At 53.6% G+C, this 139,957-nt stretch overlaps 1 protein-coding gene across 2 annotated transcripts; it reads left to right on the top strand.

Annotated features, from left to right (window-relative positions):
- Positions 1-29,478: 29,478 nt before the first annotated feature.
- Positions 29,479-127,277, top strand: MBOAT2 (membrane bound O-acyltransferase domain containing 2). Of its 2 annotated transcripts, XM_040992787.1 has the most exons (13): positions 29,479-29,585; positions 56,997-57,142; positions 64,044-64,121; positions 96,986-97,081; positions 106,446-106,501; positions 109,549-109,603; positions 111,118-111,301; positions 114,101-114,293; positions 116,760-116,863; positions 120,530-120,594; positions 121,598-121,730; positions 124,059-124,210; positions 125,296-127,277. In XM_040992787.1, exons 1-13 carry the CDS (start codon positions 29,511-29,513, stop codon positions 125,519-125,521), a joined length of 1,563 nt encoding a protein of 520 aa, XP_040848721.1. In that variant the 5' UTR covers positions 29,479-29,510; the 3' UTR covers positions 125,522-127,277. The 2 variants fall into 2 exon arrangements, with proteins under 2 accessions (XP_040848721.1, XP_040848722.1); XM_040992788.1 differs by lacking the exon at positions 96,986-97,081 and having other exon boundaries at positions 29,480-29,585.
- The last annotated feature ends 12,680 nt before the right edge of the window (positions 127,278-139,957 follow it).

Raw genomic sequence — 139,957 nt, 5'->3', positions numbered from 1 at the left:
TGATGCCGTAAACTTTTGCCCCACAATGCTGGACATAAACCAAAAGATTTGAGTTGCATACTTCAAAAGAGTGAGCTATTATGTGGGAATTATCTCTAAAGAAAGCCATTATATATGTACATGTATATAATAAACATAATAGGAAGATGAAAGGAATGGAGGATGAGAACGGAGTGAAAGCCTTATCCACCACTCTTGAATGTCATGCGTTACAGGTACGCTTGGAGGGACAAAAGGATGCCGATTTGCAAAGTGTCTTAGAGCACAGAGTTGCATTCCAGAGGAAAAAGCTGGAGAACAGAACCCTGGAGGGAAGATGGGCAAGAGATTGCCCCCTTTCATTTCGGAACTTTTAGCACTTCTGCAACTGTTTGACACAAGGTGTCTGAATCAGTTTGAGGAGAGTAAACGTTTTTAACCCTGCTCATGATTCAGTGCTGCTGGCGCCTGGCTCCAGAAGGGGCAGAAGCAAGCTGTGCGTGTGGCGGGACGGTGCCAGCAGCAGACAGCTGCCTGGGCAGTGTCACTTGTGTCTGGCTTCTGCTCTCAAAAGTAATCTTGCAGACCCTTGGGAGTTAAAAGTTGTGCAGAGGGTCCAGCACGATGGCTAAATTGGCATTAGCCAATTAACCGCCCCTCCTTGCAAATGCTGGAATCTCATAAGGGAGCTGGTTCCTGTCCCAGTTGTTCCACTTCCCATCCAGTTCTCTGTTTGTGGCATGGGAAGGCAGAGGAAGATGGCCCAAAGTCTTGAGACCCTGCACACATGTGGGAGATCCAGAAGACACTCCTGGCTCCTGGGTTCAGATCACTCAGCTCTGGCCACTGTGACAGATGTGGTTGTTTCAGGTGAACACTTCACGTGTTGTGCCACAATGCCTATCTTGTACATGGTACTTTTTCAATTTAAAATAATATTTAAAAATCACAGGGCAGGTGTTGTAGTGCTGGCTATGACACTGGCATCTGATTTGGGTGCCGGTTCAAGTCCCAGCTACTCCACTTCTGATCTAACTCCCTACTAACAAGCACGGGTGAGCAGCAGCTGATGGTCCATGTGGCAGAATTCTACCACTGGGGAGCGAATCAGTGGCCGGCCAGTCTCTGCATTTCCCTCTGTCTGTAGCTTTGTCTTCCAAATAAATAAATAAATATGCACCGCCCCTCCAATTCAACTTAGATAGTTAACATAGGCTCCCTCCCTGGACGCTTACACGCGCACTCTCCCAGTTGCCTTTTCCTGTTTGGTGCTCTGGGAGCCCTCGGGACCACCCTGCCCAGGCTCTGCTTCTTTATTCAGTCCTGACAATGCCCCCCGGCTGTCTTCTGCTGTCTCCTCCAGCACACACTTCCTGAATTCGACTTCTCGTCTTTCCGCCCTCATGTCAGTGGAACATGCACTCCAGTAGCCTCCCAAGAAGATGCACGGAAAGTGAATTTCCAAATGCACTTGCCATCTAACCTCATGCCCACACTCCCTCCATGCCCACACTCCCTCCATGCCCACACTCCCTCCATGCTCACACTCGCTCCATGCCCACAATGACCAGCACCAGGCCAGGTCGAAGCTGGGACCCGAGCACTCAATCCAGGTCTCCCATGTGGGATAGCAGGGACTCCAACACTTGAGCCATGCCCTGCTGCCTCCCAGCACGCATGTCAACAGGAAGCTGGACGCAGGGCCAGAGCCCCAGATGGGGGTGTGGCTTGGGGATGTAGCTCCCCCACCGTGTCTGATATCGGTCCCGGAAGTGCTCCTATTCTGGACTTTCATGTTGGACGTGAGTCCTCCCCTCTGGGCCGGGCAGGGCATTTCCTGGTTATCCACATCTTCCTCGCTGTCCCCTGCTCATGGACCTAACACCAGACTCATGTTCCTCGTGCTTTCTTTCTCTTCATTTAACCTCACAAAGATTTCTTTAGTTTTATCTTGTTATCTATTTAAAAATTGCATGCTAATTTTAGTTTTTAATATATCAGGTCTTTCCAGTTCTCTCATTATCCTTAAAGAAATTAAATTCTTGAGGCCCCAGGCACCCCCGGCCTGAGTTCTTTTGCTCTGGCAAGGGTGCAGGCAGCTGAGCAGTGTAACTTCCCAGGGGAGGGGAGGCCCTGGGCCGCCTGGCAGCACATTCTGGGGCCTTGGGGTGTGGGCTTACATGGGGTCTGGTGGATGGCGCAGGTGGGGGTAAGTGTGAGCCTGAGGGTTCATGTCCAGGTGAGGAATGACTACTGAGGACTTTCTGGAATTTCCGTAGAGAAGGCCACTGTACTTGCAGGTAAGCGAAGGGTCTGAGACTGAGCATTTTGAAGGGGGTTGGGAACCTTTAAGGGTCAGACTGAAGCATGAGCACATGTGGGAGCCTGAGCTGGGCCAGTTGGCACGGGCCATCACCAAACACCACTCACTGGTACACACTCAAGCTGGTGCCTCCCTGGTGGGGTTAGGTCACAGTACACACCAGTGGGATTCAGAACAGGTGTGGGGAATGTTAGGCTGGCCATGGCATTCACCAGCACATGAGAGATCAGGTCTGGGGTTGTATGGCACCCCTGTGGAACTGTAATCTCCACTGGGGCTGGTTGGGGAACTGAGGGGCACGACTGGGTTGTAGTTCCTGCTGGTGAGCATGAGAGCCAAAATGGGGGCAGTGGTCTGGGCTGGCTGTGGCTGCAGTCTCGTTTGGCATGGGTGTGGATTAGGTCTGGGGCATACCAGACTGGGTCAAATTCCAGCACCCACTGGTACTCGTGAGAGCCAGGGTGGGTGTAAAATGGGCTGTACCACGTGAGAGCTGTATCTGGGCGTGGACCAGGTATGGCTGGGCTGTGACTCCCAAGAGTAACAACCGGAATGGGTGTGGGCCAATGGGGCAAGGACACTGTTTCTGCCAGGACAAACGATAGACCAAGTCAACTCAGTCCAAGGACCGACCAGGGTGCACGGGATCTGCCTGTTGGAGCAGGCCTGGCAGAGGAGCTCGGGGAACTCCTTTGTCAAGACGCAGTCCCTGCAGGTGAGCACAAGAACCAAGGCAAGGAGCAGCCCAGACCAGGCCATGTTGCTGTACCCACCAGCATGCATGTGAGTCAGGTCTGGGGCTGGGCCAGGCTGGGCCAGTTCATAACCTCCATTAGCAGATCTAAGAAGACAGGCTCCGAGGAGCTTTGCAGATATCCTTGTGTTTATTTCAATACAGTTGTTGGGATTCAGAAAACCATATCCCATTGAAATGTTGTCCCGAACCCTTTGGGCACAGGACACACTGGAGGACCTCAGGAGCTGGCTTATCTGCCCTCTGACCCTCCTGTCTCTGCCTTGAAGTGAGGTGCAGGTGTCAGGTTATGGCAACCAACCCCTCTGCCCCCAAAGCCAGCTGTAAAACCTAAACACAGGGCTCCTACGTGTCCTGGGTGGGGAGGGACTCCACCCAGAGAAGCCAGGCAGACTTTGGACAGGCAGGTCCTGGGAGCCCCCACCACAGGGCCATGACATTGGATGGGGCTCTTCCCTGCACTTGAGTCCTGCACAGCTCCCTGCTGCTGCTGCTGCCCCAGCCCAGGGTCCCTGGGGCTTTCCCTCCAAAGGCTCCTGGGGCCAAGTTCAACTCGGATCAAATGAATTTGTTTCGCTTTGGCGCTGCGAGGATCTTTGTCAGTTTTATTTAAGATGGAGCCAGGAACCAAGGGAGGAGAAAGAAGCTCTTTCTTCCCATTAGGAGCCTAAGTGACTGCCACACAACTGCGAGGTCCCCGGGGCTGCGTCCTCTCTTGAAGGCAGTGGATGGCGAGCTGCCTCTCAGACCTTTCCTGGATTGGAAACCCTTGTTCTGCCGTGGGTGGAGATGACCCTGGGCTTCCAGCCATGCGACAGAGTCCCACGAGGCTTCTCTGTGTAGGTGTAACACCAACCCCCACATGCCAAGGACTTCTGGAAAATGGAGCACAGGTAGATAGCATGTTTGACAGTAAGACCACAGAAACTCAGATCCCAGCAGCCTGCAACCTGTAAGACCTGCGAGAGGAACCCCGAGGTAAGGAGACAGAAGCCGAGCTGCACCCACGGGGCATCGGGCGTGCAGGTGGCGCAGGCTGGGTGCCTGTTTGAATTGCTCTGCATCGCTCTAGTTTGAGCTCTCCAAACATCTGAGAGATTGTAGTCACCTGACTCCAAATGTTACCATCTAAAAACACAGACTACGACCATTCATTTTATCTGGGTGCCAGCACTGTGGCTTGGTGGGTAAAGCCACGACCTGTGAGGCCAGCATCCCAAATGAGCACTGGTTTCAGTCCTGGCTGCTTCACTCCCGGTCCAGCTCCCCGCAGATGTACCTGGGAAAGGCAGCAGTGGATGGCCCCAGGGCTCTGTGCTCCCGTCACCCTCCTGGGAAACTTAGCTGAAGCCAGGAGCTTCCCCACTGGCCTCGGCATCCAGGGAGTGAACCAGCACATGCAAGATCTCTCCCTCTCTAACCCTGGCTTTGAAAATAAATCAATAACTTTCAAAAAAAAAAAAAGCTTACTTAAATTTCTGGATGGCCCCTTTATTCATTCCCTATCTGTTATTTATATACTTTAAGAGATCACCCCAGGTTCTTGGTGACTCTCGGGGGAGTTCAAGCTAGAAGCTGTTACCAAAAATGGGACAGGTACAGTTTGGTCCCCATCAAGGCTCTCTGGAGAGTGGGCTCATGGGCTTTATGGAGAAGTTGTCTAGAGGTAATATCACACTCCTTAAAAAAAAATTACACTGCAGGCCTGGCGTGGTAGCCTAGTGGCTAAAGTCTTTGCCTTGTACACCCAGGATTTCATACGGACGCCAATTTGTATCCTGTCTGCTCCACTTGCCTTCCGGTTCCCTGCTTGTAGCCTAGGAAGGCAGCAGAGGATGACTCAAGACCTTGGAACTCAGTGTGGGAGACCCAGAGGAAGCTCCTGGCTCCTGGCTTCGGATTGGCTTAGCTCTGGCCATTGCAGCCACTTAAGGAGCAAACCCAAGGATGGAAGATTTTTCTCTCTGTCCTTCTCTCCATAAATCTGACTTTCCAATAAAAAAAAATAAATTTTTAAGTAAATAAAAATAAAAATTACATGGTGTGGGGGACAACTTGAGCCATGAGCTGACTATTGAGCACTGCATGCCAGACCCAGCCACACTTGCACGGTGCCCCAAAACTGGATGGCGGGTGCTGCACAGTCAGCGCTGGAGGAAAGTTGCAATCACTTCCATCACATGGCCAACCCAGAGAAAATTAGTATCTCTAAAAAGCGTATCATTCAAAGGAAAGACTTCTGTTATGAACGCATCTGATGCCTTTGGGGGAGGACTTGCTGATACATGCGTGCTTCCACGGTTACATAACATTTATCTATTTCTCTAACAGTTGCATTAGGAATAATGAATTCCCCTTGAATCCTTTGTAATCCGCAAGATAGAAATGAGTCTGTGGGAATTTATAGCAGTTACTGCTCCCAATGCGGTCATAGGAAAGCAAAGTATTATCTTCTAGTTAGGTAAGAACAAAAGGTTCCGACATTTAACCCAGATGATTTCACTCTTGATGACCTGGTAAATTCTGAAACTGAGTTTTACAATTCTGATCTCTGCAGACATGTGCAAGAGACAGAACCAGGGCACGGAGCAGGAGCTCCGGGCACGCTGCAGTGGGGTGTCCGCCCAATGCCTCGCGTTGCCCAGGACGCACATCCTGGGGGCATCCCGAGAACTGCACCTTTGGATCTCCTCGGTTCTTTCCTCGGTGTGATTCCCAACTGGTGTTAAAGATGTGGCTGGTGACCGCCAAGCACCGATTTCATCCAAGGGCTCCCGGTAGAAAGAGCATGTACGACCCTGGCTTCCAGAGAGATCTGAACTCCTCACACAGGACACTTGGGAAAACCCACCAACAGATATGATCCGAATTTGGCAGGAGCACCGACGCCGTTGCGATATTTGATTTTCCAGTCACATCGGCTCACAGCAGGAGATGGCAGAGGGAGGCGAGGCGGTGCGCTTTGGGGAGAGTGGCGGTGTGCTCTCAAGGTTGACAGAGCTGCAGGGAACTCTGCGTGTGAGCTGGAAGAGTGTCCAGGAGGGCATTTAGGTCTCAGATGGGCTGGTGAGGGCTCCTCTGCAGCAGTGCCCCTCCAATGTGTGGTTTTACTCCATGTTTTCCATTATCCATGATTACTCCCTGAAAATATACTAAAGGGAAAATTCCAGAAAGAAGCAATTTATAGGTGTTAACTTACAATGTGTGGTTATAGTTAATACTGTTTTTTCTTCGTTAATCTCTTACTGTGCCCAGTGTAGAAATTAAGTTCACTGTGGGGGTTGCGGTCTTGTACCATCTGGCATGTCAGGCATCCACTGGGGTTTTGAGGTGTGCCCCTCTGCATCTGGGGCAGTCCTATGTTGCCCTGGATAAAACTCCACAGTGGAGCTCCGTGGCTGTTTTCCTTGGCATGAACTTTATCAGTGTGTGCCCTCTTGCTAGATACCCTGGGGAGAGCGTGGTAGATTGGGCTCTGGTCCTATCTTTGCACCTCAATGAGAGCCAAGGTGTTTGCACTTCAGTTTAATCAACTGCAAAATAGAGATAATCACCTCAGGGTCCTTGGTAAGACGATGCATGAGAAAGTTCCCCGTGGTTGAAAAATGAAGCAAGCCTGTGAGGAATCACCATCAGTAATCTGAGTATTTGGTAAGGAAATTTCAGTCGTATTAAAATCTTCTACATTCCTATGGGCCCTTTGCTAGCTATGTATCTGAATGTGAGCATTCGGAGAGCTTCTGACTGCTCTGTGTGAGGTGTGCTCCTTGGGGTCACATCCTGGGGGCAGGTGCAGAGCAGCTGACTGGGCTCAGGAGGCCTGCGGCTGCACCTGACTGTGCAGTGCCAGCTCCTGCAGGCTCTTGGGGACTTGCTGAGCACGGGCGGCTGAGCTGGGTAACCTCTAAGATGCTGTTCAGTTGCAGAATTCTGCTATTCTGCAAGTTTACGGAGTGACTCAGAGTTCATGGGGGAGCAACAAGCACACAGCCGTGGGGGAGCACTGTGCATCTCCACACAGGCTTAGGGCGGGTGTTGATTTGCAGGCCAGAGCTGGTCCTGCTGTGGCCCCACTACAGTGCTCACCATCCAGGAGGTACCATGCAGTGGGTAAGCACCTGTGTCTTGCCCACAGGGCCAAGGAAGCTGGCTCTGTGGTCCTGGTGTCCCAGGAAGGCTGGCTCTGTGGCCCTGGTGTCCTGGGGAGGCCAGCTCTGTGGTCCTGGTGTCCCGGGGAGGCCGGCTCTGTGGCCCTGGTGTCCCAGGAAGGCTGGTTCTGTGGCCCTGGTGTCCCAGGAAGGCTGGCTCTGTGGTCCTGGTGTCCCAGGAAGGCTGGCTCTGTGGTCCTGGTGTCCCAGGGAGGCCGGCTCTGTGGCCCTGGTGTCCCGAGGTGCCTCTGAGAATGGACCTCAACCATAAGGTGAATCCCTTGAAGCTCTAAGTCCCCAGGGAACCACCAAAGGAACTTGAGTTTTTCTGTAAACCAGCTTTTCTTTTGAACTTGCTCACAAAGCCGGGGCGTTTGACATGAGGAAGACAATGCATTCAAGCTAGATAAGAACCAGGACTATCTGCAGCTTCTAGCTGCTGCCCCTGAGACAGAATAATCCCTGCCAAGAACGGATCAAGCATGATGTCCAACCAAAGGCCCTAGACCTCTGCTTCGGTCTGGGCTGAGCTGGCAAAGCACAAACCGTGAGAAGGAAACATTTCTAAAGAGAAGGCATGGCTAAAGAATTTAAAAAAAAAGAAGATTGGTTGTATTCATTGGAAAGTGTTGACAAAAGGTTGTTAGCATCAAACATCTCTTGCAGAATGCAGCAGCAGTCTTGGTGGTTTCCTGTCCCTGCTGGGAGCAGGCGGAGGATGAGCCTGCCTTTCAGTCCCAGATGTGTCAGGGAGACATACGGGAACCCGGGGAACGTGGCCTGCGTTCGTGTCCACACGGGTGTGCCCCGGCACTTCTGAGTCATTCTGCAACTGTCAACCATCCCATAGGTTCAGAGGGAAGACAGTTCACATCAAAGCCCTGGCGTTCTGGCGTTTCCCAACGGCCTCGTCTCGGGACCCCGTCCTCTCCACGCCTACCCTCTGTGACCCTGTTCAGGTCATGCCTGAAGCAGCACTTCCAGAGTAGGAAGTTGGAAGCTCACACCACACATGGCACTACGCACGTCACAGGGAAGTCTTTGAGACCTAGCTCTGCAGCTCTCCAGCGGTATGGCCACGGGCAAGTGGCCTTTTTTCTTGCTCATCCTCACTTTTCTTCTCTGTGAAACAGGTGCAATAACAGCTCCCTAGAACACTTTTGTGCAGACTGAATGAGACGTGCTAAGTGCTTGACCTAGTTCCCAGCACATGGCAAGCATTCGGTCAGTGGGGAGCAAGTCTGCTTGACCCACCTGTGGCCCTAGAAGATGCATTCCTGGAAGTTGGGTGGGCTGGCAGATCACTCCTTACATGCCTTTGCTGGTCAGGGCCATGCCAGAGCCAAGAGCCAGGAGCGCAATCCACGTCTCCCACATGGGTGGCAGTGACCCAGCGACCGTTCCATTGCCACCGGCTCCCTGGGGCCACACTGGCGGAAGCCCAAGGTGGAAGCCAGAGGAGCACTTGAACCCAGGCACTCACACGTGGCCCCCACAGGCCACATGTCTGCTCCCAGACCTTCTCCCAACTCCTGGTGAGTACACCGCCAGTTGCAGCACTGATATCCCAAATGGGTGGTAGCCGGAGTTTTGGATCCCACATTTCTTGTCCAGTTCCCTGCTAATGTGCTTGGGAAAGCAGTGGAGAATGGCGAGAATGGCCCAGGTAAATGGAGATCCATTTATCTGTTTGAAAGGCAGAGTAACAGAGAGAAAGGAAGAATGAGAAAGAGAGATACCGATCTACCATCCCCTGATTCATTCCTCAGTGACCACAAAGGGCAGCGATGGGCCAGGATGACGTCAGAAGCCCTGAATGCCATCTGCGCCTTCCCAGGGGGGTGGCAGGGGTCCAAGCCCTTGGGCCATCTTTTGTTGCTCTCCCAGGTGTACTAGCAAGCAGCTGGATCAGAGGTGGGGCAGCGAGGACGTGAAGCAGAACCCATATGGAATGTTGCATTCCAGCCAGCAGTTTAGCTAGCCACACCACACCAACAGGCCCCACGCAGCTCTCATTTCTGAGGGCAGTGCCGCCCAACAGAGTTTCTGTCATGATGGCAGTACCTCTTCCCTGCTCTGGCCAGTAGTCCAGCTTCAGCCACAGGGGCTATTAGGCACATTAAATGTGATCAGTGGTGCTAAACTGTTAGTGGAATGGCGGCTGTAGCCTTAATTCATGGAAGTGTTTTAAAAAGTCACCTGTGGGTAAATGATGGGTGTTGGGATGACAGCCTGACAGAACTGAGACCCCAACACTCAGTAAGCTGAGGGCAGGCTCAGAGCTGGACCTGGGTGGGCAAAGTGCCCTGATTGGAACAGGCACATGAGAGGGAAGCTCTGTGCGCCCACCCACCTATGCAGCCTTCTGTGCTGTGGAGGGGAGAGGGTTCAAAGGCAGGCAGCTGCTGACTGCCCTGTGCTCAGCCATCTGGCTCCTTTAGCTGTGCGCTTCCTGCCTAGCTGGGGGAAGTTCCCTACATTGGTTATCTGACCTTCAGCAGAAATCATGACACTCGGATCACAGCCGAACAGGCACCAGTGTTGTGGCACGAGGGTTAAGTCCCTCCCTTTGGCACCAGCATCCCACGTCAGATTGCCAACTCAAGCTGGTGCTCCACTTCTGATTCAGCTCCCCATTGATGTGCCTGGGAGAGCAGCAGGGGATGGCCCAAGTGCCTGAGTCTTGTAGTGCCCGATGGAGTCCCAGGCTTCTGGTTTGGGTCTACATCGAGTCTCAAGCATTGAGGGAATTTGAGGAGGCCAGTAGATACAGAATCTCTCTCTTTCTCTGTAATTTTCATTTTCTAAGTAAATAAATATTTAAAAGGAAGGAGAAAGAGGAAGGAGAAAGAGGGAGGCAAGGAAGGAATGAGAGAACAGCAAAGCAAGAGTCTGAACGAAGTGCAACAGGGCAAGCTCCCTGGCCAAGGGACGCCTGCCTCGCAGTGGGACGCCTGACTCGCCGAGGGACGCCTGCCTCGCAGTGGGACGCCTGCCTCGCTGAGGGACGCCTGCCTCGCAGTGGGACACCTGCCTCGCAGTGGGACGCCTGACTCGCCGAGGGACCACTCGCAGTGGGACCACTCGCAGTGGGACGCCTGCCTCGCAGTGGGACGCCTGACTCGCAGTGGGACGCCTGCCTCGCAGTGGGACGCCTGCCTCGCAGTGGGACGCCTGACTCGCTGAGGGACGCCTGCCTCGCAGTGGGACGCCTGCCTCGCAGTGGGACGCCTGACTCGCTGAGGGACGCCTGCCTCGCAGTGGGACGCCTGCCTCGCAGTGGGACGCCTGCCTCGCAGTGGGACGCCTGACTCGCTGAGGGACGCCTGACTCGCTGAGGGACGCCTGCCTCGCAGTGGGACGCCTGACTCGCTGAGGGACGCCTGACTCGCTGAGGGACGCCTGCCTCGCAGTGGGACGCCTGCCTCGCAGTGGGACGCCTGACTCGCAGTGGGACGCCTGCCTCGCAGTGGGACGCCTGACTCGCCGAGGGACGCCTGCCTCGCAGTGGGACCACTCGCAGTGGGACGCCTGCCTCGCAGTGGGACGCCTGCCTCGCTGAGGGACGCCTGCCTCGCAGTGGGACACCTGCCTCGCAGTGGGACGCCTGACTCGCAGTGGGACGCCTGCCTCGCAGTGGGACGCCTGACTCGCCGAGGGACGCCTGCCTCGCAGTGGGACACCTGCCTCGCAGTGGGACGCCTGCCTCGCAGTGGGACACCTGCCTCGCAGTGGGACCACTCGCAGTGGTGAGCCACACTTCAGGAAACCTGGCTCATGTCTCCCTTGGCACTTTGCCACAGCAGGAGAGCTCCACGGAGTGCCACAGCTGACTTCTCAAAGGCCACGGATCTGTCAGCCTCAGGCGAGCTCGTGTGCTTGCCCCAAGACGTCATTGGGAGCACACCGGCCGGGATGTTCTGTGCACCTGTCGCTCTGACAGTCCAGAGTTGGATGAACCGAGACGGTTCTTTTTCCCAGACAATGTAAACAGGGCAGCCACTTGGGATTCCCAAGGGGGTTCCCTCCCCAGGAAACTCCAAGTTGGTTGCTTGCTTTTGGCAGTAGATTTTCAGTCTAAAATGTCTCATTCTGTTGTACTTGCTCTCATCAAGACTTGGTCGGTGTAGTTTTGCTTTGAAAGGAATAGTTTGGGCCCGGCGCGGTGGCGCAAGTGGTTAAGGTCCTCGCCTTGCACGCCCGGGATCCCATATGCAGCCCCGCTTCCCTTCCAGCTCCCTGCCTGTGGCCCGGGAAAGCAGACGAGGACAGCCCAAAGCTTTGGGACCCTGCACCCGCGTGGGAGACCCGGAAGAGGCTCCTGGCTTCGGATCGGCATAGTATCGGCCCGTTGAGCTCACTTGGGGAGTGAATCATCGGACGGAAGATCTTCCTCTCTGTCTCTCCTCTCTGTATATCCGCCTTTCCAATGAAAAAATAATAAAAATAAATCTTTAAAAAAAAAAAGGAATAGTTTGTGATGATGGTAACTTTTGTTGCATCAAATTCATTGGAAAGAGGACAGAATTTTAATATAAATTCACAAATGGAGGATTCCTTCTCCGTCTTTTCTCCCCTAAAACGTATGGATACCTTCTTAGTGTTAATAATCTAAAATGTTGGGCTCAATTGTGACAGCCCCTTTCAGTGTTTAAGCCCTGGTCCTCATTTTTAAGGAGAGAGAGAGAGCTCTCCTGTCTGCTGGCTCATGCCTCCTATGTGCCACATTCCAGGCCAGTGCCGAGGCTGGGAACTCAGGCTAGGTGTCCCTCGTGGTAGGGACTCATGTGCTTGGGCCATCACCACTGCCTCCTGGCATCTGTATTTAGCAGGAAATTGGAACTGGAAATAGGACAAGAACTTGACCTGGGCACCCTAGTTTGGTCTGGGGGTGTCCCAACATGTGTCTTCACGGCGAAGCCAGGCACCCACCCCCCGCCTATGTGTAATATCATTGCAAAAGCAAGCTCTCCCCGGCACTGTTTCTGTAACCACGTTCTGTTTCAGTGCCTCTTGGAGCATGGCCCCCCGCTGGGTTTACTAGAACCTTCCCTTCCTCCTGCACGACTCCACAGTACTAGCAAGCACCTTCCCACGTCCATAGCATTAGGCACGAGTATTCTTTCTTCTAAGCAAAGTTCAGAAGAAACCCCTCCTAGGCTTGCTGAAGGCGTGTTTTGCTTGGCAGAGTGGAAGATAGACTTCAAACTGTCACTGTGCTTGTTTTTATAGAGATCAATGACACACTTTCCGCGAGACTGACTTCTGTGGGAGGAACAGGCTGGGTCCCAGGTCCTAGGGCGTGAAGGACTTTCCTGCCTGAGCCTCGAGCTTCCCAGGCCGCTTAGGGTGGTCAGAACTCAGCAAGACTGCAGTCTGCCTTCCAGGTGGAAAGGGATGCATCGCGGCAGGATTGTTCAACTCAGCTCCCTTTGCAGAACCTAGATGTGCAGAATGGCTCCGAAGGCTGGGTTGCCTGCTCTCTCTGGGACCCTTCTCCCTGACACACAGGGACAGTCCAGGTGGCAGGGCTTGAGCAGGACACTGTACAGTTTATTATTTACTCGTGATTTTATTTATTACACATAGAGAACTAGGGGTAGACAGAGAGCTCCAATATGCTTTTATTACTATTACTATTCATTTTTATTTGAAAAAGATTTACAGAGAGGAGAGACAGAGAGAAAGACCTTCCATTTGCTGGTTCACTCTCTAAATGCTGCAACGGCCAAAGCTGAACTGATCCAAATCCAGGAGCCAGGAGCTTCTTCTGGGCCTCCCACGTGGGCGCAGAGGCCCAAGACTTTGATTCCCTAGGTTATAAACAGGGAGCTGGTTGGGAAGTAGAGCAGCTAGGACATGAGCTAGTGCTCATATGGGATCTCAGTGCTTGCAGGGTGAAGATTGGCCAATTGAGCCGTCATTCTGGGCTCTGCTATTATTTTTTAAACAGATTTTTAAAGATTTATTTGAAAATATGTGTGTGCATATGTGTATGACAGAGAGAGAGATTGAAAAAGGAACAGACTCTTCCATCTGCTGGCTCACTCCCCAAATGGCTGCAGCAGCCAGAGCTGGGCCATGCCGAAGCCAAGAGCCAGGAGCCTCCTGCCAGTCTTCCACATGAGTGCAGGCCATCCTCGTCTGCTTTCCCAGGCGCATTAGCAAGGAGCTGGACTACAAGTAGAGCAGCCGGGACTCAAACCAGCTCCTCCGTGAAATGCCAGTGCTGCAGACAGTAGCTTAATGCACTGGGCCACAGCTCTTGTCCCTCCCTTGTCAAATATCTGCAACAGCTGGACAGGCCCTGGCTGGAGCCAGGAAGCTGGCACTCAGTCTGGGTCCCATGGGTGGGTGGCAGGGGCCCAGGTAGTTGCACCATGACCTGCTCTCTCCTAGTGGGGTTTGGTTTTTGTTTTTGCCTCTAACTCTCAGCCTGCCTTAGGTGGGAGAAACTGAGCCATCTTCTCCATGACTTGCAGCATTTGCTTCTTTTTCTTTTAGCTACAAGCCGTGACTCACAGACTAAATGGCTACTTGGAAGGAGTCGTTAATTATCTGTTAGATATAAGTATTGAAGGCATATTTGTACTGCTAAGTCATGTTCATACAAAGTAAATATAAATAAAGTTAATTACCCTGTATAGACGGCAGGAAGCACCCCATAGCAGAGTTGCTGGGGTACGGTCCCAGCTCCTCTCTTTGCAGTGCAGCTTGCTGTTCAGGCACAGCACGCCTCGGCTGGGAGCAGCAAACGATGGGCCCAGCACCCACACGGGAGCCCTGCAGGAAGCCTGGCCCAGCTCTGGCTAGCACAGGCATTCAGAGTATGACTCAACAGAGGGAAGACTCCCCCCACCCCTGTCACTCTTTCAAATAACTGGTTACATAAATAAAGAATAGTCCATATAGAAATAGTCTTTGAAGTACAGTAACTGTTGTAGTGAATCTTTAGGCAGCTGAAAATGGTAACAACACTGTAGTTCCAGGCAGAGAATTCGCTCATAAAATTCTCTCTGATCAAGAGGGCCATGCACTTGACCCAGCAGTCAGGACACAAGCTGCCGCGTCCCAGATCAGAGTCATACATTGGCTAGCCGCTCTGGCCCCCGGCTCCGGCGGGCTAAGGTAGAGCCTGGGACTGTGGTGGTGGCTCAAGGTTCCTGCCACCAATCACATGGGAGAGGGGCATTGCTCTCTGTGCTCCTGGATCTGGCCTGGCCCAGCCCTGGTCAAGGCAGGCCTTTGACGAGTAACCCGGAGGATGGATGTTCGCTCTGAACATCTCCAAAAGGCTTAACTGGCTTGAATGTCACAAATCATCCCGAACCCTAGACAGCAAGCTGCCATGCCTGGCAACCAAGCGGCCCCTTCCGGTCCTACTGGTTCTGTTGCTGAGAACTTGCAGCCTCAGCGGTGACAATGTGGACAATTTTTCACAGGTCAGCAGCAGCAAGAACAGCTTTCATTAGGGAGGTGGGTCACACTGCCTGGTGTGGGACCTAAGGCCCAATGTGGCTTCCGGAGCTGGACGGTGGCTGTGACTGCCCAAGGGACTCACAACTACAACATTTTTAAAAAAATTATCTTATCTTTTATTGCCATTTCAAATATACAGAGAGGAGGAGAAGAGACAGAGAGGAAGATGTCCCATCTGATGATTCACTCCCTAGTGACTGCAATGGCCAGGGCTGCGTCAATCCGAAGCCAGGAGCCAGGAACTTCTTTCTGGGTCTCCCACACAGGTGCAGGGTTCCAAGGCTTTGGGACGTCCTCCACTGCTTTCCCAGGCCACAAGCAGGGAGCTGGATGGGAAGCGGGGCTGCTGGGATTAGAACAGGCACCCATATGGGATCCTGGCGCGTTCAAGGCAAAGACTCTAGCTGCTAGGCCACTGCACCGGGGCCCACAACCGCAGCCTTTTGAGCAAGCCCGCAGTTCAGTTCCCTGGCCTTCCAGGGCAGCAGGCATGGAGGCTGCTCAGCCGCGTGCCAAGTCCTGTTGAGACGGCCTCCCATTCACTCACCACACTTCACCGCATGCACGGGCCGCAGGAAATGCGCGGTCAGGCAGCCCACGTCACAGAGCGCGCTCTCACAGTACACCTGCCCCTTGCAGGCTGCACACCTGTGTGGCCCGGCCCTGGGCTGAGACAGCAAGCAGCGTGGGATTTGTGTGTCCAGATATGAAAGACAGAACAAGCTGCCTCTGGTCAGGCTGCCGCTTCCCACAGGCGGGCTTGCCAGGTTGGGAGCTGCTGTGGTCAGTGAAGGTCAAGGCCAAGGGCCAAATTGACCGCCCACTTGCAAACATCCGGGCACCCTTCAGCTGGGAACAGCAGCTGGTTTTTTTTCAAAGATGTATTAACCTCAGTTTTCTTACTGTAAGTTTTATACTTTGTAAACTTCATAACTTCCTGACCTTGGATTAACACCCTGCTTTAGACACACACACACTGAATGGCTGTACAACAAGGTTCTGTCTTAATATCTTTATCCTGCAAACTTCTTTATATTTCACTTCAAAAAAAAAAACATTTTAAGCTTTTCTGCTAAAAAAAAAAAACAGATCCCGAGCGCACACGCAGTGACAGCCCCGTCTTCCACTCCCACGCCTCGTCCCACTGGGATGTCCTTTGGGGTACTGAGTACATACTCCACTATGGTGCATGGGGCCACCGTGGAAGAAACATCTGCTGTTGACAAAGTGTCATTAGGTGCCATCTGATTCTGAGTATTTCTGAAGACAATTTAGATTTTTAAAAAATATCTGTTTCTGTGAGTTACAGAGAGAGGAAGTCGTATTGAGAGATCTTCCATCTGCCTTTTCGCTCCCCGGCTGGCAGCAGCTGAGCCAGGCTGAGCCAGGAGCTTCATCCGGGGCTCATGAGCAGGGATGAACAGGGAGCTGGGTAGGAAGTGGAGCATCCAGGACATGAGTGAGTGCCTAGATGGTTTCACAAGACGTGGCTTTAATTGCTACACCACAACACCTCCCTAAGTACAATTTAAAAGAGCTACAAATCCGAGGTTCACACATGATCAGAGTGTGTGCATCGCAGATCCGTCACAGCTGCTGGCACCATTGACGCACAGGCTGGTGGGAGCAGTGCCCACGGGGGAGCCATCCACGCACCCCTGAGCACCGCCGCAGTGGCCACACCAAGGAGCAAGCATGCCTGTGCTCTGTGGCTCCAGATGCGGTTCAGCAGTCTACACTACCACATACAGAATCGTCTTTAAAACAAAGGCTGATTCACCTATTTGAAAGGTAAACGACAGGAAGAGATGGACCTTCCAACTGTTGGCTCACTTCCCCAGTGGCTGCACCTGCTAGAGCTGAAGCCAGGAGCCTGGAACTGCATCCACATCTCCCCCACATGGCTGACTCACTCAATCACTTGGCCATCCTCTGCTGCCTTGCAAGTTACATGGAAAGTGGAGCAGCCAGGACTTGAACTAGAACCCACAAGGCATGCCAGCGTCACAGGACACAGCTTCGCCTGCCGCAGCACCGTGATAGCCTCTTGCAAAGGAGTCTTACCGAAAGACAGAAGCTCACCGTTAGTCTGACGAAGGCTCTAGATCTGACTGCTAACCAAGCCAATGGAGAAGACGCAGAAGCCCCACAGCAGGGATGCAGTATTCACACACGGCTTGGGAAGATTCCAAAGAATGAACGACCCAGTCTCCTTAGCGACAATGACACGTACGGAGAAAGGAGATAAGAGACGTGAAAGGGACAGTTCTTCCAGTTAAAGATGCTGTTCGCATACGGCACGTGCCCCTTCACTCCGACAAACAAAATGCACTGAAGAGTGGTCCCCCTTCCCCTCTGAGCCCCTCCTCCCTCTGTGGTCCCCCTCCCCCCTCTGAGCCCCTCCCCTCTCCGAGCCCCCTCCTCCCTCTGAGCCCCTCCCCTCTCTGAGCCCCCTCCTCTCTCTGAGCCCCCTCCTCCCTCTGAGCCCCCTCCTCCCTCTGAGCCCCTCCCCTCTCTGAGACCCCTCCCCGCTCTGAGCCCCCTCCTCCCTCTGTGGTCCCCCTCCCCCTCTGAGCCCCCTCCCCCCTCTGAACCCCTCCCCTCTGTGGTCCCCCTCCTCCCTCTGAGCCCCTCCTCCCTCTGAGCCCCTCCTCCCTCTGTGGTCCCCCTCCCCCTCTGAGCCCCTCCTCCCTCTGTGGTCCCCCTCCCCCTCTGAGCCCCTCCTCCCTCTGAGCCCCCTCCTCCCTCTGAGCCCCCTCCTCCCTCTGAGCCCCTTCCTCGCTCTGAGCCCCCTCCTCCCTCTGAGCCCCTCCCCCCTCTGAGCCCCCTCCTCCCTCTGAGCCCCTCCCCTCTCTGAGCCCCTCCCCTCTGTGGTCCCCCTCCTCCCTCTGAGCCCCCTCCTCTCTGAAGGCCCCCAGAGTCTTACCCTGTGCTTCAGCCTCAGTACCCCGCCCTGCCCCACAGGGCCCTCGGCGGTTCCAGGTTCTTCTTTGGGAGCAGATTTGTCTGCTGTGCCACTGCCTTGCTCTGTGAACTTGGCAGCTTCATACACATCCCTGGGCCTCCTTTTGCTCGTGCTAAATTGGAAGGCGGCAGATGGCTTTTCCGGTTCCAAGACCAACGCTTGGTTCTGTAGAAGCGGCTTTACGCTCTCGCTGGAGTATATAAAGAAAGCGAGGGAGGATGTGAGGTTTGCAGACACTGGAGAAGGTTCCTGGGAAATGTGCCTCGTTTTCCTTCCCATCTCTGTGTGTGAAGTCTTCGGAATCCCCTTGCCTACTGTGTGCCCTAGGTGTGTTCCAGGCTGCAGCTGCAGAAACAATTCAACAGTAAGCACAGACCCGTTCTACGAGTCTCATCCTGACGGCACTTGGTCTTGACCATGAATACCACGATGTCGACTTTGGACTGACACCGCGGGGGTCGATTCCACCTGCCACACAGCCTGCTGGGCGTTTTTCAGCAGCTGAATTGGTTTCCTATCCACACCGCGGCTTCCACTGGCTGCGGGAGATTAGGCTTGTGGTCCCTGCCCTAGGCTGTTGGCTTAACCACTCTTCATGTTTTTGACCTTTTTTGTCTTTGCCACTGATGATTTTGAGCAACACTCCGGAGAATTCCAGTCTGTTCTTTGCTTCCTTCTGAGGGCTGAAGGTGCTGAAACACAGGGAGAGAGAGAGTCAAAAGGACCAGCGCTCAGCAGCAGCAGAAGGAAGCCTGTTTTCAACACACATTTTATTACTGAAAGAATAAAATAGTCAAAATTGATTAAAATGAATTTTTTACTGTTTTTCCCTTTTATTTTTGATCTTATGATACAATTCCATAGGCTCTGGGATTTCCCTTACCCCTCCTCAAATCCCCCCCACCACTATTTTGCCCCATATTATCACACTAGTACAGTCTTCGTAAGCTGTTCAAGTGTGTCCTGACATTGCAGGTTCAGACAATGGCAGACAGTCCAGCATCCTATTGCCAAGATACATCCGACACTTCCATGGGGAGCCCAACTTTGATTTGAAGATACTGCATTGCATCTTCACATCTGGATATAGTAATCTCTATTACCTAGTTACTATACATTCCCTTAAATGAACAGCTATAAAACAAAATCAACAACAGGAATAAAGCTAAAAAAATTATAACATCATGGAGTCAAATAACATGTTGCCTGAATAACCAGTGTGTCAATGAAGAATGAAAAAGAATTCTTTTTAATTGGATCTTTATCGATCATCTACCATCATGTCAACGATTTCCAAGGTATCAGTTCTTTCTGAAATAATTTGATCAACTGAGAGAGTGATTTTGTGTACATGAAATTCCACTCATTATGGTCATCAGAAACAAAATTCAGATTATAAGAACATGAATTTAAGCGAGTCCCATGCCTCCCAATTGCCACAGCTCCTACTCTGTACACACACAACCGCACTTTATTTATTTATTTATTTATTTTTTAAATTTTATTGTTGTTTACATTGTGGTGCAGTTTTATAGGCGCTGGGGATTCCCCCCTCCCCTCCCATACCCCTCCCCCCATGGTGGATTCCTCCACCTTGTTGCATAACCATAGTTCAAGTTCAGTTGAGGTTCATTCCTTGCAAACACATGCCTAGCATAAAGTTCAGCGTCTTATTGTCCAGATAAGTTCAGTGGCCTCTTGGGGAGACCTTCTCTGGTCTGAAGGTAGGGCTAACAGAGTAAAGATCCGGTCAGTTAAAAGCCCCAACAAGGCCTCAGTATCAATATACAACATTATGGAATTAATTGACATAGTATTGGGTAAACAATATGTTAAAAATAATGCAAGTTCCATTCTTCGAAACATCTGGGTTGAGACAGTATGAATGACAGGTTCAAAAAATAACAAACAACCAAACAAAAAATTACAGGTTAAATCAAGGCAAACATGTGGTATCTAACCTTTTGGGATTCGCTCCGAGTGCAGTGGTGCTTACAACCGCACTTTAAATAGTTCATGGAAAACAGAATTAAAAGGCAATGCGTGGGGTGGGTATTGTGGCAGGGTGGTTTAAGCTGACACCTCTGGCTTTGACCCAGTTCTCATCCTGATGCACCTGGAACCCAGTGGAAGTTAGTATGCTTGCTTGGGGTGTGCCCATGTGAGGGAGGGAGTGTGTGTGCTTGGGGTGTGCGTGCTTGGGGTGCGCCCACCTGGGAGTGGGGTGCAGTTCTGGTTTCTAGACTTTGCCTTGCTGAATTCCAGCTACTGAGGCCAATTAGGGAGAGAACCAGTGGATAAAAGACCTCCTTCTCTCTCTTCATGTCACTCTACCTTTCAAAGGAACAAAACATAAGTTAAAAATAAGCAGAATATGGCTCCAAAAGGTGCTGTGCTGCATGGAGGTACCAGGCTCAGTGATGGGTGGTTAAGGTTCCTTGTAAACTGCTATTTTAATATAGTGACAAGTTCTCCTTCTAAGTCCGGTGAAGTTCACTCTTTTAGCAAAACCTACTCAGGAAGCTATAAAACCTCAGTGTTTTTTCTACTTTGGAAATGGTTCATAGAGTTAATTAAGTTCTCTGGTGAGTAGCACTAATGTGAAAGAAGCAGGCAGTGGATCTCACATTTCGTGATGTCTACCCTGCTCGAAGCGGTGTGAGCGATGGTGTGCAGTGAGCCTGCTGGTGGACGCAGGCTGCAGCTGCATGGGGTGTGTGTCTGCGTCCTGTTTTCTGCAGATGTGTAGATTCTCCTAAGGTGAACTTCTAAAAGCCATGTGCCACATCGCCTATGGTTAAACTGTGATTTTCTTTCATTCCAAGTATTTCAGTGAGGAGAATGTATTTTTTCACACAATCCAGTGGCATATGTTTGACAGTCATAAATCAGGTACATTTTGGAAGATGAAGTTGATGGAAAGAGAGAAGAGAGAAAATCAAGTTGAGAAAGCTAACAAAAACAAAGTTTCCCTCGCTTCTAGACTGGAGAGCGCCGTGAACTCCCAGCCCCGAGGAAAGATCCGCTCCAAGTCGTGCCTCTGAGCCTTCAGAGCGGAAACCCAGAAGGGCCATCCAACAGAAGGACAAATCCCCATCTTCTTGACAGCACCAGGAAGTAAGGTGGCCTTCCTCAAAGGGGTCATGGAACTTCAAAGAAACTGGGGCAACGCCTGTAGAATTCTAAGTGGAGAGGGGTTTGAGCTGACCTTTTGAGACGGGCACTGCCAGCATCCCACATTGGAGCCTCTGGGTGGGGGGTGCCTGCTCCCACCTGCAGCTTCCTGCTGAAGTGCACCCCAGGGCAGTGTGGTCTCTCCTGCACCCTCCTGGCTTTGGCGGGCAGCTGGAGGATGAACCAGTGGAGAGAGGTTCTCTGTTTCTCACAAGAGAAAGCAAGAGAACGGTTCTGGACACAGCTCTAGCAGCTGTTGCAGGCCAGTTCATGCCTTTCCACTCTTAACAGATTCCCTCTGCTTTGAACTAGAGGGTGAAAGTCGACTTCCCAGGCTCCCTTGCAGCTCAGTAGACAGGCACACGGGGTGTCAGGTGTCCTCTCAGGCCTTCTTCCTGTTACCACTGACTCTGCTGACTTAAAACCACCCCCAGCCATGAATTGTTTTTAAACCACTGACATACTATTTCTCTGTTTATGTACTTGTATTTGTACCCTATATTTCATTTAAGAAATAGTATTTTGTAGTTTTAAAATTATTTATTACATGAAAGGTAGAGTGAACAATTGACAGACATCTTGAATCTTATGGTTCATTGCCAACTGTCTGCCTCAGCCGGGCTGACTCCAGGAGCACAGCCTCAGGTCTTCACACAGCTGGCAGCGACCCAACACCTGAGCCATCATCTGCCGCCTCCCCCATGCACTGACAGGAAGCTAGACCAAAAGTGGAGTATTCGGAACTCCAACTGGGCTGTGAGTGTCCCCAGATGCTGCAGTCTGACCCACTGCAACACTGCCCCCTGTTCTGTGGCCTTGGAAGAGTTGCATTTCAGCACCCCCTTGAGAATGCATGCGGGCTCCACTCTGGGGGTGGGACGCAGTGGCTGCAGGGTTACCTCGAGGGCAGCCTGGGGCTGGGTAGCACCCAGGCATTCCAGTAAAGTGGGCATGGAAGAGAAGCTCCAGGCTGCAGGTTTGCTTCAGGGCTGGAAAGCAGCCGTTGTTGGCCCCCAGGACATCTAGCAAAACACTGGACTGGCAGAGCAGCCCAAGTCCAGGGCCCTGGGCATCCGAGATGCGGAGTGCTCTTAGGAAGGGCCTGGAGCCTGGAGATGGGTTTGCGTTAGTAACAGTTACACTGAAAGCAAAAGGAAGGGGAAGGAAAGACAGCTGTTAGTTTCAGGAGAAACAAAGTTAGAGGAAGGGATAAGAAGTCCCACGGTACCATGAGGCTCAGCTTCGAGTGATATGCATGAGGTCATAGTGATGGAGACGTGTTTAACTAAATGGGAAACCATTTAATTAATGGAGAAATGTGTCATGAAAGTGGTGGGACAAGGGGAAGGTAAGGCTAGAGAATGAGCGAAGACTTGTATTCTCATCATTCATGCTAAGATAAGGTAGCCAAAGTTTAAAAACACTATGGAAAATCTAGAAATACCAGCATAGGTTGACTTACATATTTGTATTAAATGTGGAGGTCAAACACCCGGTAGAAATAATTATAAAACTTGACAGAGCTCATCACGGTAAACAGAAATCAGGCGTGGGAAGAGGCAGGTTAGGGACTTCACTCTTGCTATTAAAATCTTGCAATATTCTTTGCTCTTCAACATTGCACGTTTTACTTAAATAAAGACAAAAATGGGGCCCAGTGCAGTGGCCTAGTAGCTAAAGTCATCGCCTTGAACGCACCAGGATCCCATATGGACACTAGGTCTATTCCTAGAAGCCCTGCTTCACTTCCCATCCAGCTCCCTGCTTGTGGCTGGGAAAGCAGTCGAGGAGAGCCCAAAGCCTTGGGACCCTGCACCCACATGGGACCCCTGGAGGAAGTTCCTGGCTTTGGATCAGCTCAGCACTGGCCATTGTAGTCACTTGGGGAGTTAATCAACAGAAGATCTTCCTCTCTGTCTCTCCTCTCTGTATATCTGACTTTGCAATAAAGATAAAATAAATCTTTTTTAAAAAAAGATAAAAATGAATGGGCTGGGCTGGGTGAGAGGCCAACTAAGCCAGCCAGCTCCCATCATGGATTCCATGTGGGTTCCACCCCCAGCTCTGTCTCCTGACTCCAGCTTCCTGCTAGGGCAAACCCTGGAGGCAGTGCTGACAGTTCTAGCAACCAGGAGGCCCAGATGGAGTTCCTGGGTTCCTGTGGCAGCCCCAGCTCTTTGCCAGCCTTTGCAGGTACGGCGTAGGGGTGGAGGTAAGGTGGATTGTCTCTCAAATAAATAAACATAAATTAAAAAATAATATCTGTAGAGACATCCCTCATGTTAGAAAGAGAATTGAAAATCAAAAATAAAAAATGAGAAGAAATAAAAGCAGGAGAAAAAAAAATACTTGTTCCGTTTTTGAAGCCCAGCAATGAACTTCACTCTTCGATAACTTTTCCTTCGTGGAAGCCCTGGGATGCCCCTTGGCTTGGCAGAGGCCGAGGCACCTGTATTATTTATGAGTCTTAATTGAGACGAGACTCTGACACGGAGCACCGGGCGCCATGGATGTCTTGTCCGCCCTGAAGCCTCTTCCTGTCCCCAGGGCTCTATCGCTTGAGCAGCCGGGGAACACCAGCTCCAAGCTGCCACGCGCAAGCCCTGCATCACTGACACTTAACCCCAAAGCGAACAGTTCGAAGTGCTCTGAGAGGTATTTACTGACCAGTGGCTGGATGTATTTCACAAGAAGTCCAAGTTCCTGGCTCCTGTCCCAGAATAATATCCAGTCATTCCATTGGTCATCAGCTGGATGCTAACCACAAAAAAAAAAAAAAGAAGAAAAGAAAAGATAAATATATGTGGCTCCGGATATGGGATTTAGAGATAAACTATGCAGGCAGATGAAGCCGAGCGGTGCCTGCACTTCTCAACGCCATTAATCGCACTGATCATCTTAAATGTGTCTCAAGAAGTAATACTCTAAATTATCCATTTGCTTGGCTCTTTATCCACGAATCCCTACATGAATCATCGTCTTCTTTTAGCCTTTCCTGCCATGTAGATTGTAAATATGCAATAAATGCTGACAACTAAAGATGAACTAATTAAGCACCCGAGAGTGTTCCAGCAGGTGGAGAGAAAAAGTTGAAAACCAAATTCTGGCAACGCTTTCCAGTGAGAAGGGACAGAATTGTATTGAATTATCTAATGTCCTCTTTCTTTGTTCCAAATCTTAATCATCCGTGGGGCTCCTTCCTGTTAGTTTGCAGGGGTAGGTTGATCCAAGCAACACACTGTTAACTGATGCTTCTACCCGGCAGGCAGTACCTCTGATGTTATCCAATGGGTTGCCCAACCTGGCGATGAAGGGAGGTGATGACAGCTAATAATTATTAAGTGCTTACCATGCACTGGCGTTAAGCCCTTCCATATATGAGGTGATTTCAATGACACAACAAGTCAGTATTCTTTAAATTTTCTATATGACAAGTTGGAAGCCCCAGGAGGTCAGGCAGTCTGGTTGCAGGGCCACACTGCTTTCCCTGGTGCCCGGCATGCCCCTGCCCTGCGCAGGCCTTGCTGCTCGGTGCCGACTCTCACGAGCAGGCTCAGAATTGGGATCCTCCCTTGCAGGTGCCTCCTGCCTCACCTGCTCAGGACTTGCAGATCCTGGTTCAGCTTCCTGAGGGAACATTTCATACCATGTTAGTAACAGATGCAGATTTTTTTTTAAAGCCTCACTCAGAATTTAAACACAGAACCCCAAACATCTCTTTTCACCTGGAAGGTAAGTTGAAAAATAATCTGATGAAATTGAAACCTGGCTTTTATCTGGTCATCAAGACACTCCCTCTCCGGGAGCTCCTGTTTGGCCTGAAGAGTCAGCTGCACCGGTCAGCAGGGGCTGTGGGTTAGATGTGCTCACCACAGTCTCTGTCGGGGGCGAGGGGGAGCTCCTTCCCAGGGCTCCACTGGCTGGACCGTGGCCTTGGGATTCCAAGCTCAGCAAGTCAGGGCCCACAGCCTCAGAGGAAGGCGTCAGCACAAAACACCTGCCCTGGGAGGCAGCGGCCGACTCGCTGGCCCGCAGAGAGGGACCCTGGTTGTGGACCTTCTTCAAGGCTTCTGGGGATGCAGGTCTAGACAGTCAGAGCTCAGTGAGTACTCCAGGGCTGGCCACTGAGGAGGGCGAGAATTCCTCCCTGGTGGCCAGGCCAGAGCAGGATCTGGGAAAATCCTTCAGGAAGTGGGTGTAGGATGGTGCATCAACAGGCTGACAAGTCCTGCAGGACGGAGAAGGGAGGCCTTCTCCCCCAGTGCCCTGATTAGATAAACTCCGGGTGCTAGTGGTGATGAAAGCTGGGGTGGAGAGAACCAAGATGTTTCATAATTTGGACGCAGCTATCATTTTTACAAGCTTGGGGAAGCATGAGAGAGTTTGCACATTGCTTTTTCCTCTACCTGGTGATCGGGGTGATAAGGTATGTCCTTATTTTATAACAACCAAACACAAAGGTAGTGTTGTCGTAAAATCAGACTCAAAGGTGAAAAGCAGAATAAATCAGAAGGAAATAGAATATCTCTCCGAGACGCGGATAAGAAACAAAATAGAAATCTGAGACACAGAAAAAGGTCACTGGGAAATGGTTGATTTCTGTTTTTCTTTGAAGGAAAGCTGATCAGAACTGTGTGGAAAAGTCCAGAACACAGCTAGCAACCGGGAAGCAGGGCATTCCCCGAACTGCCCAGGAATGGCTTTCTTTGCACCCGTCCCTGGGGAGCAGAGAAGACACAGCGGGTCGTAGGCATTCTTGGGAATTACGTGATTTTAAAGGAAGACTGTGGCGTGGGAGTTGTTTCGTTGGGAGATTGGAGGGAGGGGAAGTGATGTGTCCAGACCTTGGCCGTGGATGGTGGGCCGGGACTCACTGAGCTCACTGATTTCCTACCAGCAGCGTGTTCGGGCTTCAAGGGCCGTTTTTTCCCTGGTGTTTTTTGTCCTGGGTCAGTGTTAGCATGCCAGCCTGACGATTAGGGTAGTAAAGTGTATGGTTCAGTGTCCCCCAACATCTAAGTCGTTCAGGCTGTAAGTGCCTAGAGGAGAATCACCCAACTGCTCTGATCTCGTGGCACACCAGGTCCACGAAACAAAAGCAAGGTCTGAGAGATCATTCATTTCTTCTGAGTGGTTTATTCAAAGTTCCAAACAAGCCAGCGAAGGATTTTATTATAGCGATGTTCCATTGTCCTAGCCCTTTTGGAGGTGAGGGCAGGGGAGCCAGACCAGTTCGTGGCTTCCCAGCCGTCTGGTTGCCCACAACACCGGGTGACCAGTCGGCTCTGTGTTGCGCCTGGAGCTGTAACTCCAGCTGTGTGGTTGCTACAGGGGAAATCCCTGTACGACCAATTATTATTTCTAATAGTCATAATCAGTAGCAGCTTTAAAAATAATTCAGTCTCATTAACTGCACGCTCATAGCTACATCCATCGTGCAAGCGCGAGGTGGGACACGCTGTCATGATCTGTATTTTAACAACGGGAAATGAGACAGAGTCTCACATTTCTAAAACTCAGCTCTTCGGTAGGAAACTCCAGATTAACACTTGTTTGGGTTTTTTTTTTTTTTTTTTTTTTTGTCTTTCTTTCTTGTCTAGATTTTGTGCTTTGGATTTTGTAAAACATGACCTTAGTTGAAACTTTCCTTGTACCATTTTACTCTTTGTTTTCAGGATTCTTTTGACTATAAACATGGTGTATTCTTTACAACATCCCACACAGCTCCTGGAATACAGCAAGCACTCACTAGAAACTTTCAAAATTAACAGCAGGAGAACTGTCTTTCCACCATGGACCTTATCTGAGGAGGAACAATGAAGCATTTTATGTAATTAGCTTCCTTTTATCTCCATTTAAGCGTTTCTGGTCTACATGGTAAATGCTTGCAGGAGATTTCTATCCAATTTATGCTGTCTTTACTGCCTTGTTAACTTGAAATGTGCAGAAACATGGTCATTTTTTAAAGGGTATAATTGGCAAATAGAAAGTGTATATAACAGATGTTCTGACATGTGCATACATACCTGTGGTAGTGAAAAATGATGCAATATTTTTGATCTATTTATTTTTTATTTCAGAGGCAAAGTTACAGACAGAGAAGGAGCCCCAAAGGGTTGCAGTGGCCTGAGCTAAGCCCGGTCTTCCACGTGGGTGCAGCAGCCCAAGGACTGAGCCATCCATCACTGCTTTTCCAGGCATAGGAGCTAGGTTAGACGTATGGCAGTCAGGAGTTGAACGGCGCCCACATGCGATGCTATAGTGGAGGATTAGCCTGATACGTCACCATAGCAGCCACTGATGTAGTATTTTTAACACAAAAAAAGTTAGCTTCCATGTTCAGAATTCCATTGGCTTTCTTGAATGGTTTTTATGTATCACCTTGACCAGGCCCTGTAGCTGGTGAAACAGTGTTTGCGGGAGAGGAACAGAGAGCGGAAACAGCAGGAGGCCTCATCCCAGGACCCGGAGGCCAGGAGGGCAGCAGTGGGTCCTCCTCTGGGGCTGCTTTCTCTCTGCTTCCATTGGGGTTCCCAGGGATGCAAGGTCCATGGCTTTCGGATTCCAGGCTCTCACTCTGGGCCCTGCCCTGAAGGTGGTTCCTGAGTCCTCAGCCTGCTGGATTCTGGACCAGCCCCTCCTGTTAAACCTCTGTCTCTGTCTCTCTCTGTCTCTCTCTTTCTCTCGGGGGGGCGGGAGGGGGTGCTTTAGAATGTTTTCCAATTAGACTGTATCTGTTTATGGAGAATGCGTGTTAAGAAAATGCATATTTGTGCATGGATTTCAAGAATGTGCCAACACAAATGCATCTTTTAATTTTCCCTCCTCCACTCACTTTGTGAAATCTCTGTACACATCCTCCTGGCTCAGTTTCTCTTCGGTTAGCATGCACCAAGGTTCAGAACCTGAGCTCTTCATATAACCTCAAGCACGTGGAGCTGGTGTGGCCACACTGCTCATTTTCACACTTACAAGGCTTAGAAAGGTGGCATGCCTCCCTGGAGAACTGCTGAAAAAATCCAAGCTATTAGTTGCTACACTGTATTTTTTTGCTTTTATGTCATTGACACAACCAAGTTTCCCCAACTGGTTAAAATCCTTCTCATTCCAGATAACAAATGTCTCTTAGTCAGGCCCTTCAGCCAGCCAAAGTCTCTTGCAGACTTCATTTGTTCTAGTTCTGAGAGTCCCTCTTCCTGCGGCTTACTTGAGGGTGCACTTTTTCCAACACTGTTTTCCCACCAGTGTGTGCACAGCAGCCTGCCCTTATCCTCTGTGCGCCCCCAAAGCGAGGGAAGGAAATCCTACGGATCCTAAGGTGGTTAGGTTGAAATGCTCTCCCAGGCAGCATCTGCACAAGTTTGCTCCCTAATTGATTGCAGGTCCCCCTGGGAACCAGTCTCCTGGGAGGAAGGAGGTGCTGGCTTTGGACATTTCCTTCTCCGACCCTCTCTTCAGTGTGGGTCCAGAAACCAGCACTTTGGCTCCAGTGAGCTAACCTAATGATGTTGGGCAGTGAGGGGAAGCGCCCCTAACCGCGCCCCTTCTATTTCAGAAACAACCGAGGTGCCCAGAGTCCTCGTTGGAAGTGTCTAGTCGGGCTGTCTTTCCGTACTCAGGTACACACCTGTGGAAAGGTGGGTCTAAGCCGGAGATGAAGATGCCTCTTTGAAGGGGTCGGTCCTGTGCAGCTCTAGGTCAAATCATGAAACTTTTCCCCGTGGCTTCTCCATCTCTCGGCAAGGCTGATCGCATCAGGACCCTATCTCGCGCGCTAGGGGCGAAAGTGAGGCGAGGTGGCACCCTGGGTACCAGCTCGCGCCCGCCTGCCACATCCCCGCCTCCGTCCCCTGGCCTCCCTGGGCCTGGGGAGCCGAGGTGGACACGCGCACCCTCCGGGCGTCCCGCAGGTGTCCCTGTCCTGGCCGCGGGGACGCGCCGAGCGCCGCTCCTGGCCGGGCCTGGACTCGGAGCCTCCGCCTTTGTTCCGGGCTGGGCGGGGCCGGCGGGGCTGGTCCCTGGGGCGCGGCCCAGGTGACACCTGTTCTCGGGGCGCCGCTCGCCCACGGGGCACCCGGACCCCGCAGCCGCTGTCCAGCGGGGGCTTTCAGGCGGCTGGCCCGAGGACAAAGAGCTTCTCGGCGAGGCCACTTCCTCGCTCGGCCGCCCCTTTCTCCCAGCCCCCAGCTTTGTCCCCAACTTGGTCCCAGGGCTGGTCCCCCACCGCGCTCCTCCGTGGCGCCGCCGTCGCTCCCGGGGACGGGCCGGGGGCGCCGACCTGCCCGCCGCAGCCGCCGGGGCCGGACGCGGTGGGCGCACACTCCCGCAGCCCCGCCGCGCGCGGGGACGCGCCCCGGCCCCCCGCCCGGGTCCTCGGCACGGGGGGCGGGTGCCCGCGCCTTGCGCCCTCTGATTGGCTGCGGGTGTCGGGGTGCCGCGCCGCCATTGGGCCGCGGGGCCGTCTGGCGCGAGAGCGCGCGAGCTGGGGAGGGGGCGCTGGAAGCTGCTGGAAGTCGGGGGGCGGGGCGGCGCGGGCGCGCGGTGGGGGCGGGGCGGCCCGGGCGCCGCCCCCGGCCCCTCCCCGGTCCTCCCGGCACGGCGCTCCGACCGCGGGCGGCCGAGGGGCGGGCGCGCCGCGGCATCCCCATCCCGGTCGTCGCGTCGCCGGGCGCAGCGCGAGGCCCGGCCATGGCCACCACCAGCACCACGGGCTCCACCCTGCTGCAGCCGCTCAGCAACGCCATGCAGCTGCCCATCGACCAGGTACCGCTGGCCGCGCGCGCCCCCCGCCTGCCTGGGCGGCCGGGAGGGTGGGGGCGGGGGCCGGGCGTCGCCGAGCCCGCCGCGCCGCTCCCGGTGCCCGCCTGCAGCCCCGCGCCGGCCCCGGCCTGCCGCCGCTGGGTCGGGGCGCGTGGCCGGCGCGGCCCGCGGCGAGGAGGCGCGCCCCGACGTGCGGGCGGACGCGCCGGTCCCTGCCCCGGCGCCCGGGCGCTCGGGCACCGCAAGGGCCGTGGCGCGCCGCTGCCCGGCACCTGGACGGGGCGCGGAGGCGGTGCGGAGCCCGGCGGGCGAGATGCCCTGGAGACGGCGCGGGGCCGGGGGGAAGGTGGCCGAGGGGCCGGAGCCCGGGGGCGGAGGCAGAGGTTGTGGAAGTCGGAGTGACTTCTTGGTCCCGGGATTCCGGGCTGAGAAAGTTGCTGCGGCGTCGCCGGCGGGGGCAGCCCCCGCAGCCGCTGCCCGCTTGCAGTGGACAGCGGTGGACAGCGCCCGGGGCCGGTAGTGTCCGGCCGAGGCCTGGCCGCCTTCGGTTGCTCGGAGGGCTCGGGGATCAGGGAGAGAGGCCCCACCGCCTCGGGATGGGGCGAGCAGCGCCATTTTCGCTTGGCGGAGAAACTTTGGGAGTATGGTGCGGTGAGAGTGGCCTCGGGGGAAGTTGGTGGTGGGGTCCGGGCGGATCCCGGCTCCAGCCCTGGTTCTGCACGTTCTTCTGCATGTAATTGCGTCCTGGGTGCCCGGTCCGTGGGGGGCCGCCCTCCAAGAGCTGCCTGCTCTTGCTCTCAGTTTAGTTGGGAATGAGGTCTTGGGGTGCTGGGGCTTCTCCCACACCCTTCCTGACCTGGCTGTGCGCCTGCTCTGCGCGCTGTCCTTTCAGTTGGAGGGGTCCCGGTTGTGTCGGAGCCTTAGCCCCGTGTCCAGCACCCTGGTTTGGTCCCTGCCTGCGGGTTGCTCCCGGGGCTGGGGGGTTGGGGGACACAGCATAACACCGAGGACTCCCTCGCTACAATGTGTACCATGCGTGCGTTTGCAGACAGCGTTTCCTCTGTTGGCTGTTGCTCGAGTGTCCAGCCCTGGGGATGCTTCTCGCCAGTCCCACGCGAGTGGCATCCCCGGGCAGCAGGTGGGCCCTGCCTGGCGGTACCTCTCAAGGGCAGGTGCAGGGTCCATTCCCGCCTCCTCTCTCCGGTGCTGTCTTTCCTGCCCCTCCCTCCCCCCTGTGCTGAAATGTTCTCATTCTTGAGCAGAGACCTTGTAATTTTTGTGAGGCTTAACAACTTTGGGAAGAAATTTGATAGAAATGAACGGTTGTGAATGCCTCCACAATGCAGAGGTAGGTTGCTTTCAGAACTGAAATAGAATCAAGGGGAGTTGACAAGAAAGTTCCTTTCCTCTTTTTTTTTTCTTTTTAATTTATTGGACACGGGTCTTGATTTGGTGCCTGGCACAGCCTCTCTTTCTCTTGGGACTGCTCTTGGTGTGCGTGGTGGGCTCTGTAGAGGCCACTGTAGTTCCCACTTGTCTTTTGTCCTAAGAATGTTGGTTCCCATCACAGGAGCCTTAACATTGCCCAGTGAGTATAGGTTTCTCCTTCGAGGTACCAGGCCATGGCTTAAAAAATTTTTTTTTTTTTAAATTTTATAGCTAAAGTGCATTGTTGACTTAAATGAGGAAAAAAATCTTGTTAACCATTATTTCTAAATTGAACAGAATGGTTATTATTATTTTTAACATGTAGATAATCCAGGCCAAGTTGAGAGAGAGTGTTAAGAATTGGTTGTAATCAAATAGTGTGATTCAACAGGAAGCGCACAAATCAGGAGGATAAAAATATAACTTGTTAGTCTGTTAATTTGGCATGTGCTAATTAACCGTGTGCTGAAGGCTGAGGACACTAGGAAAGCAGTCCTTTGCTGGGGACTTTTAGGGTCACGGAGGAGCTTTCTGACTGCAGGCAGGTCCTGCCTCCCGAGAATTCCTGGCTGGCGTGGCGTCCCGGAGTGCTGGGCATTGGGCCCGCCAGCAGGGGAAGAACCAATGGCATCCCGGAGTGCTGGGCATTGGGCCCTCCAGCAGGGGAAGAACCAGGTCTTTGCCGGGAGACAAGGCCACGGGAAGAGGAGCAGCAGAGATCTTGCCGTATTCCTGGCTTGTTGCATCTTGACAGAGAACGCCTCTGTGACCTGGAGGTGGCCTGAGTGTTTATTCAGCAGTGAAGATGTAAACTCTCAGGTTACGGGAGGCTCGGATAGGCTGTCTCCTGCGTCTGGGGTTTCCCGCTGCAGGCCCTGCCTCCTGGGTGCCTTCCAGGGGGATGCTCAGGAGGTGCTGGGGACCACAAGGATGGGCTGGGGGTGAGTGCACGTTGGAGCGGAGACCAGATGTGCTGTGTGGAAGACAGTAGACGGCGGTTGGTGCTGATCTCATGGAGTGTTAAGACTCGTGGAGAGTTGCGAAGTGAAATGAGAGAATGAATGCAGTGTCCCAGATCCACTTATTTTTTGCCGATCTCAGCAGACTGTATTTTCGGGTGCATCGCACTCCCCTAAGCCCGAGTCACAGGTGAGGCTGCTGTGGCGTCTTCCTCCTGCTGCGCTCAGGTGAGGAGCGTGTTCCCCCGGGACTTTGTGTCTGTGGTGGCACGCCTGGCAGAAGGCCAGCCGGACAGGAGTTGCTCAGTGGCCTTGGCCCTGGGCAGAGATCCTTGTGGAGCTGTTGGGACTGGGCTGACCACTGGGGAGGACCATGGAGGCTCCTGGGTTTGGGATGGTGAGAAGCAGGCTGTGTGTGTGTTGGGTAGCATTGCTGATTCACTCTCTGTGACCCCCCTCCCTCACTGGCAGCATCAAACACTGCTTTCCTCCGTCCTCCTACAGGTCTGAGCTGTGAGTCCCACTTTGTAGATGAAGGCATAAGTGACATTCTCGGCGCTTAGCCTTCTAAAGACAGTGACTTGGAGGAGGTGGCAAGACGAAGGGGCGGGGTGTGGCGGGTGGCCCTGTGTGGCCGCAGGCTCAGGACAGGGCTGCGTCACTCCTGGGCTCTCTGGTCTACTTCCACTCTGGACGCGAGTGAGCATCAACTCTGCCGGGAGGGGAGGCTCCTGCAATGCAGGCGCAGTTTGCTGTGTGCCTGTCTCGGCATCACGGTGGCCCCCCAGGGCCTGGACCCCCGAGCCTGTGTCTTATAGCCTGTGTCACCCATGTTCATGTCTTCCCTCCCGCATGAAGGCTTAACAGTCTGGGAGGCTGTGTGAATGTGTGTGATCTAGTCAGGAAGTGGCGAAGTTGGAGGGAACATGGCGTGGACATGTGGGGGAGGGAGGCAGACTGACACCTCCTGCGGGTGTTTGCAGGAGGAGAGTGCCGACGCTGCCTCTCTGCCTGATTTGGCGCAGGTGCCACCTGGTGTAGAGTTGGCAGCCTCCCTGGGCTTTCCCTGTGCCTGGCTTCCTCTCAGCCACTGGGTGTTGTGGGCAGTGAAGCCGGGGGGATGGCACGCCCAGGCTGCTGGACTTGAGCTCTTTGCCAAAGAACGGTGTCTTTAATCCTTGTGCGCTCAGCTGTGGAATCAAAGTGGTGGTAACTGGCATCCATGGCATATTGCTAGGAAGTGTAAGACACATCTTCTGGCAGCATGCCGTGGCACTTGTGCAGCCAGCATCTCACAGAGTGCTGGTTTGAGTCCCAACTGCTCCGCTTCCGATCCGGATCCCTGCTAATGTGCTTGGAAAAACAGCAGCAGATGGCCCGGGTGCGTGGGTCCTGCTTGCCCACATGGGAGACCGGGAAGATGCTCCAGGCTCCTGGTTTTGGCCCGGCCCAGTGCTGGCTGTTGTGCCCATCTGGGGCAGTGGAAGAGTGGATGGGCGATCTCTCTCTGTCTCCCGCCCCCTGTTGCTCCGCCTGTCAAATAAATTAACACATCCTTTTTTTCTTAACATAATCTGGCTCTTCATAGCACTGTCCCTTTCTCTTTGCCAATGACAAACTATTTGGAATTTACTTTTTTATTCTGAGGAGTTAACATCTGTTCCTATAGATATTCCATTTTTAATTTTTAGGACTTCCTTTTTAGGATGGGAAATGCAGGGCCCAGGTTCTGTGCTCTGCCCACACGGTGATTAAACTGAGATGAAAATCTAGCATTGAATTTGGAGCTGGAAGTGGTTTTTCTGCCTCCTGCCTGTCTCCTCCTGCGTCTCAGGCCTCTCTGCCCGTGTGGTCCCTGCACCTGCCGTGAGTGGGTGGGACGATCCAGCAGGGCCATGGAAATCCTGACTTCCTGGCTGTGTGGGTTCTGTGGAAGGGGTCGAGAGGCCTGGTGGGTGGAGAGGTGGTGTCAGGGCTTGGGAGGTCAGAGCAGTGCCAGCGATGGTTCTGTAACCTGCCAGCCTGTGTCCAGTGCACCTGCAGACTGCCTTCTCAGAGCTCCTGCTGGGAGCCACTGGAGCCTGGCTTTGGCACTGTCTGGCATTCACTCTCTGCCCCAGTGCACCTGCAGGCTGCCTTCTCAGGGCTCCTGCTGGGAGCCACTGGAGCCTGGCTTTGGCACTGTCTGGCATTCACGCTCTGCCCCTGTTGCATTTGCCTCAGGGCTCAGGAAGGAGACAGACTGAACTAATTAACTAAGGAGACTGTTGGTGAAGATGTGGGCAGGTCTCAGGAGCCAACACACAGCAGTGGAGTTCCACGTGGACCTGCAGGGCCTGGAGGGGGCAGAGTCCTGACAGTAGCTGAGCAGCAAGGGGGTGCCATAGCCGCCTTGGAGGGGCTGGCCACTGTGCCGTGAGCCAGGCGCTCTGCCGCTCTCTGCTGCCGGGCTCTCCTGCAGAGAGCAAGCTGCTGTATGGGGGCCTGGAGTGGAGTGGGCCGTGGGTCTGGAGGGACACTTGACAGTGTGGTTACCACAGGGCACGATGGACACACACGCAGACTCATCCTACTGCTGAATGGACATTCTTGCCATCTTCTCAGCCTTCAACTTTTTGAAAGAATGATTGCATCTTGCTGTTTCCGTTTTCCTCATTTCTATTCATTCATTAAATAAAAAAAGGTTTATTTATCTAAAAGGCAGAGTGAGACCTGGAGGGAATAGAGAGGGATTGGTTCCATGTGCCTATCCACTAACCAAATCAGCACCACGGCCTTGGCCGGCCCAGGCCGAAACATGCCGTCGGGGTCTCCCACATGAGCGGCAAGGGCCCGAGTCCCTGGGCCATCCCCTGCCCTCCCAGGTGCCACATCAGGAAACTGTGTTTGAAGTGAAACAGATGGGTCTGCACCTGGCACTGCACATGGACTGCCATTGTCACAGGTAGCAGCTTAGCTCCTTGAACCGCTGCCGCTGTGGTCCATCTGGCTCGGGCAGATAGTCAGAGCTGGTGGCTGACCCGGAGATGGGCTGTGTGTTCAGTCCTTCGCTGGGGCTCGTGATGGCTTCCCTGTGGCCTACTGTGGCCCTTGTCAAAGTGTGGTCGGAAGTCACTTGGTATTCCCAGCAAAATGCCCGTTTGCAGTCTCCTCAGGTCTCAGTGGGTGCCAGGGAATCTGCGTTTTTAAGGATCTTGCTTGTCCACTGTCTGCAGCTGTGTGCTGGCAGAGGTCACATGTTTGTACCCAGGAGTACTCAGCCATGAGCATTCCAGGCAGGCAGAGCTGGCTCTCGGGTCCCTCATGGGACATCTAACATGGCTGGCACGTAGTCTAGTGCTGAGGGCTGAAAGACAGCAGCGAGTCCTGCTCCGACTCATCCACGCTGATCCTGGCTCACAAAGCAGAGGTCCACGCTCAGCCAGGTTTGTCCTGGGGTCACTGGGCTTGTCCTGGGCACAGATGGAGCCTCCCCTGACCCTGGGAGGTGGTGGTCCAGGGCAGTCCTTCCCACACTCCCCTGCCTCGACCCCTCCCCTGCAGTGGCTCTGCCCTGCCCCTTGATTTGTGTCCCTAGGCTTCCTGCCAGGCTGTGGGCTTCTTCCCCACCCGCAGGGCCCCCCACCACGTGCTTGGAGCACACAGGACCAGTGTGATGAGGGCTTGGCATTCTGCAGTCTGGCTGGCCTTTGTCCACTGTGCATGCTGGACAGGGGAGTGTCTTTGTGCAGTCCCCGTGTCCTCATGGGTGAGGTGGGAATGCGAGCATTTGTGCCACGCCATGTGCTAGGTGGGTGCTTCTGAAGACCAACCTCCGGGCTTGGCACAGCGTGGCTGCCCTGTTCTGGGGGCTGAGGCTGGATGGGCTGTGCTGACTGCTTCCAGGGTCTCCTCCCGTGGGTGCCCTTCCCCTTGACCCTGCTTTCCTCCTGGGCTAGAAGGCTGAGCAGCCTGAGGGCCCAGAACAGTTAGGGCCCTGCAGGAAGGTGGGGAGGGTCTCAACGGCTGCCCCGGGGGTGTCGGAGGGGGTCTTGGCAGCTGGGCAGCCTGAGCAGGTTGATGCCCCCATGGGTCCTCTGGCCCCTGAGCAGCACTGCAGGGCTGTGTGAGGCAGGACTTGATATGGGCCCCATGCCCACTGTGCACTTCCTTCAGACAGGCAGAGCCGTGAAGCCTATTGGGGGTGGCACGGGGACATGAAGAATGTGAACAGCTGCATGGTTACGGGCCGGGGTAAACGGAGGCATCCTTGGCCTTGTCCTTGACTGTGACTAACAAAGGGCTTGGGGCTTTCCAGAAGGCCTCCGCTGCCACCCAGGGCTGCCAGCCGACCCACCCGGTCCCAGGGGTGCTTGGCTTGTGGCAGTGGCAGGTACATCCTCAGTGGGGGCTCCCAGGGCAGCTTTCTGGGATCAGGTGGGCTGGCCCTTTGGGGGAGTGAGGTGAGCTCGGCTGAGCCAGGGGCCCGGCCAGCTGCCAGCCAGCTGCCAGCCAGCTGCCAGCCGGGAAGTCGTGGGCTGTCCCAGCCTGCCCCACCCCTGTGCAGGCCTTGACAGAGATGCACCATGCTCTCTGGTCTAATCCATAATGCCACACAAACTTTACATACTAAGTGTTTGTGGAGAGTCAGAGTTACAAATAATATGTAATTTTAGATATGTTTAAGTTGTTCACCTGCACGCATGCTGAAATAACTTGTTACTCATACAAACCAGTAGAATTCTGGCTCTAGTTTTCTTTCTGCAGGGAAATTCTAGGTCAAACCACAGTGTGTCCATGATAGCCACCCACCTGGGTGACACCTAAGCTTGGTGAGGGGAGAGGAGGGCTCTGCCCCTTACAGACCCGCCTGATCCAGAACCACTCGAAAGTCCCATGTGTGCCGACAGGTCCTCGTTGGGTGAGTTCTCCCTTAACCTGTCTTGTGTATGTTTCCAACAAGTGCAGTCAGAGCGGGACCCCGTCATGGAGTTGATCTCGGAAGTTAACACCCCGTGACAGTGGGTGTGTGGGGTTTTATTTTACCATTTCATCTTTTTTTTTTTCCTGAATGTAGCGTAGATGTGATTAGTCTACACCCTGAGGCTCTTTGGTGAAGTGTAAGGATTAAAACAAGTGAATCTGGCCCACCAGGAGTGAAGTTAAGCCTCTCTCACAACTCTGTCAGCTGCCACTGCGTTCTCGGTTTTTCTAGAGTAGACGCCGGCTTGGGGCCAGAATGTCGTGTCTCGGGCAGCTGTGCGTGCTGTGGAGTTGGAGGTGAGGCCACGGTGTGCTCTGTTGGTTCATGTGCCTAGGCTAATGCCAGCTCGGGGCAGCTGCTGAGCCTGTGAGTCCTGTTCCAGGAATAGAAGTGACCGAGGTCTTGGTGGGCGGTCAAGCCAAGAGGATGCAGGCAGAGGGCCGAGGGGGAGCTGGTGGGGAATCCTGAGTGTCACAGCAGGTGGAGTCCGTGCGCATTTCCTGCTGTTGTCAGCCACTCACGGAAGGAGAAGCTGGGCCTGAGAACAGCCGGCTTCATCCCCGCTGGCTTGCACGGAGGTTCCAGCGTAGGCCTCAGCAGTGCGGTGTCTGAGTGTTGTCAAACTGTAAGGTACAGTTTTTGATGTGGGTTAGCAGGATTCATTTCTGAAGACTTTTTTTTAAGGTGTTGGAAATGTAAGCTAATGGAGGAAGATGGTGTTCTAAGAAGGTGTAGGCCTCAACTCTGGGCGTGGTGTTGCGGGTCTGTGATGTGGTTGGTGAGGTAGCTCACGAATGTGGCGTGTGGTGGGAGGTGCTTGACTGGACTTGGAAGGCTCCCGCTGGGCGTGGCCAGGACGGAAACACCTTGGGACTGTTTTGAGATCGTTCTTTCTTGGGTGGTGATTGGTTTTCTACGGATTTTATTTTCCCTTAATTTGTCACTAACTCTAGAGTGGCCAGTGTATAATAAGGGGTTACCCCTCCTGGACAATGAGAATGTGATATGAGCACACGGCCGTGGCCTGGTGCAGCACGGGTCAGAAGTGAGTTGGCTGTCTTCATGTTTCACGCCAAACTGTGTTAGCAGGCCTGGGCACGTGGGCCCGCGGGAGCCACGTGTCCTGTGTGCTCGGGGAAGGAGGGCTGGGTCCGAATCAGGCCCTTGTCTGGAGTCTTCGGTCAAGCAGCCTACGTAGTTGCTGTGTAGAGAGCAAACTTTGGCATCCTTCAGAGCATGTGCCCACAGTGGGTGTTGCTGACTGTGGGATACGTTCTACAGAAGGGATGTCGGTGGGCCCTAGTCCCCAGGGAACAGTTGAAAGTGAGTGTTGGTGGCCAGGATAGGAGCGGCTCGACCCACTTGTCTGTAAAGAGCGGTGTATGGTGTAGGCCAGGGGTTTTCTTAGCTCTGGAACAAATAGAAACATAAGCAAGTAAGAGCTGCTTCTGCTCCTCATGCCCAGTGGGCAGGCGTGTTGGTGAGTGTCAGAGACGGCCGTGCCGCAGTTGGCTCAGCAGGGTCCCAGCCATGACTCAGTGACCTAGAGATGCTAGAAGTTTCTATTTCTGAGCAGTTTGGAATTAAATCATCCATGTCTGCGGGGAATTTTGCTCTCCCTGGTCCAGAAAAGACCTGTCCCTTCGTGGGACCCCAGTGCATCCGTGTGGCCCAGGCTGGTCCTGGGGTTCTCTGAGTCCGTGTGGCCTAGACTGGTTTCTAGACCCCTGGCATGTCTGTGTGGTGGCACCTGGTTCGTTTAGGGCCATGCCTGCAGCGCCGGCCTGCAGGGGAATTGCTGGCCGCAGTAGCACTTGTTAAACCAGCCTGTGGGTTTCTAATGGGACAGCCGTGGGGTCCTGTTTGGCTCGCACAGTGCTTGCACCTACATCACTCTGATGAGAGCTTTGTCACCTGCTCAGGACTGTGTGAGAAGGCTTGAGGCAGGCTGGAGGGTCGCTGGGAACTATGACCAGTGGAAAGCGGGCAGCGCACTCAGGCCTCATCTGGGGAAAGCAACTGCGTGTCTGGCTTGGATTGCTTAGGGCAAGGCAGTGTGTGAGCTAAAACCTTGAAGGATGCTTTTCCCAGACTTCCTGGAACAAAGTGCACTTCTGGGTGTGGAAGCGGTGTCCAGGTGCTGAGGGGCAAGCCTGCCCGTCAGTACTTACCGATTTCCAGACTCAGAGGGCACAGACAGGGTGGGCTACTTAGCTAATTGAAAACCAGTCCTGCGCCTTGCGTTGGGTTCTGGCGGCTGGCCTCAGCTGCGGTGCAGCCACTTGGTGGCGCTCTGGCAGCCCCTGGAGCTTCCCTCACCAGCACACACCTAGTCCGTGGTGAGTATGCCCTGGTGCCGGGACACTCTGGTGTAAGCCGGTCTTGGCCTCATAACTTCCCTGCACCCTGCCTCTGTGTGTGAATTAAGTTTCCTGTGGGGTCTTTGGGTTGGTGGCCATCAGCACTAACGGTGCAGACTCTGCCCCTTCCCGGGAGTTACCATTGCTTAGAGTTCGACACCTCTGTAGTTGGAGACCTTCTGGAATAATCCTGGGGTGGTCTGAGTGAGCCAGTTTCTTTGTGGTTTGCTTCCAGGGAATAGCGTCATCTTGTCTCTCACGTGGCTGACCACAGAAGGCCACCTTCTGTAGGCTGGGCGTCAGCACCGAGTCCTCTGTGAGGGTGAGCGTTTCTGGGGTTCACGGGGGTCTGTTTGTTCCCCAGTGTTGTCCTTGCAGGAATTCAGCAGTGTTCTTAGAATTGTTTGAAGATTGTTACCTCTGCCTCTGTGAGTTACAAAGGGTAGGGAGATGCTGAGGCAGGTCATCCCTGGGAGAGAGTGATGGAAGCCATTGGGCATGCCCAGATCCCACTGGGCTTGTCACAGTCGCCTGGCTGCCTGCAACTGGAAGACCTGTGAAATGCTGTGAAGTCTTGTCGGAGGCCGTGCCTTGAGAGGGTTTCGTCAGAATCACGTGTTTGAGCACGTGGCTGATGGCAGACGTTCAAGTCCACGTGGGGCTCAAGTTGAAGGCTGTCCTGGCACAGTGTGGAGACTTCCTCGTTGGCAGCTCCTGAAAGTGCTCAACAGGGTCCTCTCATCACCCCTGCCCATCTTACGTCTGATCGATTTCCAAACGCTGGGAGCTATGCTGTGCACCATCCCTGCAAAGGCTGTTGACTTCGGGTTTTCTGAATGAGAGCAGTGTTCTGGATACTCCAGTGTTAGCGTTTTTGTTGTTGTTGTTGTTGCTCCTTAATATATTTTTGTTATGTAGGTTTCATTATGGTTATTATTTTTGAGTAAATGAGTTTCAGGCTTTTTTCTCCTTGTGAAGCTGAGATGGCAGAGCTAATTGGCTTTGCTTTTATTTGGTTCTCACAAGATGTGCCTAAAATTCACAAATATAACCTTTTTATTTAAAAAGAAGTGAAGTAACTACAATCAAATATAATTCTCGAAAGGTTGCTTTGGTGTTAGCAACCTACCTGATTTTGAAAGCGAGCTTGGACTGGGCCAGGCGATTGGAGTCTACACTGCTGCTCAGCGCACCTGCACTGCAGCTCCCTGCCAGCGCGCCTCCTTGGAGGCAGCAGTGATAGGTCAAGTGGTCTGGTCCCTGCCACTCATGGAGCATCCCTGGCTGGAGTGCCCAGCTCCTGGTGTGGCCTGGCTCGGCTCAGGAGGTTCCCCTTCAGGGAGACCTGGGCAGTGACCCAGGGGCTGGGGTCCTCTGCTTGTCTAGTTCTCTGCCTCTCAGAGAAAAGTCAGCTGCTATTTTCTGAAGCCTTCCATTAGCTTTTCATGATTACATTGAAGCACTGGAGACATGGGGGTTTGGCCATTTAAGCCCAGATCAGATTTGTGGAGGAAGCAGTGCCTGGCAACCCGGGAAGCTGGGTGTCCCTTGGCTTTTGTCACCCTCTCCTGGGAGAGCCGCCCTCCCCAGCACATGCTTCCGGTGAGCTGTGGACCACCCACCATGGCCCACCACCTCCCAGGGGACCTGGCCATAGCCCTGTACCCTTTGAGAAATGGGTACATCTACACCCACACACACACCAAAGCTAAGAGTATTATGGAATAATCCAGTCTTACCTACTGAAAATACAGCTCCCTCAACCAAGTAAACTCCAGACTCAAATAGGCTCTTCTGTATCCCTAGCAACAGCTTTATACTCATCACTTACAGCAGTTACTGCTGTAATAAATGTGTTCGTATTGTAACTGAAAAATATTAACATAAGAGAGGATATGAAGGATGCTTATTCAAAGTTAAATGTGGAATGCTTGCTTATATTTGGAAGCTAGACTAAATACATGTGAACACAAGGTTTGTTTCATTGGTGTTACTCTGCTAAATGATCACAGATGTGGGGGTGCTGCACATGACCATCTGAGCAGGCCACTGACCACTGACCATCTGACCAGACCCAGAGCAAAGTGGAGGAACCGCTGTGGGCTGGGTGGCCAAGGCGAGCCAGGCCGTGGCTGAGGCGGGAGGAGAGGCGAGCGCTGGTGCTCCTGCTTTTAGGGGCTGGTTCCCGATACGGCTCATCCTGCGTTCCCTCTGGGAACTCATCATGGGGGTCGGGTGCGTTATTCCTTACCCAGGTGAGGAAGTCATGCGTCTCTGGTGTGAATACTTAATACGGTGCCTAAAAGTCATCGGTTATCCTTCTGTCCAGAGATGATTTTTGTTTTACCCCCTTTCCAGGAGTATATGTATACATTTAAACAAAATTGGGTTCATATTGAGCAGAAAGTTTTTATCCTCTGTTCTTACCTAGCATTTGCCATCATTTTAATTTTATTAAATTTCTCTTCAGAGCCTGTATGCCGGTCTGTTGTGCAGCTGTGTCGTGGTCCTCTTTTGTTGAAGTTCCGTGCTGTCTTGGTTCTGCAGCACGTGCTCTTAGGGATGTGCTGGGTCCTGGGCCTGTTCTCTCAGGGAGGGGGACGCCTGGAATCTGAAACAAAATGGGGCACGACTGGTTTACAAGTTACTGACGTGGTAGAGTTTCTCTGCCATGGAGGCGGGCCTGTTTGTCCTGGATTCTGCTTGCTGCCCTGCCTTTGAGCGGTTCCTGGGTCTTTGGGCTTGGAGTGCTTCCTGCAGGGTGGGTCCCCTGGGCCCTGGGCAGGGGCTGTGTCCCTGTAGTCATCTTCTCCCGACCCCCCCCCCCCCCAAGCAGCTGCCTGTTGTCTAAGTGGAGAGCGTCCCCACGCAGGCAGCTCCCTTTGTGTGCGAGAGGTAGATTCCTCTTGTCTCTAGCTCTCTCCTGCCTGTTGCCTCTGCAAGCACTTGCTAGATGTTCGCATTAGCTGCAAGTTTATGATGATAATGGTTTTGTCTTTTAAAAATGATCCTTTATGAGACAGAGAGAGCATCCACCTGCTGGTCTGCTGCCCAGGGCAGTGCTGAGGGTAGACAGGGGAGGCAGATGCTGGGAGCCACAGCTGAAGCAGCGACTCCCAGGCAGGGGTCGGGGATCTGGCCACCTGAGCCTTGGCCGCCGCCTCCTAGCCACTGTCGAGGCAGAACACTGGCCTCCCAGCTGAACCTACACCCAGGCGTTCTGGTATGGGGTGCAGGCATGTTACCTGGTCCTTGCCCTCGAGGCCAACTGCCTGCCTCTGATAATGTGTTTAATTTCATAATACCAAATTAAGTTTCGAAGTTCCAGCCCACTTGGTGTTCTATTAGAAGTTTTTGTTTTTATTTTTTTAAAGCAAATCCACTAGGTACTTAGGAGCACTTCTAGAATATCGCCATCGTGTTTAAAATCCCCCTCATGTTTGCTGTCAAGTGCTTACTGCAGGCATGTTTCTCATCCTGGCTTGCTTAGTGTGGAGGAAGATCTAACGCAGAAAGGAGCCACTTAGGAGGGTCTGGGCACTGTAATAAACTTACTGTCCCTCTCCAGCAGCCCTGAACTTTTTGAAGTGGCCGAGCTATAAAGGAAGTGGAGATGGCCCTCTGCGCAGGTCGTGGTGTACTGTGACCTTGCTCAGAGCTCTGTGCCTGCCCGGCCCCCTCTCTTGGGCCCCACGCTGCTGTGTGCCTGACAGTGTGGGGACACACTCCCAGTCCCGGCTGACGCTGGGCGTTCCCGCCAACCAGGTGCTTGTGTGGTGGCTGTGTTCTCACGTGCTTTCCCCGCTCTCCCCTGCTCCCCAGACTGAGCCTCTCAGCCTTGGGCCCCTAACCAGACAGGCAGTAGTTACCTGCTGTGAACTGCATGTCCGTGTGTTGTTAGCGACTGCAGCTCCGTGGACACGGAGCCCCTTCATCTGGACCCGGCAAGAACAGGTGCCCGTCACTGTTTATTCAGCTATGTACTGTGAACCTGAGGCTGCTGTTCATATTAGATTCTATACCTTAAAATATTTTTATCTTATTTGAAAAGTAGATAAAGAAGACACATATAGTCAGAGATCTTCCATCCACTGATTGGTTCATTCCCCAAATGCCTGTATCATCCGGATCTGGGGCAAGGCAAAGCCTGAACTCTGAAGGTCTCCCCTGGGGGTGGCAGGGTCCCGAGCACCTGAGCCATCATGTGCTGCCTCCCAGGGTGCGTGTTAGCAGGAAGCTGGGTTATAAGCAGCGCCAGGCTCTAACCAGGCCCTATTAAACGGGACATGGGCCTTCCAGGGTGGCCTGGGTTGAAGTTAGAAGTGGAGCTGGGTCTGGGTCTCCCAGCTGTTTGTCGCCTGCTGCCTCCTGGCAAGTACCTTAGCAGGAAGCCGTATTGGAAGTGGAGCTGGGGCTCGAGTGCCCGGCCTTGGGGATGTGTGCAGTCATCCCGGGTGGCAGCTGACCATTGTGCCCAGGCCCGCCCACTTGCAGGTCTTAAGCCTGAGCATGTGCCCTGTCCCTGAGCGGGGGCTGATGAGCCGCAGGAGATGAGTGCTCTGAAAGCCACAAGGGACTGAGGCTGTGACCACTCGGGCTGGCCAGGGCCTGCAGGGCCTCTGTTGAATGAATGCTTTGGCCATCACTGGGATTCACCCTCAAACAGGTTAAAGAAAGATTTGTTTATTTTTAGTGAAAAGGCAGATTTGCAGACAGAAAGGAAGATCTGTCAGCTGGTTCACTCCCCAAGTAGCCTCAATGGCTGGAACTGAGCCAACCTGAAGCCAGGAGCCTCTTCCAGGTCCCCCATATGGGAGCAGAGTCCCAAGGCTTTGGGCCATCCTCTACTGCTTTCCCAGGCCACCAGCAGGGAACTGGACGGGAAGTGGAGCAGCCGGGACGTGAACCAGCGTCCATATGGGATCCTGGCATGTGCAAGGTGAGGATTGAATCTGAACCATCGCCCTGAACCACTGACAGATCCTAAGGGTGATGCTTTCTGAATGAATGAGAAACGTTTTTTTTTTTTTTTTAAGATTTATTTTTATTATTTTTTTATTGGAGAAACGTTTTTAAATGAAATGGCTACAGCTTTTTCTAAGCCTTGCGTTGTAGTCTTAGCTACCTCTAAGACAAAATTTTGGTATGCTGTGAATGTATGTGTAAAAAAGCAAGTGTGTACACTAATAGTGGAAGGCTTTTTGGGGGGGGGGTAGATCGTTAGAAAGCTCACCAGTATGTGGGGGTGGTGAGGTAACATATTAAGAGTCTCCTGATGAGCTGGTGCCATGGCATAGCACGTTAAGCCCCCACCTGTTGTGCTGGCATCCCATATGGGTGCTGGTTCAAGTCCTGACTGCTCCACTTCTGATCCAGCTCCTGCTTATGGCCCAGGAAAGCTTGGCAGGATGGTTCAGTCCTTGGTTCCGTTCTCCCGTGTGGCAGACTTGGAAGAAGCTCCTGGCTTCAGACTGGTCAAGCTGCAGCTGGTAGCAGCCTTTATGGGGGAGTGAACCAGCTGATGGAAGATTCTCTGTTTCTCTAACTCCTTCAGGTAAAAATACATCTTTTTAAAAAGTGCTCTGAGAGTGGATTGCTTGCCGCTGTCTTCGCTGCCTGTGGTGCTCCTAGCATACTCTCCTCCAGTCTTTCTCCTCTTGCTAGCTCACCCCCATTCTGCTTGTCCATGACTGGTTCTCCCCATCACAGGTGGAGCCTGCTGCAGTGGGGGCACAGCTGCCAGCAGCTCCGTCGACCCCAGCTGCCCCGTGGCCCTGGGCAGGAAAGCTGGGTGCAGGTGGCCTCGGCTGCCACAGCCTGGGGAGCTGCTGGGGGTTCCCAGCCCGGGGCTGCGCCAGGACCCTCGAGCTGCCTGGGTCCCTGTGCCAGGTGCTGCCCATTCCTTTCCTGATAGGCGCCTTTGGAGGCTGAGAGCAGTAATTGCCCTTCAGGGTCTCACACACACTGTATTGTTTTACATTTTATTTTTGATGATGTTTACATGCACACTGAATGTTAACAGCCTTGTCCAGTTAGAATTTGTGTGTGGTGCAGCCGCCACCACCGCCTTGTCTGGGCCGTGGTGTTGCCGAAGGAAGTCATGTTTCCTGGCTCGTGCAGCCCTGGGCCGCCACTGATGTTTTACAGTCTGCGTGGATTGGCCTGATGGGGTGTTTCGTAGGAGCAGCCACACGGTGGTAGACTTCTCTCCCGTTGCATATGGGTCTTCTACACAATTTCATTGGTGTTAAATTTGCTTGAAGACAGACCAACATTTCCCATTTTATTGTTCTCTTCCCAAATACCCATGAGCAGCCAATGCTGAATCAGCTCACCCAAGGTCCCCCATGCTTGGGCTGTCACCTGCTGTCTGTATGGGGCTCATCAGCAGGACTGGGAGTGGGCCCTTGGCTATGGGATGCTTGCGGCCCAATCAGCAAAGCCCACTCTGTGTGTCTTTTCGATTAGGACATCTTGGTGCGTGTGAAGTGGTATAATGCATGATATTTCACAAAACATCCTCTTGCTGTTTAAATAAATGCCCCTTTGTTTGTGTTTGCACACTGCACCCAAGTTCTTCCAGTGTTTCAGCCCAGCTGGCCAGGAAGCAGGCTGTTAACGTTTCTCCTTCTGTGTAAATTTCTTAATTGGCAACTGGCATGGGGTAAGTCTTACTTTCGTACTAAGAGACTATGGCATCATGGGGCCTGTGTGGTGGCAGAGCAAGCTGATGCTCTACTTGCTGGGATCCCGTATGAGCACCGGTTCATGCCCTGGCTGCTTCACTTCCCATCCAGCTCCGTCCTGGTGGTCTGGGAAAGCAGCAGAGGATGGCCCAAATCCTTGGTCCCTGCATCTGTGTGGGAGACTCACGAGAAGCTCCTGGCTTTGGATCAGCTCAGCTCCAGCAGTTGGCAGCCACTTGGGGAGTGGACCAGCCAATGGAAGATTCTGTCTCTCTTTCTCCTCTCTTGTCAGTTTATGTCTCTGGTTGTTCATTGTTGCCAGCTCTCTGGGAGATGTCAGGTGATGTGGGCATGAAACCTGTCTGCACGTGTGTCCTTGGTGTTGTGTCACAGCGGACGAGTTGTGTCTTTGCAGCTTTGGTTTTAGAAATACAAGGTGAGCGCCTTGTGTGGGGCGGTTGTCATTCATTTGTTCACAGACTTGACTCTGGGATCTCTTGCTGTGTGGCTGACCTGCACCGCCTTCGGGGCTTGGCCGTTTGTGGTTTGGTAGTGCACCCTGTGTCCACCCTTTGGTGGTGATCTTTGCTATTAGCTGTGCGGGGTCGTTGAGCATTCCTGTGCCTTGGAGCTGGTTTGGTATTTATAGATGATGTTCCATCTGCAGCTCTCCACCTCGGAGTGGGCACTGCTGGCGGGAGTTGGTCGGGACTGGCACACATGGCTCTGTGCTCAGCATACTTGATGTATATGATGTGACATGATGATATGTCATGGGAGAGTCTGTGTTGGTCTCGCCATCCGTTTGCCATTGTGGGAGGTGAATATTACGAAAAGACCATGTAGGGATTTCAAAATAATTGCTTCAAAATAAATTCATCTTTATTCTGTTTCCCCTGAACTTCTGGAAGCACCATGCACAGTTTAGAGGCCAGATACCATGCCTGAGAATTGCCATGCGGAGTATGCTTGAATAGCTGCAGGAAGAGCGTGTGGGTCTTTGGCCATGTGCCGTATGCTAGTGTGGCACCGTGAGGTCCGGCAGAATGGCGCTTGCATGCGTTTAACAGGAAGTGCTCATTCAGCTGATGACATGCCAGGCCACTGTGCAGTGAGACTTGGCAGGAACAAGAGGGACAGAGAGACCCATAAGAGCCACTGCCCAGGCCAGGAATGGCAGCATGGTGGGGGTGGGTGGAGCGTGGGTAGGCTTGGGGCTGTGCTGTGGAGACAGGGCGGGAGGAATGGGGGGATGCCATGTAGAAGGCATGACAAAGTGTTGCAGCAAAGTGAGTTAGGCTGCTTGCTCTGACACCTGCATTCCTTATAGGAGTGCAGGTTTGAGTCCCAGCTACCGTGCTGCAAATCCAGGGAGGCAGCAGGTGGTGGCTCAGGCCTTGCCACCTGTGTGGGAGACTTGGCTGGAGTTCCAGACTCCTGGCTTTGGCCTGGCCCAGCCCTGGCTTTTGTGCACTTTTGGGGAGTGAACTAGCAGCATGGAAGATCTGTTTCTTTCTCTGTCACTCTGCCTTTCAAGTAGAAGAAAAAAATAACTAAATATTTTTAAAAGATGGGACAGGAGGGGTTAGCATGTCTACCAGGTCTTGGGTTAACAGCTGAATTTGTGGGGACACTTCCCGGGAAGGGTGAACTTAGGGAGAAGTTGTGGGTGGGAGGTTCAGGAGCTTCCTCTTGGTCTTGAGGTTGTAGATGCGTGTGAGATGTTTCTGGTCTTGGGCACGTGAACAGGTGTCTGAAGCTCCACGCACTAGTCCCAGCTTGGATTACAGAGCTGGGGACTGGCAGCCTAGAGCAGACTCCCGGGGCAATGGTCTGTGTGAGTCCTGGGAGAGGATGGGTTCTTAGCTACTTCCTGCAACTGAGGAGGTTGGGTCGGTGAGGCACCTTGTGTGCCCCGAGTCACATGCTGTTGGTATTCCTGGGCGTCTCTGGGCGAAGCTTGGGGCTGGAGGTTTTCACTAAGATGCTGTGCTTTGTGGACAGAAGCAGTGTAGACACTTTCATTGCATAGTTGCTGGTCCACAGGCTGTGGTGCGTAGCTGACATGAAGTACCATTACCGTGAACGGGGAGTTGCCCTAGGGGCTCCGTGAGGGCCTGCTGGACTCAGGGGGGCTCAGGGGAGCCCTGTGAGCATGTCCTTTCAGTTCCAGAGACCCTGAGCAGCTTGGGTGAGGTGTGAAGTGAACCATCAGGTACTTACCCAGTGTCAGACCTGGCGTTCTGAGTTGGGAACTGCCCTTGACAATGACCTCTCTCCCCCTCCCACCCAGGCTTCATCCTGTCTGTTAACTCCCTCCCACCCTGAGTCTCAGGCAGCCACATCTCTACAGACTGGCTTACACTTTCTAGAAATGTTTTGTAAGTGCAGCCAGACAGTTGGCACCATTGGTTTCCCTCAGTCCTGTCCCCTGGTGTAGTTTGAGGTTTGTTTGTGCTGGTATTGTGTCGCATCTCGTGTTGTGGCTGGTGTCCTTCAATTGTTGAGGGTCACCCCACTTGGCAGCTGCTTCCCATCTGTGCAGCCAGCCCTGGGGTGGCCCTCCTTGCCTCTCCCTTTGGCGGGCTTCCTGATTGGCTGGGACCGGTTGTAATCTCCTAAGCGACGAGCGAGCGCTGAGCCGCACATGGGCTGGCTTGTACATGGGCGCATGCTCCTGGCAGCTCACGGTCGGGGCTCCTGTGTTCTCCCCCCTTCCTGCCCTGGGGCCACCTGCGTGGCTCCCTCTGGGCTGGCCAGGGCAGGCAGGAAGGCAGCCCAGCTCTCACTGTGTTCTGTGAGTCTGGGGCACGTGTGTGTGTGTGTGTGAGTGTGTGTGTGTGTGTGTGGAGCTGTATTCAGTTCTTGTGCATCTAGGTTGTATCCATTTTCAAAGATTGCCTGTCCTGGCGCGGCCCAGTTCAGCAGCCGTGGATCCAATTAATCCAGTACCTTTTAATTCCATGGGGGAGCGTAGATAAGTGCCTTCTCGGCTCGTGGGAATGGTATTAGCCCGTTAGTGGTCAGGACTGAGGGCAGGTTCACGCAGGCGCTCCCTGACCGGGTGGAGTAAGCAACATCTGTTTTCACCTCTGTGACATCTTGATTAAATTGCTTGCTTTCTGCTTTGGTTTCGGAGCGTTTGGAAGAGCTCCCTGCTCTCTGGTTTCTCTGGTGACCTGAGAACGTTCTTGAGCTTTGTCAGTGAGTCAGCCCGGGGAGTCTGGCTGTTTTTAACCCCATTTGTCGAGGTAGGAGGAGGGGTGTGCAAGAGGGCTGTGCCCCATGGCTTTCTGCGCTGCTCCCTTGGGGGGGGGGGTGTGAGGAAAGGATGTGGTGTGGCATGGCAGCCTGGACGAGCAGTGTTCTTTGCCAGCTCAGCCCAGTGTGTTTGAGTGCTGTGGGACAACAGTGGCAGGGCCGTTCAGAGGTGTCTCCCAAATGCCAAGTGGGGCTGCCTGTGGTCCTTGGGGTGCTGAGCCTGTGCCTGGCCAGCACTTCAGTGTCTCTCACTGGGCTGTGAGCCCTGCAGTGCATGAGCAGGCGTGTCTGTGTTGACCATCCAGTGAACATAAACACTGAGTACTTCCGGGAGGTTGCCTAGAATGCATCTTCACGGTTCTTTATTTCAAAAGTCAAGGTTGTAAAATGTCTCATTGTGTACCAGTTACTTTAAAAGCTTTCAAGCCATTAGGAAAGAGGGAAGATAAGCATGAGCTGCTCTGTTGTTTAGTTTTTTAAACTTTTCATGTGGGTGCTGGGGACCCAGTGCCTGGGGGGATTGGCATTGCCATGGAGCTGGATTTGGGATCTGAGATCTGGAGATGGGAGTCGAAGCCATGCATGTGGTTCGGGACGCGGGTGTCTTAATGTGGGACAGATACTTGTCCCACTTCCTGCTGGGAATCCCAGGGGAGCTGCTCCTGGGATTGGCTGAAGCAGTGGCCCATCAGCATCCTCTGGTCGAGGTCGTTGAAGGTTCTGTTCTGCTTGCTGACTGTCCCTGAGGCTGTGCGCTAGGGCCTTCCCCTCCCTGGGTGTCTGTCCCACAGTCTATGGGCAGAACCTGCTGTTCTGTTTGTGTCCCGGGGACGGGCTCTCAGTTCTCTGTGAGCAGAGCTGTGGTCCAGCTGCCTTCCCTGAATGGGCTGTGGGCTGTGGCTGGCTGAGTTCCATCACCATTTACCCCGCTGGGGCTTGGGGAGGCTCTGGTTTCTCCGGAAGTGGACGGTAGCCTCATCACGGACCCCAGGCAGGGCTCCCTCAGCGAGGACAGCGCCTGTGGCACCAGACCTGCCTCGGGCTTGCCTGTTGTGGAACATTCCGGTGACTTGCTGTGCCTGCCATCCCCGGGCCGGTCCAGGCTCCCCTGCGCATGTGAATATGCTGTTTCCCGTGCTTCCCCATCAGCACAGTGCCAGTGTAGCCCGACAGCCACCTGCTGCTTTAGGCTCTGGAGCTTCTAAAGTCTTCAGTTGTCAGTGTTCTGATTCTTCTGATTCCTCATGGGCCTCTTTGAACGGGGCGGCGGGGAGAGGGTGTGTGTGTCAGTTTTTTCCTGAAACTTGGCCTTGCCTGCGTATGCTTTGCTCATTTTTCTGTTGTGTTGTGTTTATGGCTCCATGGGAGCTGTGTGTGTGTACACGTGTGTATGCACACATGTGTGCCCAGGTCTTGAGCAGCTGATAATCTCTGTATGCTTCATGACTCTGCTAGGCATCTGAGAATTGTAGGTCCCTGTGATAACTGGTTGAATGTGACATTTCTGCCTCTGAGTCTGGAATTCTTCCCTCTTATCTGTCTGGAGTCAAGATACGTTTATTTTGCTCAGTGACGTGGAGTCTGATCCTTGCTTACTCTGCCAAAAGCCACTGAGTTTTGTGTCATGTTTTCTCATAGGTGACCTCAAGAATTTGGAAAATTGGGATAATTTGGGAAGCCACATCAATATTGAACTTCCTTTTGTTGAATTTAAATGCAGTGTTGACGGTCTGATGATGTCAGCTAATAGTTATCATTGTGCCCATTAGTTGCAGATCAAGTTATGTTCACTTTTTAAAAGATTTACTTAGGTTTTTTTTTGAAAGACACAGTTACAGAGAGACAGAAAGAAACGAGCATTTGTTGGTTCACTTCCCAGACTCCTACAATGGCCATATCTGGGCTGGGTAGAGGAGGGAGCCAGGAACTTGACCTTGGTCTTGTAGGAGAGTGGGAGGGGCTTGCACTGGGTACCCGGTGCTGGAACTGTAAGCAGTGGCCTCACCAGGTGGTCCCACGGTGTTGGCCCCTCCCTGGGATTTGCTGTTTTCAGCCTTTGAGTAAATGACTTCTCGCATCTCTGGAGTGACATTTTGTTTTCTACAATACACTAGTACTTTAAAGTTGAGAAACGGCTATATTGAAAACGGGAGTGCTGTGCTTCCTTGCTTGTGGTCTGTAGAGAACATGTGTGGCGCTGACTGCGAGACCAGAACGTGCCCTGTGGAGCGCATGGTGGCTGGAGCGGTGCTCAGGGACCGAGGCTGTGTGTCTTCTGATCTCTGTGGCCTTGTTCCCTGCAGTAGTGATGAGTCTACTTTCAGAGGCCACAGGACAAGGTGCTTAGAAATACGAGCACTTCTTAAGGAGCAGAGCGGAGTCTGTCTGGGTGGGGAGTGTTGAGACAGATACCTGGCCACAGGTGCAGCGATGGGCAGGCAGACCAGAGGAGCTGCCAGGCCTCAGGTGGCACATGGCCTGGCTCGGAGAGGGCAAGGGCCTCTCCATGGGTTGGCAATGCTGCAGCTGAGCACTGTCTCAAGAGGGAGGGCTAGAACATTCTAGAAGGTGCATTCGGGTGGCCATGGCATGCTTTTGGCAGAGCAGTGATGTCATGGAATGGAGTCGAGTGTGTGGGACATTGGCCTGTGTTCTTGAAGATTGAGAGAAGTAAAATTGCACAGAATGTGTAAGTTTTTTTTTTTTTTTCAAGATCTGTTTACTTATTTGAAAGGCAGAATAATGGGGGCAGAGGAGCAGGGAGGGGGAAGAGATCTTCTGCTTGTTGGTTCACTTCCCAAATTCCTGCGCTAACTGGAGCCAGGCCAGGATGAGCCCTGGAGCTTCGTTGGGATCTCTCACATGGGTGGCAGTGGCCAAGGTTCTGTGCTGTCATCCGTGCCCCGAGCCTGCTGATAGGAGCGGTTTGCTTTTGTCATGACCACAGCTCCACCATTTTTCCCAGCCCGGCCTGAGGAGGCGCAGGAACAGTGCTCTGTGGCCTCATTTTCAGACCAGAGCGGAGCTTTCCCTGCTCTCATGTTTCCCTTCCCGATGGAGGCAGCCCAGAGCCCTGCGACCGGTGGCTCACGAGGCAGATGAAGCTGCAGGCTCGGTGCACCTTGCCTGGCGTCGTTGCCCGCCCCTGGGAGTCCCTGGGTCTCCAGCCGGTTGCCCGGGTGCTTGTTCTGCTGACTGCTGTGACGGCACAAACCTCCCCAGGCTGTGTGCTTTGTAGCTTGTGTTTTGGCACTTTTTATGGAGTTTTTATGTCACCTGTGGATCTAGGAGGTGGATTGCTTCTTGTGCAGAACATTATGCATTGAGTTTGGTCTGTGTTGTAAGAAGCTTGCGGTCTTATGCTTTTGTTGTTCAGTGTTTTTCATGGGATGAACAGCCTGCAGTGTATTCCGTCGTTTTTGCTGGTAAAAGGCTTTCTCTTGCTTTTGGCAACCATGGCCATCAGGTCACACCCACAGGCAGGGCACGAGGCTGAGTTGTTTTGGAAGTGGCAGCTGACTGCGGGAGGCGTCTCATTGCTGCGCTTGGGAGCCCACTCTTGGTGTTGTCAGACAACCGCGGTGTGGCAGGTGGCTGCTGGCATCTTATTTAAAGGTTTGCAAGCTGACTCTTCCTTTGCCGCTGAGCCTCATCAACGCTGGCTGGCTGATGCAAGACAAGTTTCCAGACCATATCAATTGGCAGTCAGCTCCGCCTCGGGGGATACAGGCACACAAATGGGAACTCTGGGTCCCAGCTCGGATGTGGGGAACTTGGGACATATCTGAGGGTGTGGCCCTGTGGTGTGTTCCTGCCTCCTGCTCTCACCCTGCCCAGCTGGGTGGGGTGTCCACGTTGCGATCCTCTTGAGAAAGAAGTGTTACCCATGACTCCCCTTGTGTCATCGGGAAAGTCACATCTGGGTGTGTTTCTGCTCCGTCCACAACTGTGGTGTGCCAGCCGCTGTGGGGACTGACTTTAGTGCTCTGTGGCTTGTGATCATTTGGTGTTGTCTTGAACATTTAAGTTGCTTTTTTTTTTTTACCGTAAGTTTATTATGAAGTAAATTATTAGCTTATTGTCGAATGCTTAATTCTAGTGTTGAGATCATTAATCGGTTAGTTGGCCTATGTGGTAGTTTGTAACTTTTTCATAAGACAAAGGAAGAAAATGTTAAAGTTTTTGAGATAAAGTGCATCAGTTGTGCCTGTTCTGATAGGAATGTAGTGGGAGTCACTACGCGCACATAGACTTAGAAAGTTGCTGACAGGTAATAAAGTTAAAAGAGCAGGATTCTCATGTTTCATTTAACCAGTATGTTTAAAATATCTACATACGGGATCAATATGAAAATTGTTAATGAGATGCTTTATATTTTTAGATGCTTGATTTCTTTTAAGGTTGACGTACTTAGCATTAAAACGCAGCTCAGTTGGTATAACCACGTCTGAGGATGCTCTTCAAAAAGTCATGGAAAATGTGGAAAAGCATGCATTAATTTCAAAAGGCATTTTGTGGAGGATTTACTTATTTGAAAGGCATAGTTACAGAGAAGGGGGAGAGACTGGGAGAGAGAGAGCTTCTATCCGTAGGTCTGTTCCCCAAAGGGCCACCATGGCTGGAGCTGGGCCAGGCCCAAGCCAGGAGCCTGGGACTCCATCAGGTCTCCCACATGAGTGCAGGGGCGTGAGTACCTGGCTGTCCTCTGCTGCTTTCCCAGACACAGTCGCAGGGAGCTGGATCAGGAGTGGGGCAGCTGGGACAGGAACCTGCACCCAAGTGGGATGCAGGCCTCGTAGGTCAGTGCTCAGCCTGCTGCGGTGTCACGTCAGCCCTAAAGAGGTAAAAATTCTAAGCAGCAAAATACATTTACCTTTTCATTCCATTTTCCAAGAACTTTCTGAAGTCCTCTTGGGCAAGTGTGCACAGCCACGCCTGGCTCGCGGCTTGTGGCTGTCACCCCGGAAAGCACGGTTTTGTGCCAGCGTGTAGTGTGATGTGTCCTTGAACACCTCGAGTCTCCCTTGTCGCGTCTCAGTGAGGGATGTGACAGTCACCAAGTACAGACCAGTCTGGTGATGGCATGGATCTGCGCGCAGTGTGTCTACACTTTGTTGGCCACCCTGAGTGAGAACGAGAAACAGTGAGACCAGGTTCAGCTTTGGACCTGCAGGGAGGGGTACAGAAGCAGGAGCCCCCAGACCTGGGAGCCCCTTTGGCTGTTCTGGTAACGGACCTGCTGGACCTGCCGTGGACCTCCTGTGGGTGTGAGGGCTCCGTGTCACCCTCAGAATCAGAAAGTGTTAGCACTGCGATATTTCGCTGAAGTAGAGAATAGATCAGATCAGTGTTTTGTCATCTGGGGCAGAAAGTGCAGGCTCTTGAGTGCTTTGACTCAGTTTATGTTTTATTTTTTAAAAAAAATTGGTCAGGAGTGGCCCGAGTGTGTGTCCAGCTGTACATACTGTGCAGTTGCACGTATGTGTGTAAAGCAAATGCCAAGGAAGGAACCCGCAGACCACAGAAGCCTTGCCTCGGGCTCATGATGAGGAAAGCTCGCAGGCCAACAGGCCGCCCACCTGCTGTCATCAGATGGGGAACCGGTTCCTGTAAATGGACCAGAGACGGAAAGAAGCAGCTGATGTCTGAGAAGCAGGGAAGACGCCCAGCCTGCACTAGTAGTCAGGGGAGCTGGGAATTAAAAGACAGCGAGAAACGTTTTATACTGCAGACCTTGGCAGGAATTTTAGTCCTTGGGCACCGACTGTTGGAAGGAAAGGAAGGGGGCCTCACCTGGCCAGTGGGGGTTTGGACGTGTGCCAGTGCAGAGGAGGCGTTTGAGCAGTGTCGTGTCCAGGGGTACTTGCTCTACCCAGCATTGCATCTCTGGGCATGGACACGGTGAGGCACGGGGCCGCAAGCCCGCGATGGGCTGGAGCTACAGCTGTCGGTACGGGCACGTGGCGGCAGGTAACATGAAGTGAAACTGCGAGCGCTTCCTTGGGTTCTGCAGCAAAGTGAACAGTCTTGTGTGTCAGACACAAGGGGGAGTGCCACAGTTTTCCTGAGGTCCTCATCTCCCTGGGGCAGGCAGGGAGGCAGCAGGTGTGCACAGGCCTGTCTCCCCAGGGCACCTGGCTGCCCGCGAGGCCCCAGGGAGGCCGGCCCAGCTGTGTGAGGGCAGTCACTGTTTACCAGGGAGCTCACCGTACTGGCCAGGGGCTGAGGCTCTGGGTCCGGAACCCTGGATCCAGACAGGTTTTCCCAGCTAACTGCGTGTTTCTTCTTCCTTGAAATGGCCTTCACATTGGAGTTGAGCAGGCAGGGTGGCTGTCAGGCAAGCATGTGAGGGCCTGGGGCCACCGGGGGCCCTGTGGGCGGGTGGAGGCTTTACCCGTGGTACATTGCAGTGCGAGCAAGGATGGCTGCACTGTGGCAGGCCACCTGTCGCCGTGGAGTTGCTTAAGGAAGCTTATGCTCTGCTCTGGCTTGCTTGCCGATGGGCTCGCTCCTCCGCTGTCACCTGTGGTCAAGCGGGATTTCTGTCTGATCGTGACGTGTCATGTGGTTCCTGCCTTGTAATCAGCTTCTGTGTGGATGGTTCACGTATTCTTGTGGCTGAGAGTCTTCTGTGTGTCACGGGACTGGCTCTGCCAGGTCTTGCTAATACTTTCCCTACTTCTCATTGGTTTTGATTTTTTATCTTTGGCAGGTATTGGACAATCTTCATGTCTGTGTTTTCACCGATCTGCTCTGATACATTCTGGTGATATGATCTTTGTTTTTCTTGTTGCTGTAATTATTAAGTGACATGGGTTACTTTGCAGGCTGATTTATTAATTTGTTGGAAACAGAAGCAGGAACAGTCTTCCATTTGCTGGTCCTCCCCAGCAGACCCTGGGTCAGGCAGAAGCCAGGAGCTGGGAATTCCGTCCGAGTTTCCCGCTTGGGAGTTGGAGCATCCTCCTCTGTCTCCCAGGCACATTAACAGGGGCCTGGATTGGAAGTGGGTCAGCTGGGACTTGAACCCCCGCTCCAACGTGGGGTGCTAGCATTGCAGGTGGTGGTGGTTAATGTGCTGTGCCACGACGTGGGCTCCTAAAGAGAACCCACCAGGCTCATACTGAGTGTTCCAGAGAACAGTGAATTCCTGGGCCACATCCAGCAGTGGCCTTCGATGTCCGTGTCTTTTAGTTGTGGTTGTTGAAGACACATTTCCCTTTCCCAGGATGTGGGGAGGCACACAGACTGCTGGGCAGTTCCGGCTGGGCTGGCCTCAGCCTGGACCTCGGTGGCCTGGGGAGCCCTGGTGTCTCTCACCTGCACTCCCTCTTCCCACAGGTTTCCTGGCCCTGCCTCTGCCCCGTGAGGCTGACCCTCCTGCTCCGGCCCCCATCCCAGAGACCTGGCGCTGGTCCTTCCTGTCACAGGGCCACCTCCTCATCAGCTGTTGCTCCATCCCTAAAGCCACACTGGCTTTCCATCTCTGTCCCCAGGGCCTCTCCAGTGCCTATACATGCCCACCCCCTGCCCTTTTTCTTGCAACTGTCCCTACTCCTGCCAGGCTACAGGCATTGGCCCATCACCCGGAAATGAGCACCTCTTCCCTGGGGAGGCCTTGGGTGGCTGTGACTTTCACAGATGGGAAGGACTCGGCTTGATGCACTCTGTGAGTTTGTCCTGAGAATTACACGTAACATGGAATGAAAAATCCAAAAACATGTTAAACTGATGTGAGCTTCTGGTTCCCTTCACAGGTCAACTTTGTAGTGTGCCAACTCTTTGCCTTGCTCGCAGCCGTTTGGTTTCGAACTTACCTACATGCAAGCAGAACTAGCTCTTTCATCAGACATGGAATTGCCACTCTTCTGGGCCTCTACCTGGCACTCTTTTGCTTTGGATGGTAAGTGATTCTTTCGCTTGTGTTTATGTTTGAGAACTGGGTGTGTAGACAGACATAGTATGTAGGGCTTTGCTCTTAGGGCCAGCTTGGGAAATTTTCACTTAAAATGTATTTACTTATTTGAAAGAGAGAGGGAGAGATAGAGAGCTCTTCCGTCCTCTGGTTCACTTCCCAGGTCTCTGCAGCAGCTGGAGCCAGGGGCTCTGTGCTCTGTGGGGGTCTCCCCTGGAGTGGCGGGGGTCCAGAGACTTGGGCAGCCATAGCTGTGTCCCCGGCGGAGTAGCAGGCAGAGGGTCAGAAGTGCTGCAACGGGATGCTGGTGCCTTGCAAGCCACATCTTCTCCCACTGTGCCACACTGTGCCACAATGCCCCTGGTTTTTGTTTTGGTACAGAAATAAAGGAATGCAAATGGACTCTATTCAGTCTTAGAGGAGAATTTCTATTTATAATTTGTGAAAAAAGACAGATGAGAGGGGCTATAGTGAAATTTTACTCTGTCATGAATGGGTCTTTTCACCTATTTTGCTAATCTTTTATGCCAAGACAAGGCTTGTTTTTTTCCTGGGTACAAGTGGCTTTTAAGAGTCTGGCATAGCCCATTGCTGGATCTCTGTTACCATATTTTAAGTTCTGCCCTCCATGCAAAGAAGCCTTTTGTTTGCTAGCTCCTGGTGGTGAAGCAGGAATTCCTGATGACGGAGGACTTTTGCTAGCGCCCCTTGGGGTGGGCTGAGTCCCTCAGGCAGTGTCCCCCCAACCCCCTGGTGTGGCGAGGGGTGGGTGTCAGGGCTGCCTGGGAGCTTGGAGCTCCGCCTGCCTGTTTCCTTCAGTGACGACACAGGCGCTACTTGCTCACTGCTGGAGTGCACCCAGACAGTGCCCTCCCCTGACCTGAGCTGCAGGCATCCTGCCCAGGCCTGTGTGGTGTGTGGTGTGTGGTGTGTGTGTGATGTATGGTGAGTGTGTGGTGTGTGTGATGTGTGGTGTGCGTGAAATGTGGTGTGTGTGATGTGTGTCTGATGTGCGGTGTGTGTGTGTATCTGTGCAGCTCAGGCCTGCAGCTGCTCCTCCTGGGGATGCCCTTGGCCGTCTCCCAGGTGGGGCCATGTTGCTCTGCCCTGCCAAGGGTTTGCCTGTGACGGTGCAGATGCACCCAGGAAGCTCAGGGGCTCTCAGCCAGGGACTGCTTCTTCCATCTCTCCCTTGGCGGTGTGGAAAGTGTGCAGGACCTGAGTCCCACACAGGCTCCTCTGGGAGCCCCAGGGCCCTCTTGCTTCCTGCCGGTGTCCAGTTTGTGCCGTTGAAGTCTTCTCAGTTCCTACATGCTGCTGTTTGCACCTGTGCCAGTGTCCATATGCGTGGGTGTATGTCGGGTGTGTGTTAACAGGCATAGTCACACTGTGTTCAACCTTTGATCACACACAGAAGTACAGTGATCCCTCAGGCCCGTTGCCCAGCTGCAGCAATGATCTCACGTTCCCGCGTGACCTTACAGTCCTCAGTCTGTGTGCCTCACCATACCTAACCTGGGTACTCAGCACGATGGGATGGGGGCTTGGGGTTCAGGTGGGCCGGCCCCAGGAGGCATGGCTCTTTGGGTGGCCCCTGGAAAGCCCAGCTGAAGTTGGACTGTAGTCAGAGCCTCCTGGAGTGGTGCTAGGAGGAGCTGCTGCCAAACAGGCCAAGGCTGTCCACTTGGGGTCCCCTGAGCAGGAGTGAGGCCCACTGGGTGCCTGGGTCACCTGTCTGCATTCCGAGTTTGGCAAGAAGAAGGATATTTTTTTCTTAAGATTTACTTATTTTTATTGCAAAGTCAGATATACAGAGAGGAGGAAAGAGAGGAAGATCTTTCATCTGATGATTCACTTCCCAAGTGACCACAGTAGCTGGTGCTGAGCTGATTCGAAGCCAGGAGCTCTTCTGGATGTCCCACATGAGTGCAGGGTCCCAAAGGTTTGGGTCATCCTCGGCTACCTTCCCAGGTCACAGGCAGGGAGCTGGATGGGAAGCAGGGCCACTGGGATTAGAACCAACGCCCAGATGGGATCCTGTTGCGTTCAAGGCAAGGACTTTAGCCGCTAGAGCACCACGCTGGGCCCAAGAAATAAGATGTTTAAAAAGATTGAATTATTCCTTCTTTTCTTGAAGGAAAGGCCTTTTTGGGAGCAGTAGCAGATTTCTTGCCCTGGATGTGTGAGTGAACTCTGCTTGGTGGGTTGGTGGGTTGGTGGGTTGGTGGGTTGGTGGGTTGAGCTGGGGTGGATGTTCTCCCTGGCTCAGCGGTGGCGGCCCCAGGGGTCGCATGCGCTGTTCATGACTCAGTCTCCCTGTTGAGTGACATGTGCACAGGCTCTGTGAATACAACAGATAATTGGACTGGCTTCTGCTAGCTTAGGGTTTTGGATGTATGTTTGTTTTTTTAAACTGTCATCTACAAATGTCCTTGAGAATCAGTTTGATTCACGTAAATGTCTTTGATAATAGTGCAGGTAAGAGAACAGGGTTTGGACTCCTCGTCAGACAGGCTCGGCTTCCACCCAGGGCCAAGGCCCGATGGCTGTGCGATGTTGGAATGTTGCCCAGGCTCTCACAGGTGAAATGGAACTGTGAGTGTCCTGGGGCCCAGGAGCCATGCAGGGTGCAGGGGAGCCGTGCAGGGTGCAGGGGAGCCGTGCAGGGTGCAGGAAGACGTCCTCCGTGTCATTGGGGGAGCCAGTGGGAGCAGTGAGATGTACTCGGGGTTGTTGGGGGAGCCATGCAGGGTGCAGGAAGACGTCCTCCGTGCCACTGGGGGAGCCAGCAGGAACAGGGAGAAGTACTCATAGTCACCGGGCTGTCCAGGCTGAGAGTGTCCTGGATCCTGAAGGCTCTGGAACCAGCAGTGTTGGCAGATTTCAGAATTTCTCTGATCTGCACCCATATGAACATAATTCACAGAAACCTGCCCTCACCGGGGTCCTGGATCCGTGGCTTTAGAGTCCTCAGCTTGTTCTGCACCCTGCAGCCTGCAGTTTAGAGCCGTCTTCCCTGGGCTCTCCTATGTGTGTGCAGCGTCGAAGGTGAACTGCTTGTCCCTGAGTCCCACACTAACCCTGCAGGTCCAAGGGACCCTGTGTCGTCTTGTCCTGCTGTGTCCAGGCCGCGACAGTACTGCAGCTCTGAGGACACCCTGTGCCTCTGAGCCTGCTGTGTCCAGGCCACGACGGTGCCGCAGCTCTGAGGACACCCTGTGTCTTGTTGTCCTGCTGTGTCCAGGCCACGACGGTGCTGCAGCTCTGAGGACACCCTGTGCCTCTGAGCCTGCTGTGTCCAGGCCACGACGGTGCTGCAGCTCTGAGGACACCCTGTGCCTCTGAGCCTGCTGTGTCCAGGCCACGACGGTGTCACAGCTCTGAGGACACCCTGTGTCTTGTTGTCCTGCTGTGTCCAGGCCACGATGGTGCCGCAGCTCTGAGGACACCCTGTGCCTCTGAGCCTGCTGTGTCCAGGCCATGACAGTGCTGCAGCTCTGAGGACACCCTGTGCCTCTGAGCCTGCTGTGTCCTGGCCACGACGGTGCCGCAGTTCTGAGGACACCCTGTGTCTTGTCCTGCTGTGTCCAGGCCACGACGGTGCCGCAGCTCTGAGGACACCCTGTGTCTTGTTGTCCTGCTGTGTCCAGGCCACGACGGTGCCGCAGCTCTGAGGACACCCTGTGCCTCTGAGCCTGCTGTGTCCAGGCCATGACAGTGCTGCAGCTCTGAGGACACCCTGTGTCTTGTCCTGCTGTGTCCAGGCCACGACGGTGCTGCAGCTCTGAGGACACCCTGTGCCTCTGAGCCTGCTGTGTCCAGGCCATGACAGTGCTGCAGCTCTGAGGACACCCTGTGTCTTGTTGTCCTGCTGTGTCCAGGCCACGACGGTGCCGCAGCTCTGAGGACACCCTGTGTCTTGTTGTCCTGCTGTGTCCAGGCCACGATGGTGCTGCAGCTCTGAGGACACCCTGTGTCTTGTCCTGCTGTGTCCAGGCCACGACGGTGCCGCAGCTCTGAGGACACCCTGTGTCTTGTTGTCCTGCTGTGTCCGGGCCACGACAGTACTGCAGCTCTGAGGACACCCTGTGCCTCTGAGCCTGCTGTGTCCAGGCCACGACGGTGCTGCAGCTCTGAGGACACCCTGTGTCTTGTCCTGCTATGTCCTGGCCACGACGGTGCTGCAGCTCCGAGGACATCCTGTGTCTTGTTGTCCTGCTGTGTTCTGGCCACGACGGTGCCTTTTAGAAGGCATTTGGCCAGGAGACTGGTGAAGCAGTCAGAGAGCCGTTTCTCAGTCTTCAAAATTCGGGCTGTTTGTGTGTGTGTCTTCTTGTTAGCCAAAAGTAAATTTAAAAAAAACGTATTTCAGGGGCCAGTGCCATGTATAACAGGCTAATTATTCTACCTGAGGTGCCGGCATCCTATTTGGGCGCCAGTTTTAACTCTGGCTATTTCACTTCGAGTCTAAATACCCCTGCTTGTGGCCTGGGAAGACAGCAGATGAGGGCCCAAGGTCTGGGCTCCCTGCACCTGCACGGGAGACCAAGAAGAAGCTCCTGGGTTGAAATCATCTCAGCTCCAGTCATTGTGACCATTTGGAAAGTGAACCAAAAGATAGGAATTACCCCCAAATCCTATGTCACCTGTAGCTGACCAGGCCGAAGCAGGAGCCTAGAACTCAGGCTGAGACGTCCCTGTGGGTGACAGGGATTCAACAGTCCGAGCCAGTGGACAGCGGGCCCAGGGTGCCCCGGAATCAGGACACAGGCACTCCAACAGGCAGCCATTTCAGGTGTATTTTAACATCTGGGCCAACCTCCAGCCCCTGGAGGAGAAATCTTACCCTGCTTTTACTGCTCTGTGAAATTTGAGATAAGTACATTATTTAGAACAAACGGGCTGAAGCGCTGGGGAGAAGCTTTCGAAGTGCTTGAGCAGCATGAAGGATGGTGGTGGCGGTGTGGGCGCTCTGTCCTCTGCCCACCGCTTGAAGAATCAGTCGCGGGCTCAGGTGCCCAGGGCCAGCTCAAGTGTCAAGGTCAGGCAGGACACTCGCTGTACCCTAAGGTCCTTGGCTTCTTCAGCTCTGGTGGGCGTTGAATGAGAAATCTACGTTGAGGTGGGAGGTTGAGTCCCTTACAGTGCTGACAGTGAGTGGCCGCTGTGCCAGGTAGCGTGGTTGTTGTGTGTCGCTGGTTAGTGTTTCATCCTGTGGAGTCCGAGGGGCTGCTGTGTGTTCGAGTTCACTGACACAGGCAGGTGTTACCCTGGATGCAGGCACATTTCTGAGTGGCGCTGTAGCACTGTGCCCAGCAGAGAGGCCAGTGCAGCCAAGACGGTGAACGTGCCTGACCCCAGGGCCAAGGCCATCTATGTGCCAAGCCCGACCCTAGGGCCAAGGCTGCTGTGTGCCGTGCTCGACCCTGGGATGAAGGCCTGCTGTGTACTGTGCTTGACCCCCAGGGCCAAGGCCAGCTGTGTGCAGTCCCCTAAGGTCGCCGAGCTGTCTTTGTGCAGTGCTGGGGAAGCAGGTGCTGCGAGCTGTGAGGCAGCAGGGGCCCTGAGTACCCCAGGTTCAGTGTCACCCTGCAGCCCGCCTGCTCTGTGCTTGTCACTTGTCTGGAATAAGTGCCCTCCCGTGCTCTGCTCTCAGGGTTGCTGGCAGGAGCAGGGCAGGGGCTGCCTCCCGGAAGCTGAGCCTCCCATATCCTGTCTTCAGCTTTGTGTGGAGGGAGGGGGCGGAAGTCTGATTTAGTGCAGACAATGTTCGAGACCCATAGAGAGTTTGTTTATAGCAGACATTTTCTGTGGACTTTTCGAAGACCTTTTCTCCGGTTTCCTATACTTCCTGTCAGCCAGCAGCATGTCAAGTGTGTGTGTGTGTGTGTGTGTGTGTGTGTGTGTGTGTACACATGTGTGGGGGAGTGAGGGAGTGAGAAGAGCCGAGGTAGAGACGGGCCTGGTCTGCCCCATAGTAGAACACGCTGCTTTGACAGGCTTGCCCTGAGGCCTGCTGGGAGCTGAGAGTGTTCCTGAGGGAGGATCCTCCCGCGTCAGCGGTTTCTGTTGTCCTACCAGGATGGAGTTCCGTGAGTTTTACTCTAGGTCCAGGTCCTTACTGAGAGTCCAAGCCGTGCGTCAGGATCTGAAGGTTTCACCCTAAGTTCATGCTACCAAAGCAGAAGGAAATCAGAAGTAAGCACGTGTCCATGTGTGTGCAGCCACCACGCACCGTCACTGGGGTCAGTGACAACCCCCGAGACCCTCACACTGTCATGCTTGAACGCTGTGAAATGAATGAATGGATGCCTTGGCTCTTGATCCCATGTCTGCATGTTAGAATACTGGAAGAGACCATCCGTGCTGGTCAGGATGCTTTAGACACACTGAGGCAGATCACCAGGTGCCTGGGTTTTGCCTAGCCATAGGGTCCTGAGGACAGGCAGATTCGCAGGTGCTCAGTGCTGTTGCCGTTCTGTAAGAAGTGTTGGAGTGAAAAAGGCAGTGCACAGAGCTGGCACTAGGAGAGAGTCAGAGAAGAGCTGACCTTGTTTCAGGGACTGTTCTGGAATCAGCTGTTGTTGCTCCTGCTCAGGTCATTGTAAAGAAGCTGTGGTGTCCGAGCCGCATGGCGCTTGCCGCTTCCCTGTACCCAGGAGACCTGGGATGCCGGTGCATGAAGTGCGACTTCCAGGGTTTTGTTTGTCCAGCTCTTTTGGGTCCTGTAACACAGGACTACTCTGATCCAGGGTGTCCCCCAGCACTCAGGACTCCAGAGGTTTTGGTCCTTAGGGCTGTTGTGGGTGCTACGTGCTGTTGGGCCTCAGTGGGTAGAAGCCAGTGCTGGAGACAGGTGTCACCTCTAACCGTCTCCTTCTGTTTGCAGGTATGCCTTACACTTCCTGGTACAAAGTGGAGTCTCCTACTGCATCATGATCATCATCGGCGTGGAAAGCATGCACAAGTGAGTCGTCACCCATGAATAACGCATTTCACTTTGGAAGCTGCGGGCCGACACAGAACTCCAGGCCCTGAGAGTCACTCTGAATTGTGGTCATTTCCAAAGAATTGCTGTGAAGGTTGACTAAGCAGGGTCGTACAGCCTCAGCAGTGTTGGCCTCATAGCCAGATGGTTTTCCATGTTCTGGCCAGATGGTAACGCATGGTGTTTGGTAACATTGTGTCTCCTCACCGTCACAGGCTGGTGGCACTGTCTGAGCTATAACAAATATCAGTGTTTCCAGGTATTTCCATGTTTCAAATGCCCCTTGTCAGGCAGAATTTCCTCCAATTAAGAGCCGTTGGTTGGGGACCAGCGGTGTGGTGTTAATGGGTAAAGCTACCTCCTGTATTGTTGGCATCCAGAAGGTTGGCATACAGAAGGTTCAAGTCATGGCTGCTCCACTCTGATCCAGCTCCCTGGCGATGAGCCTGGGAAGATGACCCGGGTGCTTGGGCCTCTCGAACCCACGTGGGAGACCCAGAAGAAGCTCCAGGCTCCTGATCAGCCCAGATCCTGCTATAAGGCCACTTGGGGAGTGAACCAGAGGATGGAAGATCTCTCTCTGTGGGTCTGCCTAGCCCTCTCCCACCATGTAACTTTGCCTTCCAAATAAATAAATTTATTATTTTTTACTAGAAGCACCACAGGGTGAGTCTGTAGATGACAGTGTGGAGAGATGTAGTGAAACAGCAGAGTTTGGGCAGAGTTGGGAGGTCAGTTTAGAAGGTCAGGCACCACTCGGATCTGAACAGTAAGGAAGGTGGAGACATTGTTGAGGAGTCTGGGGTGGGGCAGGGGCTGCTGTGTGATTAGAGTGTGTCTCAGCCCTGCAGTAGGGCTTCACTCTGCAACAAACACCAGTGCATGCCTGTTGAGCTAGCGTTCTCTTGAAGAGAAGACTTTATGGGAACTGTGTGGCCAGGGGGGTCTGCAGCAGGAGCTGTGGAGCCGAGCCAGAGTGACGTGGGAGTGGAGCTGCGTAAAGACACTCCCTGGGAACCCAGGGCCAGCAGTGCCCTTGGGTCCTGCTGGGTTGCCATCGTGTCTGAGAGGAGCGTCACAGCAGGTGCAGCCCCGATCTCAATTCTGAATGCACGGGATGCACCTGTGCCAGGAGTCATTCCTATAGCTCAGACTTGCTTACTCTGCTTACATTCTGCTCAGTGCCTTCTGCATTTGGCCTCTTTGGCCACTCCCCTGTGCCTAGGAGTCCCCTCTGACTAAGGTTTCCTGTGGCTCGGGCGTCCCCTCTGGCTAAGGCGTCCTCTGTGGTTCTCTCCTCGGTCCTCTTCTGCTGACACTGCCCTGCTGGTTTCGTCTTGCTTCTACCAGTGAGCACGTGTAAGCTCTTGGTGTTCGGTCTCAGCTTTTTATCAGACGAGGAGGAATACATGGAAGGTGTTTCAGGCGATACAGGTGCCAGGTCCCAGCAGCATTTCCCAAGAGCTGCCTGTGTTTCTTCTGGGCCTCAGAAGGGCATGTCATCAGTTCACTGAAAGTGTGTTTGCCGTCTAGTGAACGGGACTTGTTGGGCTTTTCTGGAAGGAAGAGGCAGGCTCTGAGGTTTCACTTTAGTCCCGCGCCATTCTCAGTGTGGAAGCTGCTGGCTACAGGTGCCTGTGGAGCTTGAAATGAACTACAGTTGAAAATCAGTTCCTTAGGCCAGTTGCATTTCCAGTGCTCAGTGGGCACATCAGCCAGTGTGAATGGAGAGCACTTCTGTCACCTGGGCTGTTTTGGAGCCTCATGATGGTACAAGGCACAGACCCATAGCGTGTGCGTGGCTGTGGGCGGTGCTCTGACCGTGGTACAAGGCACAGACCCATAGCATGTGCGTGACTGTGGGCGGTGCTCTGAGCTGGGTCCAGCAGGCAGCCTCTGCCTGCGGAGCTGCAGGCGTGTGGAGCAGCGTTTCTATGTTAGGTTAGAGTGCTGATTGCTGGTGCTGGCGAGTCGCCACAGGTGCATGGCTCACTTGGAGAGTTTGTGTTGTCATTTTTTTTAAAATCTCTTCTCTTTCAGCGTGTGGCCTTACGTGTCCTCTGTTTCACTTAAGAAATTTCACCCAAGTATGTTTCATAGGATTTTGAGTGCCCCTTGTATATGTGTATGTATAAATATGATGCTGTGTGTATGCTTTAGTCAGCTTTACATGGTCTGTGTCATGTTTGAGGGTCTTCACAAAGTTTATGGAAAATGCACTCAATGATAAACTGTGTGGATTTCAGATCAGAATAAAATTGTAACTGAGATTGGCTGGAACTTTTGGAAAGTTTCCTGTTTCTTTGAACAGCCAGGATTTGTCTTTTTTATTTATTTATTTATTTTTTTTATGGAAGGATAATTTTTACAGAGGGAGAGATCTTCCATCTCCTGGTTCACTCCCTAGATGGCCACAGTGGCCAGAGCTGAGCTGAGCTGAGCTGAAGCCAGGAGCTTCCTCCAAGTCTCCCAGTTGAGTACAGCAGCCCAGGGACTCCAGCCGTCTTCTGCTGCTTTCCTAGGCTATGAGCAGCAGAAAGCTGAATTGCAAGTAGAGCAGCCAGGGTATGAATTGGCATCCACATGGCATGCCAAATGTTAGCAGGTGGAGGATTAGCTCACTTCACCACTGCACAGACCCCTGGGTTTTAGGTCTTTAAAAATGATGGTTTGGACTTCTCTGAGTACTGTTTTAACACTCCTGACTTTCTCTTTCTTGGACTCCTCATGAGATGTTCATAACGTCATGTTACAAAGTGTAGGTTACCATGTTAGCGTGGTCATAGTGAGCATTAACATGCTGTCTCTCCCTGAAGCAAATTGATGCATAAATTAAGGTTCTTTAAAATACGTTTCAGTTTTATAGCACCTGGTAGTTAGCACTCAGACGCATGCTGTGTTATAATCTGACCTGTCTAGGTAAGTGACCTTTAAACTTTTCACCTAGAATTCAGTGCTATTTTAAAAAGGCTTTGTGGTTATTGTGGGGCTGAAACTGGAAAACTCAGAGATGAGGGAACATTTGGGGGCAGAGGATCCTGCGTGTCGGGCTCTTGCAGAAACCGTGGTCTGGATCGTGGATGAACAACATGTGCGTGTTCCTCCCAGCCGTGGGGGCTGGACACGCTGTGGCTGGGTCCCTCAGCCTCCTCGCTCTTCTCACCTGGAGGCAGCAGGAGGCAGCTCTTCAGAAGGGTGCTGAACACACTCATGGGGGCGCTACCCGGTGACCGAGTGGTCGTGGGGCTGGGACATGTGGTCTGCACTGCTTCGTAGGCCGTTCATGCTCCTTCGTTAACATCACTTCGTTAACAGCACTCGGCTCTCACCAGGTTCGCCCAGCACTCCCAGCGGTCTGACTTTGCAGTACCCATGGCCTCTGTCACAGTCGTGCTCCTGTCATAGTGCAGGGCCGGCCCAGGCTGGGTACGGGCACATGAGCCTGGCTCGGCTGTGGGAGAACTTTCCTGATAGATGCAGGTGACAGCCTGGGTGTGACCAGCTTGTTCACTCCCGCCCAGCATTCCGGAGGAGAGTGGGAAGCAGAAGGCCATTTTTGCCACCAGCTTCACCACTGTGGTGTGAGGTGAAGGTTTCCAGGTGGCACTTGTAAGCTTTGCTCAAGCCCGGATGGTGGAGATGAGCCACCACGGGTAGTTTTGCAGAAGCCTTGGGAAGGTAGTTGAAGGTTAGCTGTCCACTTGGCTTACAGCTTTTGGGTCAAAGGGAAATGAAGCGATGTCAGAACTTGATGACTAACAGAGTGAAAAGTATTCTGTTCAAAGAAATATAATAGAGAAGTAGAGCCATGGGCCATGAGAACGACACACGAAATACTAGGAATGGAATATTCCTGTGTTTCCAAAGCGAACAATCTAGAAGTAGGACTTGAGAAATCCATTTGCAGCAGCACAGAAACGAGTAACCTGCTTAGGAATGGATTTGCAGGAGAGTTGTGGAGGCCACTGCACTGGGGGAAAGGAGAGGACCGAGCGTGGGTAAGGGCTGTTCAGATGGCCACTCCTCCCTGCTGGTGTGCTGGGTCTCCTGCAGTCCCTACCTGAATCCCAGCAGGGCAGGGTCTCTTAGGAGTTGTTGGGTGAGTCCTGAAATGTAAATAGAAATGCAGAGGACTTGGGTTAACCCCAGAAGAGGCTGGAGGATTTTATAACTTCACCATAAACTTAGGATTGTCAGGATGAGCATCTGCTGGTGCAGGAATAAATGTGTGACTCACCTGAGCCAACCGCCGTCCAGTAGAGCTGGCGGAGTGCCTGGGCATGCACTGGCGGAGTGCCTGGGCATGCACTGGGGGACGGGATGATCGTCTCAACGGGCAGTGCTGCCACAGGTGAATTTGCAGGTGACTCAAATCCTGAACCTTTAACTAAACCTCAGAACACATGAGCGTTAAGTCAAAGCAGAGATGAATATGTGAGAGCAAAACCTTCACCGACTATGGGAGCAAGCGTGGGAGAAGGTACTTGACGTTGGGTTAGGAAAACATGTGGACAGGTAATAAAAGGAAGCTGGAGGCTGGGACTTCACTAACAAAGATTCCATCTTCAGGAGAGACACGTCAGGATGAGAAGACGAGCCATGTGGTGGGGCCGAAGTGTTTGCAAAGTGCTATCTGATTTTGGAGTATGTTGAGAGCACAGAACTCTGAACCACATATCAAGAAAATACATCACCCATTTAAGAAAGTGGTAAAAGATTTAAGCCGACACCCTACTGTGGAAGATACGTAAAAGTGGCACAAACAAGTGAGCGTCATTAATCATTAGGGGAATGCATACCAGAACCTGGTGAGATTCTACTTCCCATCCTTACAAGACTGTTTGTGCCTCCTGTGGGTGATAAGGTGGAGCAGGTGGGGCTGGTACCCACTGTTGGTGGGCTGTGAGTGGGTGGGGCTGGCCCCTGTTGTTGGTGGGCTGTGAAGCAGGGCCATGCTGAGGAATGGTGTTTGCCAGTTTCTTAGTTAAATATATACTCAACATGTAGACTAGCCATTCTAGAGAAGTGTGGAACTGCACATGGGTCCTTGCCTGCTGACACTTCAGCAGTGTTACGTCCTTGGAACTGGACACAACCCAGAGTGTCAGCTGCTGAGTCACTGGTGGGACATCCACACTGAGCCACACTGCTGAGCCATAGGAGATAACGTGGCCCTCGCCAGGGGACAGCGCTGAGGGAGAGGAGCCAGGCCCAGGCTGCGCTCCAGTACAGTCTCATTTATTTGAAGGAAAGACGAGATCGTAGTGACAGAAGGGAAATTGGTGGCCGTTCAGGGCTGCGGGGGAGTGCAATGGCTGAGCAGGGACATTATGGGATGTTACAGAAATTGGAAAGGAAAGAGCCTCTGCAGGTCCAGCTCTGGGGGTTCAGGGTCAAGGCCCTGGTGAGAGCTTCCTGGCAGAGATGTGCGGGAGAAAGTGGTGACTGCACCCATCAGGAATTCAGAGAGCCTGGGCCCCACAGTGCCAGCCGAGGGCATGGGACCCACAAGGGTGCCAGTCAAGGGTGTGGCGCCCTTCTGAGGCCATTCCTCTCCCGCTCCAGTGCCAGGATAGCCAGCTCTCAGGGAAATGCAGACAGAAATCACAGTGAGGTTTACCTCACCCCAGTTAGAATAGCTGTCAATTAAAAATCACAAAACAGTAAATGCTTGCAAGAGTGGAGAAAAGGTACCCAGTCCACTTGGTGCGACTGTAAACTGGAGCAGCCATTGTGGAAGTCGAGATGCGTCAGAGCTCTGAAGATACATCTACCGTATGACTCAGCCATCCTGCTCCTGAGAATTGACCTGAACGAAATGAAATCAGCACATAAGAGAGCTGGTTGTGCCCCCATGTTTATTACAACTGAATTTACAGTAGCGAAGATATGAAACCAACCTAGATGTCTACCAGCAGATGTCTGATAAAGCAAAGGTGGTATCTACGTAGTACAGAATACTACTAAGCCATACAAAAGAACAGAATCTTTTGCAACAAAATGCATGCAACGGGAAACCATCATGCTTAATGAAATAAATCTCTCTCAAGAAGACAAATATTGGCTCCTTCATGATGTCTCGGTGGCTAAATCCTCACCTTACTGGTATTGCCACATGGGTGCTGTTTTGTGTTTTGGATACTCCACTTCCCATCCAGCTCTCTGCTTGTGGCCTGGGAAAGCTGTAGAGTACAGCCCAAAGCCTTGGGACCCTACAGCTATGTGGGAGACCTGGAAGAAGCTCCTGTTGTTGGGCCGGCTCAGTTCCAGTGTTGAGGTTGCTTAGAGCGAGAAAGAGAGGACAAAGATTTTAATCTCTGTATCTCTTTCTCTCTGTAAATTTGTCTTTTCAATAAAGAAAAGTAAGTTTGTTTGTTTTTTTAAGACAAATATCCTGGGCCCGGCGCGGTGGCGCAAGTGGTTAAAGGTCCTCGCCTTGCACGCCCGGGATCCCATATGGGCGCTGGTTCTAATCCCGGCAGCCCCGCTTCCCTTCCAGCTCCCTGCCTGTGGCCTGGGAAAGCAGTCGAGGACGGCCCAAAGCTTTGGGAACCTGCACCCGCGTGGGAGACCCGGAAGAGGCTCCTGGCTTCGGATCGGCATAGTATCGGCTTGGGGAGCGAATCATCAGACAGAAGAACTTCCTCTCTGTCTCTCCTCTCTGTATATCCGCCTTTCCAATGAAAAAATAATAAAAATAAATCTTTAAAAAAAAAAAGACAAATATCCTATGTTTTCCCTAATACGTGCCAGCTAATACAGAACAGTGAAGGTACAGGAAGACCGTGGCTACTTTGGGGTAGGAATGTTTAGCCCACGCTCACACGCCAGTGAAGATGTGGTCTTTGAGTATTCTAGTTCATGGCAGATTGAGCCTGTGAGTGTAGAGGGGTTAGCATCATGACTCTGCAGATGCTGTCAAAGGGAGGAGGTGCGGGGGCCTGCAGGGCACCAAGGGGCATGATTGCCTTCTTGGACCTGTACCTGTGGGATTCATGAAGTCTGTTCTCTTTATATGACTTTTAAAAGGGGTGGGGGAGAAAAAGGAAATCAAGGCGTTGTGTTCCAGACTTCCAAGATGCTTGTATCTGGGGAAAGGGGAGAGATGAGGAGAAAAGCCACACCCAGCCTCCCAACCATCCCAGGGTCCCCAACATGGGGCCTGCTGCGAGGGCTCTGCTCAAGTGGTTTTGATAGTTCGGCTGCAGGTTTTTAGTTACCTGCAGCACCAGCCTGCTGCCCATCCGCCTGTCCCAGGTGCCTTTCTCCCTGTTTTGCTCCTTCTCACTCTGCCTCACCCGTGTCTTCTGTCCTCAGTGTTTCCTGGTCATGCCATTGCAGCTGGAGAAGCATATGACTATGTTGGTAATGTTTTGCCCTCAGAGCCTGGGGGTTCTGTGCCAGCAGTCAGGCCATGCCTGTTTGCATCCTTGAGTGTGGGCACACTAGGAGATGATGTGTTGTCAAATGTTTACCGGTAAACGAATGGATGGTAACGCGGCTTCAGCTTGGCACGGTGGCAACCCCTGTCCCACAGCTCTCCAGAGCTCTGGCCTGTGTGGCTGCACCTGCTGTCTTCTGTGATCCCTGAGTTGCCCCTCTCAGGTCAACCCCATGTCCGTGGCAGTCTTCCCGTGGCCACCTCTGCACCCTGAGCAACGTCCCAACCTTGCTCCTCACGCTGGAAGCATCTGCTGCTGGGCTGGGCAGCCGTCCATGCAGTTCCCAGGGAAGCCGGAGGGGAGTGATGGGGGAGTGGGGAGGGCTGAGTGCCCAGCGCCTCTGCCCAGCTCAGAGAAGGGGGAGGAGGACTGGAGTGTGGGTCGGCCGAGCCAGGACGAGGAGTGCTCTCCGCGCTTGAATGGGCTTTTGTGAGGGATGTGGGAGCCCACGTGCCCTTTGTGGTTGCCGCTTTTGTCTTGTAACTTACCTGTGGGCAGAACTTTCTCTGCATTCCAAAGCATGGTTTCAGATGTTTGGAACAGGGCACACACAGTATAAATGACAGGAATGTGGGGTGGAAAAGCCTGCTGACCTGGGGGAGCGAGGCAGAAGCGTCTTCCCTGCGTGGTAACCTGGGCAGTTGTCAGCAGAACAAGGAGCCTGAGGAAAAGCTGTGGGAGACACACACAGTGACATGCGTGCCACAAGAGCGGCTGGGCAGCCGTGGCAGAACTCGCATCGTGTGGCTCCCCGCCCACTGGAACAAGCTATTACTGTGTGCCCTGGCCTCTCTGACACGCGGTCAAGACAGAGTCCTTGCCCTCTGAGCCACGGCTGGGTTGGGAACATACAGTGTTCATTCATGCATCAAGTGTTTGCTGCCCTGCTGAAGATGCAGGCTGCCCGGTCCAGCGAGGCTGCCGGTCACATGGGAGGGAGAGGAGGCGGGGAGAATGACGTGTGGAATGGGAACGCCCACGCCGCTGTGCATCAGTCAAAAGAGACGGCCGGAAACAGGTGTTTGGTGTGAAATAGAACTACAGATAATTATTTTATGATGTTAGGAAAATAGTAAGAAAACATTTTCATCAGACATTGAAGGTTCTGTGTAAATTCCTGGCTTTCCACATGGCCGGCCGGCTTCTGTGCTTGGTTCATTAGGAGCATTGGATATATAAAGTGCTTGTAAAAATTCATAACAAATAGAATTAAAAGGTAAGTTTATTTCATTGCAGAAATTGTTGAAACTCATGCATACAGTGAGGGAGTGTCTTCATAAAGTTCATGGAAAATGGGTAATATGGAAAACCTAGTTGCGGATTTCAGGGTGGGCTGTTGGGGGTACCAGAATAAGCTTTTCTTTAAGTTCCATTTCCCATGAACTTTGAAGTCCAGTCTTTCATGGATTCACAGAAGGTGCTGAGAAGTGTGGGTGACATGCTGCCCACAGCTGTTCTTTTTTTGTTCCAGCCACTTGGGGGGGTTATTTTGGCCCGAGGTACTGTGGGGTCCCCACGGGCTTGCTGACCCTGTGAACTGCAGCTCCCCCAGCAGACAGTGTCATTGGCTGGGAGGCCGTGGTCACCTCCTACCCCACGTGGAGCTTACACATGACAGCACTCAGCAGCTCGGTGGCCCGCCCCATTGGTGAACGGGGTGTGGGGCTGTTACTCTTGGGCCTGTCCCAGTCATTGTCTTGGGTTGGGTGTCCGTTGCTGGGCTGGGGACGTGAAGTGGTGTTAGAGGCAGTCCCAGCCAGTGTGGCCTTAATCTCACTTTTCCATGACTCAGAAAAACACAAAGTGCTGGGCTCTGTCTTCACCTTTTTATCAGAAATGTCATTGGAGCTGCTCAGTGGCAGCCGAGCATTTCAGTTTGCTGAGCTGTGGTTAGCAGCATGGCTGGTGCTCTGGGGGTGGAGCTTAGCTTCCCTGAGAACAGCCCTGGAGTCCTGGGTAGGTGATGCAGGGCAGCCGGAAGAGGGCAGCCGGAAGGGGGCAGCCGGAAGGGGGCAGCCGGTAGGGGGCAGCTGGAAGAGGGCAGCTGGAAGGGGCAGGGACTTCCACGCTGTCTGCAGGCCGAAGCTTGCGTGGGGTGGGATCCAAGCCTTTGCAGTTTCGTTGCACCAGGTGGAGCTGAAGGTTACACATGAGTTTGTGCACGGTCAGCAGGTGCAGTTGAGAGGAGGGGTTGCAGATCCCTGTTTTGTAGTTTTCTCCATCAGAACGTACACGATGGCGAATATCTTGACAAACTGTAGCCTCTGAATTTGTAGTCTGAATCGACCTGGTCTTCATCCGTGGGATGATGGTGAAAATGCGATATTTACTATCCTAATGTCAATTGACTAAAAATGTAATTTAAAATTTTTAGTCCACATAGAGAGAGAAGTTCTGACTTCCTCTTGCTGATTGGTGGCTTGTTCACCAGTCCTTCTTGATTATTGTGGAAGGAAAGACCAGGAGACCAGAGGAGATCCCCTAGGACCTGAAGAACAGCCAGCCTGGGGCCGAGGTGGCACAGCAGGACGCTGTGGGGGTGTGTCCTGCTCCGGGACGCCGAGCTTTCAGAGCCCGTGGAGGAGGCCAGCGATGAGTCGCCCCACTGCCTTGGGAGAGGGTGGCTGGGGTCCTAGGAGGGTCCTGCAAGGCTGGTTGGGAGTGGCCCGTGGCTGGAAGAGAGTCAGGGGAGAAAGCTGCTCCTTGGAGCGCGTGCAAAGCCTTGCCTGTGGCTCAGTCATCCTTAGCTGTTAGAGCTTGAAACAGTTCAGAAAGCAAAAGATTGCAAATATATTTCTAAGCTACTTTAGGTTTCAAGGCTTAGAATGCTAAAAGGTTTGGTCTCAAGAATTAATATGAATGTATTATTCCATAATGGGAAATATTCAATGCAGTGTCATTCATTATTTAATGTAGTAAAAAAAAAAAAGGGGGAAGAAGAAAAAAAAGTCTGAAAATAAAATGGTTCTGTTCTGTTGGGTTGAGTGTGTTGATCAAGCTGTCTTTGGGTTCAAGTCCTGGCTCCTGCCAATATGCATCCTGGGAGGAGGCAGGTCAGGATTCCAGTGCCTGGGGCCTTGCCGCTTCCGTGTGGGGGCGGGGGACCCTGGATCGAGTTCTGGGCTCCTGGCTTTGAGCTGGTCCAGTCCTGCTGCTGTGGCCACTTGGAGATGGAGCCAGTGGATTGGAGGTCTGTCACATCAGGACAGAACCATGTCATTCACGGTTCCCATTCCTCCAGAACCGGACGCCTTTCCCACTGCTCCTGGCGTCTGGGACGCCTTTCCCACTGCTCCTGGCGTCTGGGACGCCTTTCCCACTGCTCCCTGGCGTCTGGGACGCCTTTCCCATTGCTCCCTGGAGTCTGGGACGCCTTTCCCACTGCTCCCTGGAGTCTGGGACGCCTTTCCCACTGCTCCCTGGCGTCTGGGACGCCTTTCCCACTGCTCCCTGGCATCTGGGACGCCTTTCCCATTGCTCCCTGGAGTCTGGGACGCCTTTCCCACTGCTCCCTGGAGTCTGGGACGCCTTTCCCACTGCTCCCTGGAGTCTGGGACGCCTTTCCCACTGCTCCCTGGAGTCTGGGACGTCCCTGTCTAACTGGACACACTCCCATTCGCATTTCACCTTGGAGTCTCTTTCTGCTTTTGGATCTGAGGTCTTTCACATCTTACTTAAATTGTATTATTTTCTTAGATCTCTGCTTACTACAGTTTTTTCTCTAGATATACTCGAAGAACTCAGGCATGGCTTCCTTGATCTGGGGGGCTTAGAGACCCCAAGGAAATGCATTGTTCGTTCACCAGTGAGGTGGAGAAAAGCACCCAGTAGGGGCTGGAAGGTTCCCTTTTGGCCCTTGGCAGACGCTGATGGCTTGAGACTACGGGGTTTTCCTGAGCACATCCCGTTTGTTCACTGGTGAGTGTGTGCCCCGTGGGCTATCCCAGGATAGTGTGTACCGTGAGTCACTCGCTCTGCTTCCTGACAGTCAGCCCAGACACTTATGTGCCAGGGGCAGAGGAAGCACCGAACATGTGTCAGAGGCCCAGCACGTTGTTGGCCCAGAGTGCACACCCGGATGTGCCCGATGACAGCACCTGCATCTTCACCCAAGAACACGTCACGTGGGCGTGATTGGCTCTGCAGGATGATGTCTTAATTAGGAAACAGCCAGTGTGAGCTGTGTCCACCCTCCATGGGTGGAACAGAGTGGTGCTGGCACCTGCAGCAGGGGCTTTTCGTTTCGTTGCGATGTTCACCTCTGCTGCCTCTTACGTATTTCCCCAAATAGTGGGACTGACAAATTACAAGTTAAAAGAAGTGCTCATGAAGTTTAGGGATTGCAAAGGCAGAAGTTCTAGAAGACAGTGGGCAGCTTCCACTGCTGCCAGTAGCTGACTGTGATAACATGGACACTTGTTAGGTGCCACCCTGGGATGCAGTGTCAGCTGCTCCGGAAAGGCATTCCTGCCTGACTCCAGCCCAGCCTGGGGCTGCAGGGCCGCTATCCCTACTCCCCAAGGAGTCCCAGAGGCCCCTGCCGTAGCCGCTGCGTGCCCAGGCCCCAGGTGCCCCGCCGCCAGCCACAGCTCTTCCAGAGGCCCCTGCCGTAGCCGCTGCGTGCCCAGGCCCCAGGTGCCCCGCCGCCAGCCACAGCTCTTCCAGAGGCCCCTGCCATAGCCGCTGCGTGCCCAGGCCCCAGGTGCCCCGCCGCCAGCCACAGCTCTTCCAGAGGCCCCTGCCGTAGCCGCTGCGTGCCCAGGCCCCAGGTGCCCCGCCGCCAGCCACAGCTCTTCCAGAGGCCCCTGCCGTAGCCGCTGCGTGCCCAGGCCCCAGGTGCCCCGCCGCCAGCCACAGCTCTTCCAGAGGCCCCTGCCGTAGCCGCCGCGTGCCCAGGCCCCAGGTGCCCCGCCGCCAGCCACAGCTCTTCCAGCATTTCCTGCGTGTGTATTGGTTTCTCAAAGAGGGATTGTCAGTGGCTTCTTTTATTGTGAGGATGTCTTCCATCATCAGTCTGTATGCAAATAACGTACATGAACAGCAAGTGCAAGCTCTGAATTCTAAGTCCTGGGCCAGTTTCTTGGTTATCTGGTTCGATTTAATGTGTCCTGTAAAATTCAAACATCCTGGATAAATCAGTGCTTTGCAGCCGTTTCTCTTGGCCCTGATCCTAAGAGAACACACTGGAGCTGCTAATAGCACATTCTCATTTCATTTAAATGTTGACTGATTTTATTTGAAAGGCAAAGTGACAGAGAAAGAGAGCTCCAACTTCCACCAGTTGTCTGCAACAGCCAAGGCCGGACCAGGTCAAAGTTGGAAGCTCAGAAGTCCATGTGGGTGACAAGGATCCACTTGTTTGGGTATCGCCTGCTTCCCAGGGTGCATTTGCAGGGAGCTGGATTGGGACTGGTTGTCCCCTCCCGTATCCGTATCCTGCTGTTTTCTGTGGCTTGTCCTCTCTGCCTCGGCCACTGCTGTGGTGCTGCATTTCAGGCACCTGCCACCAGCTGCAGCAGGGCCCCGGGAGCAAACATGCCTGGGCTATAGCTTCATCACACTGCCCTGGTCACCCAGCCTCTACCTTCTGTTTCCTAGTTTGTAAATTAGGAGTAGTAACCGGTGTGCCGTGAAATCATCCACTGTGAGAAGTCAAGCTGGTGAGAGGCACCACTGTTGGCTGAGCTGTCAGGCTGTCCTGTGGTGCGGGCTGCTGATTGCAGGCTCCACGATGCGAAAGCAGCCATGCAAGATGTGCAAACCAGCAGTGCGTCAGCCTGAGTAGGCGGAGCTGCTGCCGTGGAGCCTAGAGGGAGAGGGTGGGCGGATGGCCCTGTGTGTGTTGGCGTCCCATGCTGGACTCGCACTTAGAGGGGTCAGACGCCCAGTCCAGACACATCGTGTCCCTGGACCCTCAGACAGTTGGGCGTGTTTCCGAGGGCAGGCGGTGGTGCCGCTCATCATGGCACCTGGATTGCCTGGTCCAGACTCCTGCTGTTGTGCACCATGCCAGGCAGCAGGTGACGGATGAGGTCACTGCCAGCTCGGAGGGAGAAGGGTTCAGTTGCTGGCCCAGCCCTGCCCAGTCCTGGCCGCCGAGAACATTTGGGGGACTTCCCACACCTCTGCCCCTCAAGTAAGAATTTTGAACATGTGTGTTTTGTACTCCTGGGGGTCTGGGCGCAGGGGCTCACCATGTTTTCAAAGGCTGCAGGGTGTGGCCCTTCCTCGAGTCCAGCTGCTGTGCTCCGCGGGGCGCTGCCTCGCCTGCACTCCTACCTCGGATCTTCCATGCTGTGAGCCAGTGCTGGGCTGCGGAGAGCTGCAGCCCACTTAGTCCTGCTGGTCCTTGCTTGTGAGCTTGACCGGATGCCTGGACTGCCTTTCCCCCAAGTACTCCTTCTCCTGAAGTGTGAGAGGCAGGCAGGTGCAGGGACCCGGGACAGTGGCAGGCTCTGAGGGTGGCAGCCCCTGAAAGTGCATGGTGGCGGTCCCTTCTCCTCGGGCACTAGAGGCCTGGGGGATCAGAGGAGACAAGAAGCTTCTCCCCACTCCCCTCCCCCCCAAATTTTTTCGAGACTCCTGGGTCTGGTAGCAGTTGGATCAGGTGGAAATGGGGAATGCCTTTTTGTGGGTGATCATTCCCAATTCCTCCAAGAGTGTCATTACGTTGTCAGATGCCGTTTTTGTTTTAGTAGTAAAGCTTCCAGTTTTTGTTCTGTACTTGTCAAGGCGCTGGGAGAGGCTGAGTCGGGGCCTTTGGAGCTGGAACATGAGGGTCTCACCTCAGTGTCACCGCTGCAGCAGGCTTTGTGTTTTGAAAGGCAAAATCAACTTGCTTAGTCCCAACAGCCAAGCTCCAGTTTTATTAGTCCAGGTGAATGAACCTTAGGAATTTTCTTCATCAGGAACAAGTGACTTCATTGTGCTGTCAAGCCAGATATGGTAAGAAAAGTTGGACTTTTTTTTTTAAAGATTTATTTATTTATTGGAAAGTCAGATATACAGAGAGGAGGAGAGACAGAGAGGAAGATCTTCCGTCCAATGATTCACTCCCCAAGTGACCACAATGGCCAGAGCTGAGCCGATAAGAAGCCAGGAGACAGGAGCTCTTCCCGGTCTCCCATGCAAGTGCAGGGTCCCAAGGCTTTGGGCCGTCCTCCCCTGCTTTCCCAGGCCACAGGCAGGGAGCTGGATGGGAAGCGAGACAGCTAAAAGAACCAGTGCCCATATGGGATCCCAGCACGTGCCCGGCCCAAAGGTTAGATTTTTTTTTTTTTTTTTAGTTTTGAACAGTAGTTGGTGGCTTGGTTCATTTCTGTCATCACTAAACAACGTGAGAACAGAAAAGAATCAAGTGGCTTCATGTGGCACAGCCGCTGTTCCTGTCTGACACAGCACGACGAAGCCATTTGTCACAAGGTCGGGCCTTTGGCTAGTGGCATCCAGTGCTCTGTAGCTCGTGGGGTCTCTGCCTCATCTAGGAGAGCACCTGGTCAGAAAAGGCAAGGTAGGCTTTGGCCTCCCGGGAGTACACAGGGTGTGTGCAGGAGCTGGGCTTTTCCGCAGGTCCCTGGGTAGGAGTTGAGGATGTGTCTGTGGCCGTAAGATGTTAGCATCAGGGTGAAGCCTGGTGAGTCTTTCTGGATGAAGCAGGGTCCTGGCAGCCCCAGAGAGGTCAGCACCACTCTGTAGACCAGGAGTCTTTGGGTCCTGTGTGAGGGTGCCGCTCCCTGGATGGAACGGCGTGGGGTACCCCGTGAGGGTGCCGCTCCCTGGATGGAACGGCGTGGGGTACCCCGTGAGGGTGCCGCTCCCTGGATGGAACGGCGTGGGGTACCCCGTGAGGGTGCCGCTCCCTGGGTGGAGTGGCCTGGGTACCCTGTGAGGGTGCCGCTCCACGGGTGGAGTGGCCTGGGTACCCCGTGGGGTGCCGCTCCCTGGGTGGAGCAGCCTCATGTCTTGAATGCAGGCAGCATGGCTGTCTTGCACCGAAAGAGCAGGCATTTTCCGTGTTCCTTGTTTCCAGAAACTGGTGGAGAGGAGTTCTCACTTGTGGAGCTCGGAGGAGCTCCCCCTGAGGCCTGGCAGCCTCTCCCTGCCTCTAGGGCTTGGCTGGGTGAAGACAGGTGTCCAGCTTTGTGGGTCTGCAGTGCAGTGCCCATGTCATCCTGCCTGTGTCCAGCACCCGTCTGTACTGACAGGCCTTCCTGCTGTTGAGTGGGGAAGGTGAGCAGATGTTCTCCACCCCTCCACGCAAAGCCCGATTAGCCCCGTGAACGTGAGCACGTCAGTTTCGAGCTCTGGAAGCTGATCGGAAGCCATGAATTTGAGAAGCGTTTATTCACGAGGACCTGCCGGCTTTTAGATACGCGCAGTGGGGATGTGTGGTGTTGCTGCCTGAACTTTCCCTGATTCCCAATGCTTGAGCAAGGAATTCTGCCAGAGCGAGGCTGGCCAGGAAAGCAGCTTGGTGCTGGGTGCAGAGGACTTTCCCTGGAGTGAGGAGAGGGAAGGCCCCATGGAGTGTGTGAGAACACTTCCAGCTGCCTGGCCTGAGGAGCGGGAGACCCTGGAAGTGAGAGGCTGTAAAAGGTGTGGTGGGGGCTGCCCCCCATCCTGGATGGCCGGCAATGGAGCCCAAGTGCCTCGTGTGAGCAGGAGCGTGTCTCGCAGCGAGCCTTCCCAGGAACCCACCTGGGCACCATCAGCAACCCCAGAGCCCTGCTGGCTGAGGGTGGGTGAGGGCCGGTTCTGACCACACATACAGCACAGGGGTGGCCTCCACGCTGAGGCCAGAAAATAAACTAACCCCCACAAAAAACACTGGCGACACCGGCTACTGCAGATCAAATTCCAAAGCAGAGTGAAAAACAAACAACGCAGCAGTGCCCAAGGAAGAATGATCAGAAAAATCCAGAGTTGACTGCGTGACCCAGCTGCATCCAGTTTTCAGTGACAGTTGTGAGAGACAGGAAGCAGTCTAAGTGGGCCCGGATAGTAAATTTACCACAGACATCAATGCAGCACATGGGAATATCCTCAAAGAAGCAGAAACTGTTAAAAAGAACCAAACAAAAGTCCGGGAGCCAAAAAGAACCAAGAATAAAAATTCACTGCATGTGTTGGAGAGTGGTTTGTGATGGCCAAAGAAGAACCGGTGCCCTTGGGGCAGAGGTGGGGCGCAGTGCCCCCCAGACGGGAGGTGTGCTGACTGTGCAAGAGGAGGCAGAACTATTTGTAGACATGATGGCTGATAGCGCCCCCACTTGGTTTCCAGTGCTCATCTACGGACTCAAGGAGTTCAGCCAACCTCAAAGTTGAGAAACAGGAGCCAGCCTTCTCTAGGAGCCCCTCCTGTTAGGAGTGACTGAAGTGCTGCCCTAATCAAGATGCTGTGATCTTGTGGGGGGGGGGGGAGGAGGAATTTAGAAATCCTTAGGACAGAATTGAGAGTCCAGCAGTAAGCCTTCATGTGTGGTCGCTGTACTGCCGAGTGCACTGAGCTGAGAGAGGTGGTCAGAACCGGCCCTCGCCCACCCTCAGCCAGGACACGGCCCAGGATAGGTGGGTTGCCAGTGCACAGAGAGGAGCCTGGACTCTAGTCTCACATGATACAGAAGAATAAAAAATAACTAAAAATGTAGCCATGGACCAAGATGTAACTACTAAAAATGTATCCATAGACCAAGATGTGACAGCTGCACCTGTGAAACTGTGAAAGATGATGTGGAGGGATTCTCTTTAGCTTTGGCTCAGAGGCCTGAGGTATGACACCCAAGGAATGTCTGTAAAGGTGAGCTTGATGCTTATCCATGAACGTTTCTGCCCGTCAGGAGCCACTTCTGGGAAGTGATAACCAAGCCACCGGGAGGACATATTTATAAAATGTGGATCTGATATAGGGCTCGTGTTTGGAATGGATCAGCAACTTTGACAATATAGTAGTAAGCCTATGTTTTAAATGGAAATTTTAAAAATATTAAAAGTGCAGCCTGGACATCTCATGGCTAATAAGCAAATAAAAAGGGCTCAGTTGTGCCAGTCACATGGGAACGCCACATGAAAACAAGCAATTTTTTCTCACTGTCTTAGCACCAGAATGGAAATAACAGAAAGACAGGCAATATCCAGCAAAGGCGACAAGCCCAGAGCCTTCTGCATGGCTTGTGGGAACGTGGAAGATGATGTTAGCATAGATCTTTCAAGATTAGCTGCTGACTCAGCGCATGCCCTGGGACTTGTGTTACTGGAGTGCCCCCAGGGAGACAGACACCTGTGTCCGCTTACAGGAGGGGCATCTGTAACAGCAGTCTGCAAGCTGGACACCCCCAGCTGTTGGTGAGCTGATAAGTGCCAAGACTGCAGCTGAGCACACGAACCCCAGCCCCGACATGCGCAGATACAGGCGCTGTGTGGTGGGTGGCGCTACCCACACGGCACACGGGGAGACGGCGAGCAGTCAGTGAGGGTCGAGGGTGGCCCGAGGGAGCCCTCCTGGCAAGGCATTGTGCATCTGGTCAGACCACGCTCTTGTCAGGTGATTTTATGGGATGTCAATTAAACTTCAGCCATCATCTGCTTAATAAAAAAGCCCAGCCTTGGAGGCCTGGGGCCAGGAGAGCTCTGTTTGCCTGAAAGGGGCAGGTTATACTTCAAAGGAAACAGTTCTTGCTGCTTACTTAGAAGAAACAGCAGTGCTAGGAAATCGATATTCTGCAGCCGTTAATGCAGGAATTAAATTCAGGCAAGGCTTATCAGATCAGCACCCCGTGACCCTGGGTGGATCCAGCTGAACGGGGCAGGGCCAGCACCGGGAAGTGTGAACATCTGTGGAGTTTTAGGTGAAGCAGAGACTCTGTTTTATGCAGATATACATAGAAGGATTTAGTTATTCCCTGAAGAGTTGATTCTTGAATTTCTTATTTTGGCTCACCTATTTTTTCTCTCTGCAATTTTTGTAATAAACTTTTTCTGTTGTTGTTCAGTAAAACCTGAGCGATTTGACTAAGCATTCCTGTTCTCCCTGCCCTCTCTACCCGCAAACAGCAGCTCCCCTCACAAAACAAAACAAAAAGCTAAAGGGACAAGTGTGTGTTGTGATGCCGAAAGAGGTGGAGGTTGTTTCATGGTTGTACACTGTGTGTGGAACAGTGGCGACAGAGCCTGCGTGAAGGGCTGGTTGTGGCTGGGCTTGCTTGCTGTCACTGTGCCCTGAGATCGGGGCGCAGACTTGGTTGTGTCCCCGTGTGTCCGGCGTTGCTGATGCAGGAGCCCAGTAGGCCATGAGCCAGGCTGCCCTGGGACAGCAGTGTGCCAGCCTCCGTCTTGGGGGATTGTGTGTGTTCGTTGTCGTTTACACCCCAGAACACAGCTCTGGGTGCTTGCCCTGGCCTCGGCCAAGCAGTGGCAAGGTGAGGGCTGCTTCTTCTCTGGGGTGTTTGGGCTTTAGCCCCTGAAAACATGGCATTTCTCTGGGTTTGAAAGGATTCTCCTGTATTTTTAACACAGGAATGTAAACTTAATCTGATGTACTGGGGTTTTTGTGTCTGTCTCTGGAGTTGCTTGTAAAGTGCTTCTTTCACTCCGCGTTCTCAGACAGGAGCCCAGGGTCAGTGTCTGTGGCAGGGGCCATCGTGGGGCCTTTTTGCGTGGAGAGTGAGGGGGTGTGGAGCTGCTTCTCCAGGGTGACTTCATGGACTGTCAGTGAAATGGGAAGGTCCCTGGCTGTGCTCAGGAGAGCTCAGATACACAGCGTCACCCAGTCTGCTGTCTCTCATCTTTGTCTTAGAAACGTTGCACTCGTGGGCTTTCTGTGCTCAGTGGGCTGCCTGACTGGGCACCTGTTCAACCCTGCAGCCCCTCTGTGTGTCATGTCACACAAGTCATGTCAGTGGTCTGTCTCTGTCCCGAGCAACACTGGTGGTGAGCAGTTGTTCATGTCACCTGTGACGTGCATTGTAAGCGTCCTTGCCATGCGCTGGAGCCCCGGGCCCTGGTGTGTGGTGAGTGTCCTTGCCATGCACTGGAGCCCTGGGCCCTGGTGCATGGTGAGTGTCCTTGCCTCGTGCTGGAGCCCCAGACCCTGGTGCGTGGTGAGTGTCCTTGCCACGTGCTGGAGCCCCAGACCCTGGTGCGTGGTGAGTGTCCTTGCCACGTGCCCTAACCCGGGCCCTGGTGCATGGTGAGTGTCCTTGCCACACGCTGGAGCCCCAGGCCCTGGTGCATGGTGAGTGTCCTTGCCCCATTCCCTAGCCCCGAGCCCTGGTGTGTGGTGAGCGTCCTTGCCACGTGCCCTAATCCGGGCCCTGGTGCGTGGTGAGTGTCCTTGCCACGTGCCCTAACCCCAGGCCCTGGTGTGTGGTGAGTGTCCTTGCCATGCGCTGGAGCCCCAGGCCCTGGTGCATGGTGAGTGTCCTTGCCTCGTGCTGGAGCCCCAGACCCTGGTGCGTGATGAGTGTCCTTGCCTCGTGCTGGAGCCCCAGACCCTGGTGCGTGGTGAGCGTCCTTGCCACACGCTGGAGCCCCAGGTCCTGGTGCGTGGTGAGTGTCCTTGCCCCATTCCCTAGCCCCGGGCCCTGGTGTGTGGTGAGTGTCTTTGCCACGTGCCCTAACCCGGGCCCTGGTGCGTGGTGAGTGTCCTTGCCACGTGCCCTAGCCCCAGGCCCTGGTGTGTGGTGAGCGTTCTTGCCACGTGCTGGAGCCCCGGGCCCTGGTGCATGGTGAGTGTCCTTGCCCCATGCCCTAACCCGGGCCCTGGTGCGTGGTGAGTGTCCTTGCCACGTGCCCTAACCCGGGCCCTGGTGCGTGGTGAGTGTCCTTGCCATGCTCCCTAGCCCCGGGCCCTGCCTGAGCACATGTGTTGGGGATGCACACAGGGGCATCCCTCTCTAAGTGCCAGTGAGTTGCCTATTTTATCAGTCTTGAGTACTTCTGCATTCCTTAGTAGTGATGGAAATAAAAACCATTGTCAAGGGGTATCATTCATCCATAAGAACCAAAGACAAGACTTAATAAAAATTAGATCCTGAGACAGCCTTTTTTTTTTTAGATTTGTTTATTTTTGTTGGGCAATAAGATTGAGAGAAAGGTATTCCGTCATCTGCTTCACGCCCCAAGCAGCTGTAGTGGCCAGGCTGAGCTGATCTGAAGCAGGAGCTTCTTCTGGGTCTCCTACATGGGTGCAGGATCCCAAGGCTTTGGGCCATCATTGGCTTTCCCAGGCCACAGGTGGGGTGCTGCATGGGAAGTGGAGTAGCTGGAATGGGATCCTGGCACATGCAAGGCGAAGACTTTAGCCACTAGGCTACCGTTGCCGGGCCCAGTCCTGAGACATCCTTAAAGGAACTTCGGTTTTGTCCTCAGTGTGGTGGACGGCTCTGTGGTAGTTCTGAGCCTTGGGGTCTGCGAAGATGGAGGGTGAGGCACTAGCCAGGTGCTGAACTCTGGTCCTGGTGGCAGGTGCTCCACGAGGGACTTCCTCTGTCCAGGCTGTATTTTGGAGGTAGCTTGGCAGATAGTGATGGATATCAGATAATTGAGGATGTGAAATGAGAATCATGAACCTGTTTAAAGATGACTTGACTTTTGGGAGGCAGGGCTACTGGGTAAAAGATGGTACTGTTTTCTAAGGCAGAGAGACGGGGAGGAGGACAGAAAGAGAGAGAGAGAGAGAGAGAACTCAGGCAGGTGAGGGTGGGGCCCAAACCCCGCTTGCTTGTAAATAAGCATTCCATTTGGGGGATCGTGGGGTTGAGCGGGACTAGGAGCTGCCATGGTGGAGTTGGCAGCTGCCATCCTAGCACTGGGTGAGATCCTCTTGGAGAGTCACGTCGATGAAGGAGAGAAGCTGGTGGAACTGCAACGTGCCAGGATGCAGAGCTTGTTCCCAGTGACATTGTTCATCAACGTAATTTAGATGTTGTCTGCCGAATACAACACAAAGCTGTCTGCATGTGCCTGGACAGGGAGGGCACCACGCCTGCCCCTGGCGCCCCTTGTGTCCAGTTATATGCTCACAGTGATGGCCCAGCCCGGTCCGCTGAGGAGTTCCACATCAGCACGGTTGTCACCTTTGTGTCCGGCTTGCTCCTGACTCTGCTTAGTGCTTGAAGGTGTGGCCTGCTGTCCTCACACGTTGGGTCCTGTGCCCGGCCAGGCAGGCAGCCCGTTTCGGGAACGCGTCGGCTGCTGTGTCCTTTCACTTGCTCGTGGACATGTTGCACCTGCGTGTGATTTCCACATTCAGGCTGTTGAAGGCGAAAGCCCGTAAGCCTGGCTGCTCGGTGTCTAGAAGGGTGTTTGTTTCCTTCTCTCTGGTCTCATACCCAGGAGGGGACTTGCTGGGACACTGCCTGCGGGGTTTTCGTCACATCCCACTTTGCACCCCCACTGCTTGCATTCCAGTGGTTCCCCTGGCACGCAGTGGCAGCTTCCTGTGCCCTCCTGTGACTGGTGGGCCAGGCATCCTGCCCACTGCTGATACACTGACTGTGTGTCTGGTGAAGATCTGTTCAAACCCTTGAACTGCTGGACTTTTTATGTCACCATTCATTTCTGCATTTTGTCAAGCAAATAGGGCAATATTTTCTGTCAATTTGTGACTTTCCTGTTCATTTTCTAAGTGGCAACTTTTGAAGAATGTTTCAATTTTGATGATGTTAGTAAGTTAAATTTTATATTTTGGAGATGTTTGTGTCTTTCATAAGAAAGTTTATTTCTTTAAAAAGCAGAGAGGGGATCAAGGCTGGTGCTACGGCATCTGCATACCATACGGGTGCCTGTTTTAGGCTTTGCTGCTTCACTTCCAGTCCAGCTCCCTGCCAGTGCACCTAGGAAAGCAGCTGAGGATGGCCCCTGTCCCTGGGCCTCTGTGCCCGTACGGGGCATCTGGAAGAAGCCCCCAACTCCTCGCTTCAGCCTAGCCTACCTTGGCAGTGTCAGCCATTTAGGGTGTGAACCAGTAGGTGTAAGACACACACACACACACTCTCTCATTTTGACTTTCAAATAAATAAATAAATAAATTTTTTAAAAAATCAAAAAAGGCATAGAGAGGACCAATGCTGTGGCATCCTGAGTGAACCCTCAACCTGCAGTGCCAGCATTCCCTATGGGCACCAGTTTAGGTCCCAACTGCTCCACTTCTGAACCAGCTCCCTGCTAATGTGCCAGAGAAAGTAGTACAGGACTGCCCGAGTGCGTGGGCCCTGCAGCAGCGCTTGCAGGGAGACCTGGAAAAAGCTCCAGGCTTCAGCCTAGTGCGGTCCTAGCCATTGTGGCTGCTTGGGGATGAACCAGTGTGTGCAAGATTGTGTGTGTGTGTGTATAACTCTGCCTTTCAAATAAATGCAAAAATCTTAAAAACAAACAGATAAAAAGGAGAAAGAGAGATCTTTCATCTGCTAGTTTGCTGTCGCAATGCCTGGAGTGGCAGGGCTGGGCCAGGTAGAAGCCAGGAGCATGGAGCTGTACCTAGGGCTCCATGTGGGTGGCAGGGCCCATGTCCTTGCCATCACATGCCACCTGCCACAGTGCGTGTGAACAGGGAGCCGGGTCGGAGGTGGGATGGGACACGTGCCACAGGTGTCCCATGTGGAAGCTTAACCGCCTGCCTGGTTGTTTTGTTTGTTTGTTTTATCTTTTCTAAGAAGCCTTCACCTGCCCAAAGGTCATTAATTATGTTTTTCTGGGAGTTTTGCATTTGTAGTTTCAACGCTTTGGTCAGAGACCCACACTGAGCTGGTTTTCGTGTCAGTTCTGAGGTGGTTTGGAATCCATCACTGTCTGTTTCCATTTGCCCCGGCACTGGCTGTCCCTCACCGTCCCTGTCTCTGTCTGCCCCGGCACTGTCCGTCCCTCACTGTCCCTGTCTCTGTCTGCCCCGGCACTGTCCATCCCTCACCGTCTCTGTCTCTGTCTCTGTCTGCCCCGGCACTGTCCGTCCCTCACCGTCTCTGTCTCTGTCTCTGTCTGCCCCGGCACTGTCCGTCCCTCACTGTCCCTGTCTCTGTTTGCCCCTGCACTGTCCGTCGCTCGCTGTCTTTCCCTCCTGACCTGCTGGTCACTGTGCGTGTGTGGCTGTGCTTCCGGCCCCTTCACTCACTCACCCAGTGCTGCTAACCTAATACCAGGACCCTGCTGCCTGTCCTCAGTCTTGAGGTGAAGCCAAGGAACTCCTCGGTTTTGCCTTCTTATCGTTTAAAAAATGTGTGCCATGACTCTAGAGGCCAGCCAACAGATGGTCAAGGAAGAACTGGGCCGAGGGCGGGCGCCCCACGTGCAGCTGTGACAGCTGGAGGTGTCCGTCGGAGACCCTTGGGCAGTGAGCCTCACGGAAGGATGCCCATGCCCTGAGATGCTCGCTGACTTGTTAGCTCTTCTTTTTAAAGTCCCTGTAAGGAAGTGGCATTCTCTGCTCTCCTCATTTGGGAAGATCTTTTTTCACTCTTCAGCATCCTGGTTCGGTCATTCCCCGAGCCCTGGTGGGCATCATTCCCCTCACGGTCCCCACTGTCTGATTCTCACATGAACAGGTGTTCGGAGTGTGAGTTCAGCTTCTGGGACGAGCCTGTGATCCAGCATTCATCTTCGCATGAGTCCAAGGCTGCCCTGTTCCGGGACGTTTGGACATGGTTGGTTCTAGTACTGGTGCTGATGGTATCAGGGAGTCTGAGGCTGCAAAGAGTGGCACTCCTGGCTCCTGCTTTCAGGGCAGGGGCGGCAGCAGGATGGCCAGGGCTGCGGCTCAGAGCTGCGTCACAAGGCCAGGATCTCGTTTGGCCTTTCCACAGCTCTGTTGCAGTGAATGCGCCTGGCGCACAGACTCTGTCTCCTGTTTTGTTTTGTGGCTCAGTCGCTTTGCTTTGTCCCCTGTTCGCCCCTTTCCATAAGCCGACAGTGGCTGTGGTGCTTGTTGCCAGGCATTTGCAGTGTTGTAGCGGCGGACGGGCAGACCCAGGGCTCCTGCCCCCCTGTAGCCACACTGCTGCTGGAGGCTGTGCTCGCAGTTGGCATACTCGGGATGGCGGGCACCCTGTCTGGAAGCAAGCTGCTTGGTGCAGAGGCACTGTCAGGCTCACACAGCCGAAGTGACAGAGCCGTTCTCGGAAGCTAGCTCAGGTTTGTCTGGGTTTTATTTGCATGCACATGGCTCTGAGATGCTCAGCAAAGCTCAAACATCGCGCCTAGTATCCTGCGCGCGTGTCGGCTGGCATGTCTCTCCTCTCTGCTGATGTTAGAAGTTGAAGACTGGAAGGCTTTGCCAGCCGCCAGCCGTGTAGTCTCACTGTAGAGATAACACGAGGTCGGTCAGCTTTGTATCAAGAGTCATTCAGTTGCAAATAATAGAAAAGAATATAACACCTAAGGTTTGTTTCTTTCTTTCCTTTTTTCTAGGTAAATAAGGTTTATTTATATCAATATAACTATACTTTGTATATAAGCACTTGTAAAATATAAGTAAGTTTCATTTATTTTCAGGCCTACACAATGGCTCAGTGGCTAAATTCCCACCTTGCAAGTGCCAGTATCCCATACGGGTGCTGGTTCGTGTCCTGAGGAAAGGAGAATGGCCTTAGGACCCTGCGCTGGTGTGGGAGACCTGGAAGAGGTTTCGGGCTCTTGGCTTCAGATTGGTTCAGCTCCGGCCATTGTGGCCACTTGGGGAGTGAACCAGCCGATGGAAGATCTTTCTCTGTCCCTCCTTCCTATGAAGCTCTGAAGCCATGAGCCAGGAACTTCTTCCAAGGCTTCCACACTGGTGCAGGGTCCCAAGGCTTTGGGCTGTCCTCCACCGCTTTCCCAGGTCACAGGCAGGGAGCCGCATGGGAAGTGGAGCAGCTGGGACATGCGTCGGTGCCCATAGAGATGCCACACTTGGAGGTGGAGGACTAATCAGTTGAGCCAAAGTGCTGGCCTCCCATCTCAGGTTCCTGCTGGAGTAATGGGGTGTGCAGAGTGCCCGAGACAGGTCAGCACACCCCCAAGGACTGAGTGTCTTCTCGTTCCGCTGAGTGTCCATGGCCTGCTAGCCTCCGTCCCTGTGTGTGCTGCGGCTGCCGGAACAGCCAGCGGATGCCCCTTGCCGGCTGGGTGAGTGGCAGAAGTGTGAAAAGCCAGCTTCTGGTGTTGGCCAGCTGACTTTCTCCACCCCCGCCCCCCAGCACTTTTTTTTTTTTTAAAAGAATCATCTAGTGCAGTGCAATAAATAATGCAAGCAACAGATACAATTTTAAATCCTCTGATAGAGTAAAAAATGTGAAATGTTTTTTAGTAATATATTTTTACTCAGTGTTGTTTCGGGCAGTAAGAGTGGTTGAGATTTTAGAGGCTGTGATGCATTTTATGGTTGTAGCTCCTCTCCCTGAGGTGTTTCAAGAGCTTAGAGAGCATACCTACCTGCTCACCAGGGCACCTTGGTACATTTAAGATGAAACTGGATTTTGGGGAGATCTATGTCTGCCCAAATGTACAGGTGGCCCTGTGTGTGTGTGTATGATGTATGTCGGAGAAAAATCGTGTCCTTCTGATATGGTTATTCCTGATTTTTCCTGATTCCAAGGCTCATTTAGTTGTCTAATGATATGGCTATTATTTTAACTTTTTTCTCTACCCAGTTTACATTTAAATTCTTCATCTGCTTCTTATTGATTTGTGGAACTTTTCTGTTAGTGCTGTTAACCTTTGTGTTATACATGGTTTGTATACACACAGTCGGTCTAGTCACAGACATTCCTTTTTCTTTTTTTTTTTTTAAGTGTATTTCCAAGGTGAGGAAGTCACGGCAGGGAGGGAAGGGTGGCAGAGAGATGCCTCTACTGTGACCTTGTGTCGGCAACAAGAGAGGGTTCCTCACCCCACTGCCTGCCTCCCTGTGAGCGTAGGGAGAAGAGGACAGTGTGATATCCCCCCAAGGCCCGGGGGAGGGGGTGTCCGTCCTGGGAAAGGGCGCGTTGGCTGGACACGTAGGCAGAATGTGGTGCGTAGGGCAGGGAAGGTGTGGCTTCCAGGCTCGTCACCGTCCCGGCCCGTTTCATCCCCGAGCCCATCGCACCCGAGAGCCTTCCGATCTGCATTTTTAACGGTTGCTGGAAGGTGCAGGTTCATCTTGTTTCTGTAACTGCTTCCTGCTGATTAGGGCTGTAGGCCTTGCATGTTTGGAAATCTCTTGTCTCATCTGATGGGTCCATCTCGTGAGTGCCAATGGTTGTGTCCCATGCATCTTCAGTGCCACCCCAAGAAGCTGGAGTGGCATCCGAGAGCCTCGGTGGATTCACCTGAACAGGCGACTCATCCTCTGGGTGCCTGAGCACGATCCTCTCTCCTGCACAGGAATCCAGGAGAGGCGGCGCTGCATGCTCTGTGTGCTCCGATGCCAGCAAGCAGCCCCTGGGCTCTGGTCCCTGAGGTCAGAAATCCTGTTGTGTCTGGGACCAGCAGGACATGAAAGTCCAGGTTTCTTGTCCTAGCATGAGTCTAACCACCTAGAACTGATGGGGCTCTGGTCTGTTCCTCCCTGACCAGTGCAGCATTGCAGAGTGGATGCAGCCTGCCCTGGACTTGTCAGGCACTTGGCTTGCCAAAAGCCGTTCTTGATCCCTTCAACACACCCACCAGCACCCCAGCCTCAAGCCCCTGGCCAAGTGTAGTGGTGTACTGTGGTGTGGCCTATCCAGGACCCTGGCCTCAGGCACCTGACCCTCCAAAACCCATTAGTGCCCCCCACTCCAAGACCCTGGCGTCAGGCATCAGGTCTAGCATGATGGTGGCCTGCTGCTCCTGGACCACTGAATACTCAAGGTCCCGTTAGTTGTGCCTGACTGCGTTAGTGAGTGTGCGAACTTGGAGACTTGCTATAGAATTTGGCCTGAGGCCCGGTACAATACCTTAGTGGCTAAATCCTTACCTTGCCTCTGCTGGGATCTCGTTTGAACACCAGTTTGTGTTCCGGCTGTTCCACTTCCCACCTAGCTCCCCACTTGTCGCCTGGGAGGGCAATAGAACATTATCCAGGGCCTTGGGACCCTGCCCCTCATGGGAGACCCAGAAGATGTCCTTGGTTCCTGGATTAGATTGGCTCAGCTCCAGCCATTGTGGCCACTTGGGGACTGAACCAACAAATGGAAAGTTTTTGCATCTCCTTCTCTTCTGTAAATTTGACTTTCTAATAAACAAACAAATAAGTAACAAGTTGGCTTGAAGTGTAGGCCAAGCTCCCTAAGGCAGTAGTGTGATCAGCTTCGAGCGACACACATGGATCCAGTAGCAACTTCAAGAGAGCAGCAAGAGGTGAGGCTGCTAACTGTGTCGGTGTGGAAAGGCTGTGGCCTTAATTCAAACACAGTGGAGGCCGCACTTGTGTCTCTTCAAAGGGTGTTTGAAGTCGGACTGGCTCACGGGAGTGGAACGGTCTGATCCCATGGGAGCCCAGGCTGCACACCCTGGCTCAGGCTCCAGGCTCTGTCCTGGCCCTCCCTCTAGAAGAGGAAGGGGGGAGGGGGCGCTGAAGGAAGTGCTACCACACAGGGATTTCTGATGTTCAGTAATGAATATTGGTCAGACTTTGTTAATTTTCACAGGCCTCTGAAGACATTGGCACGCCAAATTTGTGTGGGCATTCCTGTGTGTGTATGACACAACCTGCCAGAGGATTTTTTTTTTACCTTTTGCATAAGTTCCCAGGGTGTGTGTGTGTGTGTGTGTGTGTGTGTGTGTGTGTGGTGTGTGTGGTATGTGTGTGGTGTGTGTGGGGGGGTGTGTGTGGTGTGTGTGGTGTGTGTGTGTGTGTGTGTGTGTGTGTGTGTGTGTGTGTGTGTGTGTATGGTGTGTGTGTGTGTGTGTGTATGGTGTGTGTGTGGTGTGTGTGTGTGTGTGTGTGGTATGTGTGTGTGGTGTGTGTGGGGGGGGTGTGGTGTGTGTGTGTATGGTGTGTGTGTGGGGGGGTGTGTATGGTGTGTGTGGTGTGTGTGGGGGGTGTGTGTGGTGTGTGTGTGTATGGTGTGTGTGTGGTGTGTGTGTGTATGGTGTGTGTGTGGTGTGTGTGTGGTGTGTGTGTGTGTGTGTGTGGTGTGTGTGTGGTGTGTGTGTGGTGTGTGTGGTGTGTGTGTGTGGTGTGTGTGGTGTGTGTGTGTGGTGTGTGTGTGTGGTATGTGTGTGTGGGGGGTGTGTGTGTGGTGTGTGTGTGTGTGGTGTGTGTGTGTGTGTGTGTGTGTGTGTGTGTGGTGTGTGTGGTATGTGTGTGTATGGTGTGTGTGTGGTGTGTGTGTGTGGTGTGTGTGTGGGGGGGTGTGTGGTGTGTGTGTGTGGTGTGTGTGGTGTGTGTGTGTATGGTGTGTGTGTGGTGTGTGTGTGTATGGTGTGTGTGTGGTGTGTGTGTGTGGTGTGTGTGTGGTGTGTGTGTGTGGTGTGTGGTGTGTGTGTGTGGTGTGTGTGGTGTGTGTGTGTGGTGTGTGTGGTGTGTGTGTGTGGTGTGTGTGTGTGGTATGTGTGTGGGGGGTGTGTGTGTGGTGTGTGTGTGTGTGTGGTGTGTGTGTGTGTGTGTGTGTGTGTGTGTGTGTGTGGTGTGAACTAGGAGGTGAGATGAGAGCTAGTGTTGTTTTAGCTTCATTTCCCTTGTTCGTCTTCCCACTAGTGTACCAGCTTTATCGTAAACTTTTCCATTGCACAGTGAGGCTTTTTGTTTTGTTTTGTTTTTCTGGGGAACTTTCTTCTGTGTAGCTGATCTTTTGATCTGTGTCTGAAACAGAACGGAGTATTCTTTCATCTGCTGAAGATAAAAGCGAGGCGGGTCTTCCTCCTCTGTTTGTTTTCCCGAAGACCTTGACCGTCAACTGGCTAGGTTTGGTCGGGATTATGATGCTAAGTTTAGAAATGGCTTTCAGGAAAGTGAGCTTCAAAGTCACTTGAGTTTTCAAGTGTCACCAGCACTGTGTGCGCCTTCTCCTCTGTGCCCTTAGCCAAAGGCTGAGGAGGTACTGAGTGTTTGAGCACGTCTTCCTTGCAGCGTCCTCTTCCTTAGCGTCCTAGGATTTGCGCCTGTCGCAGTGCAGCATGCCTGACTTCGTTAAGCGCATCCGCTGCAGTCCTTTTTCGTCTGGCTCATCCCTGCCGTGGGGGTTTCCCATCTTCCGGAGCAGAATCCCACGCTGACGGAGCCAGTCCGCCTCGGTGCGCGGCTGTGGTTCATTCAAGCAGTAGGTGTTGTCGTGTGCTGCACCCTTCATTCCCTTAGCCCGGGTGTTGGCCGCACTGCTTGGGCTCACAGGTGAATGGGGCAGCGTTTCCAAGTGGGACATCCAGGAGGCCTCCCTCAGGCAGGGAGTGCCTTCAGGTTTCTCCCAGTGAGACGGCAGGGGTCTGAGAAGACGGGCCTTTCGGGAGGAGGTACACCTGGCTGCAGGTTCCCGAGGCCTGTCCCCATGGCCCGTTGGTGAGCTGGCATGGACTCCAGCCGGAGGGGCATTGAGCCCAGCCGTGCAGCTGGGCTGTCAGTGGTGGTGGCCATCTTTGGGGACTGTGTGTCCTGGCCCCTACCTGTCCCCAACCTGCATGCAGCACGCCCCATCTTCTCCTGAGGCCCCAGGCTCCTTCCATCAGGGCAGCACACTCAGTTGTTCATCTTGTCATCTGAGCCACACCTGGGGCAGGTAGCACTTCCCAGCGTGGTTCCTCATGGACATTCCTCTCCACCTGAAGAACTGGAGGGACAAGATTTGTTCCTGCCACCTGCTGTGTCGCATGGTAGACAGCACAGGCGCTGATGCCATGGGAGATCTGAATGCGAGCCACTTGGCGCCCCGCTGCCTGGGTTGTTCCCTCAGACCCTGGCTCGTGCCCACACTCTCTGAGCTGGCCTTCTCCCATATCTGATGATAACCCATTCCAAAAGACCAGGTCACCTGGGTGCCCTCCACAGATGCCCCGCTCCACCTAAGGCTGGGATACAGCACATCTGGAGGCAGCTGTCTTGTCTCGCAGAAGTCCAAGCAGCAGAGCCCGGAGTGTCTGGAAACCGCATCTGTGCGGGTCTATGCAGGACGCACGCCCAGTCCCTCCAGGGGCTGCTGAAGGCTATCCTGACTTCACTGTGTGTCCCGATCCTTTATAAGGGCATGCTGCTGGCCAGACTCCTGTCCTGGCCACACCTCTGTCTCAGAGCTGGAACGCTGCTCTTCTGGTTCATCTGCCCACTCCACTGCTCCACACTGGTGCTCCGAGGAACTCGGTGCGTCTTCTGTTTCCTTACTGTGGGCGGCAGCAGTGTCAGCTGCTTGCTGCTGTTCTCCCTCACTGCTGTCCTGGGCGGTGGCCGCTGCCTGGTGCCCATGTTCCAACAGCAAAGCAAGTGTGCCTGCTGCACCGTCAGGACTGGTCTGTCCACTCTGCTCAATTAACAACTGTTGATGTTGTTAATGAAACATTTCATCATTTCCTGCACTCCAGTTGCCACCCTTGTCACTCAGTGTGTGGCCCTGTGTTTCATGTGGTGGTGGCTGGCAGCTGGGGCTCTGAGCCTGCTGATGTGTGACACTGAGTGTGGGCAGTGAGCTGTAGGTCAACTTGGGTCAGCCTTGGCCTGCTAAACTGGAGTGAACCTGGTCGGGTGGGAGGGGGAAGGTCTGTTTACAAAGTAGGAGGAACCAAACCCATTTCCTGTGGGCCTTGAGATAACAGGAAGTACTCCCAAGGTGCTCAGCTGCTCCCCACCCCGCACTTCCAGCCTTGCGATGCCGCATGTCAAGCCTCCATCTGCAACACTGGCATCCCGCATGGGCACTGCTTCAGTTCCCAGCTGTTTCACTTCCAGTGCAGCTCATTTAGAACGCGGCTCTGTGGGGTGTGAGCTGGGTACTGCCAGGCTGATGACGCGACACACCTGGAGCTGGCAAGGCAGGCTGTCACCTTGAGGTGCTGTCAGCGAGGGAGGAACTTGGCCTGCTGGGGGACCCTTGCATGCACACAGGTGCTTCCGGTCAGATGCCGTGGTCATGAACACATCAGCTTCCTAAAACATTTGAATTGGGAAGCTTTCCTCCTGTCTCCTTTGCTCAGGAGGAATTCAGCTGGTAATGAACCAGCTCATGAACCCCTCGTGTTGCCCTTGGCAAGTTTAAGAATTTAATTCAGGGTCAACCTCTATGGTGAAGCGCATGAGTCGCCGTCTGTGGTGCTGGCATCCTGTAAGGGCTCCAGCTGGAGTCTGGCTGCTCTGCTCCTGGCCCAGCTCCCTGCTGTGGTCCTGGGAAAGCAGCAGAGGATGGCCCGGGTGCTTGTGCCCCGCCAACATGTGGGAGACCCCAGGCACTTGTGTCCGCCCCCATGTGGGAACCCGAATGAAGCTCCTGACTTTGCCCAGGCTCAGTCTATCAGAAGGGACATCTCTGTCTCTCCCTCTGTGTAACTCTACTTTTCAGATAAATAAATTTTTAAAAAAATTGTATTTAATTTATTCAAATAATATTTTTCCTTTTGATTTTTTTCCTTATCATGTAGGTTTAAAATCCTTCTCCAAATTCAAAACATGTTTAGCCACACTTTATTTGTTTTGGTTACCTATTTTATTCTTTAATCCATCTTGAGTTATTTTAGGATGAGCTGGACATGGAGTTGTTACCTGTTCATCCTAGTCACCCCAACTTGCAGTGCAGCCTTCACCTGGTGCAGTGGGCTTGCAGTGTGGCCTTCACCTGGTACAGTGGGCTTGCAGTGGGGCCTGCACCTGGTGCGGTGGGCTTGCAGTGGGGCCTGCACCTGGTGCGGTGGGCTTGCAGTGCGGCCTGCACCTGGTGCGGTGGGCTTGCAGTGCAGCCTGCACCTGGTACAGTGGGCTTGCAGTGCATCCTGCACCTGATGCAGTGGGCTTGCAGTGCGGCCTGCACCTGGTGCAGTGGGGTAGAGTCTGCAGTCTGTTTCTGAGTCTCTTGCCGTGCTGTGTTCTTCATTATTTTAAATCTGCCCCGAGCATCTCAGTTTCGTGAAATCACCCAGTCTTTTTGCCTGTAACGTTTGAATGGCCTTTCCTGTCCCATAGGATGTGTGGTTTCAGACTCTTGAGAACAAGTGGCCAAACTTGTTTGTGCTAAGTCTGTCTCTGGAAAAAGAGGACCGAGTGAAGAAGCCGCGCCAGGCATGCATTTTACGTTGTGGCTGCACGTAGCTAGGTGTCGCTCAAAGGCATCGCCAGGGCGGTGACAGTACAGTTCCCGTTGGAGGTGTCACCTGCGCACCCTGACGCGGACCCTGGCCGCTTTCTCCTGACTGGTTAGCCACAGCTATCTGGGGGTGGATGTAGAGGCATTGGATTTTCGAACCGTATCATTTTGTTAATAAGTTACTTGAAAATGTACTCTTAAGCACGTGACTCTCTGATTTTCACTAATGTGGTTTATTTTTGTTTTGCAGATATTGTTTTGTGTTTGCTTTGGGATACCTCACAGTGTGCCAAATTACTAGAGTCTATATCTTTGATTATGGACAATATTCGGCTGATTTTTCAGGGTAAGACTCAAACCTTGATTCAGTAGCCCATTTTTATCCTCTCCTGACTTGGTGGTTAAAGGACGCAGCGTGGCAGCATGTTGTAGTTCCTGTGCAGTGTCATTGCTGAACATTTCAACTGGGAAATCCTTTATGAATTCAGAATTTTTCCTCTTGTAAGTGGTCTTTGGTAATACTGTATGTTGCAAAAGTACCCTGTGCTTTAAAATTGTCCTTAAAAAGTTTAAAATGTGTTGCAAGTAAATTTCCTGTTTCACTCTGCATTAGAAAGCATTTTCTAATCCTGATGGAAGCCTCTGCGTTGCTTATAACGGGGACGCTGTCCCCCGGGAGTGCATCCCCCTGTGGTTCTCTGTCCCTTCTGCCGGTCACGTGTGGGGTCCGTGGGTGAGAGCTGCTTGGCGGTGCCGGAGCGTGGGCTGCCCTGTCCGTCTGCCTGTCTGGGAAGGATCTCCCACGCAGCCTCTGCGCAGGTGCTTTGGACTTTGCTAGCAGCATCCGCGGAGAAGGAATTCTGACTTTTCCTGGCAAGGGGATTTCTTCCCTCCCTGGCTCTGGGTTGAGGTGAGGGAGGGTCCTCTTGTCTTGGTGCAAAAGTGACTGAATGTCAGTTGGGAGACAGGCATGAGCCCTTAGGAGCCTGCTTGCTCTGGCTTCAGTCAGGCGCCTCTGCCAACTCCTGGGAACAAGGCAGGAAGCTAGAGATTCAGCGTGCTTATATTCATTGTGGCTGACCCAGAAATGCATACCACTGAACAAGATGTGGGAGATTTCCTTTTTCTTTTCTTTTTTTAAGATTTATTTACATATTAGAAAGGCAGAATTAGGGGGAGAAAGAGAGAAAAGGCTGTCATCTATGTGCTGATGCACTGCCTAGATGATCGCAGTGCTGCGGCTGGGCGAGCACAAAGCCAAGAGCCCGGAGCGTCTTCCAAGCCTCCGACGTGGGTGCAGGGGCGCAAACACGTGGGCCAGCCTCCACTGCTTTCCCAGTAGGGAGCTGGTTGGGTGGATGGGAAGTGGAGCAGCTGGGACTCGAACTGGGGCCCCAGTGGGTTGCTGGTGTCGCAGGTGGCAGCTTTATGTGCCACACCCCATCACTAGCCCTGGAAGATCTGCCTTTGTGTCTGTGTTGAGTCAGTCGGACAGCACGTGTGAGCGGTGAAAACAGTGGAAGAAAAAGTGGAACAGTCATCATGGTACCTCAGGAAAAGAATCTCGACGGCAGGAACAGTGGAGCTGCTGAGCTCAGAGGAAGATCACTGCAGGAAATGAGAATTTCAGAAGGTGACATCCGTCTCTCCCTGATGAGGAAAGTGGGTTTTACCACCAGATTAACACAAAACAAACTAAAAAATTTGCTTTATTAAAAGAGTTATGAAAGAGAGATCTTGGTCCCGATATGATGACTCATTGGCTAAATCCTCACCTTGCAAGTGCCAGGATCCCATATGGGCTCAAGGACGGCCCAAAGCCTTGGGACCCTGCACCTGTGTGGGAGACCAGGAAGAATCTCCTGGCTCCTGGTTTTAGGTTGGCTTAGTTCCAGTCGCTGTAGCTATGTGTGGAGTGAACCAGCAGATGAAAGATCTTTATGTTTCTCTCCTTCTCTAAACCTGCCTTTCCTATAAAAGCAAGTGTATATATATATATATATATATATGTATTTTTTTTTTTTTTTTAAAGAGAGGGATTTTCCATCCATTGGATTCACTCTCCAGATGACCAAAACAGCCAGAGCTGAGCTGCTTGAAAGAGCTGGGAGCCAAGAGCTTCTTCCGGGTTTCCTGTATGGGTGAAGGGGCCCAAGGTCTTGGGCCATTCTCTGCTGCTTCCTCAAGCATGTTAGCAGAGAGCTGGATGAGAGGAACAGCCAGAGTTCAAAAAAGTGCAATTATGGGATACAGGTGCTGCAGGGAGAGGGTTAACTTGAAGTCCGTGTTCACAGGCCCCATACCACACAGGTGGTGTTTGTTTTTTAAGATTTATTTATTTATTTATTTATTGGAAAGGCAGATTTACAGAGAGAAGGAAAGAGAGAAACAGCTGTCTGCTGATTCACTCCCTTAGTGTCTTCAACGGCTGGAGCTGAGCTGATCCAAAACCAGGAGCCAGGAGATTCTTCCTGATCTCCCACACAGGTACAGGGTCCCAAGGCTTTGGGCCGTCCTTGAGTGTTCCTTGGCCACAAGCAAGTAGCTGGAAGGGAAGTGGAGCAGCTGGGACCTGAACTGCCGCCCGTATGGGATCCTGGCACATGCAAAGCGCGGACTTAGCCACCAGGCTACCATGCTGGACCTCACACAGATTTTTGAAGAGCAAACTGGAGTAAGGGGGAATTACTGAAACAACCAACCATGCAAGCCAAAACAAAACAGATTCAATCTTATTAAAGAAAAAAAGGTCATTGAAAGCAGCAGTGTGTTCAGAGGACGTCAGAAGCCCACCAGGGCTGTGGGTACTGGATGCCAGCGGTCCTGTTACAGGTGCTTGGACATGGGCGAGTAAGCCGGCCTGACTCAGCGTATTCTGTCCCCGTGCCCCTTGATCCAGAGTGACTGAGGAAAAGCCCAGATCACATGTTGTCAGTATGGTATAACCATCAACAGACCCTAACCGACCAAAGACACGTTCAGATGTTCTGTAGCATCAGTTCAGAACCCAACAGCTGCACAGATGCTTCATAAACGGAGCAAGAAAGGAGCCCAGCGTGTGTTCAAGAGTTTGTTCCAGGTTGTGGATTTGAGCACCGTGTGCCTGTGACAGAAATGTGGGTTTGTGTAGGTCCCTGACAGTACTGTGATTTGAGGAAGCAGGATGAGAATGAAGGAATAAGAGTTGGCAGTCTGCTATTTATGGTAGACACCACATTGGAGGAAGGTGAAAATAAAGAACAGAATGGCAAAGTACCAAGCTTCCAAACTTGGCAAGCTATTGTCTCTTGTTTCCACAAACCATTTGATGTGGCTTCTTTAAGTGGAGTCTGCCCCCGAATAAATGAGGTTTACAGCTAGGCTTGGAGCAAGTGAGAGCCCTCCGAGAACTCCTGGAATTAGACAGCCCACGCTCGCTGCATGCTGGTAAGCACGGTTGGAGAATCGTGTGGGCTGCTCTGTGAGGCCGCGAGCGATCTGGCTGTGCACGTACTAGGCCCTGGAGACCGAAAGCATCATCAACAGTTGGGAAAACACGAGGAATTCTCCCCAGCGTTTCCGGCATGGACTGAAGATCCTGAGAGCAGTAATCCATGCCTCGGATGCCACTGTGCCAGCAGCGAGGACAGGAAAGTGCTTTCGTACTGGGAGAGAACTGGGGCCAAGTTGTGCAGATCTCACAGAGGCACGGGGGCCTAGATGCACGACCCCCAAGAGCTACAGTGGGCTTATTCTGTGTGCTTACAGCTCCCTGTGTACACGGGGTGGGCAGGGAGACCATGTAAAGCCATGAAGGTAGGAGGGGGCAATGGGCCAAGTGTCCATGCTCTAAGTCCTGGGTCGGAGGGGATGGAAGACAGCTGGCTGAAGGCACGCCCAGGCCAAGGCTCGCCCCTGTGGAGGTGGAAGAGCCTTTGGGGGCAGCCCTCGCCCCGTCTGGCCCTGCAGCTGGCACACAGGCCATGTGCCGCCCGTAGCCCTGAGCTGTTGACTGAGGGGGAGTCCTTCACCCACGGTGTGGAGGCGTGCATAAGCTGTGAGGTTGCAGGCCAGGACTGTCAGCACAAGTTTCTGTTGGTGGGCCGGCTGAACTGCTGAAGTCGTGGCGCTCACGTCCACCTCAGCAGGTGCACACAGACGGAGATGCCTTGTTCAGCACTCACCACGTAGAAGCAGAACGCTGGGGAATACTGGAATACTGGGAATACTGGCTCAGGATTCTGAGGGAGTGTCCAGGGTTCTGTGGAAGTAATAGAAGCCCTGAAGGAACAGCCAGTTCACAGGATAGGAAACTCCATAAAGTTCATCTGTCCATGTAATGTCAGTAAGGGTGGAGCTTTGAAGGAAATTTACCAGCTGATGGAAAGTTTCTCTAGACGGATGACTGCTTGAGAGTGATGGGAACACGTCCCTGCTGCCCATGATGAGAGCCAACGTTCTGTGAGGCTGAACCAGGAGTAGGCAAATCAGGGAAGTGGGGCAGAGGAGCTGGCCGTGCTGAGATCGCCTATACAGCAGGGGGGCAGGCTGCAGGCCTCAGGCAGTGTCCTGGCTCATCTGGAAGGGTAGGGGAAAGTGGGCCCTGCTCCCACCACGCTAGCTGAGTGACAGATGTCAGCGGAAGTGTGTTGGTTTCTGATTGCATGAGGAGATCGCTTAGTGGATCTGTGTGCTGTGATTTTTACCTGACTTGTGAGAGCTGGCTAATGAGATGGGGTCGGGGGCTTGGTGAGGGCTGCACTGTGGCAGGAGCTCAGTGGAGCACAGCCGTGCCTTGGCCAGCGCTCCCAGGCGAGGGGCTCGGTGGAGCATGGCCTTGGCCGGCACTCCCAGGCAAGGGGCTGGGGAGCAAAGGGCTCGGGGAACACGGCCGTGCCTTGGCCGGCACTCCCAGGTGAGGGGCTCGGTGGAGCGCAGCCGTGCCTGGGCCGGCACTCCCAGGCCTTTGTCCCAAAGCAGCAGGTGCCTTGTGCTCACCTGTGCACCTTGTTCAAGGGCAGTGCTTGATACTGTGTGATGAGTCATACTGGCTCCTTCCTTGGTGCCCTGGGACCATGCTGTGGTGGTGCCGGTCACACAGCTGCCCACAGGCCCTCATATGCCCTTTGCCACTGTCCAGCCTGCGGGAGTGTCTCCCAGCCCCCACCTACAAGGTGCTTTAGGTTACGGGTTACCAGAGGCATTCTGTCTGGCCACTGCCGGCTTAGCTTGGTTACTGAGTCAACAGACACATGTCAGCTGATGGCTTCATTGGTCCCTACTGTGCCCTGCTGGAGCTTCCTAGCCAGGACTGTTGTGCATCCAGAGCGGGGCTGGGAGGTGCTCCAGGTGGGTGGCCTACAGCCCCCACAGCATCCCTGCCCAGCTGCCACCCTCTCTCGGGACCCCCTCTCCGCCCTGCGTCTGGCTCATCCTGAGGGCTCACTTTCAGTGACTTCAGATGGAGAGTTTGAAGCTGTCCTTTCTCCATATGTCTCCTGGGCTTCACCAGCCACCATACCCTCTCCTGCAAGGTTGGTGTCTGCTCTACATGTCCCAACTTCCCCACCCCCATGGTTTCCTGAAGGCAGGGCCCACCGAGCCCCATGCAGACACACATGACAGGCATTCAGTGTGGCCTAAAGGGAGTGTGCTGCGGTAGTTCTCTGCTCAGGTGGGACCTCACAAAGCCCAGGTGCCCCCAGGTGGGCAGTGTGTGCAGGTGGTCATGCTGGACCAGGGGCCGTGCATGTTGCCAGCAGGGTGGAGCGCGATAGTGGAGGTCTTACAACATGGACAGTGTGCAGTTGAAGTGAGCTGTTTGTTTCTGGAGTTGTGTCTGGGCAGCAGTTGGCTGCAGGGCACAGAGGCCGTGGCAGGGACTGTTGTGTCCTCGCACCAGGCATGGAGGCCATGGTAGAGGTTGCTGTGTCCACATGCCGGGCACGGAGGCCGCGGCGGGGGCTGCTGTGTCCATGCACTGGGCACGGAGGCCATGGTAGAGGTTGCTGTGTCCATGCGCCGGGCACGGAGACCGCGGTGAGGGCTGCTGTGTCCATGTGCCAGGCATGGAGGCCATGGCGGGGGCTGCTGTGTCCATGCACTGGGCACGGAGGCCATGGCGGGGACTGCTGTGTCCATGCGCCAGGAACAGAGGCTGTGGTAGAGGTTGCTGTGTCCACGCACCGGGCACGGAGGTCGTGGCAGGGGCTGCTGTGTCCATGTGCTTGTTTGTCTCCTGCTGCCAGGGACGCACCCATGTCCCCGCCGGGGGCCGTGTCCCCCAGTGTGTGTCGCATGTCACAGCTCCTCCAGTGTTTGTCACACAGAGGTGTGACAGTGAGAGGAGACACCTGCTGTGTCTCAGACTCTGTCCTTGGTGCCTGTCCCTTGCCGTTTGCTGGAGCCCACACCATGGCCTTTGCTGTCTCCATGTGTTAGGAAGGAGCCTTTCTGTGAAAAGCCGCACAGTGGCTCTCTGCCATGATGGGGACCCCCCGAGTGTCCTGCTACCTGTCAGGCTGTCCCCACATGTGGCCTCATGGACACTTTGGCTTGCTTGCCTGCAGCTAGGTTCCTGGCTGCCCTTCAGATCACTGACCCGGCTTACCAGATGTGTGATCAGGTTGTCATCGGACCCTGGGTGTGGTGTGTGGCACCTCGGGGGCTCAGCTGCCCATGCCTGCCCGGCTCTCCTGCCGCCTGCTCTCCGCAGTGTGTCCACAGCACCAGGTCTAAGGCATCCATGTAAAATGGCGGCTAGTGTGGGGCTGCGGGGCCTGGCAGACGTAGTTCCAATTCCCATCTTCCTGCCGTGAGAGTACGATTAAGGCGTGTGGCTGGAGGCGAGCTGAAGGGCAGGGAGTCCATCTGGGGAGGTGGGAGTACTGCCCATGGGGCTGGGGTCTTCCTTTCCCGAGGAGGAGGAGAGGGGCCAGGGTGCAGTCTGACCAAGAGTGCCAACGAGAAAGGCTGTGTGGGATGGCAGCATGCGTGGCTGTCCTGAAGGTGTCCCAGCATCTGGGGACTGAGGAGGGGGTGCCCAGCCTTGCTGGGATCTGGGCTCGCTTGCTCCTAGGCCTCCATTCCTTGTCACTCCCACCCCACTGTGAGCCTTGTAAAGTGCTTTCCTGAAATCGCCCAGATCACAGTCAGATCACCCTGCCTGCAGGAGCCTGGGCTCCCCACCTGCTTCCGGTCTGCAGTGTCTGTCCATAGGCACGCTGCCCACAGAGGGCCCTCAGTGGATTTTTCTCTTTGCTCTTTCCAGAACATTCTCCCCACAGGCCTCCGCGGGGCTTGCGCCTGTGTACCTGTCACCTTGTGGGGCAGGGGGCAGTTCTCACCTGTGACGCTCAGACCCTGCCCGGTTCCTTTACTGCGCAGTTCTCAGCTGCCGCCATGTGCACATCTGCCGCCTGTTCGCTCACGGTCTGTGTGCAGTGCAGATTCCCTGACAGAAGAACTCTGTCTGGTCCACACGGTGTTTCCAGCTCCTAGCGTGTTGCCGTGACGTCAGCACACTTCACAGACTCAGCTCCCTGCAAGAGCTCGGGAACAGGTGGCTCAGACCCACGGCCCTTCCGTCTTCACTCACCGGTGTCCGTCAGTCACCACTCAGGTGTCTGTTTGGTGTCGGGGGTCCCAGAGCAGTGGATGGAGGGGTCCCATGCTCACACTGAGGGAAGGGTGGCCAGCAGCCAGGGGCACAGTGGCCACACTGTTATTGCTGTGTGGAGAGACATGGGCAGACCTCAGGTGAGTCCAGCAGTCTCCTGGGGGCTTGGAGCTGGGCTCATTCTCAGCACGCTCAGATGTGTGAACACATGACTGATAAAAACAAATTCTGTTCTTTGTAGAGAAGAAAATGGTGTATTTCTAAACTTTCTTTTCCTCAGAAAGTGTAGAGTGTTTTTTTAAATATGTAGTTCCTTGATTCAGATGAGTGGTTTTTATTTCTCTAAATACTCCCTGAACCCTTGCATCCCTGTGAGCAGCTGTGTCCCTCTGCATGGCAGGTCCTGCTCTCCTGGCCCCAGGGCCCCGGGCAGGTGCACCCGTGCCCCACCTGTTCCCCCACGCTGGCATCTCTCAGCCCTGTCCGATGCCCTCACCCATGAGGGCAGCCTCCACCTCTGCTGTGCTCAGGCCAGACTCCTCCAGGCTGCCCTCGTGATAGCGTTGTGTTCTCTGGCCACTGCCTGTCGGCAGCCCCTCTGAAAGTCCCCTAGTGAAAGGACTGGGAAAGTGACAGGCTTGGTGGTCAAGCAGCCAGTTCATGAGCGCCCCCTGAACCCAGTCAGGAGGCTCAGCGATAAGGGGACTGCGCGTGTGCCAAGAGCTGAGGTCCCCATGATGGGAGCAGCCCTGTCGGAGACTGGTGTGGTTCTGCTCTCCGGCGCAGCTTGGGGGGATGGCAGGGAGGGAGTCTGCATCTTGACTGGCCTTGACCGAGTTTGGTGTTTTTAAGTATTTATGGAGCTCGTGTCTCAGGTGCGTCCCTGCCTGGGAGCATCTGATATGTGAGACTGTTAGGTTCTCTGCCTCGGGGCCTCCTGAAAAAGGGAGACATTTTTAAGCTTCCCCTGTAAGTGCACAGGTGCACCCACTGTGTGTGAGGGGTCGAACAGGAAGTGGGGTGAAGCAAAGGCTGTGCGTGGGCCTCTAGTACAGAGAGGCTCTGCGGCTGTGACTGCAGTGGAGTAGTGGCCGTCTGTGGGGACGTGGGCAGTGAGAGTGGTCCACCGGGGAGCATGATCAGGCCTGCTCCCCGACGATTGACTTCTGGGGAGCCTGGGCCCCTGTGTGGCTGACCTCGTGTTAGTGGGGTGACCCTGTGTGCCACCCAGCCTGGGCCCTGCACACCTCACCCAGTGGGCACACCTGGGTTCATGCTTCAAACAAGGAAATAAGTAGCTCTGGGCAATTGTTAGTGCCAGTCAAGTGTGAGAACAGGCCCAGCACTTTTTCCTCTACAAGTTTTCTGTGCCAACTTGGTGAGTCTAAAATGCAGGGAGCAGAGGGACGGTTTGTCCCTTGTCACCTCGGTTTGAAACAGGCTGTGACTGCTGGGCTGGAAGTGGCCGCCATTGGCATCCTTTTCCCCCAAAGCTTTGGACGGGGAGATGGGCCTAGGGGTTTCCCTCATGGTGGTGGTCTCAGCATTTCTCACTCAGACGTCTTTGTTTTTCTGCTCATTCTGTTTCTCAGGCAACTCACTTTTCCACTTTCTGTTCAGTCTCAACCCCGGTGGCCCCTGGAAGGAAGAGCTGTCAGCCAGGGCCAGGCTGTGGGCAATACCCATGTGCTTTCAGACCTGCCCTGCATGGAGGGGGAGGGGGGCTGCACCTCCTTGAAGCCCTCGGAGGCCTGTCTCAGGTTGGACGTCTCAGAACTGGGTGCTTAGCCACTTGGGATGCCTGCCTCCATGTCGGAGTCCCAGCTGTGCTGCTTGCTTCCAGCTTCCGGCTTCCGGCTGTTCTGGGAGACAGCAGGTCGTGATTTGAGTACTTGGGCCCTGCCATCCCAAGTTCTGGTTCCCTGGCCTCACCTGGCCTGGCTGTTTGCTGCGGGCTTTGGGGAGGGAACGAGCAGGTGGACGATCTCTCTGTGCCTTCCCGGTAGTTGAGGCAGCTGTGGTTAACTGAGGTGTGCAGTCGGGGGAGCACTGCTCTTTCCCGGGTATCTTGAGTGTCCCCTCAGCCGCCTTCTCTGCTTGTGTCTCGTCACAGCCCCATGATGATCATTACGCAGAAGATCACCAGCCTGGCCTACGAGATCCATGACGGTAAGTGCTTTGAAGTAGACTGTTGTCACCCAGAGACGCCTGGCTTAAGGCAGCTTGAGCCCTCTGCTCTGGTGGGAAAGGGTGGGGCAGCGTTTCCCTTCAGTGTTTGATGTCCCCTTGGCCTGCAGCTAAGTCACAGGAGGTGTTAGAGTGGGATTCAGTCGGCTGACCTACAGGAGTTGCGATTTAGAACGGAGAGGAGATAGGTGAGGTTAACTTCGTAGTGCTGGGAGAGAGGAGAGCACGAGGCAGCTGCCCTAGTCCCAGGAAGGCCGCAGGTGCACGTGTCAGGCAGCACAACCCCGGTGAGCCAGGCTTGGCACAGAGGAGGAGCGGGAGGCAGGAGGGTGCCAGTGGAGGCCCACGGGGCCCACGGGGCTCAGGCCCCAGCTTGCTGTTTCCCTGCTTAGGGTTTCTCACTTGGAGACATACAGTGTGATCCACTTGGAGAGTTTCTTGCTGGGTTACAGTTTGGATACAGGGTCTCCTAGTGAGTGAGCGGGGACTCACTTGTAAGCCTGTGCATTAGGGAGGAGCCATGAACATTGGCAGTGCCAACTGTGCCAAGAACTGACAGGAGCATTTGGGAAAGTCCCAGATCAGGCTGGGATTCTCCTTAGATCTGGGAACATCTGATGCCAGCTAGCAGTCAGCTCAGAGGTACGAGGGAACCCCAGCTGGGCGCAGTTCAGACTGTGGGGAGTCCTGGCAGTTTGAGCCAGTCTGTGCCCTGTAAGTTTCCAGAACAGCTCCTCCTGCAGCTTGGCTGAGGCTGCCGCGCAGGCCTTGCAGTACCGCCCCGTTGTTCCCCACAGCACCTGGCGCCCTGTTCTGAGTGAGGGAGTGAACCCCGTCTCACCCAGGTTTCCCAAAGCGGGGTGCCTGATTGATACATTTTTATTTTTCCCTAATTATGGAAAGACTTACGTATTTTTTTATCTTCCCTATCCCCAGTTGTATGTGTTTTTATTTATAAGACTGCGATGGTCCTTGTTGTAAGTCTTGAAAAGCCTTTGATCATTTCCTTGGCTTCCAGTGCTTGTGCTGCAGGCAGGGGACACGCCTGCACTGGGGCTGTGAGCCCTGACAGTGAGGTGGGGGCTCCCGTGGCGCTTCCTGTCCGGGCTGACCCGCAAGTGCTCGGGGTCCCCGTGGTCTCTGCGTGTTGATTGGTTTGTGTTCCATCCCTTTGGAGCTTAGCTGTGTAAAGGGAAGGTCCCTGTCTGTTCTGCCACCTTTGTGCCTAGAGCAGCTCGCGGGGCACTTAAGGTGACAACTTTCTTCCTGCCCGTTTCGTGTACATGTGTCGCACACACAGAACGGGTGCTTCGTGTGGTTGTGCTCGTGCTGTGTAAGAACCCTCGACAATTCCTGCAGATTTCTGGCAGTGGCAGTGTCATTTTTCTTTTAATGTACATTTCATGTTAATTATTACCTGTTTTTCTTTTATGATTTGTTTATTTTTTTTTCTTGTGAGATTTCTTTATTCTGGCATTTTTTAGTTTTTGTTTTGACTTTTGGGAGATATTAATACTTTATCTGCTTTAGATGTCTTGTTAATATGTTGTTTACCTATTAATTCAGTTCCTCTTTGGTATTTAAATATATATACAGGGTAAATTTTTTAGGGTATTTGGCTGTATAAAGTAGAGGTGTCACTGTAGCTGGTGTCGCCCTGTTTGGAGGTAAATCTGTTGAACAAGATAGTGTATTTGAGTTAGTTTCTACTCACTGGAGTCGTGAGAGCAAACGAAATCATCATTTCTGGCCTGTGGTTCGTGGGTTTAGTTGGTTAGCTCATCCAAGAAGAGGAAAATGGCCGTGCCCCTCTTAGAAAAGCCAGAAAATACGGGCCCGGCGCGGTGGAGCAGTGGTTAAGGTCCTCGCCTTGCACACTCGGGATCCCATATGGGCTCTGGTTCTAATCCCGGCAGCCCCGCTTCCCTTCCAGCTCCCTGCCCGTGGCCTGGGAAAGCAGTTGAGGACGGCCCAAAGCTTTGGGACCCTGCACCCGCGTGGGAGACCCGGAAGAGGCTCCTGGCTTCGGGCCGGCATAGCATCGGCCGTTGCGCTCACTTGGGGAGTGAATCATTGGATGGAAGATCTTCCTCTCTGTCTCTCCTTTCTGTATATCCGCCTTTCCAATAAAAATACAATAAATCTTAAAAAAAAAAAAAAAAGAAAAGAAAAGCCAGAAAATAGACAAGCACTTTCTGACCTGCTGGTATGGAGACGTGTTTAGTGAACAGTCATTTCCTTTAGAGAAGAGTCACTTTTGTTGACTTTCATTGCCCTAACTGTGTTTATTTGAAAGACAGAGTTACAGAGAGAGAAGAAGAGACAGAGGGAGAGGTGTGGGGGAAGGAGACAGAGCAAGAAAGAGAGCCTTGATTTACTGGTTCATTCCCCATGTCACCGTAGTGACCAGAGGTGAGCTGGTCTGAAGGCAGGAGTCAGGACTCCATCTGAGTCTCTTTTATGGGTGGTGGGGACCCGGGTACTTGGAGCATCAGATGCTGGTGTCAGAGGTGGCGGCTTTTCCCACTGTGCCCAGTGCTGGCCCTGCCTGGCTCTTTCTTTTTTTTTAAGATTTATTTATTTTTATTGGGAAGGCAGATATAGAGAGAGGAGGAGAGACAGAGAGGAAGATCTTCTGTCCAATGGTTCACTCCCCAAGTGATCGCAACGGTAAGAGCTGAGCCAATCTGAAGCCAGGAGCCAGGAGCTTCCTCGGGGTCTCCCATGCGGGCACAGAACCCAAGGTTTTGGGCCGTCCTCGACTGCTTTCCCAGGCCACAAGGAGGGAGCTGGATGGGAAGCAGGGCCACTGGGATTAGAACCAGCAACACTTGGGATTCTGGTGCATTCAAGGCAAGGACTTTAACCCCTGCCTGGGTCTTGTACAGATCGGGTTGTTAGACTGTGTTACCTTTAGTGATGACATCTGTGCTGCAATCATGAAATCTTTCCAATCACTCCAGTGAGGAAGTGACAGAAGTGTAGTTGCAGGAGATGTCTTTACTGATACGTCTGTCTGTCTTCCTCAGGGATGTTCCGGAAGGATGAGGAGCTGACGCCGTCGCAGAGAGGGTTAGCTGTAAGGTACGTGTGTCAGTAGTGGTGCTGCCGTGACTCACACTGTCTCTGCTGTGGACACACTGCTTGCGTGGCTGAGGCTTCCTGCTTCTTATAGAGGGGTCTCCATCACAAAAACCACTCTCCTCCTGAGATCCCCTTCCTGTGTGACTCTCCGAATGGGTGCGACAGCCAGGGCTGAGTCAGGGCAAAGTCAGAAGCCTGGAACTCCATCTGGGTCTGCCACACAGGTGACCAGAGCCCAAGCCTCTGGCCTCTGCCTTCCTCCCAGGCGCACTGGCAGGGTTGGGTTGGAGTGGAGCTGCTGGAACCTGAGCCAGAGTCAACAGAGGATGTTGGTGTCAGTCGTACCCCGAGGTCTCACTGCACCACTGAGTCGGCCCCTGTTTGCTAGTTGTGATCTTTGCGAAGCTCAGTGTTCCAGACAGGAGGGTGGTATGTCTGCCTTGTAGTCATTGCTGCGAGGGGCTCAGCTCGGCAGGTTCACGGGCCCATGGGTGCTGTGATTTGAAGCCATGAGGGACCAGACAGATGTTTCCCGCTGGCATCCGTGAGTGCCCAGGATGGCTTCTGTGGACGCCCTGGGGACTAGCAGTGGCTTACCTCTCAGGCAGGTTCTGTTTCACTCTAACAGTTAGAGATCAAGTGCACGTTTTACCTAAGACCAAGTTCTCACAGAGACCCCAAATACAGAACCAACAGATGTGTGGTCGCTGCAAGTAGCTGCCGTGGCACGCCGAGCCAGACCCCACTCCAGCATGTGTCGTGATTAGGAGTTAGCTGCTGTCCTCGCAGAATGTGGTGCCGTGGCAGTGGCCGAGCCTGAGCCCGCCCAGGGACTGACACTGTGGGCAGCCTTCAGAGCTGCCCGTCCCTGGTTCTTTGTGGCCGCAGCTGCAGACGCCCACCCTCGGGCTTGACCCAGTGAGCATTGAGGTGCTTTACTTTTTTTCTTTTCTTTCTGATTTTTGTTTTCATTTTAGTTGAAAGACACAGAGATTTTCCATTCACTGGTCCACTCCCCCCCCAAAGGCCCACATGTCCCTGCTGGAGCCTGAAGTTTGATCCGGGTCTCCCACATGCGAGGCAGGAAGTCAGGTCCTTGAGCTGTCACCTGCTTTTTGCCAGGGTATGCCTTAGTAGGAAGCTGGAGCGGAAGCAGAGCAGCCAGAACTTGAGCCGGACACTCTAAGAGGGGACGTGGGTGAGAGCAGCAGCTTACAACGTGCTGGGCGTCTGCCCAGGGCTGTTGGGTGACCAGCAGGAGATGCCTCCTGTACTTTCAAGTCCACCTCTGGTTGGTTTCACAGCGAGAAACCTGGTAGACATCCAAGTGGCCCATAGCAATCTTCATGGAATCCCTCTCGTTAGAAAACGCAGAGCATACCTGTGTCCGAGTGCGAACATGTGGGTACACACGGAAGCCACGCTTGTTCTGGGCGGGATGTCAGGGTGGCAAGGCAGGCAGTGACCGGCAGAGGCGGCTGTGGGTCTCACCAGGGCGTTTCTTCCTGTTGCAGGCGCATGCCTAGCCTGCTGGAGTACCTGAGTTACAACTGCAACTTCATGGGCATCCTGGCGGGTCCGCTGTGTTCTTACAAGGACTACATCACCTTCATCGAGGGCAGATCCTACGAGGTGGTACAGCCCGGTGAGAACGGCAAGGCGCAGGGGCAGAGCGAGAGGACCGAGCCATCTCCCACCGTAAGCCGCTGCAGGGTCCTGGGCAGAGCTAGGGAGGCGCTCGTGTCTGGGCTTTGCCTGTCCGCGTCTTCATAAACCTGCCCAAAGGGAAGTGGCTCTGGACCTCACACAGGTGGCCTCCCAGGCCAGGAGGAGACTGAGCCTCTGAGGCCGGGGGCTCCCAGGCTGGCAGCCAAAGGCACAGACCCAGGCTGGCTGCGTCAACGTCTCGGGGGAGTGGTCCCCCGACTTCTTGGGCTCCTTGGATTCACTGCATTGTAGACGGGCTGCAAGACCTGATGTGGTCCCCATTCCTCACTGTTGGGAGTCAGTTGGTTTTGTTTTCTGTTGCCCCCCCCATATTTTTAATTTTATGATACAATTCCATAAGCTCTGGCAGTTGGTTGTGAATTGCCTTGTCAACCTGGGTTGCGTTTCAGACTTGAAGTTGGTTCTGCTTCTGCTGGCTCAATCTTTGCATCACAAGGCTGACCCTTCACCCCTCATGGGCTTGGGAGCTGGGGGAGGAAGTCCATGTGGACAGGGCAACCCCCGCCCACTGTAGCCATGGACTCCACGCCACAGACAGCAGTCTGACACTGCATGTGGACAGAAGAAAGTGCAGGCGTTTGGGCTTGTCTTCGGTTACCTGGAAAGTGTAGTAGAAACAGCCATGTAGCCCTTGCCCTGTTTGAAGAGCAGCAGCCCGGAGCCAGGGGAGGCTGCGCATGCCTCACCTCTGAAGGCTGGTCTCTCAGGGCCTTGCACATCCCTGGCCTGCTGGTGGCAGTGTGCTGGCGGTGACGAGCGGTCACCTCGCAGGCAGCAGCTGAGTGAGGACAGTGAAAGGAATGAAGCCCGCGCACCTGCTGCTGGGCTCCCAGGCGTGTGTTCCGCGCATGTCCCTCTGCGAGCAGAGGCTCTGAACATGGTCCCTAGGTGTAGAGATCATACGGTTTTATAAAACACTTGAGCAGTAACCCTAACAGTAAGTCAGACTCAGCAAAGCCATCCCGGTCCGTGAGTTAACTTCTGGCACCTCACTCTGGAGTGTACCAGCCAGGATGGGAGTGGCTTGTGCAGCTCTTGGTGGTTTGGAAGCTCCTGGCATGTCAGTGCTAGAGGGGAGAGGCACCGCTGCTGGTCTTGGGCTTCTTCACCTTACTGAGGACACAGTGTGGCTGCTGAGACAAGGCCCCAACAGCAGGGCTGCTTTCCCCTCACTGCACAACTCCTGTCAGCAGCAGGTGGCTCTCATGGCTGCACCTCGGCCCATAGGTTCCTCTGCGTCCTCCCACAAGCTGCGGTGGCTCTCGTGGCTGGCCCACATGAGTGCCAAGGGTTCCACTCAATCCTCCCGTCCCTCTGAGCAGCATGCCATGAAAGAGCTATACCCCACTCAGCTACCAGAGAGCTCTCATCCACACAGGTGTGTGCCCAGGGAAGAGCTTTTCCCAGGCAGGAAGGAATGGGCTGTCCCATTCCTGGTCTTTCCTGTGGGGCTGTTTTGTTTTTTTGCATGAAATAACCTGTGGCCTGCTCCCTGGGGCAGCCGAGGCGGGCTGCAGGCACCTGGACCTGGGTGAGGACCCAGACTCAAGATCCTCCACATCTTACTCCCCTGCCCTGACCCTGCCCTGGCCCTGCCCTGTTGCAGGTATATAAAGATTCCAACGTGTGTAAGATGTGTGTTTGCATAGCAGAAGCAGCAGTTATATATGCATATGTGGTGTGTGCAGTCTCCCTGCGTGTGTGCACACCCACCCGCCGCGCTCAGCAGTCAAGTACAGCAGCCTGGCTACCTCTGAGTTTGCGTTACTGCGTCTCTCTGTTTTAGGCCCTTCTGTCCCCACCCCTGCCAGGGCATCTGAAACCTGCACTGGCTGAGCCCTGCTTGGGATTCTGATGGGCACACACGCATCCTGGTGGTTAGGATCACCTGTGTGCTGCTTTGTCTTTGCAAACTGAGGCCGAGACCCTTGGGAGAAGGTTGAGTGATGCCCTCCTTTTCAGTTCATCCAGGACTGCCTGTCTCACCTCATTTTGTTTATAATCCCGCTTTTTCTTGAATGACCTTTTCCAATCCCCCTTTGTCTATGGGTGTCTGTGCAGTGTGCAGGGAAAGGCAGGAGGTGTGAGCATTCGGTGCCAGCTTGAACCCGGGCATGGAGCTGGAACCCGGGCATGACGCTCCTGCGAGGACTCTGGCCCACGCCCAGCCTCTGCCCGCAAGGCCTTCCTTAGCTCGGTGACCTGGAGGCCCTCACGGATGCTTGCTGGTCAGGAGTGTGATACGCTCCTTCCTCTGGCTCCTGCCACTTCTTTTTCCTGCTGCTCCTTTCCTGTGTAATCATGTTGAGGTGGCTGAGACATGCCACCCAGCCTTCCAGAAACGTGGGAGCAGCACGGCCCTGCGAGTGGGTCATTTAACCTCGGCTCCGTAGGGCGTGAGGCGGCCTCTGCTTTGCGCTGGACTCTCAGGTACAATCTTCAGGCTCCTCAGTGGGGCATTCTTTCGGCTTTACCATCTTGAACAAAGTTGCATCGCGTCTTGCCTTTTGGCTAAGATCAAGTGAACGTTCATATTTACAGAGATGCTTAGATCGATATGAAAGGTGATGTTCACGAAATGGAAGGCACAGGAAAAGCACATTCAAAGAAGGGCCCCGTGCGTTCTGTATTCCTTTCCACTCGTCCCCATCTTCTTGAGCTTGCTGGTGGGTGGCTTTCCGAGGACGCAGTCGAAGCGTCAGGAGGGCGGGGGGCTTTGTGCACTGACAGCTTGGTGACGTGGCCCACATCTTGTCTGATGCCTTTCAGGGCGCCGTCATCCAGAAGCTTGTGGTCTGTGGCCTGTCCCTGCTGTTTCACCTGACCGTCTCCAAGATGCTGCCCGTGGAATACAACATCAACGAGCACTTCCAGGCCACAGCGTCGTGGCCAGCAAGGGTCACCTATCTGTATGTGTCGCTTCTGGCCGCCAGACCCAAATACTATTTTGCTTGGACGTTAGGTAAGTAAGACGTTCACAGACTTGGCTCTGTGTACTTGAGAATATTTGGGATGTTTATCTAAAGATCTGTTTATTTATTATTGGAAAGTTGTGTACAGAGAAAAGGCGAGACAGAGAGGAAAGATTTTCCATTTGCTGATTTGCTCCCCCGGTGGCCACAGCGACCAGAGCTGAGCTGATCAGAAACCAAGAGCCTCTTTTGGGTCTCCCACAGGGGTGCAGGGTCCCAAGGCCTTGGGCCATCCTTGACTGCTTTCCCAGGCCACAAGCAGGGAGCTGGATGGCAAGTGAGCATCTGGGATACAAACTGGTGCCATATGGGATCCCAATGCATGAAAAGCGAGGACTTTAGCCACTAGGCTACTGTGCTGGGCCCTTGTTTGTTTTAAGGATTTATTTGTTTAGAAAGAATTACAAAGAGAGCAAGCAAGCTGGTTCACTTTCCAGATGACTGCAGTGACCCTGTTGGGCCAGGCTGAAGCCATGAGCCTCTTCTGGCTCTCCATGTGGGTGCAGAGGGCCGGACATTTGGAGCAGGCCTCCTGCTGCTTTGCCTGGCCATTAGCGGGGAGCTGGATTGCCAGTGGAGCAGTGTCATGTTAGATACTGGCATTGCAGGCTGTGGCTTTTACCTTCCGCGGCCCGACACCAGCCCTCTAAGGCTGTGGGTAGCTCCGAGGGTGCCCTCTGCAGGCTGTGTCCCTGAGGACCAGTTAGGAAAGTTTTAGTCATTACCATGGAAGAAAGGACCTGTACCTCATAGGTAAGTCTGTTTTCAAAACGGGATCGAGGCCCAGTTTATTATGAAACGGAAAGAAGAACGAGAGAGACTGGGATTCCCCCTGGTGTGTGTAGACGCGTCGCAGCTGCGGCTCGTTGCTGGGCCGCCAGCTCAGAGTAGCCGACGTCTGCCTTGCCTTTGGTCGCACTCGGACCCAGAGTCTGTCAGAGTGACATCACTGACTTCTTGAGGCTTTTCAGAAAAAGCACAGGGTAGATGTGTGAATATGCAGAAATTCATCATTCGTTGTCTCCTTGATGTTTATGAAGTTAGAAAATGATTTTTAGGGAATTCTGGTCTCCCGCTCCAAACATTTGGTTGGACAAATTGGGAAAAGGTGAGTTGATTCCCTTTCCCTGATGTCTCCCTGGGGAATGGAGACCCAGTAGGCTCTGAGAGGAGCAGTGAGGAGAAGGGTGTTCGGCGTTTAGGGCGCGGGCAATGATGCTGTGAGGGCAGTAAGCGTGGTGAGCACTCAGGCAGTGCAGGCGGTGAGGCCTCCCCGTGACCACGGCCTGGCAACCATGGCCTGGTGTCCACTGCCTGGCATCCACGGCCTGGCGACCACGGCCTGGTGACCACGACCTGGCATCCACGGCCTGGCATCCACGGCCTGGCGACCACGACCTGGCGACCACGGCCTGGCGTCCACGCGCAGATTTCCTGTCAGTGGAACAGCGGGGGAGCCCTCAGCAGCTTCAGCACTCAGCTCCACCCTGGTGACTGCTTTCTAAAACATTTTATTTCCTTGAAACCCAGATGAGATCCAGGCCAGTTCAGCTCTGGCCATCTGGGTTTCCCACATGGTTGCAGGGGCCTGATGACTTGGACCAACCCCCACTGTTTTTCCAAGCCCTTAGCAGGAAGCAGAAATGCAAGTGGAACAGCCTGGACTTGAACTGGTGCCCCTATGGGATACCAGCGCCACAGGCAGAGGCTTAACTTACTATGCCACTGCGCATCTCTAAGCTTCACTGTATTGATGAGCCTGCTGCAGGCTCAGAACATACTTGACTGACCTCAGGACCACAGATCTCATGGTCCTAGCAGAGTGAAGTCCTGCGGGTTTATTCTGTTTTCCTTAAGGTGCACTTTTCTTTAAAAGCCTCCTCGCTGTACTATCTTAATGTGAGATAAAGTCGTTCACGTGTGCACGTCCGGGCAGGCATGTGACTTTGCTGGTTGTAACAAACAATGCGAGTTAGAAGCACCTTTCCACTTGACTGGAGGCGGAAGCTTCCTTGGCGGCTCGGCGTGAAGCACGCGTGCTGGGCCGATGTGACTCAGGAGCACCGTGTGTCCTGCAGCCGCCCGTGGGGGTGCCTCGGTGAAGCAGCAGAGACAAGTGGCAGTGAACAGGCTTCCCGTGAGCCTGCTCCTGTGCCCAAAAAAGGACAAATTATGTGGTTCATAAGAACTGGGGAGCCCCGGCCGAGTCCCCTGGACCCCCTTCACATCCGGCACACTTGCTGCGTCCCAACGTGGCCAGTGGCTTCCTCACCTGCAGCCCTTGGGTCCCCAGTGGCCGCCAGCTCCACCTGCCCTCGCTCCCTGCTTGTGTCTTGTTGTCCCGCGATGCTTGGTGGTTCCCATTGGTGTGTGTCCACTTCTGGGCAGCACAAGCCTCCGAGGGGCCCGGTGGGCTCCTGCAGATTCTCAATGCTTTGTGTTCGTTTTGTTTGCAGCTGATGCTATTAATAATGCTGCCGGCTTTGGTTTCAGAGGATATGACAGAAACGGAGCAGCTCGCTGGGACTTAATTTCCAATTTGAGAATTCAGCAGATAGAGGTCAGTAAGTGCAGATGCCGGCTGCCTGTGCTGGTGTGCTTTCTGGACGGCTCTGTGTGCCTCGAGAGGGGCAGCGAGGAGCTTCAGTTAGCACACTCGGGTTTCCCTGCGGCCACAGTGCTGGTCGTCGGCCGTGGCTCCAGTGACCACAGAGGGATGTCCCGCGCCTCATGGAGGGGCCGAGAGCACACAGCCACGAGCTGTGACCGGAGAAGTGCAAGACCTGTGGGCATCCAGGGACAGCAGTCCCCCTGGGACGAGCGGCTCAGGGAAGGGATCCCCAGGGGAGTAAGGAGTCGTGTCTTAAGGTGACAGGTGGGTGGCCAGGCATTAGGCCCAGGAGCTGCATGAGGATGATGGGAGCCGTGCCTTGCGTGGGTTGTGGCAAAGGGTGGGAGATGAGGCTGGGGAAGGAGAAGCCAGGCGCATCTAGGGGCCCATGGGCAGGGTCGGAGCTCTCGGTGAGGGCCGTGCGGCACCCTGGGTGGGCTGCTGCAGAACGCTTCCTGGGGAGCCAGGTGGGAGGCGGAGACCTGTGGGAAGCAGCTGTGTGACTGCCAGGTGACTGACCATGGAGAGCTGCAAGAGCCTGAGCCAGATGCAGGCTCAGCTGGACTTGGCACAGGAGTGAGTTCCTAGACAGAGCCGGATGTCGTCACTCATTCAGGCATTCATGCCGAGTCTTAGTGAGCAGACCTAGGCTCCCACCGCTTTATGAGGTCTTTGAAATCTGTACCTCTTAGTGATCTTCTTATTTGAGATGTAGAAAGATTGCTGTCCCATTCACTGGGTCACTCCCCCAGTGCCTGAAGCAGCAGAGCTGGTGGCCAAAGCACAGAATCAGGAGCCTGGTCCAGCGCTCCTGGTGACAGGGTCCATGCACCGGGCCAGCGCGTGCTGCTGCCCAGCATGCACACCAGGGCAGAAGTGGAGGCAGGACTGAACCCAGGCACAGAGATGAGGAACATGGGGGGTCCCAGAAGCGACAGTGCTGGCCCTGGATTTTTGCTGTTAATAACTATGCTTTGCTGACAGCTTATGTATTTATATTTGTTTATTGACAGGTGGATAGGGGAGAGAGAGAGATTTTCTGTCCACTTACACAGCCAAGGCTGTGCTAAACCAGAGCCAGGAGCTCTTCCAGGTCTCCCACGGGTGCAGGGTATCTCCCACGTGGGTGCAGGGCTTCTCCCACGCGGATGCAGCGTCCCAAGGCCTTGGGCGATCCTTTGCTGCTTTCCCAGGCCAGCCGCAGGAGCTGGATGGGAAGTGGAACAGCCAGGACTCGAACGGGCGCCCATGCAGGTAGAGGATTAGCCAATTAAGCCCTCATGTCAGCCCCTGTGATGCCATTTTCACTGAGATAAGAAGGAATAAGCACAGGCTTGCAGGGAAAGATGCTGTGGTCAATTTCCAGACTTACCGAGCTGACCAGCAGTCAGAAGAGCGGCCAGACACTAAGCAGACGTCTGAACTGAGGACGAAACATGGGGACTCTGGGCAGGTGGCAGGGGCTACTCTGCAAGAAGAGAGAAGTAGAAAGGGAAGATAGTAGCATGACCTGAAGGGCGCAGAGCCAGAGGTGGCGAAGGAAGGCCAGTTTGGGGGGCCGCACGAGGAGAGTGGGTACACACAGCCGGAGGTGGTGAAGGTGGCACATCCAGCCTGAGCCTCTGCAGGAAGTGCGGCCAGATAACGCTGCTAAACAGTCTATTGACGCAGGTAAACCACGTGGCTGGAGTCAGCTCTTCTTTCCTTCTGAGAGCGACCCGAGGTGAGCCTTAGAAGGGTTTTTATAGAAAGAGTGAGTTATACAGCCACGGGAGCCAGGTGAGTTGGATAGCCACAGGAGGCTGCCCTGAGGATACTGGGTGGACAGTGGGCAGGCTGTAGCAACCACAGGAGGCTGCCCTGGGGATACTGGGTGGACAGTGGGCAGGCTGTAGCAACCACAGGAGGCTGCCCTGGGGATACTGGGTGGACAGTGGGCAGGCTGTAGCAACCACAGGAGGCTGCCCTGGGGATACTGGGTGGACAGTGGGCAGGCTGTAGCAACCACAGGAGGCCGCCAGGGGGACAGTGAGTAAATCATACAGTAATGATGCCTGGAACTGAGGGCTGCCAACAAGGCATGCTAGCCCAAATAGCAGGAAACTGGCAAAAGATGTTGTATAGAAGCATAAAGACCAGGTTAGCAAAATCATACAGGCCTGAGCCAAAGTGATTCCATTTTGTGGCCGGATTTTACAAAGGGAAGTCTCTAGAGGCCACGCGAGCAAAGAGTGAGGGCACAGAGCCACGGGTGGTGAAGGAAGGCCGGGCATGGGGAGCTGCCAGAGGAAGGGCACAGCCACGTAGGTGGAGTGTGGGGACAGATCATTGCCCGTAGAGCAAGTGGCCCGCACTGCAGGGAGGAGGTTGGTGGGAGCACTGGCAGAAAGAGCAAGCCCACCAGCCCTAGCCTTCTGGCTTTCAGGCCATGAGCACCTGCTCTTACATCCTGTGCCCTGCTGCTTGGCCCAGTACCCCGCCAGTTCATCCTGCCCAGCATAGAGGGGGTCAGAGATCGTAGGCAAAGCAAGCCGAACCCCAGGGCTGGTGGAGGGAGTCTGCAGGACACACACACACACACGTACATAGAGTCAGGGCGTGAGGGTACTGAGAGAGCCCCAGGAGTGTGGGTGTGTGTGAAACACCACTGGGGACTTGCGGATGTCAAGTAGTGTTCCTGTGCATGAGATGCCTTAAGGAGAAGCTAACTTTGTCAGATCTGAATCATCAGCCTGTATAGGTAGAATAAGAGGGTTTGCTGTGACCTTCTGTGAAGGACGCCTTCAGCCATAAAAACAGGGACCGGAGCAGGTGGGGGTGCATCCTGAGGTTGGAGTGGGTGTGGAGTTGCCTGCTGGGAGAACGAGGGAGACTGTAAAAGATGGTTTCAGATCGTTGGTCCAGTGGGAACAGAAGGGAATGCAAGGAGCTGGCCAGAGACATGAGAATTATGTGGCAAGTCAGAGGCCTGGGTGAACGCAGGGCAGGGGGAGGCCATGGTGTGACGCCCTGCTCGCAGTGTGCAGGTGTCAGCAGTGGGGAAGGCGGGCAGGAGGCAGGGGGAGGCCGTGGTGTGACGCCCTGCTCGCAGTGTGCAGGTGTCAGCAGTGGGGAAGGCGGGCAGGAGGCAGGGGGAGGCCGTGGTGTGACGCCCTGCTCGCAGTGTGCAGGTGTCAGCAGTGGGGAAGGCGGGCAGGGGGAGGCCGTGGTGTGACGCCCTGCTCGCAGTGTGCAGGTGTCAGCAGTGGGGAAGGCGGGCAGGAGGCAGGGGGAGGCCGTGGTGTGACGCCCTGCTCGCAGTGTGCAGGTGTCAGCAGTGGGGAAGGCGGGCAGGAGGGCGATCTGCAGTTAGGTGATTGGAAAGGACATAAGACATCAAGGATTTGACAAGGGATGGTGCCAAATGAAGGAGGAGACAGTTCCACGGGAAGATGGTAAACAGGGTGGGGACGCAGGCTTGCCTCCGAGGTCAGGGCTTGAGTAGGCTGAAGCCAGGGTGGAGCTGTTCTTAGCAGGTGGCACCCCCAGCCCCAGGAGGGGCTGTCAGCCTCGGAGTGACTTACCGGTGAGGCGTCCTTGCTTTGCCACAGAACAGCGGTCTTCTTTGTTTTTCAGATGTCAACAAGTTTCAAGATGTTTCTGGATAATTGGAATATTCAGACAGCTCTTTGGCTCAAAAGGTACGTTGTCTTAAGAGCCAGATGGAGAGGTGCTGTGCCAGCTAGCCTGGGGGCTTCCGAGAGCTCAGGCCCTGAGGGGTGCCGGCCCTCTCCTCTCAGCAGCCCAGGAAGGCCATGCCAGGTCTCTGGGTGCCGTGTCCTCCTCTGCGGCACTCATGCTCGTTAGTTGAGATTTGGTTTAAACACTGCACCTCTACAGCCTGGTACCTACACCCTAGGTTTTCCAGAATGATCCAGGTTCCTAGATATTTCAGTTCAACGGAGCTGTCCATCTTCAGCAAGAAGACATGGGCGCTGCAGTCATAGAGTTCACTGTGTTGGGGGGTGGAGGGAGAGAGAGAGAGAATGTCGGCAGGTGGACAGTGTGCAGGCTCCTCAGCTGGGGTCCCCCACTCAGTCCCGTGCAGTGTCGGAACCCCCCCTGCTTACCTCGTGTCCAGCTGGCTTCACAGCACAGTGCCCTGGTCGGGCTCCGGGCAGCCTTCCTCCTGGTGGCCTTTGGCCCCTGAGTCAAGCTGTGAAGCTGCGTGTCTGTCGGCTGCTGTATCCACAGGACCCTGCCATTGCCTCAGCATCCCCGGTCCCTGGAGTGCTGCAGTGGGGAGGCAGTGTCTGCAGTTTATGCATGATGCCTCAGGGAAGCCTGATGCAGAAGAACGCCCGTTCCGCCCACTTGTTAGGTCATCTGAAAGTTTGTGATTTTTTATTTTTAAAGAAAGTGACCAAGTGGAACAGAAAAGATTAACATTTAGTTACAGTGCATTTTTTTCTTTTACAAAAAATTGTATACGTTCCCAAACCCCAGAGATAGTGTTGGCTGTGGTGTGTGCCCACGAGAAGGTGGGAATTGGCCTTGGGATCCTGCACCTGTCAGTGGCGCACAGGTGAAGTTACTGCCTAGGAGAGTCGAGTTGTGAGCCTGGGCGTGCGGAAATGGTCGTGTGGGCCTCCTGACCTCGGTCACTCACTCCTCTTGGCTCTCCATGTTTTTCATGGTTTCCAGGGTGTGTTATGAACGAGCCTCCTTCAGCCCAACTATACAGACGTTCTTTCTCTCTGCCATTTGGCACGGGGTGTACCCGGGATATTACCTCACGTTTCTCACAGGGGTGCTGATGACACTCGCAGCCCGCACTGTAAGTACCACGGGTTTGTTTTATACTTGGGTGGTCACCGTGCACGGTTGGGCCTGGTGGCGCTCTGTTGCAAGGCAGGCAGACCTTGTGTGGCGCGTGCGTGGCCTGCTCCCCATGCGATGTGCCCCTGGCCATGCACGACACGTCTCTGCACGCCTGCGGGAGGATGAGCAGGCTGGGTCGATGTATTTTTGAAACGAAGTCCTGAGAGTGGTGACACTTAAGTCCCCGTGCAGATAGCAAGTGGAACCTGGGCGGGCCCAGAAGGAGGGCCTGGAGTGCAGAGTGGGGAGAGCCGCATCAGTAGGATGTGGGGAGAGAAGAGAAGAATTCCGTGGGAGTCCCTCGACGTCCATAAGAGCCAGTGACTTAATATTTTTTAAGATAGCAATTTTAATTTATATTATTTTCAAAAGCTTAGTGGCTCTGCCGAATAAAGAGATTACTGAATAGAAAATTAAAAACCCATAGTCCAGGAGGAAGATGGGCAAGGCCTATAAGCAATAATCAAATCAAAATATGTTTTGATGACATTCATGTAAAGTACATTTACAAATTTTTTTCAATTCTAAATATGTTAGGGTCATGTAAGGAACATATTAAGAAGTCTGAACTAAGGGCTGTTCTTTTTGGGAACGTGTGTGTGTGTGTGTCACCAGACATATATGACAGATTCCATGGAGTTTATAGGCAGCAGCGTGGGCCTTTAGGGATGGCATCATCCCTTGTGCTGGACTCGCTAGAGCCGGCCTCACTAAGGGCGTGGGTCCGGGTTCAGAAAGGTGGAAGCGCCTCCAGTTGTGAGCACAGCTCCATGTGGGAGAAGGTGGTAGGCGTGAGAGGGGCATCAGCAGAGCGAGGCCTGGCAGTGCCAGGGAACCCTGACTGAAGCAGAGGATCTGTGGGAGACAGTACATGATCCTGGTATGGCGTGAGGGAGGGCGGAAGGCAGTTGTGGGAGAGTGTGCCCAGTGGTCAGGAAGGAGCAGCCCTGTCCCCTTGGCAGGATCCAGGATGCTGCGCCAGTGCCCTAGGCAGAAAGTGATGCTGGCCACTAGGGGCGCCGTGGAGCAGCCCCCGCCCCCCAGCGGGGACAAGCTGTGCAGTCAAATTGGCATATTTCAAAGCTGAAAGGTCTTGTCTGTTTTGAAAGCCACAGAGAAGTTACCAGAAAGTAGATGTTAGAAAACGTCTTGTTGGGGGTCTGGCACAGTGGCCTGGTGGGTTCGATCCTCTTGCTGCAAGCACCAGTGTCCCATATGGGCACCAGTTCTAGTCCTAGCTCCTCCACTGCTCATCCAGCTCTCCGTTTGTGGTCTGCGAGGGTGGTAGGGGATGGCCCAAGGCCTGGGGCTCCTGCACCCTTGTGGGAACCTGGAGGCGCTCCTGGCTTTGGGTCGGCTCAGCTCTGGCTGTTGCAGCCACTTGGGGTGTGAATGAGCAGAAGGAAGATCTTTCTGTCTCTCCTTCCTTCTGTGAATCTCTTTCCAATTGGAAAATCAATAAATCTCTTTCATGAGAAGGCGCTCTCAGTGTGTGTGGCTGCTGTGTGCCTCTGGAGGCTGTTGGCCCAGGGTGGAGCCTGTGTATCTCAGATGCCGAACTTGCCCCGTTTCCTGGTGATAAGAACACTGACAGTACATTGGACTTTTTTTTTTTAAAGATTTATTTATTTTTATTGGAAAGATCTGCAGAGAGAAGAGACAGAAAGATCTTCCGCCCACTGGTTCACTCCCCAAATGGCCACCATGCCAAGAGCTTCTTCCAGCTCTCCATGTTCATGCAAAGGCTTGGGCCATCCTCGGCTGCTTTCTCAGGCCAGAAGAGGGACTTGGCAGGGAAGCAGAGCAGCCGAGAGACAATCCAGCACTCAGACAGGATGCCTGCTCTTGGAGGTGGAGGATTAGCCAGTTGAGCCAGTGCGCCAACCCCAGGCCTTAGATGTGTGCTGTAATTTACCAGGTATCCCACCAGGAGCCGTGGAGAGCGTTACTTGTAGCTTCGCTGGGGCGGGGGGGCGGGGGGGTCTTCTCATTTTACTGCAGCTTGAGGTCTGCCAGGGAGTTGTTCAGGGCTCCTGCAGGGGGACGGCTGTGTGTACACATGCGTGTGCGTGCGTGCGTGCGTGTGTGTGTGTTGCGGCACCCTTGTTCATCCTCTCCCTCTGCTCGTGGGCCCTCCTGTGCTGGTGTTAAGCCACCGTGGGTGGTGCCCGTCATGCCAGTGCCGAGCAGACTGCCGTTTGCGAAGCGTGAGTGTGGCACTGTCACCTGTGCGATTCTGTCACAGCGTCAACGCGTGGCAAGTGTCCCTGTGTCTCTGTTTCAGATGAGAAGTAACTTCCGACATCATTTCATCGAACCGCCGCAGCTGAAGTTATTTTATGATGTGATAACGTGGCTAGTCACCCAAATAGCAATAAGTTACACAGTCGTGCCGTTTGTACTTCTTTCTATAAAACCGTCATTCACATTTTACAGGTAAGTGTCCCTCTTAAGAACATGACAGGTTTTTTAAGTAAGTTTCCATCATTGAGTAGAATAGAAAACCATTCTGTCACCCCCTTGCCCGCTGCTGAAATCCCCATCAGTTACTTGGACACTGACACCAGACGGTCCTGGGTTTCTTCTGGGGTTAGGTGACCCCACCACTCAACCTCAGGCGAGCGTGATTTAAGTGGAGACTCAGCTAGGTCACTGCTCCCGCCAGTCTGTCACGGAGAGTTTAACTGGAAACCTTGTAGCAGAATTGTCTTAAATCTGCTTGCATTAAAAGATAGCTTTTAATGAAGAATTATTAATTTCTGCAATCAAAGGGAAATGAATGGCTTCCTTGTCTTCTTAAGTTTCCTGTTTTGATTTGTTACTGCCTTTCTTTGCCCCACCACATCCCCCTCCCGTGTCAGGTAGGCCTTCTTCCCTGACCTCTTAGTGCTGTAGTATTGAGAACGGCTTGTGGCCAAAAGCCTGCTGAGTCAGCCGCGCCAGCCCTCACACAGGAGCATGCTGACTCGTGCCAGAATTTCCTCCGTTTCAACAGCAGTGCTGCCTGGCTGCCCGCAGGAGCGGCCGGGTGCCTGGGTTCTCCACCCCAGAGGGTTGTCGGGCTGTGGAAACATTTGGGGGCATGATCGGTTCGTGTTGGCCTTGCGGAAGGACATCCCTAGCCATGTCTTTACCATGTGAGCCTTCCTGCTGCTCTGGCCCTTGCCTCGCAGGGGGTTTGTGGCTTGGAGACAGTGAGATGAGGAGAGGCCAGTCAGGCATGCCCGCCCTCCCTGCACGCCTGGGTCGGCGCCTAGTGCGCTGGAGGGGTGGTTTTCCAGCTGCTGCTGTCAGGCCTGTGGAGTCCGGGCCTGACCACTCTTGCAGAGGGACGCAGCCCAGGGTCAGGTGCATGCATTGCCGGCCTCCAAACATCTCCCAGCACTGTGGAGTTTATCTGGTGCAAGCAGGACAGCGTAGGGTGAGGAGCCTGTGCCGTTTCAACAGCTGTGCAGTCACCAGGAGTTCCACACAGGGGCAAAATCTAATAAAGTGAGTTCCTCCCTCTCTTTCTTTTTCAGCTCCTGGTATTACTGCCTTCACGTCGGTAGTATCTTAGTATTGTTGTTGTTACCAGCAAAAAAATCCCAAAGAGGGAAGAGTGCACAAGGAGACACTCCACTCTCACGTTCCAAAAAGTTCGATGACAGTGAAAACTCTTTGGGACAGAACAGTCTTCCCGCCACCATCAGTGTTTGTAGTCGGAGAACAGGAGCCGCGTCCAGACATCCGCTGCTGCAGCAGTGACACGGAGCCCGCCGGTGGCCACAGTGTGGGAGCAGACGCCTGACCTGTCGCAGGAGAGAGACTGGGGGTGGGGACAGTGTGGTTGTAGAGAGGAGACTTCTGGGTGAGCCCCACAGGGAGCGGGGGAAGCAGCCTTTCCCTTCCCGCGTGTCCCGGCAGCCAGGCCGTAGCTGAAGTCCTTCCCTGATGCGCTGGGGCGTCCTCACAACGCCCCTGTCCACCGAATGTCCTTGCACCCCCAAGGCACCACAGAGATGGACGAATCCTCGTGCTGGCCTGGATCCAGATTGGGGGAAACTAATTTTTCCACACGAGTGTCTTGCCTTAACCCCTTCTCTTTCCTGAAATCTTGTTCCTGCGTGGCCGTTTCAGCTGTACCGTTGCGAGAACACGGAGTATCCACTGTTGAGTGCTGGAAAGGAACTCCAGGGGGCTTGGGAATGGGAAGCTGGGGGTTGTGATACTTGAAAACCTGCAATAAACATCTCAGTGTTTGAGGAGGGGCCTTCTCAAGGCGTCCCCAGTGAGCAGCTGGGATGTGGACTTTGTCCCCTGTGTTGGCAGGGTGTCCTGCAGGTGGACACTAGGAAGTGAATTCTAGGTCAGCGATGTGCTGTGCTTAAGTAACACAGGAAGATGCCTGAGGAGGCTGGGGCTGCAGAAAGCATAGGTGGTCCAGAGCTAGCACGGGGCAGGGAGACACTGCCCGCCCGCTGCATTGGAGTTCTGGGGTTACACTGGGACCTGTTAGCTTCACAACTTGTCAATGCTTTAGACTTTTATAATTGAAATTTATCAAGGGTGAATTACATAGAGTTAGATTCTATGTGAGTGATGGTGGTAGATGGTTCGAAGTTCTGGAAGAGAATCTCTAGGTACGGTTGCTGTCTGATCCGTTTCTTCTCCCTGACACTAACTCACATTTGGGACAGTTTCAGGGAAATGAAAGCTAAGTCACAGAACCCGAACTTTCTTAGAGAGAGCTGTACTTTTTTTTTTTTCCTGAACTCTTCTCACATTGAAACGTTGCTGTTGACTCTTGTGAAGACCAGTTCTAGATCAGTCTGGCTGTTTTCTCCTGGTGAGCCTAGGCTTGCCGTGGCAGGCGTCTGCTTCAGCCTGCTGTGGTGCTGAGGCTGGAGCAGGGGAAGGCCTGGGCCGGGGTTCGAGGCCAGGCAGAGGTGCCGGCCCCGCCTCAGCCGAGCGGTCAGGCATCACCCATGGGAGAGGAGACACCAGGGCCTCCGACCTTTCTCTGTCACCTGACCAATCTTGTGGGATTTATTTTCTTTTTGCCTTAAATTCCTTTGTAGTGAAATTCCAGTCACCTGTCCGTGATGAGTCGTCGTCTTTGTTTTTGTGAATGCTCCCGGTGCTGTTGGCTCTTAGCCAGCTGCAGAAACGGGGTTGAATTCTGATTGGGAGTTTCCCCGGTGACGGGGTTAAGGAGAGGAGGAGCAGCTAAGGAAGTCCTGTTTTCCCACTGGGATGGAGCTGGCTGCGTGGAGAAGGATGCTCCTCCTGGAGTGTCAGTCCCCACCCTGTAGTCGGGGCTGCTGAACTGCATATCTCGGCTCTGGTGGGAAACATAGGCTGGGTTAACAGACAGGCCCGGCGTGTCCTAACGGAAATCCAGAGACTGGATGAGCACTTGTGGGACTTTTGCTCGTGGAGCCTGTCCAGCCACTTACATAATTTCTGTTACCTCAGTGTATTTTTGTTTCTCAGCCAGTAAATCCAGATCGCTCACCTGTTCCTCCCACAAGTGAGATTTCTTGATCCATTGTTCATTTACTTTTGGTTAACACATCGTTTGATCTCTGTCTCCTTGAGCCAGTGGTTTGATGCTTATGAACAGGTGGTTACCTGGCTCACTCCTGTCTTCTAGAAAGAATGACCCCCAGGTGCACAACCTGGAAGTAGTTTCAACTCTCAGCCTGATTTCGCTCCTCATAAAGATATTTTTATGCTCTATTAAATGGGAGGTCGACTGGGAATGTTGGAGAAGTGGCTACTTAAACTAGAGTTTGAAACTGATGTGTCGTGGCTCTTTTAAAACCAACAGAATAGGATTTGGTGTGTTTCCACGACCACGCGTGAGGGTCGTACCCCAGAGGTGAAGTTGTGAGCTGTGGCCTGTTCCGCACTACTCAGGGAAAAAGAGCCACAGAAGTAACCGCTGCTCCTCGGCTAGTCTTCCTGAAACCCAGCCGTTTGCCTGATGGCTGTCACCTTCCTACAAGTGGCTCATCCTGTTTCATAAAAGCATTTTCACTGGAACTCAGGGGAATAGAGGAAATCCACTCAGCTTCTAATATAACCAGAGGGCGAGAGCAGGGTCTGGCTCCAGAGGCACCCTGGCTCCGCCTCTCTCACTCCCAAGCTGCCAGCTGTCGCACTGGGTGCCCTATTCAGGACCTCACCCTGGGGCCCTGATTGAGCCAGCAGAGCTCTGGGTGTGGGGCCCATTCAATCGGGCCTGCCTCCGCCCTTGGGCTGCCAGGGCCGCGGAGGAGCTGTTTCAGGCCCTGTGCATGGATGGGAAGGCGTGGCAGCACAGCTGGCTTGATGTGGCCCTGAGCATATGTGCTCACCATGAAACCATCTCCTGGCAGAACCAGAATTCCCTTTTCGCTTTCTGCTTTTTTGTTTTGTTTTTTTCCCTTTATGTCTGTGCTGTGCAGGATTGGGAAGGTTACATGCTATTAAATATGTTTGACAAATTACTGCGGGATAGGGTTTATCTACTATACAGCTTTTCATAAATGATTTTACTGAAAGACACCTACAATACGTTTAATGGGCCTGTACCAAAACAGTAGGAACGTTTGCCCATAAGGAGTGATGATCTGCACAGGACAGAAGCGCAGGTCCAGACGCTGATACTCGTGTTTCCTTCTTTCCAGTTGGTTCTCACAGGCCAATGGTACAACTGAAAGAAAAAGTTGCTAGAGAAATTGTTTTGGAAAAGCGCCTGTTGCACTGTCAGCAGAGGGTTTGGAGTTTGGATACAGGCTGATAGTGATCACGGTTAACCCAGGGATGGGAACGCTTCCTCCGCCACCCTGCTCTAACCCAGCAGGTGCCCGTGAGCCTGCCGCTGTCCCTTCTGGGACTGGGTTGCAGGTGGGTCCGTGTGTGTTTAATGCTGAAGGCCCATGTCTGCGTGTAAACGGACTCTGCATGGAGGGCTGAGTTGTGAAGGTGAGATCCTGGGGGTTTCTGCCTTGTGTAATCCAACTGATTGAGAGTGGCTCACTACAGAAGGAGTGTGCCCGGCTGGCACTTGGCGGGACACTGTTTGATCCGTGGCAGGAGGCTCTTGTACAGAGGGTACAGCTGGCTGCTGAACTGCCAGGCTGCTCTATAATGTTGCTGTATGTTTTTAAGTAATATTTATTTTCGTAGGTTTTTAATGTTGTGTAAACCCCAATAAAGCACTTGATGAGCCCTGTAGGTCGCTGGTGGAGACAACGTTGTGAAACAGAACCTGAAGACACATTTTTAAGCCAGTTGATCTTGCCTTGAGAACAGGCTCACACTCTGCTTTGCTTACAACTTTTATAAAGCAAATGTCTGCATCTCCCAAGATGCCGTGCTCTGGCGGTAAGCATGCGGAGGTCCTGACGTCCACTGTCCGCAGCTCGCGCTGTGGTCCCATGACCTGGGCCTCGTTTGCCCCTGCTTTGCCGTAGTCAGATGCAGATATGCCGAACCAACAGGTGATAGCAGATGCAGAGTGCCAGGCTGACTCCTGAGCGGGAGGAAGTGGCTGCTGCCGTGGCCTGAATGGCAGTCCCTGTTGTGGGTGAGCCTTTTTGAGACGTGCTTGTGTGAGCGCGTCCCTCTGTCCTCCTGGAAGGAGCTGGCAGGGCTGTAGGGAGCTTGCCACTGACTTCAGAATGAGCCTGTGTCCTGTGCAGAAGTCCTCTGGGATCTGTGAGCAGGGGTCTGTTAGCGGAAGTGCATTTCCTTCTGGCTGTCCATCACAAGGAAGAAGCAGTGACCGCAATGCTGCGGGGTTCAGACGTGCTGTGACTGCCCCTCGCAGCCGGAAGGGGCGGGACTGGCGCGGCAGGTGGAGCTCGCCGTGTGGTCTCCTCCCAGCCTGCCTGACTTCTCTCATTCACCTGGGCAGGATGAGAGACCGGCTGCATGGGGAGCGATTTTGACAGTGTCACCTTCCTGGGCCAAGAGTACAATGTGGCGTTCTGTGCTTTTGGTTTTGATTATTTCAGAATATTTTTTTAAAAGAAGTGTTATTTTTCAACAGGTCTGCAAAGTTAGTTCTTGTTGTATGGTGAATCCATCGGCCGCTGGGTCCACTTGGCTGTGCCACAATCATTTGAGAAGCACTCGTTTTGAGTTTGGTGGCTTCTTGCTGGGTTTTAAAGGTGTTTTTAACTTACATGCAAATGTGAGTTTTTTCTAATCCCTGTGTCTTTAAAGCTGATTAAAGAGTAGTTTAAAAATATATATGTGTATGTTTGCTTATTTCAGACACTGAGCCCATCTTAGAAGTGAATGCTGGGCCAGTTTTGAGACTGAACAGTCCTTTTTAAATAGAACAATCACCCAGCATGGCAGTCCAGCTCTGGAGTCACCGGCTGTTGAACTGGCCAAAGCATGGTTTGAAAGGATGAGTGTGTGTCGCAAGCACCGTGGAAGGTCATCCGATAGGGTTCCTTCCCGGCTGCCCTTGGAGGCCTGCGCGCCTTCCTGCTCCCGACATTCTTGCTGGTTCGGGGTCTGGCTCAGGGAGGCCGGCTGGGACTGCTGCTGGAGCTGGTGGATGGCACGCAGCTGCACCTCGGCGACAGAGCCCCAAGAACACGGGAGTCCTGCCGTGAGCTGTGTAGTGGTGGGGGTGGACGCATGAACAGGCTCATGAGGGTATCATGTCGGGGTTAAGTAGCCCCATTTGGGGACTCAGCCATGCTGAAGTAGACCATGACCTGGCATAACCTGAGGCCACAGCCCCGGCACCCACGTGCTTAACAGGCATGTTCCAGTTCCCCAGGTCTGTGGATCCGAGCAGTGGTGATTGCCCTGTGTTTCATCCCTGCTTTTCTAGAGACACAAGCACCCATACATCCTGAGGGAGACCTGGAGGAGCCTGAGGCAGCTGCTCCTCCGTGCACTGGGAGAGAGGTTGGAAGGATCCAGAAAAGTTGTGTCGAGAATGTCCTGAAGCCGGCATTGTGGCACAGCAGGTTCAGCCACCTGACAGTTGCGACACCAGCTCACACACTGGAGCATCGGCTTGAGTTCTAGCATCTGCTTCTGGTCCAGCTCCCTGCTGATAGACTGGGGTGATGTTCCACGTCCCTGGGCCCCTGCCACCCATGTAGGAGACCTGGCTGGAGTTGCAGACTGCCAGTTTGGGCCTGGCCCAGCCAGTGGCCATTGGGGAGTGAATTTGCAGGTGGAAAGATCTTGGTCCCCTCTGTGCTGTCACTGCCTTTCACGTTGGCTAAGGAAGGTTTCCTGAAGTGTGAGGTCCACTGGTTCTGTGTCAGCAGTCTCTTTCCCTCTAGCAGTTCCTCCCAATTAGAACGAGACTACCAGAAGGAAATAAAACTACCATTTTCTCACATTCTACTTATAAGGCAGAGGGGGAGAGAGATCTTCCATTTGCTGGTTTACTCCCCACATGCCCACAACAGCTGAGACTGGGTCAAACTGAAGGCAGGAACCAATGGCTCAAGCCATCTGTGCAGCCTGCCAAGGTGTGTGTTAGCAGGAAGCTGGCATGGGCAGTGGCTTGAAGCAAACACCATATATGGGCATCCCAGGTGATGTCTCAACCCCATGCCAAGTGCCCACCCCCTCAGTAATGAGTTGAGAAAGTATTCCAAGCATGTCCTTTAGTACAGAGCAACTTACCGGATACCATCGGACTGAGCTGATGTCAGAGTGCCATGTTGGGTTCAGATGGTCCACATGTTCATCACAGGATGGCACGCTAAGGCCCGCACGCCCCTCAGGAGTAACGCTGATGTCCCCAGCCTCTGGGAGCTGTGTTCCTGTCTGTGATTTGTGAGCATAGTACGAGATTTTAGCAATGGTGTAGCTCCCAGGCTTTTCTGGGTGTTCGTAGCAAGGTGGGCATCGCTAGTCCAGCCTGCTCTTGGCGGGAGCCACGTGCCAGCTGAGCCTTCTCACCTCAGTGCTCAGGTCATTGCACAGAAACACTCCTCCTCTAGCTCGTATTTTTTTTTTTTAAAGTTACAGGGAGAGAAACGGAGATTTTTCCATCTGCTGATTCACTTCCCAAATGACTGCAACAGCTGGAACTGTGGCAGTCCAGAGCCAGGAGTTAGCAGCTTTACTGGGGTCTCCCACGTGAGTGCAGAAGCCCAAGCACTTGGGCCATCTTCTGCTGCCTTCCCAAGCCATCAACAGAATTGGATCGGAAGAGGAACAGCCAGGACTCTAACTGGATGCTGGAGGCTTAACCAGCTGTTCCATGGCGCCAGCTCCATGGTCGCTTTCTCAGTGTGTGTCTTCCATAGTTTAGGCGGTTCTATTTTATGCTTTGTCCTTCTGAACAATGCCAGTGGTATCTGTAGGTCCTGGGCAGCTCCTGATGGATGCCTCATTCCCCAAGAGAGGGACAGGGGTCCCTGGCTGCCACCCCTGCTTGCATGGTGGACACGAGAGAGACAGTTAAAAAGCAGGCCTCTGATCTACAGCTGGCTCTGCAGCCATGCCGGAGACAGCAGCCAAGTCCCCAGGGACCTTAGAGAGCTGAGACCTGCCTGTCCCCCCACAAAGGTGCAGGGGTGCGGCTGGTGGACAGGCTCCAGGAGCACGTGCTGTGCCCTCAGACTGGGTCATCTTTGGCCTCTTTGTGCCAATTCTGGTGGGTTTTGGTCTTTCCATCACTGGCTTTCCATAGTGGGACCCGAGCTGGCTGCTGTGTTCTCGCAGTTTCTTTCTTGCTTCCCTTTCTGCCCCTGGATAATCAGTCTTGGATGTCTCCACTTCCTCTTCCTATCCACACTCGTCTGCTCAGGTCTTCTGGCACACATCTGCAGCTACTCAGCTCTCACCTTCCATGCCTGCCTGCTGGAAACACCTGCAGCTCTTGCAAGCACTGCAAACCCAGGACATCCTATAGCAATCCTCCGTATTCTATTCACAGAGCTTGAGGCTGTCCTTGTGATCCGTATCTTATGTTTCTCTGTGCCTCAAGTCAGAGACCTGGGCGTGGGCAGGCCATGCATGTGCCACCTCCCTGATATGTGACCCTGTGTCCACTCTGGCCATAAGAATAGAAGAGGAAAAAAATGTGAAGTTTACTTATTTTTATTTGAAAGAAGCAACAAAAGAGGGCTTATTTGTTCGTTTGCTTGCCAGTGGCTGACGTGGGTGGAGCTGAGCCAGAAGCCTGGAGCTTCCTCTGGATCATCCATGTCAGTGACAGGTGCCCAAGGATTTGTGTCACCTGCTACGCTGGGAGCTGGATTGGCAATGGAGTAGCTGGAACATGAACTGGTGCCTAAGTGGGATGTTTATGCCATAGGTAGAGGCTTATCTCACTACACTGTGGTGCCGGGCCCGGAAAATAAATTTTTACTAGAATTTCAAATGGAATCTGTAGACTGTAGGACAATGTGAGGTTTGGTGACATCTTCTTCATTTTCTTTGGAGGGGACATAGCATTAATCAAGATGTAAGCTTCTACGCAGAACAATAAAGTCGACAGTGGATTCACTCAGTATGCAGCAACATGAGGTGGCAGGCTGCTGACGGTCATCCGACTCTGAGTCAGGCTGTGCCCACAGGAACAGGTCACGAGAAGCTAGGGAGTGGCACCCGATGCCCATGTGCTTCTAGCTCTCCAGTCCACTCGGAATGAGGCTCCTGAAACATGTTGAGAGTAGGTATTCATCTACACAGGAGTCACTGTGTGTTTGATAGCATGGTTGTGCCAGGCCCATGCACTGGTTTACCCTACTTTGGCTGATTGAACTCAGTTCGGGTCTCCCATGCAAATGGGAGGGCTCCAGATACCTGAGCCATCAGCTGTTCCTTCCCAGGACACACATTAGCAGGAAGCTGGAGTCAGGAGTTGGAAGTGAGTATTCAGTCCACTCCAGTGTGGACCACTCAGCCAAAGCCTGTGCTATGTGGTGTTCAGAGCCAGCGAGGGTGGTCCTGGCTGGTGGCTAACCAGTTCCAGCCTAAAGCTGTCCCAGAGGGTGTGTGGGATTTGCTTGCTGTATCCGAGGCCGACTCTTGAACCCACCTGTGCTTGCTCACTCAGCTGTCTTTTCATCTTGGCTTTCCCCACAAGGAGCTCTGCACAGTATATCTTCCAGCCCACTGCGGAAGTGACACACTGTTAATTCAACAGTAACTACTTCTGGGAATTTGGGCCACCTGGTCAGTTTTTGGAAACATTCTGCTCTTCCGCCCACTGCTGATCTGCAAAGCCAGCTTCCGCTGGGGCCACTGCTCTTCTCTCGTGGTCCTATGCGCCAGGGCATGCTGGCAAACCCCTCTCCTCCCTGGGCCTGCAGGGCAGACCCCACGTCCTGTCATGGGCCCTCCCTCCCTGCTGGGGCTATCTGCAGGTCCCAGGGCCATGCCCGGCTGAGAGGTGTTAGGATCGGGGGTCTCCTGGGTCACTTCCTGTGTGGAAGAACCTGCCGGTGCATGGGCCCCTTGGGTTCCTGACTTGCAATCCTGCAATGCTTTGCCCCCGAGCTGCCCAGGCTGCCAATGTTCAGGCTCTTGGCTGGGCTGCTCCCTGGAGTCTGCATTGCCCCATCCTGCTCTCTGCCACCTCCAGCCTCGTCTTCCCACTGGTCTCGTCTCAGACTTGCACCTGCTGTGGCAGCACCCCTGCTGCTGTGCCCTTGGTCTGAGCTTGTGTCTAACCTGCCTGCTCTCTCAGGTGCCTCTCTCTCTTGGTGGCAGCGGTGTTTCAGATCCCCTTGTTGTTGACCTTGACAGAGAAAGGTCAATAGGTCAGGGGTTTTGGGTAGTGTCTCTCGGTTGAGAGTCGCACAATATTTTTCTATTGAATATAGTTTGACAGGAGAGATCGTCTTGCCTAGATAGATCAAGACAGAGTCCTCCACTTAAAAGTTGGCAAGTCTGAGGATGGAAAGGTTGCCTCATACACCGGCTTCTGGCTGTAGGAGCAGTGGCAGGCCATGCCGCTCCTGCCACTGTGCCCTCTCCTCCTTTAGACGGCTGCCACTCTGCCACCTTCTCACCTCCAGCACTCTGCTGCTGCATGGTCATCGCAGTGCACAGCAAGGCGTCTGTCCACCTGTAAGCAACCCCCGTCCAGGCAGGGGCAGAGGTCGGAGCGGCACAGTGTGAACAGCTGCACGAGTTTTGGGAGATGCATTCCAACTCTGTAACAGGAGACCAGAGAAGACATTCCGACTGTGTGCTGGCTCCGCTGACTTAGACGCGCAGCTTTAGCCACAGGCGCACTCCCTGAGCTGTTGCTACTGCTTCTGTCTGCAGGCACAGGGCTGCTCATGGAATCTGTGTGTGCTCGTGGAAGGGCGGGCTGGGACTGTGTCTCTGTTTCTGTAGGTGCCAAACCTTTAAAGGATAATGCTATATTCACTCAAAAGGAGCCATCCTCCTTATTTAGTTAATTTACTTATTAGTTTTTATTGGAAAGAGATTTACACACAGAAGGAGAAACAGAGGGAAAGATCTTCCATCCTCTGGTTCACTCCCCAAGTGGCTGTAGTGGCAGGAGCTGAGCTGATCCGAAGCCAGGAGCCAGAAGCCTCCTCCAGGTCTCCCATGCGGGTGCAGGGTCCCAAGGCTTTGGGCCGTCCTCAACTGCTTCCCCAGGCCACAGGCAGGGAGCTGGAGGGGAAGTGGGCAGCTGGGACACACACCAGTGCCCATATGGCATCCCTGAGCCCTTCCCATGTTGGGCAACCGGTGCCAGACCCTTTGGGTCTGTCACCCTGGTCTGGGCTGCCCCCACATCTGCTTCTGTGACACTGAGTGCCCCCTGAGCAGTTTCCTGCGTCTCTTGTGATTCCCCTCAGTCGTTCATTTTTCACACAGAAGGCAGAATGCATTTCTAGTCGGTGAGTCATGACTCTTCTGCGTCAGCACCCCTGTGCGGCTCCTGCCTCTGTTGCAATAAACCCAGTGTTTTCCACCTGACTGCCCAGCTCATCTGTTCCTCCCAGCCTCCTGTGCTGCTGCAGCCACCCGGGCCGTGTGCCGTGTGGCCCCATGCTGGGACTCCATCCTGCTCCTGTCCTTCCTTCCTCAGCTCCTCTTCCTTCTTTGGCCTTGGTCCTGCCCTCCCTAAACCCCCACATGCCGCATTCTCTTTCTCGCTGCTGGCCACTCCAGCGTCACTGCTTGATTAGATCTTTGCTAGCGGTCTCCCCTGCGGACTCCAGAGCAGGCCAGGCTTTCTCCCATGTGTGCCCCTGGTGCCCAGTGTGCTGAGCCCACACAGAGGACTGTAGACTCGAGGGAGCGGATGTTGCAGAGGCCCATGCTCCCCCCCAAGCACTCTGGACGGGGAGGTGAGTGGAGGCTGAGTTCACACTAGGAGACTCCTGGTCTGTCACTAAGCACATCTATCCTGGGATCCTAAAAATGTTTATGGGCCTGGTGCGATGGCCCAGTGGCTAAATCCTCACCTTGCATGTACCAAGATCCCATATGGGCACTGATTCCTGTCTCAGATGCTCCACTTCCCATCTAGCTCCCTGCTTGTGGCTAGGAAAACAAGGACACCCATGTGGGAGACCCGGCGGAAGCCCCTGGCTCCTGGCTTCGGATCAGCTCAGCTCTGGCCATTGTGGCCACTTGGAGAGTAAACCAGTGGATGGAAAATTTTCTGTCTCTCCTCTGTAACTCTGCCTTTAAATAAATACATTTCTAAAAAATATATGATACAACGAAACTACACTTTGTGATGAAAGTCTTAGATAAAATTTAAAAACATCTAGCCACTAGCAGATCCCAGGTGTGTCCTGGGATGCACAGACAGTAACCCAGAGTCTTCTAGGATAGAAAGGCTTCAAAGAGATGAACCACTACCCAAGGCAGGAGATGCCCACTCAGGGTCGTCCCTGTTAGCCCGTTCCTCTCCTTCCCAACAATGGACATTTCACTAACTGGGTTCAAACAGTAAGGTTTAGGTTTCAAGTCTCTGTTTATGAAACTCTGGAATTCTGAGTGGTGAAATTAGTGGGGCTAGCTCTTCAGAACATTTTTAATGTCTATTCAAGTTGGTCCTGATGAATCAGAGTGTGCAAAATATCTTGAAATTTCTATGGAAAATCTGGTGAGACTGCGGAGCCCATCCCCCATGATGTGCTGGCACCTCTGGAAAAGAGGAAAGGCCGGATAAATTACAGAGTGCATGGGGAGGGTGGGGAGGGAGGCAAAGATAACTGCTGTTTTTCCTTCTACAGAAAACCACACGACAAGGGGAGAAGCCAGACTCTTAAAGTGATCGGAGTGTTTTTTTCTGGAGCAAAACCCTGAGGATGCATGAGGAGGTGTTTGCCAGACTGATGTTGGCAAGCTGTGCGAACCTGAAAAGACCAAAGCGCAGGCAGGGAGGGCTGTGGCCCACAGAGGAGAGGCAGCCCTTTGGTGATGTTGGTGCAGGATCTAAGAGGAGTCCTGCGTTGACAGGAATCAGAGGCTTTTAGCAAAACAGTCATGTTGGGGTAGGCTCAGTCGGTTAGGCTGCCACCGGAGACACTGAAAGCCCATACCGATTCAAGTTCCAGCTACTCCCTCTGTGATCCAGCTCCCTGCTAATGTGCCTGGCAAGCAGCAGAGGATGGCTCAAGTGCTTAGGCCCTTGCCAGCCACATGGGAGGCCCGGACGAGGCTCCTGGTTTCTGTCATTTGGGGAATGAGCTTACAGGTGGGAAATCTCTCTTCCTACATCACTTTGCTTTTCAAATAAATCTTTTTCTTAAACTGCAATTTTCCTACCGTTGTTTTGGACAGGAGATTGTAATGTGTAATGCCCCTGATGGCACCTCTGCTTCCTGCTTGGAGGCTAGCTCGTCATTGTCACAGTGTCTCTGATCACTTTGGTTACTAAAAGCCATCCCCTCAGTAGTAAATAGCAGGCGAGGGCCCAGCTCAGAGCTGAGGGGAGCTGGGTGGGCTGCGCCTGGGGCTAGTCTCAGCCCATCCTGCTCCTGCTCCTTTCCACTGAAAGGTAAGCTCATGGGAGAGAGGGTTTCTAGTTCTTCCTCCAGGCCACTGTCTGCTCGGCTGGCCTCGCCGTTCTCACCCACACTCACACTTCCCTTGACACACGGCTCACAATTTGTGCTGAGGCTGGCGGCCGGGGAGTGGGGAGGGCTTTCCTCTGGGAGGGGGGCCCAATGTCTGAACCTCCCCAGATAGGGGTTTGTAGAGCGCTTTACCCAGACCGCTCCCCGGCCCCCTTCTGCTAGGATTCCAGGTTCACGCTACCCAGTGTGGCTCACACCTGGAGGCAGAATCTGGTGTAGGGATGAGGCTAAGCACTGGAGCCTGCTTCCTGGGCTCCAGGACTGGCAGGTGCCCTAACTGAGCAAGCCTATAGAACTAGATATTCCAGAGGCAGAGGGTCAGGCAGGCTGCAGGGGTGTGGTGGGCTAGGTGCAGCCCTTCTCAAATTGGACATAACAGGGCAGGCCATTTGGTTTCAACATTGCTGGCCCCCTAAGCTGGGACCCACACTCCAGGGATTTCCTCTGTCCACAGACAGTGCGGGAAGCTGCCCAGTGACTAGCTGACTCTTGAGACATCATGATGTTGGGGACCCAATTCCGCCAAGTCCACTGTGTCACAGTCAGTGATCCCTTCAAGCAAGGACACCTGCTGGCCTCTGGGAGTTCTCAGCTTTATATCTGTCCTTGAAACCATGGGTTTAGACACCCTGGGAACCCCGCCAGGTCTGACGGGTGTTGTTTTTGTTAGAATCAGTTGGTAGAGGAGGTTTAAAATCCACATTCCCAGCTCTGGCGGCCAGTCTTAATCATTAGGAATTATGTTTGAAATTATGTAAGAGTTAGAGGGAAAGGAAGGGAAGGGGGAGAGAGAGAGAGAGAGAGAGAAAATCTTGCATGTGCTGGTTCACTCCCCAAACACACCAGCTGGGGCTAGGCTGGGTTTTAGGATCCTGACTTGCAATCCAGGTTTCCCATGTGGGTTGTGGGGAGCCAAGAACTTGAGATACCACCTTCTTCTCCTGGGTGTTCATCCGTAGGAGACTGGGATGGACAGCAAAGCTGGGGATTTGAACCAAGGGCCTCTGATACAGGCTACGGACAGCCCAAGCCGACAGCAGCCCGGCCTTGGCATTTCCGGAAACCTCCTGAAGTGTGACTTCATCAGCAGTGGCTGGGAAGTGGTGGGAGGAGCGCTGATGAGGTGGCCAGGAGGACAGATTTGGGGCAGTTCTTGCTCAGGCCAGGTGCTGAGCTGCTGTAGCAGGTCATGCAACAAGGCCTCAGGTGTGCAGTGGGGTCAACGGGCCATGTGTGCCCAGCTGGAGGGACAGACTAGAGGCTCCGGCAAGAGGGACTAGCCAGAGAGGACTAGCTGTCCCTTGGGATCAGGCCTGCAGCATCACAGTGGGGAGTGCTCAGGTCAGAGGGATGGCTGTATGAGTCTGATTTTACTCACAGCAGCTGTGTTTGGGAAGGTGGGGTGCTGACTCTGCCTTACAGGCTGGGGGCTCCTAGGTCAGCACCTGTTAGCGCGGCAGCTGGGCAAGGCCAGCCACTGTGGAGCAGGCATAGAGACAGAGGGAGGCTTGCTGCCTCAGCAGAACTTCCCTCTGAGGTTAAGCACCCCCAGGACCTAGAGACCTCCCCCCAACTCTCAGACACCAGTTAGCTCAAGTCCCGCCCCCATCCATCAACTGAACAAGAAGACTGACCAGGGGGATTGCTATAGTAGGTGTGGATGACACGAAGGTGTGAAGAGAACAGCTCTTCTGTTTGGCAGGGCCCAGGGGGCTTCCAGCTGTTAGGCAAGGCCCGGCGGATGTCTGACCACCTTGACGCTGTTTCACCCCTAGTTGCATGGACACTTAACCGCCCCGCTAAGAATTCTGTAATCTATTGAGGTATTGTTGTTTGCTCCTGTGAGACAGTTTTTGCAACCAATGTGAGCTTGAGAGTTAATGTCACTGATAATGTCTTGGCGAGTGGGCCTTTGACAATTTACACACAGAAGCACAATTAAGCCCATGCCATATTGGACACCTTATTGGGTACTTAACCATTGCCCCAGAATTTGGCCCAGACATGCAGCACTCCTTCTGGTAAGGGGCTTGAAAATATCCTAAATATTAATGCAAGTGATGGGAGTGAGAGCTGAAACTGCTATGACAATAAATATAATTATTGTTATCTCAAAGGATAGCCTGTCTTTGCAATTTTTTTGGAGCATAGAAAATGTAATTGT

The sequence above is a fragment of the Ochotona curzoniae genome, unplaced genomic scaffold (genome assembly GCF_017591425.1).
Source record: "Ochotona curzoniae isolate NIBS_2020 unplaced genomic scaffold, NIBS_Ocur_1.0 contig_883, whole genome shotgun sequence".
Taxonomy (NCBI): Eukaryota; Metazoa; Chordata; class Mammalia; order Lagomorpha; family Ochotonidae; genus Ochotona; species Ochotona curzoniae.
This window is presented reverse-complemented; position numbering and strand designations above follow the sequence as displayed.

What these genes read in the sequence shown, in the direction of transcription:
- MBOAT2 (XM_040992787.1), top strand. Translation starts at nt 29,511, where the DNA reads ATGGCCACCACCAGCACCACGGGCTCCACCCTGCTGCAGCCGCTCAGC. An exon ending in GGCGTGGAAAGCATGCACAA is followed by an intron (nt 64,122 to 96,985) that starts GTGAGTCGTCAC and finishes TTTGTTTTGCAG; the next exon opens with ATATTGTTTTGTGTTTGCTT. An exon ending in CCGTCATTCACATTTTACAG is followed by an intron (nt 124,211 to 125,295) that starts GTAAGTGTCCCT and finishes TTTCTTTTTCAG; the next exon opens with CTCCTGGTATTACTGCCTTC.